The sequence below is a fragment of the Equus quagga genome, chromosome 4 (assembly GCF_021613505.1).
Source record: "Equus quagga isolate Etosha38 chromosome 4, UCLA_HA_Equagga_1.0, whole genome shotgun sequence".
NCBI classification, from domain to species: domain Eukaryota; kingdom Metazoa; phylum Chordata; class Mammalia; order Perissodactyla; family Equidae; genus Equus; species Equus quagga.
In genome coordinates this window covers 14370122-14513897 of record NC_060270.1, presented here as the reverse complement: position 1 = coordinate 14513897, position 143776 = coordinate 14370122, and the positions used below count along the sequence as shown (strand labels likewise).

Below are 143776 nucleotides of genomic sequence, written 5' to 3'. Positions count from 1 at the left end.
TATGTAAATCATCCATCACAGACCTTGAATAAATGATAGCAAAGAGCAAAAGGGAACAGAAATCTTTATGATGTATGGAGAAAAACATGTGCTGATGTGCCTGGTGATCCGGGGTTACCCAGCAGTCTTCCAGTGAGACAGAAACACGGAACGCTAGGCGCTAGGCTGGAATTGTCCACTCAGACACCGGACCATCGCGGAAACTGGTTGGTTTAAATACTCTCAGTACAACCTAATAAGTTATACCTGTTTGACTCTTATCACGTGAAAGTATTACCTGTCTCAAATAGTACATGCCTTTTAGCAGGAACATATTAAATATAAATGCTTAACCAAAGAAAGTTGTTCTGATAATGAAATTTAGAGGGATCATGGAAGGGAATTATTTGCGAGCGGGAGAGCCCTCTGAGAGTGCTTTGAACTACCTAATATGTCTGTAGATAGCGGTGATCCCGTTTTCCATAGATTTCAGGATTTCTGATGAAAGCTGTGCACCCTCTTCACAGAAAGTGTACATTCTCTCACACACACACACAACACATTTGTATGCAATTTCAAGGGGTTCGGGATGCAACCCCTCAGCTAAAGATTTCTGTTCTTAATAAAAAAAAAAAAAATGAAGCTGAGGATGTAAATTGTCCCCTCAAGCCACAAGTATAATCAGAAAACCCCCGTTCCCATGCTGGTCATAAACCTGTAAGTAGCCAAAGTTCACAGAGGTACATTTTATGCAGCAACTGCAGTCCCTGTGGTTTCCGTTTTATGTTCACACTAGTAAATACATCTATAAATAATCCCTTAGTCTATGAGTAAATTCTTATTTAGAATACAAGATAGGCACAAAAAAAGGGCAAAGATAGGTCAGGAAAAACTACCGTTGACAACAAATAAATTCAAATGCTGATGTTTTGAGGACAACTTTGGGTGACAGGTGCTTCAAATATTCTCAGGGATGGAAGGGCACAGGCAGAGCAGGAGAGAGGAGTCCCCAGAACTCCACACGAGCCGTCAGAGAAAGGGGATTCTGTTTACGTTTATCTGACTCTTCTTTTCCAAGCCAGCTTCTTCTGTTCAGAAAGCAACTTGAAAGCCACTTGATCTGAGGGCACCTCAGTTCCACCAACTGTGAAATGGATCAGCGTAAGTCCCTCCCACTTTCCTGCAGAGGGTTCTTTGCAAGGCACTTGGAAGCATTGAGTGGGCATTATCATCCCAGAGAGTCTTCTAGGTCTGATGATCACACTTCTCAACTCATCTTTTCCCCCTCACCACTTGTGCTCCTTGTGGATTCCCAGATATCAGCCAAACCTGAACTGAGCATGACCCTGGGATGCCCATCAGGGTTGGAGGCCATTGACGGTGTGTGGTTGTCCAGTGGGCTGAGCTTTACTCCCCAAAACTGTGGAACTCTGAGCTTGCCCTTCCACCTTTCCAGACCTTGGTTTCCTAAGTATAAGGTGAGGGGACTGCCTTCTAACCCTAAGAGTATATGAGCTCTAACGATAAAGGAAAGATTAAAGGATGTCTGTAGATACGGCTGCCAGCTACGCAGCAATAGTGTGAATTAACTTATTTTAAAGCAATGAAACAGTAATGGGAACACAGAAGAGAAGATTTAGATTTCTCCTGTTTTTCTCTGTGCTGATCAGACTCTGAATAGGGCAGGAGTCTATGTCCAGAGTCCACACCTAGAAGGGAAAGGCGAGAACATGCACCTCACCCAAATAAAACACAAATGTGTGTGAAGGAGGACAAATCTGCTTATCCAAATCCCACCATTGCTTCTGGGTTCAGCTTGAGTCCTGCTTCCTAGGCAAAGCCTTCATCAATTAAACTGTACTGACCACTCTTTTAAGTATCTCACAGACATTTGTTGAAACCTGATTACGCACCAGGTGTTACACTCGTCATTAAGATGTGTGATGACCCATAAATTCATCTCCTCCAGCAGAACAGTGTATATGGAAGTGCCATTTTTTCCAAACACCTCAAAATGCTTCAGGCACAAAGTTCAGGTCTTTACACACCCCTTGGGCCAAAGAATCAAACCCATGGAAAATCCTCTCTATGACTCACAAGTGGTCAAAACCCAAGACAAGATCGGTGCATCTTGGTGCTTTCCAAAAGAGAAGGGCAGATCAAGACCACACCCTGTCCTGTGTCCAGATGTGAGCCGGCCCTTCCTTCTAGCCCCAGGCCCTTTGGACACCTGGTCCTGCCAGAGGGCCTGGGAGGAAGTGGACAGGACCAAAGGCCCCTCCCTGCCCTCAGGACACACAGGAGGACACAGCCCACCCCAGCCCACCCCAGCCCACCCAGCTGAATCTTACTCACTCAGAACAGGAAGCTGCTTTCAGAGAAACGAAAAGATCACTTTCAGCACTATTTACTGCAAGAAAATACCAGCCCAGATCACGGCCCTGGAGAGTCAACACCTACGAAGCAACAATGAATGCGACAATGCAGAGGCAAAAATAATTTACCGTAAATATTTTTAAATGCTTCTCCCTGAAAGTTCTTCATTATTTTGTAAAAAGCACAGATACACTAAAGTTTACATTTGACACGTAAAAAATAAAGAGGAAGAGGGGAAATTCACCTATTACCCTAGTTTGAGGAACTATCCTTAAAATGAGACATCGAGTTACAATAAATGTATCTTCTAGTTAAATAAGAAAGTCACATTATCCAGAGTCCTGTATCGTAAAGCGCTCAAGGCAAACGTAGCCTGAGACACATGCTGGGGCACATCCCGATACACAGCTGCCCCCAGCACTGACTTCCACCCAAGGCCAAGTTAACTGAGATATTGGGGCTAAGGGTCTCTCATCACAGGGCCACAAAACTCTTTCTCCTGAAAAATTTCCAGGGAAACAATTTTCCCAACAAAGACTCTGTTCCCTCATGACAGGAAATCCTATATCCACAGACGACCAATACAGTCACTAACATTCCCCCCGCCCTGCAAATGAGTGGGCACTAAGCTTCCAACAGTTTATTTCAAACAGAGGTTCTTCCTGTTGCTCAGCCACCTTCAATCAGATACACAATCAATGCCTGAAGACTCAGAGTCCAACAGGAAGGCTAGCAAGTCTGGACAATAAAAACGCAAGGGGTAGAATCCACAACAGATGGGAAGCAGTCTCAGGGACTTGCCAACGGAAGTTTGTGAAAATATAAGTGGGGACACTATCCAAAATGATGACATTGTACTCAAAACTTGCAAGGACCCAAAAGGAGGTTTCCAAAAGAGGTGTGTGTCCAGGAGTCACAGGAACAATGAGGAGATGCAAAATAATTAAAGAAACACATCTCCTTTCATTTTTTTTTTTAAAGATTTTATTTTTCCTTTTTCTCTCCAAAGCCCCCCGGTACATAGTTGCATGTTTTTAGTTGTGGGTCCTTCTAGTTGTGGCACGTGGGACGCCACCTCAGCATGGCTTGATGAACAGTGCCATGTCCACGCCCAGGATTCGAACCAGTGAAACCCTGGGCCGTTGCAGCAGAGCACGCAAACTTAACCACCCAGCCACGGGGCCAGCCCCTACACATCTTATTTCTGTATCTATATACAACACAGTAACACTGGGTGATGCACCAAGGCTGGCTGCCTGAGAGATGCAGCTAGTGGTCATGGAAGTAGCGCCGCACTAGGCCGCTTAGGTCTTTAACGTGCCTTCCCTTTCCTCACAGCCTTGCTCAGAGGTACAACCAATACAATGGATGGAAGGGGGGGGGGGCGGGTTCAGGGAGAGATTGGCTCAGTTCTCCCTCACCAAGCTGCCTGCCTCTCCCTCTTCTCTCTCCACCAGCACAGGTTAGAATTCTGCCTAAAAGCCACCCTTGCACTAAAGAGAAAGCGCCCACGTGTGGGTGGAGGCAGCTAGTGCTTCAGGAACAGCAGTGACCTCACACTGCAAGGTCCACCCACCCCATCACATCACCCCCGCCCCATCTGGATTCCTGCCTTTGTCAGGACTGGACCCAGCCGGGGCAGCGCTTGGGCGCTGTTTCACTGGACATCACAGCTGCAGAAACAGGAGAAACAGGACCATCTCCACCCCTCTAGTCAATGCAAGTCCTACGTTAATTCACCGGATATTGTCCATAGAACGGGATGAATACTCTCCATCTCCAAACTGAGGGGAGTGCTGCTTTCAGACGAAGACCAGCCTCCACCACTCCATTCTGAAAAAAGTGCAGACAAATAAAAGTCACTAATTTTTTAAGATCATGATTATTTTAAACATTTGGGTTTTTATACTCTAGTTTCTCTTCAGATCGTATAAATCTTTCGCCTTTTAAACATTTGGGTTTTTATTTTATTTCACTGGGTTTGAATATAAACTCTTAAGTAAAATTGGAATGTTTGTAAATTCCTAACAGAGGAAGTTTATTCTTCAGTCAACACACACACAGACACACAGACACACCCACAACTCTGAATACTTTTCAAAAGGGAAATAACACGTTGTTTGCTCATCTGTTCTGGTATAATTCATGATAACATTTTCACGAGGCCTTCCGGATGCTGAGGACATTTTAACATTTAGTTCTTTTTCATGATCTAACCATAAAATATCTCTAAATTTTCAGTTTTTTAAAACGTGTGCAATATATCTTGAGAAATTCTGACGACAGAAATGGTGTGGACCTGGCCTGACTGAGGGGGAGGTGACCATGCAAGGACGTGGGGACACTACACAGAGAGCCCATAGGCTCCACAGCCGTGTTCTCAGGGTTGATGTTTGGTTCTGGATCATTCTTTGTTGTAGAGAGATGTCATGTGTGTTGTAGGATGTTTACAAGAAGCCCTGGCTCTACGCACTAGATGCCAGTATCCCACAGACATTCCCAGTTGTGACAACTAAAAACGTCTCCAGACATTGCCAAACATCCCGGGGCGGTTGGTGGGGGAAGGGGGTGGGGGGGGGGGGCGCAAAATTGCCCGTGGTTGAAAACTAGTGCTCTTCGGCTAAACTCTCCATGTTTCCTGGAGAATCTTTAAACAACCAAAATGGTTTTCCTCTACTCCCCAGGCAGTCCTTTCAAGGACAGAAGGCACACACTGGCCTCTGTCAGCAGCCAGCTCAACAGTTTACCTCAAAAATGTGCAAACAAGATTCACTATTCTCATTGCCTGGAGCTTTTTCTCTTCTCTCTCACATAAATCCAGTTTTTGCCTTTGTTCCTCACTTGGTCTACTAGCTGACTCCTTCGCATGTGATAAAACAGTACAAAATAACTAACTCATGTCCAAAATAACTCATGATGTCCAAAATAACCCATGATGTCCAAAATAACTCCTGCTCTTTCATATTTGTAAACCAGACTTCCCCTCCTTATCCCCAGGCCCCATCCATCCATAAAGTGAAGAAGCTCAAAGACACAGGGTGGGGGAGTGGCGGGGGGGGGGGGGGGGGAATGGTGATTCATTAAAAGAATTCCCTTAACCTTGAGGGTATTATGCTAAGTGATGTAAGTCAGACAGAGGAAGATAAATACTGCATGATCTCACTTACATGTAGAATCTAAAAAAACCCAAACTCACAGAAAAAGAGATCAAATTTGTGGTTGTCAGAGGTCGGGGCGGGGGGGGGGGGGGTGGATAAGGGACTTGGATGACGGTAGTCAAAAGGTACAAACCTCCAGTTATAAATCCTGGGGATGTCATGTACAACATGATGACTACAGTTAACAACGTGGGATGGCACATCTGCAAGTTGCTAAGAGTGGATCCTAAAAGTTCTTTCCCAGGAAAACAAAAATTTGTAACTATATAAGGTAATGGATATTAACTAAATTTACTGTGGTAATCATTTCACAATGTATGTGTGTCAAGCCATTATGCTGTACACTTTAAACTTACACAGTGTTATATGTCAATTATATCTCAGTAAAACTGGAAGAAAAAATAAAAATAAAAAAATTCCTTATGATTATAATATTGTGTGTTTTTCTTTTTACAGGGCGTCGAAATATGCCCGCAGCTGGGTCAAATAGTTGGTGTGCTTCCAAATTAAAGAATGAAATACAAGGCCAACCCTGATGGCCTAGCAGTTAAAGTTTGGCACGCTCCACTTCAGCGGCCAGGGTTCGGTTCCTGGGCGTGGAACCACACCACTCATCTGTCAGTGCCATGCTGCCATGGCAGCTCACACAGAAGAACTACAACTAGAATATATAACTATGTACTGGGGCTTTGGGGAGTGGGAAAAAGAAAAGAGGGAAAGATTGGCAAGAGATGTTGGCTCAGGGCAAATCTTTCCCAGCAAAAAAAAAAAAAAAAAAAAAAGGATGAGATATACATACACACAAAATACCTCAGGAATCCAAATTACAATCTAATTTCAGGTTCTGACTCACGTACACACATATGAACCCCAAAGGAACCAGACTGGCCTCAGGGAATCCCTGAAATTGTAAAATTTTGTGTAGGAAGAAGAGTATGTGCATTTTTTTCTGGAAAGAAACTGCATGATTATCTTCAAATTTTCTAAGGAGTATACGAAGCAAACAATGTTAAGAATCTTTGCTCTTTGAAGAACTGAACATTATCTCAGTGGGAAACTAGTTGCCCAGCTCATCACAGCGAGGGTGGGGGTAAACCACCAGGCCCGCAGCACATGCGAACATGGGAAACTGGCCTAAGCATTCACTGGGTCTCACTCAGTCCCTCTCAGGGCCCTGTGCCTATCCCCGCCACGTCCATCTCGTCCCTTTCTATGGAGTTTGCCTCTGGGTGTGTCCCCTCCCTCAGCCTGCCTGCCTCTCCAAGTCTCTCTTCTTCCTTCCTCACTTCCCACAAGCTCACTGTACCCCTCCATCTGAGAGGGCGCTGACACTCATATTCCTGAAAATATCAAATGGCTCAAATACTCCACATGCATGCTCTGGAAAGTGGATGTGGGGTCACAGAACCCCCACCCTGGCCCCCAGCAGAAATGTCTGAAAGAGTACAATCTCCTGAGGAGCAGAAGCCATATAGCTCACGGCTGCATCCAGGGCCTGCTGCAGTCTGGCCCAGAGGAAATGTCTCCAAGGCTGAGGCACGGAGTTCAAGGTCTTCTCCACTCTCCTCAGGCCTCACAAGCAACCTGCCCTTCATGGACTCTGTATGGCCCTCCCAACCTCCTAATGCTCTTAAAGCTTTTCCTCCTCCACCTCCCTCACCTCCATTTGGAAAGAGCTGGTAACACAGTATTACAGGGGGGTGCTGAAAACTAAGACCAGTCCCACCGTGGCAGCCCACCACAGGCATCTCAGCAAGGTGGACCTCCCTTCCCTCAGCTCTTTACACGGGAGGAGGTCGAAGGGCTTCTTCCTTCCTTCCTTCCTTCCTTTCTTCCTTTCCTTGCTTCCTCTCTTCCCTTCCCTTAACTTCTCTTTCCCCTTCCCCTTCCTTCCTTTCTTTCTCGCCTTTCTTTCTTTTTCAAATTCCTGTACAGGGGGCATAACCTCTTCACTCCATTTATTCAGATGCTCTGTGAGGAAATTATTCATTTATGAGACTTTCCCAATGAGCTAAAATGTGGCCTTCTGACTGTCATTTTTTTAAATTAATTTGAGGAAAAGGAAGCTTTAAGAAGTGCTTTATATAACTCTCTGCCTTCTTAGGCCAAGATTAGTCTACTTTCACCTCCAGTCATCAAGAAATTGAATATCCTCATAATTGCCCCTTCTCGTGCTACCTAGTGACACGCGGCCTTTATAATCTGTTCCACTCTTCCCATTCGAGGCTGCTGGCACTGTGCCTGTTGCCAACCACATCTCCTCCTTATTTGCCTTTTTCATTCATTCGACTAGTATTTACTACTATTAATGTGCAGAAAGTGCATCTGATGGAATGTGGATGAGAAAAGAAAACATCCGAGATGGTTGGCCTATGGGCTATCAGGAGCCAACGTATCTCCAAGCAAAGAATCGAGGGGGAAACGAGAGGAGAGGGAAGTCAAGGCCAGCCAAGGTTGAAGCTTCAGCGCAGATGCAGCAGAAGGATATGGCATAGGCCTGGGGTCACTTCACCTTCCCACCTTCCTTTTTGTCAGGTTTTGCACCAAGTGTTAAAAGTTCTCAGATCCTGATTTCTATGCTTCTTAAATAACATGTCAATTTCCTTGTTCTGTTCTTCGTTTTAAAAGTAGATGAATAAATTTATTATAATTTTCTAAAGATGCTAATTTGTCTTTTTATGCCACTCTATTAATTTCTTAATGGACTCAGGGGCCTTCAAGAGAAGAGATACGTTCCCCATATTGAGATAATTTTTCAACGATTTAGCTATCTCATTTATTTCAAACTCTGCAACACTTTCTTCTCGTGAAACCACAGCATTCCCACAAAGGTTACTAATGATGCTGTGAAGTGGGATACGGAGCTTCGCACCCGGGTGAACTACAACGAGGAAACTTTTAGCAATCCTCGTCTTTACAGCTTAATTATTTTTTTCATGATTTTTCTCCAAACTCCTCCGTGGGCTCATGGCGGGCAGGGACTGTGCAACCTCCACAGAGCATGGCGCATCACCTGGCCAGAAGTCACCCTGGGCCCCCGTCCCCAGCCTGGCTCTCTGGTCCACTGTCATAGCTCTGGCTTCTTGACTTGCTCAACTTACCGAAGAGCAAGAGGGACGCTGGATCAAGCCCCAGAGTCTCACAACCAGACACGTTCTGATCGTGGAAATTCTGCAGCAAAACGCCCAGCACCAGCTCCTGGCTCATCATGTACTTCATAAAACCATCATCTTCCGATGGAACCCCAAACTGCAGGTGGTAGGTTATCGTGGCATTTTCACCACTGAAAGTCAAACCAAACAGACACAGTAAACATAACAATAGGATTGCACCACAACTCACGAAATTGATTTTCGCAATAACATTTTTTTTTTTTTGTTCTGCACGTTCTTCCAGGTACAAAATAGCAAAGAGTGTACTGTCCTAGAAGAACCCCCTCCACGAGTCCATCACAAAAGTCCAGGTGAACCTAACCTCCTCCTTCCACCCAGAACCCATCCCCTGGAGTCTACTGGGAGAAGCCATCGAAGGGAGGGACATGACCCAGCTATTGTTAAGGATGATCCAAGGGCCGGCATGCAGTCTGCTCCAACACCAGCCTTATATCCCCAAGGCGGGCCAGGCAAGCCGGTTCTCCTCATGTATCCCCTTCTCCAAGTTCTCACACTACATGTATCTCCTTGCCCCTACAAGCGTGTGTCAGGGCTATTCAGTTTAGCCAGCTCAGGGTCCAAAGCTCCCTGTCATCAGCCGGGTGCAGAACTCCTGAACTCCCACAGGCTGCCTGCGCACCAGCAGCAAATCACGCCTTCCCAGTTTGTCCCCAAAGTAAGAAACTTTTTCTGCCCCATTTCCACTCCCGAGGATCCAGCTTTGCAACTCTCAGGAGGGGGACCTAAGGAAGGAGAGTTTTCATCTTCCTAGAACATATTTCTCCCATTTCCAAAATAAAAATAGTCATAGGGCTATCCTCAGCTAAAATTAGTAGCTTATCCCACTTGTTAAATGCTGCCTCAACATTTAGTCTTTTCACAGTTATCCTATTACCTTGGTTCAAGAAGGTCTAGATTAAGAGCCAGCAATAAAATAATGAAGAGGCGGTCACATCTGAGACTCTCACCCTGGGGCAAGTTTTATAGACACACCAGTCCCAGGAGCCTGAATCAGAACACTGTTCCTGCCAAGGACAGGGAGAGGGCTCCCTCTCGTGGCCACAGGTCACACAGGCCCAGACTCTCACACTACACTAAACTCTACCACAGCCAAGAAGTATGCCAAACTTTGTGGTTCAAATGAATAATACACGGTCAGCACTCTGAAGAAACCCACAGTTTCAAGGATGCCACTTGGGACAGGCTTAAAAATGCACTTTCAAACTCTATGCCAGGTACTCTGGTTTGCAAGTGACATTACCTGTGCTCCACCTTCGAATTATCGCTAATGATGGCAACATCTTGACACACAGCCACCCTGCACTCCTACGGACAGGGACTAGGATTGGCTCACAGAAAGGACCAGAAGCTGACCTTCAGAAGACCAGGCTGGAAGCTGAATGAGAGGATTGCGCTGCCTGACCTGGCCTGGCCAGCCCATCCTCGTCCCACCAAGTCAGGTCACTGAGTGAATTCGCATAAGGCTGAATCTTGAGGGGAAGACATGGATTTTCAGGGAAGTGGAGAACGCTGTGGGCTTTGCCCCAGCTGCCTCCACTAGAGTGGGTGCAGCAGCTGATGAACCAATGGGCATTTTCCCAGGTTCCTGTCGGGCTGGTCCAGGGCTGAGACCAGGATCCCCTTGGAGACACAAACGCATCTGCCAGGGATTTCGCTGTCTCTTGCCCACAAATACTTGAGTTTTTCTTCCAAATAACTTTTAAAAACAGATTCTCTAACATCAAGTCTTCAGGTTTCTAGCCACGTTTTACTCAGTTGTCTGATGGGTTTTTCCCAATGTCTACACCAACCCATTATGCAATCCTACCTCCTCTCGACCCATAACGTGAGGCTGGATTCTCAGAAAGACCCTTCAGGCTCTGAGCGGCTTTCCTCTCTCAATTCTGTCTCAGTCCTTGAGTTTCAAGTTGGGGCGAGTGCACAGAGGAAAAGGTGTTGGGTCTGATTATTCATTTCTCCCCCTAAATTTCACTGGCATTTTAATACTAGTGGTTTATGATTAAAATGAGCAATGTCAAAGGAGTCACCATAAAGTAACATGCACACTGGGGATCCATAAGGAACGAGGAATAGAGTTGTTGCCAAGGCAACCTGCCACCATACACATTTCCAGACTTCAGGTCCATTGTGCTCCTGCCTCATTGTGCTACCACCGGCTTTACATGCTTCCCCTCCCAGGCCTACTCATATTATGGTTTGGGAAATGTATGGCTTGAGAGGGAAACCTCAATATAATACTGCCTTTGATGGTCACATTCCAGGGATATCTTAGGAACAGTGGATAATAAAGCTTTGCCATGTAAATCTTGTCCTAACAATACAAAAAGATAATCAATGACTGACTGCTCTACACACATATATCCTTTTACCTAAGTGTCCATAGACATATACAAAAACATTAAAGATTAGGAGGAAATTTAAAAACAAAAAATACATATGTATGTACATATGCTATACATGTATAGTATGTAAAGTATATACGGTAAATATATGTATAGAAGAAATCACACCAAACTGTGGATGGTTGTTCATTTCACAGTAGGGAGCGGAATTCACTCTGCGTCTGGAATTGACTGGCACACATAGTGTCCAGGGGCAGTGGGGCAGAGGGTATACTTTTCCTGCAGTATCTAGCTTTATATTTGCAATATTATACAAAGAGCATGGCCTCCTGCATTACTTGTGTTCCTCAAAAGCACAAGCATGGATCATATTATGTATATCCCACCATTATCTGAGATCTATTTCTATTTCTACCCTTAGCTTATTTGGGATCTGCTGGTAAACAGGACTGGTGTACCTGGGACTGGCCTTTCCTCTCTTCCCTGGGACCTTGTTGAGTCATATAATTAACCTGGGCTTCATTTTTCTCCTTTGTAAAATAAGAGAGTTGAGCTAGTTGGTCTCCAAAGACCCTCCCAGCGCTGACACTATGATTCTATCTGTCACTGGTTCCCTTCATGCTTTGAGACTTGGAGAGTCCTTCTAGGTAAATGGTGATGGGTGTCATTTTCCAGAGAAAGAGACCAACACGGAATCCTCCACAGTCTTACCTGAAGTCCACTATTTCCACCGAAGTAAAATAACGACTCAGAGATGGGGATGAACTGTACACATCTGTGAGCTAAAACAGACAGGAAAAATAAAACCACCACACTCATCATTGCTGAATCATGTTGCACATCACCTGACAAAGCAGAACTGCTCCTAGACACAGGGGATTACACTCCAGCTGGGAATTGCCTCATCCAGAGGCTCTGGATCGAGAAATAGGAAGGGGTGGGCCTTCCGCCAACCAAAACTCAAGTTCACACTCACATAAAAGAGCCTCATTTATAAGGATCAGGCCAGGATTTTCAACATCTCTTCTATGTTTCGCTGACACCTTGTGGCCTTCATGGTGAGAGTGGTCAGCAGCCCGAGCCCACACAGACTCAAGAGAAGGAGAGAACACCCAGTGGCTGGGAAGACTGTAGAACAGGCCACTCGGGGCCTGGGACGTCACTGGACAAGGGCCCCTTCTCTTCTTTCTCCAGGGCTTCACTATAAGGAGAAACAGCCTTACTAAGACACAGGTACGGCACTTTCCCCTGGATGATGGGACCAAGTGGGCTGGTCTATTGTTACAAAGACATGGAGTTCTTCTTTTATACATGAAACATTGCAATCATAAAAAATAATGACATTTGTCTTCCCACTACCTAGGTTTCATGTCTTCACATAGTACCATATTGAGTTCAGCCCTTTACTTTAAGAAACAGAACGAAGCTAAAGCTCCTCCTACACACTATTCCGGTTTTCCTCCCCCTCCCCTGATACTAACCATTGTCCTGAAGTTGGCAGGGATCCTTCTCATGCACGTTTTTACAAATGTAATACTTCTTCGTGTAATCACATCAATATATAATTTGTGTTTTTATTCAAATAAAAAGTACCATATTCTACATAATCTTCTAAGACTTGTTTTTTTTCACTCAAAATCTCGTTTGAGATTTACCCATAATGGTCCATCTAGACTGAGGTCACTCAACCTAACTCCTGACTCCTGCACAGACCTCGTTCAGCGATTGCATCGACTTATCCATTCCCCTACTAATGGTCAATCACGTTGTTTCCAGTTTTTCCCTATTACAAACTATGCTGAAGTTACCATCCTTGACCATCTCTGCACCTCTCTTCTTACACATGTAAGAGCTTCCCTTGGGCATCCACCACGAAATGGACTTGCTGGGTCCAAGAGCAGGTGCATCTCCAACTTAACTAAGTCTTGCCAAATCGTTCTCCATTTTACTCTCCTCCCAGCAATGCAGAAGTGGTCCATTTCCCACAGCTTTGTCAGCACTTAGTGTTACCAGATTTTTAGATTTTTGCCAATCTGAGGGCTATAACATTGTGCTTTACATTGTTTTAATTTGCATTGTCTTGCTTTCTAGTGAGGTTGAGTATCTTTTCGTGTGCTTAACTCTTTAAGATTTCTCACCTTTGGATTGCCTATTGGTTTCCTGTCTCTCTTGGGATGTCTTTTTCTTATCTGTCTGAAGTGATTGGTGTTATATTCTGGATACTAGCTGTTGGATTTAGGTTATAAATATCTTCTCCCAGTCTTTGATTAGTCTTTTCATCGTGTTTCAGAGATGTGAATCCTAACCGAGCAGTACTCAAGACCATGGGGCTGAACATATTTATGTTGTACTTCTTTTAAATTTACATTTGTAGGCTAAATGGCTTGTTCTTTAGCAGACAGGTTGTAGCATAAAGCAGAAGGACTGCGCTGGGATCTTGTCATACTCTTCCAAACGGACACAGCTCTGGGGCTGGAGTGAGCCCATGGCCAGGCCTTCAAGAGCCCAGCCAGGGGGCCAGCCCCGTGTCCGAGTTGTTAAGTTCGCTCACTCCGCTTCAGCGGCCCAGGGTTTTGCTGATTCCGATCCTGGGCGCGGACGTGCCACCGCTCGTCAGGCCACATTGAGGCGGCGTCCCACAACTAGAAGGACCCACAACTAAAATATACAACTATATACTGGGGAGATTCGGGGAGAAAAAAGCAGAAAAAAAAAGATTGGCAACGGTTGTTAGCTCAGGTGCCAATCTTAAAAAAAAAAAATAGAGCCCAGCCAGACCCACTCCTTCCCAGCCTGAAGCCTCAGCCCTGACGTTGTTCTGGAAACCTCACAGCATCCAAGGGCACCCTTGTGCTGAGACCAGTGTGCTCAGCTGCAGCCATTACAGCTCAGTGCCCCATGATTTTATCCAGGAGCAAGCAGCAGCAGACTCCAAATGGAATCTCAAGGAGGTTGCATTTCCACAACACACCCCAACTTAATCCACCTGGTGACAATTCAGTCTCTCAAAGGTAGAGCCAAGAGGATGAGGGCACCTATAGCTTATACTCCCCAAATCTTGTCATTATTGCTGAGATCTTTAGAGGAAACTGATATCAGGGCACAGTGATGAGCTAAAAACACCTGTGGAATCTGCCCATGTCCAGCTCTGTGCAAGAGCTAAGGCCTGAAGATGAATGATTAACACCCACTTCTCTTGGACATGGAGAGTCCAGTCTGTAACAGCTCACCCATGTGGATGTTAACTCATTTCATTTGTGCTCAGCAAATGCAAATCCCCCGATTCAAAAAGCAGCCAAGAGAGAAGTAGCCAGAGGCTACTCACTCAGCCACTCACAGAAAACCTGGAATAATCATCCCAGAGTACAAACTTCTGTGATCAAAGGAGCCATGAAATGTCTTGCATTTGGGGACCCAGAAACTGACCCTGGAGTGACCTAGATGGAATTGCCTCCTTCAGAAGCTTTTGTAGGAATCAAATGAAAGCCAAATGAAGAGGACTCACCCCATTCAACCTACCAGCTGCAGAGAAGAGTGGAATGGACAGCAGGTTGGTCTTGCTCAGATATTATCAAAACTTTACTGCCTGTGAACCACCTTGACAGGATGACTAGACTGTCCAAACCAATTCTCATGGTCTGGCTACAGAGTGCTTACATTGCACAGAGAACATTCTCCTGCATTTCCCACTCCATGAATGATGTCATCATCCACCCACGCCGCGGCCACCCAACCAGGACACTGGCGCCACGCTCTCCCTCACCCCAACATCCACCCAGCCATTAAGTCCTTTTGAGTGAGAAGACCTCTGAAATCTCACTTGGCTCCTCCTTATTCCCCCTGGTGCTGCCCGAGTTCAAGGCCCCCTCACCTAAGCTACTACAATACCTTCTAACTCAGCTCTCTGCCTCCAGGGTTTCTCCATCATCGCACAGAAAGCCTAAAACGAAAAGCTGACCACGTCCACCTGCACATTAAAGTCTTTGAATCCCTTACCAAAGAGTGGGGAAACCTTCATGATCTGACTCCTCCCTTCCTGTTCAGCCTCACCTCCGCAAGTCCCCACCACACAGAGAGCTGAGGCCACAGGACACTGCAAGCAGATCCCCTTCTCTGCTGTCTTATCTAGAACACTCCCACCTCAGACTTCAAGACTCATCCTGAATACCACTTCCTCAAAGAGGCCCTCCAAGCCTCCACCCCGGCTTGTTTAGATGCCACTCCAACCCACCTCAGATTGTTTAGATGCCCCTCCTTTGTGATTGTAAAACACACTGTACGTATCTCAATGATGGAACATGTCGCTCCGGTTCATAACTATCTATTTAATTGCTTCCCCTACTTGGACAGTGAGCCCCAGTGAGGGCACAGACTTTGTGGCCCTGGCACTCGGTGTGTTATTTAGTGCACCCTAGATCCTCAGTGAAGCTACAGGGTGAATGAAATAGAAGACCAGAGTGAGGGAACAGAATGGTGTCCTCCAGGATGTGGGTAGCCAGAGGCCAGAATTCTTCCCTCTGGCTTTGTGCTACAGAAAACACATTTCGAAGCATCGGTTCCTGCCGAAATCCACACAGAATCTGAACTTGAAGCTACTTGCTCCATTGTTCTAAGCCAACTGTTCTAGCAGAATTCATATTCCAATGTGAAGAAATCAGTAAACGATGTGTAAGATACCATTACCCTTTTGGTGAGCAAGTGAGGCAGCTCCTCTTCAGGAACACACTCTTCTGGAATCTTTAGCCTGACCAAGAATGTTTTATTTGATGATAATTCAAGTATTTCGTTTTCATCTTCATCGATGTAAGTTACTAAAGAGAATGGGGGGTGGGAATAGAAAGCAAAAGTAAAGTAAATGCATGTATAAAATAATAAATTTATTCCTTTCATTGGCTGCTATACATTAAAAAAAATACAATGAGCATTTATCGAGGTTAAAGCCTGGACACAATAAGCAAGGACAAGCAGAAATGCTTTCTGCTCTCAGTAAGACCAAATAAAGACCCAGTGTTGCCCCCATCATGATAAAAATTTTGATTGTTTGCTTTATGCCATAAGAGGTCTCAGACTCCACTGAATACAGACTTGGGGAAGGGCTGTCAGCAGGGAGTGGGGAGAACATGAATTTCTTTGTTAAACTGAACGTGCAGCTTAGCTATGTACACGGGTGTCGAGAAAAGCGCTGGGAGACAGTCTAGGGGGTGAACAGTGGGTGATGGGGAACAGAGAGAGAGCAAGCGACCTCACTGAATCACCTTCAGTTCTGTGCATATGATGAGGAAGTGTCATCATCCATCAGAACAGAGAGGGGACAAGAAATGAACACGTGAGCCCATGTCTTGAAATCTCCCCAGGAGGATGGGGACAGGCTGGAAGCCATCACTCTGGAGTATTTCCCACAGGAGAGGAATGTTGACACACTGTTTGAGGAAGGGAGACCAAACTGCACCAGGATCCCCAGGGCACACAGGACTTACATTCCTGGGTCACTGAGTTCCGTGTGGCTGCGTGTGTTCTAACGACTGTGAGCTAATTGATGTGTAAGCAGTTAGAGCTCATGGAAAAGCACACAAAGTCAGGAGCCAGGCGCTGGGAGCTGGCACTCACGGTGCTAACTCTGCTCCCCCGGCTGGCTGCCAGCCTCACCACTGGGCCCACACAGGGACCAGCTCCCTGGCCCTGAGAAAGGCGTGGGTGGACAGAACCAGGTGCTCATGTTGCGGTAGACTTTTCTCTCAAAGCCCATGCTTCAAATGTAACATAATCAGCCTCTTTTATTGGACTCTGAAAAGGCCAGAATGGAATAATTTCAGTTTATGAAAGAAGGGCAGGTGAAAAGAAGTAAGAATCCTGAGAAGCATTCCCGGAAAAAGTCTGGAAATGTGAGGCATTAGGAGCAAGGGAAGGTGCAGGAAAGAGGTACAGAGCAGGGGCTGGCCCCGTAGCCGAGTGGTTAAGTTCACGCGCTCCGCTGCAGGCGGCCCAGTATTTCATTGGTTCGAGTCCTGGGCGCGGACATGACACTGCTCATCAAACCACGCTGAGGCGGCGTCCCACATACCACAACTGGAAGGACCCACAACGAAGAATATACAACTATGTACCGGGGGGGCTTTGGGGAGAAAAAGGAAAAAATAAAACCTTTAAAAATAAAAATAAATAAATAAATAAAGAGGTACAGAGCAGGCCTGAGACTGCTGGCTTAGAAAGGCCTGCTCGAGGCTGGCGCTGGGGCTGGCCTCCCGGAACTGGGATTTCCGGAGGGTTCCACCATTCCCTGATAAGAGTGGCTCACTGTGCCTCAAGTGTTTGTACAAACAACGTGGCTTATGTGAACATCTCTTTTCCTTCTCAGTCTGCAATTTTATTATGTGCCAGGCAGAGGCTGCCTATGTGACCAGCACCAGTAAAAACCCTGGGTACTGAGTCTCTAATGAGCTTCTTGTAGACAACATTTCACGTGTGATGTCGCAATTCATTGCTGGAGGAATCGTGTCCTGAAATTTGTGCCTGGTTTCCTCCAGATTTCGCTTTATATCTTTTGGCTGTAATAAGTCATCGTCATCTCAGTGACTATATGCTGCATCCTGTGAGTTCACCCAGCAAATCACTGAATCTAGGGGTGATCCTGGGGACCCCAAACGCAGGGAATTATCCCTGCCTCCTTATTTGTTGTAAATCACTACATTACGCTGTCTGACAATAAAAGTTAAGCCCTCATAGCAGAAAACTTGCAAAGTACAGGAAATTGTAGCAAAGCAAGAAAAAAATACCAATAATCCTTTAATCAAAAGGATTTTCCCCCACATGTTATATCATATAGTTGAGGTCTTAATGAGCAGATAATTTGTACCCTACTTTTTGTTGTTTGTTGTTGTCATTGCTTATTTGTCTTGGTTCTGTTGTTGTTGTTGTTGTTGTTAACATATCAGAAGCCATTCCCCACATGTTTGAAATTCCTTGCAAAGATTATTTTAACGGCTACATAAATGTTCATAATTGGCTCCATTTACTTAAATCTCACTTTCAGTGTTTTGAGCTTTCCACTGTAATGATGCTGCAATGGATACATCTTTGAGTGTTACACCCACTAGGTACATTTCCATAGCAGATATCAGGGCCTTGGAAAGGAAGAGGGGATGCCGGAGGATGGATACAGGGTTCACATGACTGCTGAGCTCAAGGGCCCTGAGAACAGACGCCAAGTTCTAAAAGAGGTCTCTACAATCAGCTCTAATGACATGTACTTAACTTGAATCATCTGAATAACGAATCTGAACCCAGACCTGGCTAAATAGCTGTATTTGTTAAAATAACAATAAAAATGAGTTTACCCAGTCCGAAGTTTTTATGTCACTAATGAGACTTCAACTGGGCAGCATTTTCCATGTAGAAAAAACGGGTTTAAAAAATCGCAATACATACAAAGAACATTGGAGGTACATGAAAACTGCTTTTTGGCTGGAATATAAGACATGTGACTGGAGAGGGAGGCCTTAAATGCCAGATGTCTTCAGAAGTTAATGGAGGGTTGTTAAGTGTCTCACGGGAAGGAGGTGGAGGTGAATCTGCTGGTGGTGGACGGGCAGAAGGGGCGGCAGAGAGTCCACTGGACATGAGATTGGGAGAGACCAATTTTGACAGACAGCAGTGGGAACTGGAAGGAAGGTGGGAGGGAGAAAGCCCAGGACAGTGCAAACAAAGCTGGCTTTAAAGGGAGGCAGACTTAGGTTGAACCCAAGTTTTGGCCAATATTAGCCATGCGACCTGAGCTTAAAATGAAGACATTGAGGTTTAGAGAACATGCGGAATTTGTTCACAACAATTGAGCTAGTAAGTAGTAGGGTCAGGATACATTTATCGACTCAGACTCAGAAATCATTTATATTTTACAAATGTGGAAACTGAGGCCAAGAGGGTTGAAGAATTTGCCTAAAGTTACACAACAGGATGGTGGCAGAGCTGGAATTAACCTGGTCTCATGACTCCCCATGAAACTATAACAGGTAAGCTAACTGGGGAAGGGGCACACACAAATCGTAGTTTCACATAGATAATGATTGAGAAGATGAGTTATTTCCAGGCAGAGCTCTCCAGCAGACTATGACTAAAACTCAGGAAAAATGTGTAGAAGCAGATCTAGGAGTCACCTCCTGGAGGGGATGGCTGCTGCTTTGGGACTAAATGACTTTCTCAAGGGAAACAATGAAGAACGTGAAAAGTAAGAAGGCTGAAGACAAGCCTCACGCACCACAATGAGAAGCTGAAGGCTAAAATAGCAAGAGACCTAAAGTCCAGGGGTTCTGTAGATGGAGAAGAGCACACAAGAGTAACAGAGCCGAAGCCTTCCTCCTATTTGCAGGGGACGGAGAAAGGCCATTGGGTTTCATGATCAAGCAATTGGTGGTGACCTTGGGAAGAACAATTTGGGACCAATGGTTTAGGAGTGAGCAGGAGGTAAGATCCAAATGCAGACTTCTCTTTCTAGAAATCTGCCAGTGAAAGAGAGAAAAATTATCTAAATGAAGGAGCAGATTCTGACAGAAGATTGTTTTGAAGGAGAGAGAACGCCGACACATTTCAAGAGGCCCAAGTTGAGAAGAGCCTGAGGATATTTAGAGAGAGATGGAGCTATCTGAAGGTCCTTGGGTCAGAGGAAGCTGGAGAGGATTCTGTGGAGAACACAGGTGAAGAAGTCAGTCTTCGGAAGGTGGAGAAACACAGGAGACTTGAGGGAAAGAGAAACAAGCGAAAATGCAAAGAAATTTGAAGGTCCTGGGCCTACAGATTTGCTATTAACTTCCTGCTCTCAAGGACCTTCGTAGCTTGTAGCTTGTTCATGCTGTCTGCCCAGGATTTTCCCATGAGTCATCCTACACCAGAGAGCATTGCCCTGTGCAACCTGTCTGTCTGCCAGGACCATGTGACATCCTAAGACGTAGCTCTTATTCTCAATTCAAAGGCAAAACAAATCCATACAATACAGCATTACTTAGGAAGTCCCCACTTACACCTTGCTACTTTCCCTACTCATGGAAAAGCCTGTGTATTAAGACAGCTAAGTGGTCAGGTAGATATCCATAAGGCTGGGGCAAATCATATAGGGGTCCCTAGAGTGTTAAAACTGACCACTTTTAAATCATATTTCTAATCACCCACCTACTTGTCACAGTTTGATCTTTGTAACATTTCAAATATTTTGCCCAAACCAAGGAAGGGTTTCATTAGTAAGGTGTTACTCAGGGTCTCTCCCCTCCCTGGTTGGGGCAAATTAGTAAAGAAAGTCGAACCCTTGAGGATGCTTAACTGATTCGCCAAATTATCCAGAAAGAAAACAACTTTGAGAGAGAGAGGAAGGCTTCTTTCCCACTACCCTTCACACCAAGGAATTTATAATTCCTTAAGGAGAAGGAGAGAATTCATTAATACCTTTTCCTAAAAAGCTGGGACAAAACCAGGCCTCCAGACTCAACAGGATTCCCCGGACTCTGCCCACAGAATTGTCCATTTTAAAAAGATTTCATTGTCTCCTGTGAGACTGGCTGAGTACTAGCCTCTTCCCCATAGAGTGTAGGCAGCCCCAGTTCAATGACTTCAGCTGAGCCATGATCCTGAATTTGTCATCACTTCTGTGGCACACTAAGGGCAGAGTAGGGGGAGAGCCCACCCCCAGTGCAGGCAACAAAGGTGCACAGTCTGTAGAAAATTGACAATAAGAAAACCAACCACAGGTTGGTCTGCTCAAATTATCAAGTGGCAGCAGTTCTTAACGATGTCAGTGACATGATACACCTCCCCACAGGGCACCTCGCCCTGGATGCCCCATTTTCCTGTCCCCAACTAGTTACCCTTTCTGTTCTGAGACGTGTTTACTGTTCCCTTCTACGTCCACTCCAACTCCACAGTTATTCAAGCCCCCGTCCCCAAGCCTCAGTCTGGGGACTACAGAGCCTGAGACAGGAGAGCGAGGAGTTGGGAGGAAGGGGAGGAGGAAAGCACCAAGTAGCTATGATAGGACAAGACTGTGTGACTCAACTTCACTTTCAACATCCAGATGTGGGAGTTGATGGGAAGAGGAAGTTATCAATGCTCACAACAAAACTACTGTCCTCAGCAAGATCGAGGAGGTGCAGCACCTCTTATTAACTTCTCCCTACCTCAAAACCAGCCCATGGCCTCAAAGAATCACCCAGGCCACCTCAACAATGCCCTAAGTCACTAAGTGAACATGGTGCCCGTCCGAGACACTCACGCTGGAGGTTGGCACCTGTCTTCAAAGTTTTACTGTTCCTTCAGAGACTATAAAATCTTGAGACAGGAGATGAAGGGGTGGGGAGATGGAGGAACACGAAGCGAATGGCAAATTTAGCTCCTGAGGAAAATTCCCAGGACCCCCTCTGGAGAGACTCAAGGACTCCCCATTCTTGCTCTCATCCAATGACTGGGTTTGTTATGGAAAGCCCGACTCAACCCAAATTCTTATGAAGACCAGACCACCCTCAAGACTATCCCAGGTCCAGAAGAGCCCTCCCTGCAATCACCCCAACATACAAATAAGAACAATTTTTTTCTTTCCTGTTTTGAAATTGAAATGATTGCCCACAGGAGGGTGCTATAGTTATGCATCATAAAAACCTTAATAATACTGAAAATGATAAAAAATTAGCAACGACCTAAAAAGCTTTAAAGTGGTGTGGAAGAATACATCATGTAGTATTAAAAAGATATCCACAAATAATTTTTAATAAATTGGCAAAATGGTCTCAATATACCATTAAAATCCAAAAGGTAAGCCACAAGACAATTAAAAAAATCTGATTTCAAATTATTTTATTTATTTATTTTTTATTTTTTTGAGGAAGATTAGCCCTGAGCTAACTATTGCCAATCCTCCTCTTTTTGCTGAGGAAGACCGGCGCTGAGCTAACATCCAAGCCCATCTTCCTCTACTTTATATGTGGGACGCCTACCACAGCATGGCTTGCCAAGCGGTGCCATGTCCGCACCCGGGATCTCAAATTATTTTTAAAATGCAAGTAAGTAAAAGACTAGAGGAAAACAAAGCAAAACATTAATAATATGTATGGGCTTTCTGAGTAACTGAACATGTATTATTTTCATATTCATAATAAAAAATAAATAAAATGAGATAATAATTAAAGTGTATACTTAGCACCATGTAAGTTTTTGTTTTGTACACACATACAACATAAATATAATAGTTATTTCTAAAATAAGTTAAAATAATGACAGCTTACAGATACATGTTCCATAAAGTTTTAAAAACTCTTTCAAATACATTATTCATATTATCATTATGATAATATACCATGTATATCAGATGATGCACAATAATTATCTTTAGTAAACAAATTCTACAAGACAATTTTTCAAACAAGCAGGTGTAGAGATACAATACAACATAAATTAGCATTTAAGTAAATTAAAAATTTTAAGAAACCTTCAAGATCCAATGGGTAGAATTTAAAGGAAACCAATAGTGTCCATACTTCTTCTAGAGTTTATAAAACAAACAAATAAAAAATGAAATAAAACCAAAAAACAAGAATTATGTATACCTCCCACCCATACAACATATTCCAAACCAGTTTTAAATTCATATTATAAATAGTGAAATAGTAATGAGTACATCTTCCATTTCAGTGTAAGCCATAAGCGTTAAACAAATTCTTAAAATGCATCAACTTAGCCATGTTTAAATCCTCTTACCTCCAATAAGACATAAGCTTACGATGATTACTAAAATGAGACCTAGGAAAATAGAGGTGATGACCATCCATAGTTTGCACCTTCCAATCAAATTCTTATTACAGGAGCTCCAAGGGCTTTCCTTGTTAGCCTAGAGAGCAGAGGGAGATGGTGAGGCAGTCATTTGCTTTCAACAAGCATTTCTGAATACTTACTACGGGCCAGTGATACAGAAATGAGGGCAGCAGGATCCTGACCTCAAGAGGCCACAGTCTACTGAGTCAGGTTTACAAAGGAGCAAAATGGAACCCCACAAAGGAGTTAGCCAGAAAATGCTCTGGGGGCTCTGAGGTGGGAAGAATAGGCAAGATTTAAGGATGGACAGAGAAAGGCATTCCAAACCTGGGAAAGAGCATCCTCAATGTTAACTCACAATGGAATTGGCCAAGAGACTGGTCTGATGGGAATCTGGGTTTCAGAAGCAAGTAATGAGAGTTAGGATTAGAGAGAGTGGAAGATTGGAGCATATTTGAGAGTTCTGAATGTTGCCAGAGCAGTTTGGGCTTAATTTGGTGTGTACTGGGAACCTGTTGAAGGTTCTGGAACACAGGAGCTAAACTGAAGATTAACAGAAAAACGATGTGCAGTTTAGAATGGACACACCAAGAAAAAGCTAAGAACCTACTGCTGTGGCCCACACTCTATGTAATAAGGGCCTGGGAAGGGAAATGAAGGGAAGGACGGTAGAGACACCAGGAAACAAGCTGCAAGGGGCATAGTGAGGCGGAGTGTGGAGTTAGAGGAAGTAATTACAACCACCATGGTTTATTGAACACCAACACCATTTCACCTCATTCTGACTGCCCTGCAAGGGAGCCATTTGTCTATTTCAAAGACGCAGTTCAGAGAGCTTAGCCAGAACTAATACCAACTGTGCATCGCAGCAAAGCTAGAGCACTCTCCCTCTTGTCCACAGCCTCTGGCGTCACTGTGCACAGCTCCAGGTTACAAACATGCCTGGCTGCCGTGGGCGGCCTCCACTCTCAGTGCCACCACCTGCCCCTAAAAGGTTCCATGACTCTTCTCCTGTTTCCCACTGAGCTGTTAGGCAATTCCGACGTGGAGACCATGGGAAACAACAGACTATGATGGGGAAAAGTGTGTTTCTGTATCAGGATTCCAATTCCAGTTATACCACTTAAAAGTAGGGTGACTATCAGCAAGCCACCGAAATTCACCAGCCCCAAAGTCCTCAACTGTACAACATCTAAATAACAAATCTAGCTCACAGGGCTGTGGTAAAAACCAGAGATCAGGTACACGAACCACTTGCTAAACAAATACTGGGAACTCAAGAAACGGGAGCAATCGTTACTCAGTGTTCACTTGTCCCACAAAGCAGGAACAGGCAGTTCCCAAGGCTCACCCCTGCATCGACACCTAGTTTACTTTCTCTCCTAACGTGACGCTGGTGGTGGCCATCAGAAAAGGAAACTGTCCACAGTGCAAAGGACTACGGTTCAGACTTTCTCAGTGAGACGTTCCCAAGGCTGGCCGCCTATCAGAATCACCCAGGGAGGAACGTGAACTCCACATACCTAGGCCCTACTTGGACCGCAGGGACCAGATTGCAGGGGAGGTGGGGACAGGCCCAGCCTGTCATTTTCAGCCTCCCAAAGTAAATCAATTGCTTGCCCAGAGCTGCGACCTCTGGTCGGAAGCCTTTCACTCTTCAGAAGCCATGTCCAATCTCTCCTTTTGTGGGGGCCCCCAACCACCCCCCTGCCTTATCTGGTTTCATGTTCAAATAGAAACTGATACTGGCCTTATCTTCCCAGGCAAAGTGACAGCATAGGCGGAAGGGCGGTTCTTAAACTTCCCCCTTCTTATATCCCACACTTGGGCCTCATACAGATAATAGGCAATTAATGAATGCGTGTTGCTTAGTTACAGAGGACTCCAAAAATTTTAAGAATGTACTGTGAGAAAATCTAGAGTAGAGGTCACACTGGAGCCCCTGCATGCACCTTACACTGGCTCTTCAGGTTGGGTGTGGGGGGCACGGTGAAGGCCCCAGAAATATCTGGACAGAGGAAACCCTCTCAAGTAAGTGTCTCTGGAGTCCAGGGTTGGAGCCACCTCTCACCCACAGCTGAAGACTGAGAACTGCTCCAAAGTCACCAAAGCCAGGGGCTTAAGAAGGCACATGGGGGAAAGTCTCAGTACAAGGACGCTTTAACTTCTCGGGACAGAAACAGAGCTTCCTATTTACAGAGCTCCCAAGACACGTGCCATTTTCAGTCCTTATACAAGAGACAGTGGGGACGATTAAAATGAGTACAAAATGAAAAGGTCTGGAGTCTCAAATGAGCCGCAGAATGAGGGTTCACCGGCCTCTTTGGCCTCTTGTGCCTTCATATATGTTGACCCTCACAGACCATAAACTGGGACCCTGGTGGTTTGAGGAGACCACCACTCTGTGACTTCCTGGGGGAACTGAGCTCAGAATCACACAGCCCTCATCTGTAGGAAATGCCTCTTCCTGTCCAGCGCCAAGCTCCCACCCTACACCCTGGCTCCCTTCACTGTCCTGTCATCAGCCCAATTGCAGAGACCACTGTCCTTTGCATGATTACTCTTCCCAGACTTTAGTCATTGTAAGCAGTCTGTCCTCTCAACCTAACGATAGACTACAGGGCTCCTCAGTTGTCTGTACATTAGAGTCAACCGAGGACTCAGCGTTTTTTAGAAGCGCCCCAGGAGTGCTTTGCCTCACTGTGCCTTCAGGGTGGGGAGCCTCTAATACAGCAGATGTCTGCTACCTGTGCACACTGGGTCATGAACACACACGGCCTCCTCCACTGGCTTCCTCGTTCTCTCTTGCCCAAATTCCAGGTCATGAGGAGAGGCCACAGGCAGGGTCTCCTTCAGGGTGCCTTCCAAAGGGTTTTGCAAACTGCGTCTTACATTCTATGACTGCATCATATGGCTCAAGAATTTTTGCGGCTTTTCTCTAAACAGTCCCCCGGGTATTCACATCCCTCCTCAGGTAAAGATCTAAATACACAACACAAAGTCCTACAACAATGACAGGACTACCCATCTCTTAGATACAAAAAGGTCTTCTTCGCTTTGGCTCAATCATGAGCAGATATTACACAGATCACGGAAAAATTTGTAAGCATGTAGTAAAAGCTTCCTACAATGAAGACTTTGTAATATTCATTGTGGGGTTTAATCCACTTGTTGGTCCAAGCACAAAAAAGGCAGTTGACTCTTGTCCTAAATTCTGAACAACAAGTGGCAATGGGGCTAATTTTTAGCCAGCCCGTTCATATAAGTCTTGGCCTGCCTCAAAACTATCAATGTACTGGATGATTATTATTATAATGATGCTACCATGTCTCTGTGACTTCTGTTTGGAAACTGAGGTCTGAGCCCGTGTAATGAGCCATAAAAAAGAAAACCAGTCTCACTCTATTATGCTCAATTCCTTTTTCACTTTTGACCCATCTATACTGCCATGTTTACAATAACGGAAAGCAAGTGAAGTTCACTGGCTTACATTCCTGTCCCTCAAGCACCAAACCCAGATAAAGAAAGAGAAAGAAGTTCTTTCCACTGCCATGATGGCCCTTCCAAGCAGGAAGAGACCCAGGAGATGGCATGTCTTCTTCCCAATGATCCAAAACTCTCAGCTGTCCACCCATCCACCTGCCACTCTCTCACCATTTCAGATACACCACTCAGCGCCTCATATTCACTTCAGTTCCTCAACTTACAGAAATTAGTAACACATAACTTAGACAATTATACATAAATGAGTATAAATTATATATTTATATATTTAAATGATATGTTAATACATATAAACTAAATCAAGAAAAACACCATAGGTTTGAGCCCTAAAAAGCCTAAGTTCAAATCTCAGAGCCACCCCTGAGGGAACCTGAGTATTCTGGTAACTCCTCTGAGCCTCAGCTTCTTCACTCAGTTTCTTCTTCTGTCAGCTCAGAATACCGACACCTTCCTCTTAAGTTTGTGGTGATAATGAAATGCATTTATGTATGAGAAATATTTGGCACATGATAGGTACAAAACACGTGGCTAATAAAAACCAGGGACTTAAGCTACATTTCAAAATTGGAAATCTTAACAGATAAAGGCGACCTACACACAAAATGCTTGAGTCTGAATCTGTAATTGTGCTAGCCAACGCTTTGAAGGATGCTACGTTAATGGGCTTTTCAATTTAAAATACACTTCTACTTATTCTGTGGAACCAAAGAGAATGATTAACACCTCAGATGAGGGGTTTTTTCCTCTTTCTTAAAGTTTTTCCTGTTCAAGCCTTTCTAGAATGTAACCTTTTACCTTCATGCCATTCTGTTAGTCACCACAGCTTTCCTACCAGGTGACCTACAAAGCGAATTCACAAGGAAGTCTAGGACATCTGTACACACCTGACCAAGGAGGAAGTCATTAGAACATGAAAGAGCAATCTCTCCTGGGCAGGTGCTAAACAATGACAAAATACTGATACCCTACGTGTGCTTGGCAGGCTCCACTCCTCACTGTTTTCGAGGAGGCATTCCCCGGCCACTTTGCATCAGCAACATTTGACGGCTCAGAAAATACAGACCTTAGTGCCTTGTGCCAGGACCCACGTTTTAGCAGTGAAAAGCATCACCAGAACTCAGATCTCTGGGTTCCGTCCTAAACCGTGGAGTCTTTGGGGTGTCCTGGGCTTGTCTAACATGAGGTAGGTATTCCCAATTCCCACTCCTAGACACTGCCTTGGAGGAGCCACACAGCAAGTCCACGGTTGTGGCCGCTTGCACAGGGATCAGACCATCTCCCTCCAACTTCTGTTCTTCTGTGGGGTTCATCTTTTATTCAAATATAAGGCCCTCAACTACTCTCCAAGTACCTGTAGGTACCCATAAAAGCACACAGGAATCAATGCAGAGGCAAAAGCAATGCTCCCAACTTTTGAATTTCCCGCTTAGCCCTGACATTAACAGTTGAGCAACCAAAGGGGTGGGAGATGACCTAGAAAGATCAGGATGGAACCCTACATATATGGGGAGTTCCATGTACCAGTAAACCTCTGGCCAGTCTCAGGGGTTAATCAGAAGGTAGACGGCTCAGAATTCAAAGTCTCTAGTGTTCTACAAGCATTTGACGAAAACGGATAATGCTCCTGTCACTGCTAGGGCTGAATCAGAAAAGAGCTTAGCCTAAACATCATCTTCTTTAGAGACTGAGACCATGCGTAGCTAGCTCTTTGGGACAAGAACTTTGAAATTATTTCCCTTCAGTTGAGTAGGGGAAGTTCACCCCGCAGCCCTTCTCGTTCTTGCTGCCTTCTCCCCTCTCCCGTCTCTCTTCCTGCAAAATCAAATGACCAGGTTGGAAAAAGAAAGTGTGTGTCTAGGGGATGGTGAGCCGGGATGGGGACGTGGGGGGGAGGGGCGAGAGAGAGGGGGGTCGGTGAGCGAGGGGTAGGATAGGGTGGAGGATGGGTGGAAGTAGCAAGGCGGTAAAGAGATTCCGAAGAAAAGGAGAAGCCTCCAGCGATCACTCTAGTCCTCCCTACTTAGAAAAACTGAAAGTTACAGAACTTTTTAAAATCACTTCTACCTCTGAGAGTTCTCTCTCTGAAGAGGGGAGCGGCACACCTCACAAGTAGGATTCCCCACGCTCCCTGGGGGCCAGAGGGGCCGAGAAGCTCGGGCAGGCTCAGGCTGGAGCGCTCCACTCCGAATCTTCCAGCGCGCACCTGCACCCGCGCCTGGCGTCGGCGCGCGCGGAGCGCTGGCTGGAACCCGCAACTCCGAGTGCCAGGCCCGGGTCCTGGCCGGCAGCCTGGCTCAGAGTGCGCTCGGATCACGCCGCCAGCGCCAAGGAGACCTTACCTGGGCTGGGTAGGGCTCCTCGGGTGAAGTGATCTTCCCTACGGCTCCATTGAGAGGGGTCTGCTCGTCCGGCTGCCCCTCGAGCACCGAAAGCTCCAATTCATCGCCCGGCGATGGGGGTCTGGCCCCTTCCATGAAGGGGCAGAGGAGGACTAGCCAGCCCGCGGGCAGCAGAACGAACGCACCCGAGGGTGCAGAGTCCAAACTGGCCTCCCAGGTGGCTCACCCTTCACCTGTGAGGAGGGCGGGGCGGGGGAGACCTCCCGAGGCGGGAGGGGCCGAGCGGGCCGATGGGGGGCGGGGCGGGGAGGCGGGGCGAGCGGGGCGGGGTGGGGCGGGGGAGGCAGCCCGGGCTCTTGCAGGGTACGGCCGCAGTGCCCGGCCGGTCGCCGGTCGTGGGCTCCAGAGCAAAGCAGATGAGGGCTGTTTTTCTGGTTTGTTCTGGGAACCGTCTGCTCTGCCTTTCCCTGTCGGCGCAGATACAAAGCAGAAGCTGAGCCGGGGGCCTAGATGGGTGACGGGCTGAGGCTTGGATGGGCCCAGCAGAGCCATGCCACGGTAGAAAGTTGGCATTCCACCCCAAGGAGCTGTCTGTTGCCAGGGCTTGCCCCAGCTTGCATATAATCAACAAATAATTATGCGTCTCCTGCATGCCAGGCATTGTGCGAGATTTTGAGCATCTGAAGATGAATAATACCCACGAACACACTCCTTCCTTTTACAAGTCAAGCGTCAGGCAAAAAGACAGTATTGAATGGTGGAGGACACAGCAGGCTCTGGAAGCACGCTGCCCAGTTTAATCCTCTCTCGGAGGGTTCCTAACTGTGGGACCTTGGGCTTCATCTCTCTGTGCCAGAGTTTCCTCATCTGAAAAGTTGGCATAATGTTAGTACCCACCTAATGGACTTGTTGCCAGGATTAAAAGAGTGGATGTCAGTAAAACACTCAGAATGGTGACTGACAGCTAGCCAACGTTCATATATGTTGGCTATTATTGTTTACCTTTAGGGGGAGGAGTCATAGACCCTCACTGCGCAACCTGAGGAAAAAGCACGTCGACCCCCACACAATCCAGAGTTCAGAATTTCTAGTTTCATGAGCCCAGCGTTGTTTGCTAAGCACAGTGTGTCTGACCATCTCAAGCTTCTGCTCAGAGCAGCCTTGCCCCTGCTTCTCACCCCTGCTCCCAACACACACATATATTGAGACCAGTCTGAAGTGTGGATAGGGTGCATATAAATAAGCTCCACTTCAGAACATGTTGACTTGTGTCCAAAAGTCCGGCCCATCAATGCCTACTGTTCAGATACTGCCTAGATGTAGGATCTCTAGTTGTCTCTTGCCTGCTGCCAGATCATCTGGCCTTTGGATTCCTCCTACATGCTGGATGGGGTTGTGCTCACTGCAGCCACTCAACCGCCTGCCTGCACTGACTTCTGCTTTCTCTGCTTCCACAGGCAGATCCTGTAGGAATCACGCTCCACTTTCGGCTGGAATTTTTTTTCTCTCTTTTTTGTTTGTTTGTTTCTTTTTTTTTTTTTTTTTGAGGAAGATTAGCCCTGAGCTAACATCTGCCACAAATCCTCCTCTTTTTGCTGAGGAAGACTGGCCCTGAGCTAACGTCCATGCCCATCTTCCTCTACTTTATATGTGGGATGCCTGCCACAGCATGTTTTGACAAATGGTTCACAGGTCCCGCCTGGGATCCAAACCGGCGAAGCCTGAGCCGCCAAAGCAGAACGTGTGAACTTACCACTCACTGCACCACCGGGCTGGCCCTTTGGCTGAAATTTTTAAGAGGCTTTTAAATGAAGGAGTAAGGGTTAAGAGAAGCAAGAAGGGGTGCTAAGGCACCCAAAGACTAGCAACAGCAGAAGGCCATCTGCTTTCTGCATCTAAATGGGACTGGAGCATGAGTAAAAACTGGAGCCTCTCAGGATGGGCCCCCTGACAGGCTCTGTAGTCACAAAAAGATGCAGCCACTGCCAAGACTGTGGCCCAGCAGGGAGGAAGCAGAGAGGAAGACGTACTCTGACCTCTCTCCTGACCTGCCAGTCTCCTGCCCATCACTCCCATTGGAAACTGGTGATGGGGACTGGGGGTCAGCCTCCCGGGGCTCAGAGCAGAGCAGAGAACGAATCTGGGTTGCAAAGAGAGAGGAACCTGCACACAGACCATTCCCTGCAATAACTGACATCTAGTCTTCTTTCTCAGGTGTTCCCTAGTCGGGAGACCCCTCTGGTCTGACCACATTCCTCTTCCTGACTGGACCTGACCAGTCCCATTGTATGGCCCCCCACTGCTTTGTATATGCTGTTCCCTCTGCTTGGAATGTTTTTCCTCCCACCCCACCTTCTGCATGGACAACTCCCATTCATCCTTTAAATTCTAATAGAAGCAGATTTTTCCTACTAAACCTTCCCAGACTCCCCTCCTCCACCGGAAGTTATCCACACTCTTCTCTGCTACTGGTGCATGTTGTACCTGTGCTACATACATCACTTATTCAGTCCAGTTTCATCCAAAAAGTAGTACTGAGTGCTTGCTACGTCTTAGGCATTCTTCTGGGCGCTTGAGATATGTCTAAAGAGGCACCGAATAAAAAAGAACCACTGCCATTGGGTGGCTTACATTTAATGAGGGGAAGAAACTTAATAAACAACATTTCCAAAATATTAGAAGGGGACGTGTGCTGTAGAAAAAAACGTAAAGCCGAGACAGGGAGGACGGAGTGCTGAGTGGTAAAGGGTGGGGGAGGGGGGAAGTTGCAATTATTAGTAGAAGGACCAACTTAGGCCTCATTAAGAAGGTGAAATTTGAGCAAGGATTTAAAGGTAGGAGGCAACTGGCTGTACAGATCTCTGAAAGAAGAGGGAACTCCCGGACAGAGGACCTGAGAGTGGAGCCTGCTTGACTTTTACTGTCTGAGAATCCATAAAGAGGCCAGAACGGCTGAAGCGGAGGATGAGCAGTAATCTTTGTCTTTGTCTGTCATTATTTCTTTAAACTCCTTGAGGTAGTTCTGTATTCCCGGTACTTAGCTCTGCGTTTAGCCCAGTGCCCTCTGTGAGTGCTGATGAACTCCAATGATGTTCTCAGCAATGACGGTTTGGCAGGCCCAGGGCCTGAGACCCCGACTAGATGCACCAAGACCTCTCAGAATCTGACTCCACCCTTACCCAGAGCCCAGACAACCTTTCCCATAGTGCCCTCGTTGGACTGCAGGAGCTCAGTCTCACTGGGAGAGTCCCTCGTCAAGTCAGATGGGTTGCAGCTATGTTCCAGCCTGGTTTCTCCATGAACAGATGTCCAAAATCTCCTTCACTCTCCAGAGGACCAAAAAGCTACTGTTTCCTGTCGCAAGCACACTCTACACCAGCTCTCCTGGTGCCCTCTGAGCACCATAAAGCAAGGTCGATGCATCCTTTAATCTGGATTCGGATGCATTTCCAGAATTCCATAAGCTCAGCCGTTGTACACTGTTGACATGCCTATGGCAGAATAGGTTTTGAAGACAAGCAGAGTTAGGATCAAATTTAGACTCTCACTATCTGTGTGTTCTTGGGCAAGTTGTTTACTGTCCATGAGCTTCTTTCCTTATTGTAAAATGATTCCTACTCAGTGGAGTTAGGAGGATTAGGTAAAGTAATTAAAGCAAATGTATTTTTATTTATTTCTGTGCCTGACAAAGCAGAATCTCAATAAGTATCCCCATGTTTTCAATGACTATCAGTGTCTTATAACTAATACCCAACTACCCCAACCCTTTGCACCCAGTGATAAGCTTTGATTCAATATATTTTCTTTTGATATTGATTTGTCTTCCTGTCCTGTCACATTTTCTTGATCACTGACGCTTGCTGACACCTCCCAATGTTACCTGAACTACTTAAATTCTTACCTGCAACCTGTTCCTAATTTCTGGTAACTGTAAATTTCTTAATCTCCAGACAGCTGACCTAGAATGGAGATGAATGTTCCAACCTCTACTTGAGAAGTTTCTTCATCCTGCCAGTCTGACTCCAAACTAAGGATTCAGAATGAGTTAGAGAAAAAGTGCTTCTCTCTGGAGGTAGAACCAGATTTAGATGAATCAACTCCTGAGGAAAGTTAAGGATTTGTGAATGAGGGGAACCAAATTCTACCTAGATTTGTTTTTGTAATTTTTTCAAAATCCATTTCTGTAGGGGTAGCTTTTTAAAGTGCATTATTCTTTCATAAATAGTTCTTTAAACATGCTTTTTTAAAAGTGTACTGTTCTTGCACAAATATTTATTTTTAATATAATTTAGAATTATTATCAACTCAATTATTTAGTTTGTTCAAAGAGCCAAATTTAAGTAACATTAAAAAATTGAAACATTCTTGTTACCAAATGTCCTTGGTGTAGCTGACCAGTACAGTCACGAACCACGTAATGACATTTCGGTCAACTACAGAATGCATATAAGATTAATATCGTATAGCCTAGGTGTGTAGAAGGCTGTGTCATCCAGGTTTGTGTAAGTACACTCTATGATGTTCACGCAATGACAAAGTCACCTAACAACGCATTTCTCAGAACATATCTCCATCTTTAAGTGACACATTACTGTGTGAGATTTTCAATTTTGCTTTTCTTGTCATAGTACTTGCTCTTCTTTCTTCATCTCCTTTAAGAGCAAATGATTTCCCAAATGGTTAGTGTATAAACCAAAGAATAAAGTAACATCATCAAAGTAACATCACCAAAGCACCAAGGCATCTCATTATCTTCAAATAGGTCTGTGCCTCTTGAAAACACAGTTTGTACCCATACATTGTCAGATGGCAAGCAGTGCTACTCTGAACATCAGTGATTGGGTCAGCCACTCAGGCTAATCAAGCAGAAAACAACTGAGAAATAGTTGGTTGGCTTGTGATGTTTCATTTTGGAGTTTTCAAGGCACTGTGAAGGACAGCAGGAGTCCCTACCAATTCTTCCCAATAGCTTGGCACATGGAAGGACTCCTGTCTGGGTTTATGGAAGCCATTCCACTCTGCCAACTGAACCAGTCTTAGCATTTGCCTCCATTCACCCCTTTGCAAGAACAAAATGATATTCCCATATCATTCAGGTTCTAAAGCCATCTTTGGATGAAATAACCAAGTAAGTTAGGTTGGTGTTTCTCAACTCTTTCCCCACTCCTGCATGCTGAGGAACATGCTCCACTCACATTAGCACCAGCAAGTGCTTAGAGCAGTAGCTTGTACGTGTGGTTTGAAAACCCCTCTCTGATGAATCTGATGGATCAAGCCAGCCCTCCTCCTTTGATATCACAAACTCATGCAAAGATTCTGGTGCATTTTGCTGAACAGCAATTCTTCACCTTAGAAATGACCATAAGTAAAAAGTACAATTCACCTTATACCCTAGGTCACAGCAATACCAGGCAAAATAAACCTAGGTTTTAAGGATTGCCAGCCTAATTTGCTCTTCTATGTAGTAGATCCAGTAGCTAAGTCCCCCTTGTAAGTTAAGTGGTACACTCTGAATTGCACTATCCCAGAGCCGGTTTACTGAATCCTTAAGGACCTATTCAGACAGGTAACTAAAATGTTTTATCCTTTATCTGAGGGAAACGGTCTTTTAAGAGGAAATCAAAATATGTTCTATGAACTGGAAAATATTCACTATCTCAGGAAAATTATATCCAGATTTCAGTCTTTCTGTCTGATCTGGGAGACGACACCTGTAGCTCTCTCTCCTTTTGCAGTTACATTAAGATTTTCTGAGGTCCCATGAAAGCCATTTTCACTATTCTGGACGCTACTTAAAAATAGCATTGTTATTACTTCTTTGACTTTGTCCCAGGGAAAAGGTATTGTTAAGTCTGGCCTCTGTTAACGAAGAGATCATTCTGAGATCAAGTGTGAAACTCTTTCAATCAAGACCCAAAACTCAATAAATATGATATATTGAGCATGTACTGTAGGTTTACAACTGTGCTAAATCTTAAAGGGCCCCGAAAATAAAAGAAAATCTTGGCCATTGGAGTATATAAAATAAACAGAAGCCAGATGATAATATTTCTGAAAAATTTCACTTCCAAAACATTCATCCAAAAATTCTCTTGTCTTTCAACTGCTGACCAACATTATTAAAATTTCCTTAAATTCCATGTAAATGCTTTCAATCTAACTATCATGATGCTTCAATCTATCATTTTAGTGAAATTACTAACCATCAGTTTTGTTGGTTGGTTGATTTGTTTCTCTGTACACAATATTTCCACGTGACATGACTGAAGAAAGTCCCCTATAATATAATTAGGCAAAATTGGATTGGAAAGCAATAATATAGATACTTCTGTCAGTAACTGAACTTAGCTTTATTAGCATTGTGAAGGAGCATATGTTGTACATGTAAATTCATGAGAACACTGAAGATCAGGCACGGTTTTTTTAATGGAATTTCTTATTTCAATAAATCAAGTTTGCCTAAATTCTTATAAATATCTATAACTGGAACAGGAACATAAAGTACGGATATCTGAGCATCTCACCCACTTATTTTCTTATTTTAGAAGCTTAGTTCATGACATTATTTAGGTTTCTTCTATTCCTGAATCACTGGCCTTTGATGCTTAAGAATGAATATAGTTGGGCCAGCCCTGTGGCACAGCGGTTAAGTGCTCACGTTCCGCTTCGGCGGCCCGGGGTTTGCCAATTGGGATCCCAGGTGCGGACATGGCACCACGTGGCAAGCCATGCCGTGGTAGGCGTCCCACATATAAAGGAGAGGAAGATGGGCATGGATGTTAGCTTAGGGCCAGTCTCAGAAAAAAGAGGAGGATTAGCAGATGTTAGCTCAGGGCTAATGTTCCTCGAAAAAAAAAAAAAAAAGAATGAATATAGCTATATCCTTCACATGGAATAAGATACATATGAATCTCTCTGTCTTCTAATAAATACCAAATGTACAGAATCTGAAATTTGCAGAAAAAATAGTGTCTCTTTTTATTTATAATTACTGCATGGTTTTTAAAGAATCTATCACATAAATCACAGTCAAAAATCCAACTTGTACGATTACAAAAGAGAAGGGACGTATTTATGAATCCAAGGAACAAAGTTTGACACCCTCGTGTAAACACCAGGAAAGTTTGGTCTTCCACATCCATGTCCCCAGCTAACAATGCCAGTCAAAATCCATTTTCCGTCACTTTTTCTTCGACAAGATAAAGGTCCACCCGAATCTCCCTACACAAGAAGACAATGTAAGTATGAAATACATTTGTCACATGATCATCAATTTTGTCATTACGTGTCTAATGGATTGTGTTCAAAACTCCCATTCTGACGGGTTTTGGCTTGGCTAATTATCATGCAGTTTGGGGAAGTGTCGAGAAATAATGTAAAACTTCTACTGTCACTTTAGAATTATTCTTCTTATCAAAAAGCTGCATTCATCACCAGAAACTTGATTCTTTAAACTAAGCGTAACATTAAAATATTCTTGCAGGGGAAACAACTCCCACATACCCCCAAACAAATAACAAACTTCATTAGTAATAATAATAAGGGCTAACATTTATTTAGTGCAAGCTGTGGGCTCAGCACTGTCCTGGGTCATTTAATCCTCACAATAACCTTACAAGGCATGGTCACCTCAGGAGGCTGACCTCTATCTCAGGGCCGTGCACCTTCAGCGGTTGGCTCACAGTCCCAAGGAAAGAAGAGACCTGGTTTAGTTGAGCAGGTCCAATGAAGCAACCCTAAGGCTCACTGGCCAACAGCTGTCACAGACAAGTCACCCCCACTTGAGCGCCCCTCCTTATATCTCAACTCCACAAAAGCAAAGGCTAAAATAATTCAAAGTAAAAGGGCACATGTATATAGTGACAGATGGCAATTAGACTTTGGGAGTGAACATGATGTTGTCTTACAGAAATCGAAATATAATGATGTACAAATAAAAAATAATTCAAAGTTTAAATATAATTCCTGCAGTATTCATCGTTTAAATTATAACATCTGGATTTTTGTTTTCTTATTCTGAAGGATCAGTAAAGCTGCAACTTACTCGGGGGAAAAGATGAAAAAGCATTCAAATTTGCCCCGTATCCCACCCGTACAATTTTGAACGTGATTAGGTAAATGCTGACTACTAGAGAAACTTGGTTCTTTTTATTTTAATTATTGCTACACCAACTCTACTAAGTCTAATTTAACTTGTAAACCCTGGTGGCTCTTTGGAACAGGACTACGTAACTGACCAGTTGCAGGAAGTACCCCAAACATAGTAGCTTTAAGGTTAGAGAGATAAGGGTTCAAATCCCAGCTCAGTTATTCACTTACTAACTGTGTGACCTTGGGTAATGTACTTACCCTCTCTGTGCCCCAGTTTCCTCTTCCATAAAATGGGATGAAAGAATGATTTGAATGAATTTATGTAAAGCATCTAGCACAGTGCTTGCCACAAAATAGGAGATCAGAAGAGAGAAATCATTATCATAATAAGATGAATTTTTGTGGCGGGGTGGCTAAGGTTGTAGAAAGGTGTGGGAACAGCATCCACTGTCTTCTTCATCCTCTACATCATCTGTCTACTTTTGACAATCATATAGACACCTGCATAGATTGGAATCTGAGGCTCAGAGGAATGGCCTCCAAAGGTGACCTCCAATGTTATCAGTCAGGAGGCCTACAAATGAGTGTCCTCTATCACTTCTCCCACTCCTTTCCCCCAGCCTGAGTCAAAAGAGTAAGTGAATAAAACCCTTATTATTTTAGAAGGTAAATGGTTGCTGCTAAGGAATTAGGTAGTAATCCTAAAACACTATGGGTGTGTATGTGTTTTGCTTTGTTTTTTAGTTTTTGATTATAAGGATATCATAGCAGAATGATAAATGCTGACCTCATTCTCTACATATTGGAGGAAAATACATGGGGACCAGAAAACTGAGTTTTATAGACCCAATTATTTAATCACCTTTCTCTGATCTTAGACAATTGGATTATAATCATAATCTGAATTAAAGGAAACACCTGCCCTAGTTATTTCCCAGTTGGTGTAGATTAAACATGAAAGCATTTATGGGAAGGACATGTTAGATGACTTACTCTGCAAGCATCTCTCTTGCCTGACATGACACCTGCACAGAGCATCCGCGAAGTGATGATGCCATAGGTGGAAACGCAGAGGGTTTGGTCAATGAGCTCTACCTCTGCCTGCTGCAAAACTGGGGAGCCTTTATTGTCTGGAAAACATGGTTGGAATGAGAAATCATGGTAACGATCACACTTATTCAGGGCTTTATTGGACAATTTACTCACATTATCTCCTTTTGTCTTCAAAATAATTTTTTGAGGTGAATTCTATGATGATCTCCATTTTACTGCTGAAGAAATGGAGGCTAAGGAGGTTGAAGGACTTGCCCAGTGGCACAGACAACGAGCAAGTAACAGAGAAGGATTCAGACCCAAGGTCTGACTCAATCATCTGAGCCACTGCACCAAACTCCTCTGCCAGGTACCTCCTGCAGTAGGACTGTGAGTCAGCACCAGTGACTACTAATACTCGCTGGTCCCAAGGGCCCACCCCTTAAGTGGAGAAGCACAGCTAACATATGGGAGTGTCCAGGGAACATAACAGTTTGGTTATCGCCCTTTCACTTCCTTTTTACCCTGTCTGGCTAAGATGATTCAGAAAAGTAAACACACACACACTCATACTTGTAAAGGAAATGTCTCAGGACAAGTTGGTTGAGTCAACTCTTTTGTCTTGTGAGATACGTAATTAAAGCCCTGAGCACAGTCCTGGTAGGTTATAGGTGTTCAAGCAATTAGCTGCCTTCCCTCACTGGGACCCTGAGACCTTGGCAGGCCCAAACTGGTAGTGAAAATCAGGAGTTCGATAGCTAAATGAAGGCAGCGAACACTTGAGAAGCTGCCTACAATGGGTCTTTAGAGAGTATCAAAGGGTAAGCTTAAAGATTTGTGGAAAATGTGTCTGTCACAAACCCTTGGAAATGACTTCAAGGGAATCTGGGCTGACTGGAAGGTCAAGGGAAAGCATAGCACTAACCCTTGGGGAGATGTTCACAAAGCTTTGGATTCCTCCCCTCGCTATATATTTAGAATCATCTATGAATCTTAGACTGTGAAAAATGTTGACAGGGCAGATATAGGGACTTCCCTACGGTATTGTCTGACCTTTGTGCATAACAAAAAAGATGCCCCCTCTGGGTGGAGGAGTAGTAACAAGGCATCCCCTCTGAGTGGACCAATTCTAGGCTGATGCAACCTCCAGGCCTGAATGTGCAGTCTGGGGAGCTAAGGGCAGGCTGGATCCCAGCCCTCACTCTTATCCCCTGTGCCAGTTGCCCTTGTGATGGACACACTCCCATAATCCTCCAGACAGTTGTCTATGAGTTGACACAGTAGGGTGTGTTTGTGTGTGTATCCTTCTCTTCTTTATGAAAATGAATTGCTTCTTTGGATGAAAGGACACCTGAAAATAAGGAGGAATTGCCCTTCTCCAGTGAAAAACTTAGCAGACCCCTCAGAGTTTGAAGAGGGCCCATACTATCTATCCAATCCTGCCTTGTTCATAGACCCCCCCCCCCATTATGAAGTGGGTCCCGTTTCTTTTGCAGATAAGGGGCGAACATTATAAAACAGGAATAATAATACCCTCCTCCATCCTACCTCTCAGAGTTGTTAGAGACCATATACAGCAACACTCTCCATGGACCTAAAGCACTCCATCAGCACAAGTTCACATCATCTGGAGGGGAAGGGCATGAGCGCTCACTCAGACACACACCTGCTTCGTGCCTTCGCCCCCAGCCAGTTACCCAGCACTTCTCCCCACCGCGAACTTTCTGGCCAGCGGGAGGGATGCATATTGGCTGAATGAGCTGTTTCAGGGTCTCGGGCCAGGCGATACTGAGCTGTAGCAAGGCAATGTCGTAGTCAAAGGTCTGGCTGTTGTAGTACTCGTGGACCACAATTCTTCTCACCGGGGAGACAAACTTGGCATTGCCCTGCACATACATCCCAAGGTGAGCAGTCCATGGTGTGGGGTCTGACAGCCTAGAAGAAAGGGAATGAAGCACCAAGTCAAATGCTCAAAGGACCGTACATGGATTGGAAACAAGCACTCCACAGAGAGCTGAGCGCTGCCAAAAGGGAGGCCTGACTTTCAGTCCTGTCATAGTCACTGGCTCTGTCTGCAGACACGGCAAGAAGCATAGCTTTTCCCAGCTTCCTTGTCTCCTCAGGGAAACCAGAGACGAAGTAAGGTGTAGTATGGGTGGAAAATGATAGCCATGTTCCAGAAAGTTCCCTCAACCTCATCCTAAGGAAATGCTGGAAATTTTGTTGCCACTGGTATTTCATGAACCACACACAGGTCAAGAGTGTCGGTAAGAAACTAATCTGGTAAATTCTTCCTATTCACGCTAACAATGGAATTTAATGAAGACAGACAGAGCCAGGAAGACAGCAATCTTGGGATCCTTTTGCCAAATTCAAATGATGTGAATACCCAGATAGAGTAGAAATCAAAATGTTATAAGCAGGAATTTAATGAAATTCCTTCTTGTCCACTACCACAAGCTTTAAAGCTCATGGCTCTAACTGCTCGAGCATGACCATTCACAGAAGTACCACTCCTGTTAGTCCTTCCAGAACTCTGGTCCCGACCCCGGCGGCCCTGCACAAAGTCACCCAAGGTCTCATAGTCTCCATGTGAGGTGTCCATCTCCACCAGCACAGCAGCTGCTCTGGTGGGGTGAAGAGAATGTGGAAGCTTTGGAAGAAAATAAGGACAGAGCCCAAAGAATGTAGCCCCTAATCAGCTTAGCTGACATCTCCCTGGAGAGCTGGGTGAGCTCACAGGTGGCACTGGGGATCTGGGGGGTATTCAAGTTAACACATTACTTGGAGCAGTTTCATAGCATAAAAGACTAGTGATCAAACAGAAGCATAACTACTTTGGTCATTAACATGAATCCTGACATTTCCAGAAGAAGTAAATCCTCTAATCACATAAATTCTTTGAAAGACTCCACTTGTAAAAGTTCAGAATGAGAAATCGATGATATTATTTTTGTATCTAAGATTTCAGTAGGTTCCAAATAAGGTTACATTTTAAGCAAAGTTATTTTCCAAGCTTTCCTTTTACCCTTAGCTGGAAGGTTGCCTGCCCTCTAATAATCTCGTTAGCAAGGAAGACAGAGCCCTTCCAGCTCCAACGCTAAGGACCCTTCCAGAATCCCTGTCTCACTCTAAATAGGGATCCCCATGTTCCAGCCATCCTCCAATACCCACTCTCCACACATTCCCATATTCCATATTCTCCACACATTCTCATAGATTGGCTCCCTCTCACTTGAATGCCCATCCTATTTTCTCAGCCTAGTAAAAGCCTACTGGTTCTTGATGCTTCCTTTGTGCTCTTCTTTTTTCTTTATATCAATAATACCTAAAAAGAATGCTTGGCACACAATTGGTGTCAAAGAAAACCACCAACTGAACTGATTGAAGGTCTCCGACAGGGAGCTTCTTCCCACAACTTGAGGGCGGATGTATCGTTTGTGGCCAGAGAGAGTGTCACATTAGAGTACCGATTGAGATAACCTACCTGTTTCCATGGAAACAGTGGGCCGCAGAGAGAAGCCACTCCCTGGAGATGACTGAGGCTCCACAGTAGGCAACTCCGACAAAGTGGAGGCTGACTTGCCATGGCCAACCCCCTTCCTGCGTGTCGGTGCCCCCGATGATGCGGTGGAGGATGGAGGAACTTCCACTGCAGCCTTTAGGAGAGGAAGGGTCTTATGATTTAAAAGCAGACTTAGAAGAAAAACTGGAAGTTAAGTTGAGTTTAGAGCTGGGCTGGGCACTGACTAACCAGGTAGGCGATTTGAAACCTCCTGCTTATCTACAGAAGAGGCAATATGTGGGTGTGTCTGAACCCAGAACAACAAACCACTCCCTCCATCCTGAATGCAGGCCATGACACAATAAATCACGTGAGGGGAGGAGGGGATATATTAGTAACAGCTGCACTGATATGAATGGCAGCCTTGGGGTTTAGGTCCTTAGATACAGAAGAAAAGTTCCAAATGTAACCGAATTAAGAGTGTCTTTGAAGTTGTGCTGATTTGAGAGAAAGCATTTGGGAGAGAATTTGTGAGTCCAAACCAAATGAAAACCTATTAAGAAAAACCAGTGATCAGAGGAATTATTTTCTGGCGTACATAGTATTGGTAGGGGTATGTAATTAACATGTTGCCACATGGTCAATTAGAGACCACATAACTAATAATAACATACGGCAGATTATAGTTCTCAGGTCATAGCTAAAGAAAGAACCAGCACTTGATATTGATCATAAGGTAAGGCACAATTAACAAAGTCATCCACTGTGATCCAGTTTCTATTAATTTCCTCATAGATTTTTTTTGTTTTTTTGGGTGTTTTTTTTGGTGAGGAAGAGTGTCACTGAGCTAATATCTGTGCCAATCCTCTATTTTGTATGTGGGATGCCACCACAGCATGGCTTGACGAGCGGTGTGTGGGTCTGCATCCAGGATCCAAACCTGTGAACCCTGAGCCACCAAAGCTGAGTGCACAAACTTAACTACTGTGCCACTGGGCCAGCCCATCATAGGGTTTTTATTTAAGATCTCCTCCCTTGATTAAAGTTATTAGAAAGCAAAAGTTCTTGTTATAAACTTCTAGTGTTTTAATGCTTGTTATCAAGAAAAAAGACAAAATTCACTCTAGAGGTTTTTTTGGTTTTGTTTTTTGGTGAGGAAGATTGTCACTGAGCTAACATCTGTTGCCAATCTTCCTCTTTTTGCTTGAGGAAAAGTTTCCCTGAGCTAACATCTGTGCCAATCTTCATGTATTTTTGTGTGTGGGGGAAGCTGCCACAACGTGGCTGGAAGAGAGGTATATAGGTCCATGCCCGGGATCTGAACACGTGAACCCCAAGCCGCTGCAGCAGAGTGCACAAACTTAACCACTACCCCACAGGCCAGCCCCCACTCTAGAGCTTGTATTTCTGAGAAATGACTTCAGATTCAGTTCACCAATATTTACTATTCTTCCCTGGGCCTATGGAAACCTTTACCAAGGGGATTACACCAAGAAGGGAATGAAAATGAAAAACAGGCAAAGGAAGAGGGAATGCAAGGGATTGGCATGATTGTATTTCCACTCACTGCAGCCTTCTTCATCACTTCCATCTGGACAATCCACAGTCCCATCACATTTTGCATTTTGTTTCCTAAGGCAAATATCATTGCTACACTTAAAAGTTCCGTTGTTGCATGGAATGCCTGAAAGTGAACAAAAGAAGAATTTTTTCCAGCCAGAAACAGATTTGAGTGAATGACACTGAACTCCATCTGCAAAGGATGATTTGGCCATGGGATCAGTGTCTGCTGCCCCAGGAAAGATGGCAGAGGGAAATGAAGCAGCCCCACAGTGACCCGTCCCTTCATCACAGCTGAGCCACTAGAAGGCAGGCAGGTGGGAGCACCTGCCGAGAACCAACCCAACAGCCTCTCCTTTCTTCCCCTGTGGGAGGGATGCAAAGCAGTTGGCCATTTCAGTGGCTCAGGCCATGGTCTCTTTGCTACACTTTGTCTTGTTCTCCAAGAAAATTTTTGAGCAAAAATCACCACCATACTCAGTCTTTTCACACCATTGAGGGGTAAAATGGACAGACATTAGGCATTGCAGTACATTTGTTCACAACCCTGGCGGTGTGTGCTTCTGCAGGGGCTGGCAAGTCCCTCTGTATCAGGCGCTCAGTGTCTCTTAGTTTTGAGCAGCATTAAAAGCAAACAGCAGTGGAAATCTTCCAGTATTCACACACACATACACACGTGTACACTCCACCCCACTTAGAGTGACCACTGTCCCATGTCGTCTGGGCCTGAGAGGACTCCAGGGACAGGGGATTTTCAGTGCTAACATTGGGAAAGTCCTGGGGAAACTGGGACAAGTTGATAGCCCTAACCCAACGGAGGGATTTCGATTCTGACTTAGAGGAGTTTCACAGGAAGCGGAGCAGAGGGCAGAGGCCTCTTCCTCACTCTGAGTGCAGTTCTGTTCATCCTGGCCGTCCTCACAGTCCCTGAAGCCATCGCAGACCAGAGGACCACGCGGCCCGGAGGAGCTGGTGTTGCAGGCAGGTTGAAGAGACACTAGAATGAGAACAGACAGAAGGCTCATGAGCCTGGGACATCAGCTGGACTCTCTGATGACCCACAGCGCCCTTCGAAAGGTGCAAATGGTTAAGATGACCAAAACAAAATAAAAAGTGTGTTTTCCTCAAAACTGACCCCTCCGTGAGGAAAAGCAGATGTTTAAGCTTTGGTGTAATTCCTAACACTTTGACTTTGTCAGATCTGATTTTTGCTTTTGTGTAAATGTGTTAAACTCTGGCAGTTTGTTTATTTAATAGCAATTAAATGAATCATAAGATTTCATTTCAGGGAAAATAAAAACCATAAGCTGTTATCAAAACTGAACTTGTCTACCTTCCTAAACAAAGAGAGAGTGTCCTGAGATTGGTGATTTTGTCCTATTCATCTCTGTACCTCCATCCCTTGACCAAACAGTAGGCGCTCACCAGAGCTTTGCTGAATAGATTAGTGAATGCGAGATCTTAAAGGACAACAGCCTTGTGGTCTACGTGTAAGGAAAACTCTCTTTAAAACGATTTCATCCTGAGAGCCCCATTTCCTGAATTAGGAAACACCAGTGTAAACCGATCACGATTTTGTTCTTTGCAGTATTTTCGTGAAGCGCCTGTATACCAGGGAAGGGCACAGCATGTCAGCAAGCACTCTTAGGAGCTATGATTCCTGAGATGTTTCTGAGTTTATAAAAGTTATCATTTTTTTTATCTTTTTCTGTTTTTTCAGAGGTCTCTCTTATGAGGGGCAGCAGGGAGCCTGAAATAGTTCATCAAGTCTCTGAGAATGCCTCACTGACTTCTAGAGAATAACTTTCAAAATGGCGTGAGAAAAAATGATTACCAAAAAACAGTCCTTGTTATAAAGTAATAATAATGACTTTTGTTTGGAGCATGACAGCAGGGAATAATAATAATGTAAAAAACAAAAGCAACCTCAATCACTATGCAATGGTGAGTATTTACTTTCCTAAGAAATAGAAGACCCTATAGATTGAAAAGTTTAATAAACCATAAGTTAAGAGGGCTTTATTTTGCTTTGTCAATTAAAATAAGAATGTAGAGTCACAGGTTATTTTTCATGAGTATAGTTTTTTTCACAGTTATGTTATATTCACTGTAATATTTCTCTAAGAATACGAAAGACATTAAATAGTTTCACCATCGCAATTGTATTTTAATTAATCTCTGGATCTTTAGGAGAAAGAGTTGCCAATGGTGTCATATGGTCCAGTGAACTATCCTCCCCATATTGTTCCCTGAAACTGGAGATAGATTCAGGAATTAAGTGCAGATAGTAATGAAAAACCAAGACAGATTCTCTGTCTAAAATAGGAACATCCAATACCCCAGCCGTTAGTTATTACCAATGTGATGTCGATGCACACTAGACAGGTTTAAAAAAAATTTCTTTTATTCACAACACCAGCGCTCCACAAATGAGCATGCTCAAAGAGCTTACTTCTCTACAGCTTCTGAGCTTTCTCTAGATGAAAGACCTGTGCTTTAGAATGGGGTTGTTACGTTTCAGATTGTGGTTGATTGATTGATTAGCCACAGATCCTCACTTCCTGTGGTAGTACTATGCACCCCACCCTTGCCATGGCCCCAAAGCGTGCAGAATGAAATTCCCTGCCCCTTGATTATGGCCTCAGCTATCCGACTCACCTGCACTGCTGGAAGACGACACAAGTGATGGTGTGCCAGTTCCACGCCGAGGACTTAGAAGGAACCATGTGCTTTTGCTCACCCCTCCTCTGCCTCTACCATTGCCACGGCTAGCCCACTAGCTCAATGAGGAAAAGAGCCATAAGGAGTAGACTTGACCCCAACCTGCCATGAACCAAGCTCAGGAGGACCCACTGCTTCAAGCAGAGCCATCCAGCTGAACCCAGCCTAGATCTATCAAATCTCAGACAACCCATGCACTATGACCCAGAATAAATGACTAGTATAAGCCACTGAATTTTGAGCTAGTTTGTTATGCAGCAAAAGACAACAGCTCCAAAGACCCCGGATACACACCAGCTTCAACGATGGCCCTGACAAGCTATTCATTCATAAGATAGTCATAGCAAAACTTGAATACCCACCACAGAAAAGTTCATCACTTTCGTCAAAGCAGTCATTTACTCCATCACACCGCTGGGCCTGAGGGACACACAAACCGGAGGAGCATCTGAAAGATGCGACAGGACAGGCTAGAAACAATAAAAAATAGGAAATCTTGTGTGGGTCCCCAAAAGTCACCAGACCACATTAACAAAGAAATGTGCAGTGATAAGTGGTTGAGAAGTTGGCAATACAATTTCTCCACCAAACCAAGTCGATAGGTGGGCACTGAAAGACAAAAAAGGAGAATTTAGGAGGGCGAAGAAAGCAAGCAAATCCACCAGAAGCTCTGAGTCACTGTTGTGTCCAGGTCGCAGGTGCCGTCACACTCCTACTACCTCCATCCTCGACTCGGCAATCGGGCTGCATCACAGACTTGAAGAAAGGGAAAGCTGCGAGGTCCCTCAGAGTCCAGCACACTCAGTGTGCCAACTCTAGACTCCCCAGGGAATTATAAATGGGCTTCTGATGTCTCTGAATCTTTATGATCAGACACATTACTCTGAGGAGTCTGTGCCTTTAATTACATTTTCAAGTGATCTCTGTTCCAAAATATATTAGGAACCACTGACCTTAGAAAGTTGAGCCTAGAGAATTAGTGACTGGCCTCAAAACTCATGACTCCTGCTTCCTATCTCCCAGTTCACTTCACCCAGGCTACTCATTGAAGATGCAATACTGCCTGGTCTTCAATAATTAATCCTGGGCTTATAACTAAATAAATAGAAATAATAAACCCTTCCTCCCTGCTATGGTCTGAATGTTTGCATCCCCCGCAAATTCATATGTTGAAATCCTAATGCTCAATGTGATGGTATCCTTTGGGAGGTGATTGAGTAATGAAGGCAGAGCCCTCATGAATAAGATGAATGCCTTCATAAAAGAGACGGAGAGAGCTCCCTCACCCCTTCGGCCGGGTGAGGATACAACGAGAAGTCTGCAATTCAGAGAAAGCCCTACCCCAACCATGAGGGCATTCTGACCTCATATTTCTAGCCTCCAGAACTGTGAGAAAGAAACTTGTGCACTTTATAAGCCACCTAGTTGCGGTATTACGTAATAGTAGCCTGAACGGACTAAGTCTCTCCCTTGGTACAAAAGAAGGGCGGAGAGAGCTGGTCAGGTCAACCGCTATCTTAGCGTCACACAACGGATGGAGAGCTCCTAGAAAATATTCATTGTTTGAAAAAATAAAGTGGCTTCTATTTACTTGTATCCTTGCTGGAAACTGGAACATTCTGACATTCAGAAGTGTAATATTCCGAATCCAGAAGCAGGTATTTTGGGGACTGCTAAGAAGAAAGGGTCTAAACGAGTTTTCCCTCAACTCTTGTCCTCATGGACTCCTGAGCAGTTAGTTAACACTTACCTTTCCCCTTTTAAAACGGATCGAGAATTTCCTGAGTCGCTATCTTTTCTCCCCAGCTCTAACGACTTCCCTCAGACAGTGCCTTTTCTACTGACCACTTCCTGGCCATGCTCCAGCGCTTTTCAGTGTGAAGCTCAGCACGCTGAGGGCTGCTATTTGAACCGTCCTTGACCGACCAGCTCTCCCCATGCGTCACAGGCCAAGGTGAGTCACAACTGTCACCCTTCCTTCCACCAAATGCCGGTTTAAGTCATATTTACAAAGACTTATGACTAGCAAGAAGAAAACCAAATCAAGAAATGGGCTTGCCCTATATTTCAGGAATAATGTAAGAAAACAGTTTTTAATTGTACCAATTATATTTCTTCTATAATTTAAATGATAGTGGTAATAAATACATAATTTTATAGATTATTTATTATGCATTTTGTCTATATTATATTTATTTATAATTTGTTGATGTATTATTATAAAAAATACAATAGCAAATAGCAGAAATAAAGCAGTTTTCATTCCTTAAATTTTCAAACTTTAGAGTGATACAATGTTAGCTTCCATGTAACCATTTATTAAGGTTTTCTAAGGAGCTGATCCCAGGCTTACGTTGACTGATGTTGTAACTGCCATACTCCACGAGAAGCGGCTTATCGGAAAGCCTTGAACTGCACTGAAGCTGAACATGGACGAGCGGGCGGGGCACTCGAAAAATCGTCTGATGATCCATGTAGGAGCCACAGTACCTGAGGAGACAAGGTGAGGGAGCACAGCATGAGGGTCTGTCAACTGCATTCCCATCCGCAGTGAATTCCTAATACTTTGGTCATTTGGGCTTCATCAGCGGAGACGCTCATGGCAGAGCTAAGGGGAGTCATCCATTCTATGCTGATGACCGGGACTAACTTCTGCCTCGATTTTCTCCTCTGCTAAATAAAACAATAGCAATACTACGGACTATCTGGTACCACTGCTGTCCTCACTAACACTTATAATCAGAAGAAATATGGGTTTAATTCTCCTAATCCTCTCTCTTTTTTTGGCGTAACTAGGTGTGTAACATGAATTGCCCACAAACCTTTCTATAGATCAGAGTGGAATCCATGAGCTGGGGTTGAAAATATGCAAACAATCCCAGCAACACTTAAAGCAAAAGACAAGAATATTATTTCAATCTAAATTGGAAGCTCATGTGCACTTTAGGGCTCGTCCTTGGCAAAATTTCAAAGTGGTAATGTCTGTCTATAATATTTACCCACCCTGATTTTTCTTACTTCTCATCACCTAAGAGAAAATGTCCCTCTTGTTAGTGATTATTGTTATATGAGCACTGTGGTTGGGGGAACATGAAGTATTATCACACTGGGGGCCCGTGGTAAACTAGGATCTGCCCTGTTTGGGCAAGGCTCTTCCCAGGTGAAACCTCCAAGGTCTCAATGGGAAACAGCAGACACAAGGCTTCAGGGGGTACGTCCTCCACTGGAATCTGTGAATACCAATCACTCCAGGCCCTCAAAGCACTTGGGAATCCTCATTTTCCATGGATGAGACACTGGCGCTCAGTGGAAGGAGCACCGAGGTAACCTGTGATTTTCAGGTTCAAAGGAGAAAGGCATTCATAGATATTTCAGGAAGAATTTTTTGCAATTGGCTGAAGTTCAGGACTGATGGGCTGATAGACCAGCTCCTGGGATACGAGGAAGAGATAGCAGCTGCAGGTGGCCACCTGGCCAAGTGGAGGCCAGCGTCTGAGACCCAGCTGAAAGCCAAGTCAAGCTTTGGGGGCCAGGATCTACTCTAGGTGGTCATCTTGGGATCAGAATCCTGTGTTCTGAAAACATGATGACTGTTATCTGTGTCTCATAGTGATTTTGTTCATGCTTTCCATTAACATTTACTGGAGTTTTCCTGAAAAGATGAGCATCATGTGGATGTTAAGGAGGAATCAAGACAAAAGAGATCTTTGAATCCATGCCTGGGCTAGAGTTTAGAGAGGAATGGTATGTGATGGGGCTGGGCAGTAGCTAATGGAATGAAAGTTTTAAAAAACGGAGAGGTTTGAGAAACACAGCAAGAGTTAGTTTATGCGTACAGACATGTGACAGGTAAGACAACTGAAACATAAAAGGGTGAAGTAATTTGTTAAATTTCCGATAGAAGGAAAATAGAAGCAGGATTAGGACACAAGTTCAGTAGCACTTTCTAGCACACCATCAACCTTCCCCTCAGGAACTTTGCTTTGCAAAATATTTGTAAAAAGGCCATCCACTTCTTCAGGGTTCATGTACTGCATTCGAGCTGCCCTGAGCATACACATCCCACCGCCATGTTTGCTGAACTCAAGATTCCCAGGCTTCCTGGTGTCAGCATCACTTTTTCTTCCCTCCCCATTAAGGACCCAATGCCTTTAGCCTAACTTATCAGCAAGGTGTCAGAAATTAGCTCAATTAGAGCCTTTCCTTTTTAGATGAAAAAGCCTGATAATGGTAAGGGCTGGCATTTTAAATCCTAAGGATGCAACTAACATCAAAAGAATCTGATAGGATTTCAGCCAGCTCACAAGACAAAGTGAAGAGCTGGCCCTTCAGGGGAAGTAGGGCACAGAGCGTTCCTGGTACTGCCTGGGAGGAGACCCTGTCTGTACTTTGGCAGCAACACATTGTGGGTAGTAGTGTCACCAACTGGTTGCCCCGACGAACTCAAGGGTGGGGAAGGAAGCATTTAATAGTTTTTCCAAATTGTTTTTTCCTTTCATCGTGTTAAGGAGATGCACCAACTACCCTGAACCAGACTAAGCCTCACCATGGGAGCTATGCCTATGACCTTTGGCTTATTTTTAATGCTCAGATCTCTCCAGGAGGAGCTTGGCCTTATTACCATCCCCTGCAGTGTATGTGGAAGCTTGTTTTCCAACTGAGCCTGCACAAGCAAATACCCACCTCCCCTTTTGAATATTTATTCCCCATCTGAAATAAATGTCTCTGCTTCCCTTTGTTTGGGGACGCCATGACTCTGGAAATGATTCCTCATAGTCTCCTATTTGCTGCAAATATACGTTACTTTGTGAGATGACTAATTCTCGTGGAGAGTCTGATTTCACTCGCCAGGAGGGAACCCACTTTGGTTTCAGTAACAGTAGGAGTTGTCACTTAGGGAAAAAAAATATATATATATATGTCATTTTCAAAGTACAGCTTTATTTTAGGCATACAACTTTACAAAAGATTTGTAAAGATTTGTTGTCTGGACCTCTAACTAAATATCTAAAGCTTGGGATTTCTAAATATCTAAATATCTAAATTTCTAAATATCTAAAGATTTGGGATTTCTATAGCATTTATCCATCCAACATCATTTCCAATGTTATTAATCTTATCAATCATATTAATAACAGCTAATATTTTTGGTGTGTGGTATGCATCATTTCACTGAATGATTACCAAAAACAGAAAGAAAAAGCCCACCAAATTAAGCAGGAATTATTACCTCATTTTACATACTGAAAGTCAAAATAGTTAAATAATTTGTCTGAGTTAATGAAGCTACTAAATAATAGGGCTCAAATTTGAACCCAAGTCTTCTGTCTCCTACATAATAGACCCTTGATTCAAAAATACTCCCCAAAGGAGTACAAGCCATATCTTAATAATGAATCCAGGAATGCCTTTAAATCAGATAAGATCTATTCCAATGAAGACAGGACCAATGACTATTTAGCAAGTGATCTAAGAGTCTAAAGGAAATGAAAGAAGGTTGTTCAGGAAAATCATTTAGAAAGGGAAGGTTTCATTCATGGAATAACAATGAACAAAGAATTTGCAGGCAAATCCCTTCAGCTAACTTCACAAGGATTCTTATCTCAAAGTAAACTGAGAAGTTCTTCTGCTGCACAGACAGAGCAGCCTATATTCTTTAGTGTAAGACCCTTTATAACTTTAGAAGCAAATAAACAATAACAACAACTAAAGAACAAATTAAGGCTGAGAGTGAGCGCCTATTAGGTCGGTCCAGGAAGCCCAGGCATCTGGATTTCCCTCAGCCTTTCTGGTCAGCCTCAACCCATGTGCCAGCCTCAGGATATAGTCAGGCCAACTGGGTCTTTCCCACTGCACAGAATTGGTTAATGGTTTCTAACTTTTGGACCACCAAGACTCCTATTTACTATTTTCCTCCATAGCTCTATGGTTTGAAAGACTTTATCTGCCAAACTGCCTTTGTAAAGTATACATGTGCACATCAATAAGGTGCCCAGCAGCATAGAGCAGGGGTGGAGCAAGGACTTGGGAACCAGAAGGCATGAGTTTGACTCCTGGCTTAATCACTTATGAACTGAGTGACCTTGAGCAAGTTATTTGACTCCTGTATATAATAAAGTGTAAAGTCTTTGGGGACAAGGAATCCAAGACTTTGAACCTCTGGGTAAGGCTTTTCCTCAGATTCCCCCACATGGAGATCACTTACATGTGCTCATTAATTTCCCACCATCCATGGTCACAGGCTTTCACACTCTTCTGTGTTATTGAGTAGTTATGGAACTTCAGTGCTATGCCAAGAGTTGGTAGGGGAGCCTGTGAAAAACAAATGTAAGTCAGAAAAATGCTTCAGTGGAAGGACATGTTTCAAGCAAAAATTTCCTTGCTCACTCAGAACTCATTTCCTTGGCTTGCTGTATTAAGAGCATTTTATTCTTTGTGTCGTTTGGCCTTTGGTGGGGTAGACCAGTTCCCTGAACAAACGGAGATGAGGAGGAGAGCATGATAGAGAGGAAAGTGGGCCATCTAGTGCTCAGGGAGCAGCTGTTAGGCCCCCATTTGAGCTGGATGACACAGGACACATTAGATCAGATTTCAATTTCCTTCTATTAAGTGAGCCTAACTTTGAAAACTCCCACTTGCTAATGAGTGTACACACTTTCCTCCTTCAATGACAACAATAGAGTTTATTTAAAGCACTATTCAAATTCTTTAGATAAAGGAGAAATGAATCAGCATCCTCTTCATACTAAACCTGGGTATTCCTGAAGGCAGTTACTGAGTCATCTCCAGGTCTTCTTAGAAGAGATCGAACAAGAGAAGGAGCTGCCTGTATGATACATGCACACGTGAGCATGCACACACACACACACAAAGAGTACACCACTGACCTTTCTATGGCATCTGATGACACGCACATACGCTGTGTCTGATATGCCACTGATGTTTTACTTAAGAGAGAGTTCTTACATTTCCAGGGAATAGAATTTTAGTTTGTCCATTTTCAAGTTTTCTAATTCTCTCTTAATTAGATGAGATTATTTAGTGCTTATACTCCTTTTAATTTTTTAATTTATTAAGGACTTTGTTGTAATCAAATTTATGAATGCTTCAAGGTCATTTGAAAAAAAGAGAAATTTATGTTTGTATATCTATTACCATACTCATTATTTGTATGATCTAATGTCCATCCTAGACTTATCTCTTGTCCCTTACTATGGCCTTCATAAACCAAGCAAAAAGAATTATAATCTCTTAGTTAAACATTGTCCATGTCTCTTTGTATTTCCTACAGGTTTTGATTTATGAGTATTAATGTCATGTCATTTGATGCATTGATAATCGTCATAATTAGATATTCATGAGGCTCACCCTTTTGAGCATCATAGCTCGCCTTTCTTTTCTCACTGAATGCTCTGAGCCCAGCATTGCTGGGCACTAAGCCTTAGCTCCCTGCTCTTTTTTTGTTTCTTTTTGCCTGATAGGACATTGCCCATCCTTTTGTTTTCAGTGTTATTGAGTCACTTTTTTATTCACTTTGTCTTTTGAAGACAACGTACAGTTAAGTTTTAGGTAGTATTTTGTGATTCTATCCTACTCTCTTTTCCTTTTTTTAAATTGAAATATGATTGACATATAACATTATATTAGTTTCAGGTGTACAAAATCATGATTCGATATTTAGATATATTGCAAAATGATCACCACAATAAGTCTAGTTAACATCCACCACCATACAGAGTTACAAATTTTTTTCTTGTGATGAGAACTAAAAGATCTATTTTCTAAACAACTTTCAAGTACACAATATAGTATTAGTAACTATAGTCACTTTGCTGTACATTACATGCCCAGGACTTATATATTTTATACCTAGAAGTTCGTACCTTTTGACCCCTTTCACCCATTTTGCCCACCCCCCTACCCCTTGCCTCTGGCAATCACCAATCTGTTCTCTGTATCTATGAGTTTGCTTTGGGGTTTGGAGGCGTTTCAACTCCACATATGAGTGAGATCATACAGTATTTGTTTTTCTCTGTCGTACATATTTCATTTAGCATAACGCCCTCAAGGTCCACCCATGTGGTTGCAAATGGTAAGATTTCCTCCTTTTTTATGGCTGAACAATATTCCATTATATATATATATGCCACATCTTCTTTATCCATTCATGCATTGCTAGACACTTAAGTTGCCTCCATGTCTTAGCTATTTTAAATAATGTTGCAATGAACATGGAGGTGTAGATATCTTTTCAAGTTATTATTTTCATTTCCTTTGGATAAATACTCAGAAGTGAAATTGCTGGATCACATGGTAGTTATATTTTTAGTGTCTTTTTCTTTTAATAGATGAATTTTACCTGATGATTTTTATTGTTTTGACAGACATTTGGTTTTTTAGTTATGTCACCATATTTTATAATTTCTTTATTGTGAGTGTGTGCTTCTTTCTTACATGTATTTAAATATAGTAGTCCTACCCCCTCAACCTACCTTTGAGAGGGAATGAATGGGGCACTTTATGTCTCTCATTTAAACATCACAACAACATGGATAGGCAGGTAATATGATTCCCATTTTGCGGAAGAAGAAACCAAGACTAACCAAAGATAAGTAGCTTCTTCAAGGTTAGGAAACGCAAACCAGAGATTCAAACCAGTCTTGCCTTTCTCTGGAAGATATCCTCTCCTCAGTGTATCGTGCTGCCTGGAAGCTACTGGGGGGGACTCAAGAGGAACAGGATTGTCTTATGTTCACCAAAAGCCAAGGGCTCATGGGAACACACATCAATTTTTTCCCCAGTCTTGCCATCTGATTATTTCTTCACATTAAAGAAAAAAATAGGGGCCGACCCGGTGGCGCAGCGGTTAAGTTCGCATGTTCTGCTTCTCAGCGGCCCTGGGTTCACCGGTTCGGATCCCGGGTGCGGACATGGCACTGCTTGGCATGCCATGTTGTGGTAGGCATCCCACATATAAAATAGGGGAAGATGGGCACAGACGTTAGCTCAGGGCCAGGCTTCCTCAGCAAAAAGAGGAGGACTGGCAGTAGTTAGCTCAGGGCTAATCTTCCTCAAAAAAAAAGAAAAAGAAAAAGAAAAAATAGGTGCAAACTGAGAGATGGTAAATATCTTAACCAATGTAAATTTTATATTCCAATGCAATCCTCCACCAAGAAGCTTCATCACACCAAAACAAAGTGGGTTTAAATGCACCACCACCCTCCAATCCACAAAGCCTCTCCACAGGGAAAGGAAATAAGTCCCCTTGCATACTGATGCCCCTGACACAGAATTGCCCACAATTCCACATTTGGACTCACATTGGACAAAAGGCACTGCTGACATTAACCTGCCCGACAAATGGAGTGATGAGGTGCAGTTTCACAAAGTATTGCAAGCTTTTTCGACAAATGAACAAAAACATAAAACTGCTAAGTACACTATTTCCTTCTATGCCCTGTATTTTCTGTTCCCATTGCCCAACCCTTGCCTCTCTTTAACCGAGTAAGAGGAAGAGTTCTCCTAATCTGGACTTGCTATGTTTAAACATTTCTCTAGCCAGTGGTGGCCACCAGATGCAGGACATGCTTTATCTCTCACTCATCCCTAACTCGCCAGCGGTTGTGTATACACAACTCAAGAACCCACCTTAGATGATCACTGGAAACTTCTGTGGCAATGATGCTTGCCACAGACGCAGGAAAGAGGGAATCCGCAGGCCCCACAGTAATGGGGCCATGTATGATGCTTATGTCTTACGTCTTGTGGACCTAACTTGGATGATGCTGTACTGACGACATCTGTGAAAAAACAATTCAAACTACTCTCCATTTTTTTTTCTAAGATTCTATAATAAAATTGATTAGTAGGAAAACAAAAACAAGGAAGGAAGAGGGAGGTAAATCTTAGCTAAGTGACTGTTATGAAACATACGGAAGCTGAACATCCTTAGGAACCCAGGAAAGGAGCGGGGTGGTGCTGAATTTATTTATGGAGGGGGCGTGATTGCATTTAATCCTACCTGGATCACTTGCTATTTGAATGGCCTCTGGCAAATGATTTGCCCCCATCTCTATTTCCTTATTTATAAAGTGTGACCAGAGTATCTCTCCTCTGTCAAAGGTATGTTTTAAAGATTAAATAAAAATACATATGTTGAAAACACTCAAGTAGTAAACAGGGGCCGGCCTGGTGGCATAGCAGTTTTAAGTTCACACACTCTGGTTCAGCGGCCCGGGGTTTGCAGATTTGGATCCCGGGCACGGACTTATACACAGCTCATCAAGCTATGCTGTGGTGGCATCCCACATACAAAATGGAGGAAGATTGGCACGGATATTAGCTCAGGGACAATCTTCTTCACAAAAAATAAAATAAAATAAGTAAAAATAAAGTACTAAACAAATGTGGACAACATATCATAAACCTCCTCCTTCCCTGCAGTCTGTAAGCCCTGTGAGAGCAGGGACTTTGTTTGCTGTAGCTGCTACGTGTGCCACATGGTGCCTGACAGTAGCAGACATCCAGTAACCCTTTGTTGAATGGATAAGAGAGCTTGGGAGAAGAATCAGATGGACTTTAACTTGGAACAAGAGTTAATCCTTCCCAGATAAATAAGACCTTAAAAACTGAGCTGAAAGTGAGTTTGCACAGGAGACTGAATGCTCTTCAATTTGGAAATCAGGCCAGGCACTAAGAAGGACTGAGGATGATAGAAATCAACTCTTGTGTCAAAAAGCTTTCATTGGGCCAGCCCTGGTGGCCTAGTTGTTAACTTCAGTGTGCTCTGCTTCAGTGGCCCAAGTATGCTTCCTGAGCACGGACCTACACCACTCATCTATCAATGACCATGCTGTGACGGTGGCTCACATACAAAATAGAGGAAGATTAGCAACAGATATTAGCTCAGGGTGACTCTTCCTTGGCAAAAAAAAAAAAAAAAAAAGCTTTTATCATGACTTGGGTCAACATTTTTGTTACTTAAATCATCCAGTTTTTAGTCATTTTTAATAAATTCAAAGCTATTTTACAGGTGAAAAATTAGTTTTTACATGATTTCTATTCACAGAAGCATGCTCTCACACAGCTATAGATGACTAATCAAAGCCTTCCTGTCTCCCTCGGCCCACCCCCCACTCCCCCAGTGGCATGCTTTTTTCCTTATAAAGATTTCTTTTTATTCAGCATTTCTAACCCTCAACCCCTAGTGAAACAGAGAGTGAGTTGAAAATCTTATTTACACCCTGACTAAAACATAATCACAGCAACATTCGGGGATGTTCATTTTAAGTCTTACAGGTTATTGTGGAATCAACATTTATTTTGTCTCAAAGGAATTTCAAACACTTGACAGAGCTTTTGGGAATGGGGCCTTTCTTGTTCTGGAAGCAAAAAGGAGACAGCTGTGCATTTCGGAGAGATTAAAGAGACCGAGATTTGATGTCTATCCCTCCTCTCTCTCCAGCCCCTCTCATCTTCTCTTCCCGTCTCCCTCTCTCCCACCTGAGATTCTGCTGCCCTGAGGCCTTAAGAACCTGGCAGTGAGCAAGAGTCTAGCACCTTTATGTTTTAATTATTTTGGAAATGTTTGTGATCGTGATAAAAAATAATTTAAGAATGCATGCCATCAGGACATTGACACCAAGTGCAGATTTGGGCATAATAAAATTATTAAAAATATTTGTGAATGTGCACAAGTCATATATGCAGCCAGCAAGCTCCTGCCTCAGGGCCTTTGCCTCAGCTGTTCTCTTTACCTGCCGGACTCTCATCCTAGGTATGCACAGGTTAGTTCCCTCATCTTCTGCAGGTTTCTGTGCAAATGTCCCCTTGCCCATGAGGCTTTCCCTGACCATCCTATTAAATAACAAATCCTCGACATCCTACCCTTCACACTCCCACCCACCCAGCTACAGAGCCACCTTCCCTGCTCTATCCTTCTCCAGAGCATTGTACCACCAAGTAACGTACTGCCTATATTTTACTTGTTTATTCGTTTGTCAGCTGTCTCCCTTTATTGTCTGGTAAGCCCCAGGAGAGCAGAACTTGCATGAACATGTGTCATGGATCCCAGGGTCTGGAATACTGCCTGACACATAGCAGGCATTCAGTTACATCATGTCGAATGAATACAAACTATATGCTGCTGCAGCTGACCTCTAACTGCTATGCCACACAGTACGCTCATATGTATGTGCTGAAAGAGCAAGGTGACAGCTCGCCCTATCCACGTGACACTGTAGTTGGAGAAAGAGAAACTGTTTACAGACTAGGATTTTAAAAAGAAAAGCAGAAACTCCCTGTCCAGCACCAGAGGGAGATGTACATATTTTATATAAATTTACACTCTGGTTTGCTTATATACCTGAAATATACATTGCCTAACCCGATTTATTATTTCTTTGTTATTCCTATTATAATGCTGATGATGAAGCAATTAAAAATTGATAAATGAACTCTGCCATAATAAAAGAAAAATTGTCTGATCATGTAACAAAGTCTTTGTGTTTTTTAATACAAACAAACAAAATAATAAATTGAAAAAATAAGCCTCAGTCTGCAAAGAGAAGTTAATTGGTGGGCAGAGGGTTGAGGTTTCAAGGAACTTTCATGTTCTAGATAGTATATTTCAACAAGGTTTAAATATTTAAAAATTAACTAATATTCTTTTTGTAACTGAAAAAAAGGTAATTAAATTCAGAAATAAATTACTACTAAAAATAGGATAACACTTTTCTACCATAGTGGTAAAACTTGGCTACCTGAAATTTCCAGGTACACGTGCATTTCGGAGGATAGTAGCTTGGGTAATATGGACTTGAAATTTTCCCTTCAAAGCCAGCGATTTCTTTGACCAAAACTGTGTTTTCACACTCTGAAAAAAATATCCAGTCACACACGATGATTTGCCATTGCGAGATCACGGGAGAGACGCTGCATACATTTCTTTAACACAAATGCACACTTCCTTGATCAACAAGCTTATATATTTTTTGAAATTTAAACTAATATTTTTAAAAAGAAATAGTACCCGACAGATGTATAGCTAAACTACTTGTTCAAATTCTATATTTGCTTTCAAATCATATATTTTGACTACAGATCTATAGGATGCTATTACTTTCTTTATAAACGTAGTTTAAATATATTTTTTAAAGCTTCTGAGCTTATTTGCTCAAATGGGTGAAAATTTGTTGTTGAAGAAATATACCCAGTTGACATAACAAGTTGTTCTGTTTAAATAAGACAATCTAAATGTCTCTTCTTACTGATATGCTCATCCTTCTGCTGGAATGTACATTCTTTAAGAGTATTGATTTTTGTTTCTTTTGTTTATTGCTATTTCCCTGACACCTAGAATTATTCCTGGCATATAGTAGATGTTCAATAAATATTTGTTGACAAATTCCACTACAATATTTCTGAAATAATCATATTTTTAACCTTTGGGGTTAGAGATAATTTTCAACCCAACAACACTTCAATTAGCTAGTTCAATTTTGTTCAACAAGTCAATTTTACATTTGGTTTTGTAATAATTTTAAGGAGAAAACCTACCAAAATAAGCCACTGCCCTAAAAGGTAGGTGACCCAAAGCTATCACCCCATCTGCTTCAGCCAAATCCCTTTCCTCTTCACCCCCATCTGCCATTCTGATCCCTTTGGCTTTGTTGATCTCATAAAGAAGTTACCAACACATGATCTGTAAGATTGGACCAGTTACAAGACAACAAATATTTTTAAAAGACTAGAGTTTCAGTGACGGCTCTTTTTATTTTGTTTTGTTTTGTTTTACCTCATCAATCCACGTCAAAAAGAAGAATGAAAGGGAGGTCAGTTTTTTCTCATTGTCTGACCTAGAAAAACCCGTGAAATCCCCTGGGTTTTGCTTCACAGGTACTTTCCACGACGGCGTTCACATGCATCACTATTAATTAGAATTCACGAAAGACAGTCTAGTGTGCTAGTTACTAAGCTGTTATCTCTCAGCTCCAGACCCACCCTTCTCAAACCACTGATCTCTTTGCCACTTGGCTTCCTGATAGGCTCTGCCAATAGGGGGCGCTAAAGGGAGACCGGAAGGCTGGAGGAGGAAGAACGGGACTTCCTGTCTGTTTCCTCTTCCTGGGAGGGTCACCCCAGCAACACTTCTTCAACCCCAAAGCTGCACTTCCTTCTGTAGCAGAGTTGAATTCTGTTAGCAGTTTCCCTAACTTCTACGTTAGTGCATCTCCCTCAAAGATACCAGCCTCAGCTGTTTGTCACCCCCTCCTCAAAAGTCTGGATCCCAAGTCCATGGATACCTGCCTGCCTCTGGACTCAGAGACACCAACACCAGCTGAGCAGCAGCTCCACTTCAGAGATATGAGTTTCATTCCACAAACCCCTCCTCCAAGCTCTAGATTGTGTTCTGACCTCTTTCCTTTGTTGGTCCAGACCTAGGGATGGTAGTTGCTTCCTACATGTGTTACATCCATGATAGCTTACAGTTTTCTTTTTGCCTTTTGAGTTACCTTGTTAACACCTTTATAGTGAGTTAACAGTTCTTTACACTAAACTCTGTCTGTTAAAATAATATGATCTCTCTCATCTGACTGGACTCTGAGTCAGAATCTCTGACTAATTCAACTAGCATTACAGCACAGCCTCAGGAGAGATCAGACTGGAGCATCATAACAAATATTTCTAAGGGTGGCTTTTAGGGAAAACTTACTTTGTTCTGGAATGACCTCCAAATATGCCCGGATTCCTGACAGGCTCCGTATCTGAGGAGACTTCAACGTCACCAACATGAGATTATTTGTAGAAACAAATGACATTAATGTTCTTGTGGGTTCACAAATTCTGAAACCAGATAACAAAGCAACAGTAGATGAATAATAGTTTATTAAGAGGCGGGCCTCCACCCATCACTAATTCCACACATTCCTGGGCCATCCACACAGTTCTTGTGACCAGACTGCCAGTCAGGTCTTCGTCAATTAGTGGCCACAGGGCATGACAGATGGAGGAGAGTTGACTTAGGTACAGAAATTTTTGTCCAGTAAATACTGAAGAATTCTCCTCGATGGCCATCACTGGACCCTCCTTGAGGGCAAACAAGGCATAAAGGCAGGGTATTTAATGGCTAAGGTCATGGGCTCTACACTGAGAACTCTGGGTTCAAAACTCAGCTCCATCACTTAACTGGCTGAAAGACTCTGGGCAATCAACTAAATCGTCATAATGCCATTGTTCCTGCTATGAAATGGCAGTAATAATAATGGTATACTCTTCATATAGCATTGTGATGAGGATTAAATGAGATGATAACTAGATATGCCTGGAAGATTGAAAAGAAACCAATAACAATGATTGAGGAATGGGAGCCAGCCACAAACTTACTTTTCACTGCATATCTTTATATACTGTTTGAATTTTTAACATGCATCTTCATCACCAAAATATAAATAATGCATACCTACATAAAGTACTGTTACATACATCCATAAACACTGGTAAAAATAAGAAGATAATTCATGCTTTTTAGCACAGGAAGAAATAGTAAATTCTTAATAAAGCCTGTCATTATTAGGTTATCCAAATATTAAGCTTTCATAAAAAGATGTCTACTTGCAAGTAAAAAATATTAGGGTATGTATATGTACATATGTGTGTAATTACATATATATGAATGAAAGGATTTATGCAAAAATATAACAGACATTTGTTCTGCATGGTAGGATTGTAAAATAATTGATGTTGTTTTCTATGACTGACCTCATTTTCCACAATGAACACTGTGCTATTTTCATAATAAGGAAAAAATTTTTAATTGTTTTACTAATGCTATGCAATCATCATCAAACATTTATTCTCACACTCTATTGAAATAGTAGACTCCATTGGGATTGCAATAAAAGTAAAATTAAACAAAAAATCGGTTAGATTTCAGAAATATTGTCTGAAGTTCCTGCTATACTGATTTTGACAAGTGAAAAGCAAACATCGTGTCTCACAGGCGTGGCTCGGCTAACATACAGGGTGCTCAATAGCGTATGGGTCAGTCTTTGACCTCATGAGTAGACGCAAAAATGGTTTAAAAAAATCCAAGGCGAACCCAGATACTGCAAAACAGAGATGTTGTAAAAAATCTTTTCACTAGCCAACCAGAGTGTCTGCATAATACCTATATAAGATGGTGCTCCGGATTGGCAAGAGGGCATCATAAATGGTCAGGGAGTCTGTGACACAGTTGTCGGCTTCTATCTCGATGGACTCGATGGAGAAACGAATCAGATAGCCCACTATGGCCACCAGTTTGAAGTGGCACATCAGCCGCCCTGAGGTTGCAGAAATCTCCAGAGGGTAGCGGAAAGACGGATGATCTGCATAGAAATACTGAGAGCAGCCTTTGTCTGTGGAGACAGCAGTGTTGTTTTTGTTTTAGGAATGCCTTTTCTAGAAATTCGTATAGAAAAGTAAAGAGCAAAAGAGGTCATGTGGAGGACATCTGTTGTCTTTGCCAGCCTCGAGTCCACTCCCCTCTCTTCTGGTAACAGCGTCTAGATTTTACCTTGAGAAACTACCCCTACCCTGTCTATATGGTTTGCTTGGGGCCAAATTCGCCCTTAGGTCCAGAGGTGGGCACATGACCCAGAGCGCCAATCAGAGTCAAAGAAGCTAGTTCAGGTGCGGGCGTGTCAGCCAATCTGAGACGTTGAGACTCAGACCCAGAACTTTGCAGGAACTGTCAGGAAATATGTGTGGGGTTTTTTCCACCATGGTTGCTAAACTGAAAAATTATACGCTTGGATCTGTTGGTGGCCTTTTATGCCATCCCATTGGAAGAGAACAATCGATGAAACCTCAACAGAGGAAAACAGAGATGCAGAGTCCTGATATTTTATTTTAGAACCCGGACCCGACGATGCTTGAAGCCAGAACCCTCCATGGATGTCCCAGTTACATGAGCCAATCAAGTTTCTTTTGTGCTTACGCCAGTTTGACTGTATTTCTGTCACTTGCAACTGAAGGAGCACTAACAAATACCATCATTTGAAAGGGAAAACTAGCCAAATGGACACTGATTTGGAGGTGAGAGGAGAGGGGAAAAAAACCACATGACATAATTTACCAGCTCCTATGGTTGAGGAGTAGTCTGACCGAAGCCCAGCTGCATTGAGAAAACACACAGAAAAGACACTGTCAGTCCCAGCATTTCATTTGAGAATTTTGTTTAGTAAAAATTATTTTCAGTCCTTTAAAAGCCATCCGACACTTCTGGAATTTGCTGTAAAATAATCCAGTGAGTGTGGGGGAGGTTGTTTCCGTATTTAGAGATCAAATAGGATGGCCATGAGTGGATCGTTGTTGAAGCTGAGTAAAGAGTATATGAGAGTTCATTATACTATTCTCTTTACTTTTGGAGGCTTGAAATCATCCATAGTGACGTTTTAAACATTTTTCAAAGGTTAAAATATAACCAAACAAACATAATAATAATTAGTTCTGAAGTAGTACATGTGGTGCAGAATTTTCCACTAGAGATTTTTCATTCACTCGTTTAACAAATACTTATCAGCCACCTACTACACGGCTGCCCTACATACAAGTTAAATCAAAAGAGAAAGCTGCAGGAACTTTGGGTTCCAGGGTACTTAAAGCATTTCACTGTCAAGACAAACGATGGAATTTGCGTTTTGACAGGACTATGGGGCAGGCCGTTTTGGAGCGTTGGGCAGCACTATCTAAGAGGAGTGCAGTTCTGTCTGGAGGAGGGAAGAGACAAAAGGAACCTCAGCAAAGCTCTTCCCTCTCCAGGACTTGGAGCCTTAGTTTGAAGATACATGAAGCTAAATTAAATATAGAGAGGAGTATACTTTAATAAATTCAATTTCATGTATATTTTGATCCCAGTTCTACTGCCCAATCACTGTATATGACATTTAGCCATTTCCTTTACCAATGTAGTTCTAACGTCTTCAGTTAATCTTGTTCCAGTTGGGATTAGGGAAGAGAATACTTCATTACGGCATTGACTATGATAATAGCAGTATCAGGAGTGTTGCAGAAGGAATGTTTAAAAGAGAATTACCCAACAATCACCATTTAGTACCACAGAGTCCATGTCCACAGCCAGACCCTGCAAGCTCCCCACAGAGGTCCGGTTTATGATGCTCGTCTGGATGGAGTCCTTCAAGATGGCGGCCACACAGTCCTCACAGAAGATATGGCCCTTGGCATGTGGCATGACAAACACAATCCAAAAGTGGATAAGGAGGCCACCTTTGTTGTTACTGCTGTAGTGAAAAAAGAAAGATGTTCAAGGATACCTCTCAAGAAGTAGACTCTCATAGGGAGCCAGTGACCTAAACGATAGATTCAAGGTAAGGTCAGTGAGTACATCCTTTGTAATGCACATCCCTCAACAGAACATAGCTTCCTTCTTTAGGAATTCATTGACTCCTATTATGGGGATTGGACAGGGAAAGCATCATAGTACGTGTATTCTTGTGTTGGGTTCTAATCTAGAGCCGTTAATGTACAGCTGCATCTCCATGGAGAATACGCTATTTCTATGGATGTTAATTAGCATTCACAGCTATTACAAATAACAGCTATAATTTTTAGTAACCTACCACATCCAAACACAGTGCTAAATCTGTTTTATCACATTTAATTTTATGAGAAAGGTCCTATTGTTATTCCATTTTATAGATGAGGAAATTAAGGCCAAATACAACTCAAACTCACACAGGTAGTAAGTAGCAAATCCAGGAATCAAACCCAATTTGGTTTTCAGTCTGACCCTGGAGCAGGAGCTCATCGCTGCACAAGTATTGTCATGTTTTATGAGAAACATAAGATAGCGTTCTCTAGTAAATAACTTGGGAAATGGAAGGTGAAGGAAAGTAAACAAATTACTTTACTCCAAGACTTCTCAGTGCCTTTAATATGCCAGAGTGGACTGTGAATCTCTGTAGATATATTGGGCATGGGAAAAGGTGGGATACAATACACAGCACACAGTTTTTCCTAAAAATCATTTGACCATGGGATGCCTTTTTCTCAGAAGAACTCTCATGACCAGCTTTTTATTGAACATATTTTGAGAAATACAGGTCTGCGTTTTATTTTTGCCCCCACCCAACATAGCAGGCAGTGTATGGCCATTTTGCCCATGGGCATTAATCCAGGGACCCAGGATCCCAGATGGGGAGACGGCAGGCTTTGGTAGACGAAGAGAAAAACTCAGCATGAGAGCAGGGGAAGGAGTCGGGGCACCACTGTGCCAAAGGTGTTAACCCAAAACTGCCTCCAAGAAGTCACGGGAGAATGGTGATATCTCAGTCTTCCCACTGCCTTGAGGGGAATTTACAGCAGTGAACGAGTGTGGAAATCCCAAAGCGAGGGACGTGCGTTACCTGACATCTGCGACGACAGACTGCTTGTAAAATTTGGAGAAGGCGGATGTTGTATACACCAGGTTTACCTGAAAAAGAAGACCCGAGGCCTCTGAAGGCTTTCGAGTATGCCTTCCTCTTACAGTACCCAGCACGCTGTGGTCCAGGCTCCGACAGCCAGCGAGGAGAGACACAAGTCTCAGACTAAAGGCCTCTGACTCCAAACCCAAACATTAGTCCTTGAAATCAAATTCCTGCTTCCTCTAGCCGTCTTCAGTTACTTTCATTCTGCTCTCTGTGAAGAATCATCAGTTACCTTCATTCATTTATTGCTGTCTTTATACATCCTAATCAAGCTTAACTTCCGTATTCCGCCTACACCAAAAGTTAATTTTCTCCACAATTAATAAATCAAACTCGTTTAAGAACATTTTCAAAATATTTGACCCGACGTCTTTTCTATCAATGCACGGCATGGAAAATTTATTCTTAAGGACACATTCCTGTATTCGCCACTAGGGGGCGGGTGGTGCCCACAGCCGGGTTGACCCTCCCTCTTCAGAACTCTCCAGTTCCCGGGGAAGCACCCAGCCTCTTTAAAACTCCATAATTGGATCTCAGCAGAAAGCTCTTTCAATCAATTTACCTTCTTTGCCCTTACTTAGCATTTCTAAAACCAAATTGACTCTCTTCTGCTAAATCTTCTCCTCCTGTATTTCTTCGTAAGAGCAAAACCACCTACCTAATTGCCCAGGAGGAAAAAAATCCCTTAGAAATAATATAGGATAGTGAAAAATATATGAGCTATGGTGTTTAAATTCCCTATGCAACACAGAACACGTTACCTAGACCTGCTGAGCCTCCACTGTATTTTTCTTTTTCTTTTTTTATCTGTAAGCGGTGATCAAAAAGGCTGCCTCTTTAAGTGGCATGTTAAATAGCGATAATAAAATGTGCTGAGCGCCATGCTAACTGTAGGAACAAGGGGTCTACACAAAGCCAGTGTCGGCTCTGCGGGGGGGGGGGGGGGGGGGGGGGGGGTGTCAGCGAGGGTTTCACAGAGAAGGAGACCTTTTGGATGGGTCATGAGTGATGAGTGGAATTTCACTCAGAAGAGGCTGGACAGAGGCTTTAGATCCAGAGAGAATAGCACTAGAAAGGGCCGCAAGACGTGTAGATGTAATGATTATTCATAATACAAAGAATAGTTGGCTTAGATCACAAGTTTTCTGTCGTGGAGAAAGTGGCATGAAATGAGACTGGGAAGACCGGGGGGCAGATTTGGAAAAGCACCTGCTTGCCATTCTTAAGAATTTGTGCTTTATCCTTAAACCAAAGCAGAAATATTATTTTTAAAGGATCCCTTCAGCAGTAGAGAGAAATGGCTTGTGGGGGGGAATGAGGAGTATTGCCTGGGATTAGGAAAAGGGGGAAGGAGGTGGAAAAAAAAAATGCCTACCTCTTTGGGCTGATTTTAGGACTAATTGATATATATTAGAATTAAAGCAATGTACCCAGTATACTGGGTACTAGAAGGTACTGAAGGCCTTCGATAAATAAAAGCCACTGTGCCCACTGTGGCCTTTGCTTCCTCTCTCTCACAACCTTTCCTCATTCAACACTACAGCATGCCTATCACTGCTATAGAGTCACCACTGGGTGGGCCATCCTGTCCATTACTGTGCGGATAACTGGCAGAAACTTTCAAGTTGGTAATATGTACCAAGAGCCACGCATAGATGTTTTGCTATTTGACCAGTGATACTTTTAGGAAATCTCCTAAGGCAGTAATCAGAGATGCACACGGTTCATGTGGCAGTTTTGTTGTAGCACTATCTATAGGAACAAAAATTGGAAGCAACTTAAATAGCCAATAAAAAGGGATTTGCTAACTTTGTAGCTATTAAAACATATGCTTTTTAAAGACTTTTGCTTAGAAATGTGCAACCTAAGGTTAAGAGGAAAAAATCAGATTATAAAACTGAGTATCTGCTAATACTCCAATATCACGTCATCCCTTGTGTTTATGTGGTCCAAATTAAGAAGGGCTCAATCTCTGGAGAGGATGTTAAAGATTTTAATGTTCTTTTTTACACTCTTCTGAATTTTATAAAATTTTTACGATAAATATGTATTAGTTCTATAATAACAAAGTCTTTTTTAATTTTTTTTTTTTTTTCGAGGAAGATTAGCCCTGAGCTAACTAACTACTGCCAGTCCTCCTCTTTTTTTGCTGAGGAAGCCTGGCCGTGAGCTAACATCTGTGCCCATCTTCCTCTACTTTCTATGTGGGACGCCTACCACAGCATGGTGTGCCAAGCGGTGCCATGTCGGCAACCGGGATCCGAACCAGCGGATCCCGGGCCGCTGAGAAGCGGAACATGCGCACTTAACCACCGCGCCACGGGGCAGGCCCCAGCAAAGTATTTTTTTTGAAGTGAAGAGATGCCAGTGCATCAAGGTTGAAATAAATGTGTACAGATCACAGAATTAATCAGAATGCATGTAACTTCAGTACTGGGAGGCAATTTAAAGCCCACCTGATCCAATTCCTTTATTTTGTAGATGAGAAAAACTGAATCTCAGAGCACTACTTCTTTTAGTTTCAGCAGAAAAAAAATAAATAAGCAATTCTATCAAAGGAGTAAGTCTATCTGACAGCCAAGATGAGCTAAATCCCATACCCTCTCTGCTTCCTTCATCCACCCTGCTCACCTGTGACACTTGTCACCCCTCCACCCCATCCCCTCACCCCTGACACCTCCCTTCCCCAGCCTCTCAAGCGCCCCCGTCACCTCACCACTTGCTGCACAGTCTGTGCCACTGACAGAAATTCCCTGGACTCCTTCTGTCGGTGTTCAGGGAGAAACTCAATGTTGGTGATGCGGAACATGCCCACAAAGTAAAAGGCGTCTTTGCTTTCCGTCTTACCTGTGAGACAGGAGAGAAGGCGGTCAGGAGATTGCCTCTGTCTGGCGCTGGGGCACAGTCTGATCTACGTCAGTATCAGATCCTAAAACGATTTTATTTTAAGCAGCTGCGTATTTTACCAGTTACGGCTGGTGGAGCTCTACATGTGGTTAGTAATATCTCTTCCATCAGCGGGAAATCACCATATCCCTTTGAATAGTCTATTCTTTCTATCAGCTTCTGGCAAATACTTAAGGGCAAGATTAGAAGGTAAAAGATAAACCTCTCTGACTTTATACATGTCCTAGAGATGCTAAGAGGTCAAAAACAGCACTCACAATGTTCATGGATGCTAAGTCTGTGGAAGGAGAGGAAGTAAGAAACGTGCACCACTGAGCTCAGAGGTGACCTGACATAGTGGGAGAAGAGAGAAGGGCCCCCAACTGAGCTTCACTGACCCCTTGGGCGCTCATGCCCTGTCTGACTTGTGAGGCTGATGCCCGGGGTGCTGGGCCAGTCCTCAGCTCTGTGCAGTGCCGGGAGACTTCATCCTTCCTATGCGCCACGAAGTGTGGTCTTTGGCCTGGTGTCAGGTCACTCTTGCTCAAATACTCTGCCCAGTGAGGACCATGGGATCAGTACTGGGCATTGGGCCTACCAGAAACTGCTGACAAAATAGGCAAAGATATTGCCTGTCTGAGTTGCCTTCGGGCACCTGAGAATAGTGTGGGGGCCATGAGGGGCTCTCCTTTCAGCCTTTCCTTTTTGTTACAAGGTATTACTGCTATGTGAGACCACCCCTCTGGCTCCCACGGCCCACCGCATCATAACTTCTGTCTGCATGTCTGCCCTTCTAGACGAACAGTAACTTCTTTTTGTCCCTCAGCCCCTAACATAGCATAGTGAATGCCTGCCTTAGCTTTGAAGCTCAATAAGACGTTTGCGGGAAGGAAAGCAGAGAAGAAGCAGGAGAGAGGGAGACAGGGAGAGAGGGAGAGAATACTCTCTCTGGGCACAATGCCCAGTACATGGAAATGCTGAATAAGTGGTGGCTGATTTAAAAAGAAGGTACACCCTATGTGAGTGATAGGAAGCCGCCTCCCTCTTATGACCCATCCAGGGTCACGTGAACCCCAAGCGGTGTGGTTCCGCTGTGGCAGGTTGGGGAGGGGCACAGGGTGAGGGCAGGAGACCTGAGCTCCTGTCCCAGATTTACTCTTTCAAGTTATGTGACCTTAGACAGATCGCCTTGCCTCATTAGGTCTCTCCTGTAAAACAAGAGTTGCTTTTGTTTCTGATTTTACCAGGGACGTGTTTCTTAGATTTTTTTTTTCCTTGCAGACTCTAAAATTTGAATGAAAACTATAGCTTCTATCTAGAAGCTTGCACATCCTCCTCACATCAGTAAGTACTCAAGAGTCAGGATCACAACAATGCAGGGGAGATCAATTTAGTCTTGAGCCAGATTACATTTACCTAACTCTTTAGCTCAGCCCAACACACAAGACCCTGCACTGTCTCCCTGATGAGCAGTCCACGCTCCACATTTCTCAAGGCCACCTTCCACACCCAAATTGCTTGGATCAAAACTAACCTCTGTTGTCTGTTGAACAGTTCTCATTTATTCATAAAAGTATCCCTTTGCTCATACTGGTCTGTCTTCCTGAAATGCCCTTCTCTGATTTTTATGCAGCCATCAAACTACTTCTACACAGTGATGTTCCAAAACTTTATGCAAAATGCCAGGGCAATGCAAATGCATCGGTCGAAGCCCAGCAGAGGCTGATGGGAAATAAGTTGGTTTTTCTGGGTTGGGGTTGTGTGTCTTTTGTGTTTGTCTTAATTGCCCATCAATTTCACTTCCCCACTAGTCCATAAACTCCCTGCAGACAGATTTTTTTCTTGTCTAGGCTCTGCTCCCATGCCTATCACAGGGCCCACTTCCAAGATGTGTCAATGAATTTTCAGAGCTAGTTCGTGAAGCCTTCTCTGGACTTTATTCCTGGGCAGGTTGGAGGCCTGTCTTCTGTGATTGCAAAGTAATTGCTTAAGCAAAAAAATAAATCAACTCACTCTCCCTCTCTAGCACTGAACTGCAAGTTTTTTGAAAGTGGCAATGCATCTGTGAGCTTTTTGAAGGTGGGAGATGCATCTTGGTGCGCCTAATGTCTTACATTGTGCCATGCAAATTATAGGTGATCAATTTGTGTAGATGTAAGTGACCTGCACTGTTCAAGACAATATTCATTAATTCTTTGCCTATAAATCTTGCTTTCCAACCAAATTGTAATATTCTTGAGAGTACACTTATCTTGTGTCAAATATATTAAGATGTGTGGGGTGGGAAGTCCAGCATAAGTCAACAAATGCTAGAGTTAGTGAGCTGCATGGGTAAGTACTACTCTCTAAGGAAGAACTTAGTTATAACTCCTGTCCAAAAGGGTCAATCAGATTGAAAAAAGCATAAAAAACAGAGGAGAAAAAGGTACATGAGTAAAATAAAGCTCAGGCAGCTGGAAATATAAGGTTGCCTAGAAACAGGAGGTGGGTGGAATGAGGAAAGGAAACAGCTTAGCATTCCATTCATTTTTTAAAGCTAAAATGCATTACATTTCTGAACTAGTCAAAAGCTCCTAAATATCCTCCTCAGCTCTTATCCTATCCCCCATCTCTGCTCCTCCTGCTCTCCTATGGGAAAAAAGCAGAGGTGGTAAAAGAAGAAGTAGGAGAGAAAATTTTGGTTTCTTCCTCCTTAAAACCTCAACAGTTTGGGAAATGGTTATCAGTCTGGGAAATAGGAAAATTCTATCAGAAACACCCCTGGGGTAGGTTGGGCCTGCATTTCTCATGCTGAACTCACAGGGCCAGCCCTAACCCCAAAGAAATGCAGGGTTTAACTCACTGATGTAGAGCCATAGAAGGGTCCAGGCTATGACTGCTAGGATGAATAGAAACACTGTGAAGAGAATGATTTTATTTTGGACATTCCAAAAGGGAGCTTTCTTCTTGGCTTGCTTCTTGGGCTTGGCTTTGCTGATGGGTTTTCGTGGTGGTCGTCTTCCTGGCAGCTTCCCATGGGCACTGACCACCTGAACTGAGATATTGGATATCTTCAAAAACAAGAAAGATGTATCATCAATGAGAGGTAGTCTGGAGCTTAAATGGAACCACCCCGTCAGGAGAATCTTGGTGCTGAAAGGCCTAAATATGTCAGTCAAATTATTTATATTAGCATAATAAATGGACTTGCATTGAATCACATAATTAAGGTGAGAAAAAACAGACATCATATGAACTCTGGTGAAATGTTTCCCAGGTCCTCTCCTTAACTCTCCAATTCTGCTAAATAGATGCTGTAGAAGATAGGCCTAAATTTCATGGAGTGTAGACTAGAGGACCTGAAGGTCAGAAGGTTAGGATTCCATGTGGGTTAATTCAAGCAGATACAGTTCAGATGTGGGAATGTGTATGTGCTTCCAATGTTTGTATTCTATAGCTTTTCTCCCACAACCAATGTCTTCTGGACTGAGGCAGGACTGAAAATAAGAAAATAAGTGACTTCCTCATAGAAATGAATTGATGTGCTAATTGTGACTTCATGACTGGTGTTAGGAAGAAAATGTTAAGGCTGACGCTCTGGTTTGTGCAAGGCTGTAGGATGGGGATCAAAGTGCATGTTTCAACATTGCCCCCCAGGTATGCACTTTTAAGGCAGTTGCTGAATTGCTCAGTGACTCAGTTTCTCAATAACAAATGAAAGAATAATTAAAAATAAAGAATGAAATAGAGGACTCCTGTTAGATTAGAAAGTTATTGATTTTAGTGTTTTGATGTGCAAAGTGTTATGTGCAAGAGGAAAAAATACATTATTTAACTGTTTCCCCTCCCCTTTTTTTTTCTCCTCTACCCTCTGTCATTTGATGCTGTGAATTCTTTAAAAATGTATATGAGAGTTTAGCTTCTTTGAAGGAGAGATTTATACATGTCAGCGTAACTAAACTCCAGTGATGAAATAACTTTTAACCACACATTCTTTTAAAGACAACAATCTAGAACACCAGTTCCAAAGAAAACATCTCTTTTTTTGAGCTCCCCTAAGAATTCTCTCATTCTCTCTTACTCTCCCTGACTTTTCCCTTTAAAGTACATGTCTTCCAGTCTCTAATGCTACCAATGAATGGGATAATATGTGGCCAAGAACATTCTGAATTATTCATGGCTCCCTCATTCTTTTGGCCAAAACACCCTTGTCAACCCCTGGAATGAAATGTAGCTTATATCCTTCCTGGTGAAACTGAACTAGACCAGACACCCTGCAGGAAAGGAGATGGTGTTTCTAAAAAGAAAAACATTCTACTGTAGTATGAGTTGACTGTGATGTCAAACTACTTTCAAATATTCCCGCAGAGAAGTCAAAAAGGAAAACACAGAGAAATGCCAGCACATGTAGAACTGACAAGGCCAAGGTTGGATCTTTAAATGCAGGAACACATTATAGGCAGTCTCAGTTAGCACTGATTAAATTTTAAAATGGAATTTGTGTAGAGATCAGTACAATTTCCCTGGAGTTTTAGAAAAACAGCTGCAAATCAATTGCGAAGTACACACTTTAAAACAAGCTCACATTCGTAAAATCCATTAAGTACCATGGGAAGATAAAGTATTTTATTATTGCTCCTTTTATTTTTGTTAAGTAACATGGCCTCATTTTACTAACAGGGTCAACAATAAATGGCATTCAAGTAAGAGGGAAGGCTTCCCACACTGTACTTACATTCACATCAGCGGGCTTGGTGGAAATATCACTGTTTTCTTTGTCCATGTTTATATGTTCTGCCTGTGAACATCCAGAGGTGTCTCAAAGCCGGGTTTCACCCCCCTCCATTCTTGCTTGAGAAGAATTGTTTGCTGCATTCAAGCTAGCTTTCAGAGGAAAGGAGTCAACTTACTCCACCGGGTCCAGTTCAGAAACTGAAGCTGCCTCATTGCTATATAGCAAACATTAAAGGGACCTATCAGTCAGCTTGGCACCCCAAGCTGAAGGTGCCTTAATGTACCTCTAATACTAGCCTGGCCCCTCAGAGCTGAGCCTCAAGGCAAGGCTGCCTCACAAGGACACAGTTCAACAATCCAAAAATATTTACGAGTCATTAAAACTTTTGCCTGTGTCTTCTAAAGAATATTAAGAGATCTAGCATTTAACTCTCAGCACCACTTCCTAGAAACCCCCACACCCCTGTTTCTCTTGCTCACGTCTTGTGCCCACCCAGAAGCCTCAGTCACCAATTCTGCTCTCAATGCTGCCGCTACACTCTGAAAATTCCTGTCCAAGAGGGTTTTTTCCTTTTTTCTCCCCTCCTCTTGGTGTCCTCAGTAAACCCAGGTCCTTTCTGATGTAAGTCTCCTCTTCCTATCTGTCCCTTTCTTCCCCAAGTTAACCCGAATTAGGTTCAAGTGTGGGGAGAGGAAGGTAATCATGAGGGGCATTGTCAGAATGTTCTTAGCAGAGGGGGGCGGCGGGAGGTGCCTAGGATTGCTTATACATTATACACCCATCCCAGTGATGCAGACATGCTGTCCTGTGGGCACTGGGCGTCAATGGAAAGCTGGTTAATTGCCTTTAAAGGGGAAACACTACTCCGCTGATCCAGATACACACTCCAGTCCTTCACGGTGTAGTCATAAGAAAGCAAGTGAGAAACTGCCTCACTAAAATGAAGTCCTCTTTAACTGCCCATCATTTCTGTATTATTTCCCTTATTTCTAGAACTATTCATTTCTACATAATGTAAGTAAACTATATGTCCTGAGCAGTGGCCACTGACAAAGACTCTCCTTGAGAGGAACTTTAGGCGGGCTCCTCTGAGCCCTCTTTTTACCAGTGCCTCATCCTTGGGTCCTGTCCTCAGCCTGCCTAGTCCAATTGGAGTAAGAATCCTGATGTCAATTTAGTGAGAATCCCTGCCCCTTGATATCTGATCAAGTTCCTCATTCTGAACCCTTGATGTATAAATCCTTGGCCTGCCTTTGGCGAGAATCCCCCTACCCTTGATGTTTCCTGTTAGTAATTTTCCTTCCACCGGCCTCCTCACTCTGTTCATTGGCCGTACCTCACCAGCTATCTTTGCTGTATTTGGGATTAACCTAACTCTATTCTAAAGTCTCTTTCCTCTATTGCAATAGTACTGAATAAAATCTGTCTTTACAGCCTTCTCACTAGTGTCCATCTCTGTTTCTCTTTGACACCACCAAGATTGGGAAGGGGCAGCAAATCGTAGGAGGCTGCACTGTATGTACAGAAATTTAAAACAATTTTACAACCAACTACAGGCTGCTTTTCATTGTCACCATTTGCCAGTAATGCTAAACAATGTCATTGATAAAATACTCCTCCCTGAAAAAAATCTTTGATTGGTATACATTCTAAACGATTGCTGCCATTACAATTGAGTTTTAATAATATATATGTAAGCTTCAAATGAGCACATTTTTATTACTCATCTTTTAATAAATGACTCATGTAGAAGTTAATCTGGAGGACTCTCATCTGTACAGTTGGTCTCAAAACCAAAAAGACTCTGTGACACATGCTCATTTCAAGAGTAAGTTTCTAACAGTCTGGGGTCATTTGAGCTGACTTGGGGGAGAATCTTTGTCTCCACAACGCATGTGGAATTACATATTCCTGCATTTAAGCAGAAGATTCAAAGTAACCAACAATAGCACAATGACTGTAAAGGTGAAAAAACAGAACTTCAATTATCTCATTTCTGTTATTCCATGTGACCATTGGGAGTTAGTTTATACTGAAAATTTAAAACAATTATACAGAGCATGAACTGCCAGGGGTAATATTTTTATATATAATATTTTATATCCAATAATTATTTGTTAATTTTATTTTTATGACCATAATTGTATATACAAAGTTGAGTATAATTTTTCACTGATTTTTTCTAGCCATTATTAGTCTTCACTTTACTTTCTGATTATTACTGAAAATACTTTCATTGCCTAGAGGAAAGGGTTGTTAAGAGTGATCCACTCTACAGGGACAGATACATGATAAAGCAAGTACAGAAAATGTTAATGGCAGGATCTCAGTGTGGTATATGCATCTACACTATAGAATTGTTTCAACTCTCTGTTTACAAGTTTTCTTGATAAAATCTTGGGGGAAAATTATCATCTCTGGGAGTCAAATACTCTAGATAAGCCACTAGTTTTGAGAGGCAACAGCAAAGAAAGCTGAAGCGCAAGATAAAATTTTGGTGACTGCGCGTGCATCCATCTCCTTGTTGCTTTTACTGGCATAGAAGTCTTGGTACGGAGCCCCCTCCATCCCAGAACATATGACCAAAGAGAATCACAATGACCAGATGGAGGTTGGTGCTTCCCATCATAAGCAGCTTGAAAGATAGTGAAGAGGTTTCTATTCCTTTCCCAGGAACAGAGGCCCCTGTGCTGAGGGAAGTGGGGCAGGTGACTACCTACTGGTCAGACAAGCAGATATTGTGCAATGGGAAAAGGGAATCATTTTCCATTGGATTCAGCAGTGGCAATTGGGAGCACATAACTTATCCAATACATTAATTCAATACATGAAAACATTTTGAATGTTTCAACCTTCTGTCTCAACCATGAGCCCAGTGGACCTGAAGGCCTAGAGGTAGGACCAAGTCATTCATCTAACGTAAGCAAGGTCTGGGCCCCTGGCATGGAAGGCACTTAGCAATGGGGTGACACTTCCATCCTTGCCTATCCAGAGGACGGACCAGCTCTGCAGCAACTGATAAATTCATTTCTGCTACTTAGGACCCACTTCTCTCTATTATGATCAGTGGCCACATGCAAAGCTGCCATTTGATCCCCACTCATCCCTGAGCTCTCTGCAGAGGGGGAATGAATCCTGAGGAATCACAAGGTTGCACAGGAGCCTAGGAAGCCAGCCAGCCATTTAACACTATCACCCTAAATGTCCTGTAATAAAATGACGCGACAGTGATCCTGGCTTCCCTGTGCCTGCTGACTCACAGGAACATGATTCTAATCCATTTGTCACATCACATGGATCTTTTTAAAAAGTGAAATGATAGTGGGGCATCTTAGTGAACCCCTAGACCTAGGCTATTGAGGCTATTGTAATATCCTCTCAACTGGTTTTCCTCCTCTGGGCTCATTCCTCCCATGTGCACATCACTACCAAATAAATCTTCCTAAAATAACTCTCTACTGTCACCTCCATCCTTGACCATGGCAGCCCATCTCCTTTTATTCAGTCTCCCTGGCCTGACATTCAAGGTCTTCCTCAGGGTGGCACCAGGCTACCTTTCTGTGTCCCCCATCACATCTACTGAATCTTCTCTGTCAAATGATGCATTTTCAATTTTTAGTCATTCATTCATTCACCCATCCATCAGCTTACTCAACATATATTGCATGCCTACTAGGTGACAGATGCCAAATATTTTTTAAGTGAATAAAATATATCACTGCCCTTAAAAAGCTCTCAGTAGAGGAGGTAGGCATGCAAACTACTGATTACAACATCATGTAATAAGTGCTATCAAAGAGGTGTCCAGAAAATGCCACAGAATCATACAGGAGGCTGATATTAACAGCCCTCCCTTTCAAATCTTCTGCCCTGGGTCCACATTACATTATTCAAGTTCTAACCACTTTCAACACCCTACTTGCAGCTGTCCTGCAAGCTTTGCCACCCTCAGGATTCTCTTCTTTCCCCTAACTCAGAAGCTTCATTGTACATACCAGTACTTGAGAATTAAATAATATTATAATAATTCATCAGACACTACTTTGTGGCATCTCTCATGTTGTCTTCTTGGTTATTTAGCTTGTCATATGTACATCCTATCTCCAAGCTCCTTGAAGACGAGATTCTTGTATTAACCTCTTTGATGTAATAGCCTTGGGGGCTGGGGGAAATAGCATCTTCAGGAATTAGTTGGGTCTAGGATTTTGTTTCACCTTATTTACAAGCTAATAAGTTAGCCTGTTACTATTTCACGGATGGTGGCAAATGACATGAGATCATGGCTCAGCAAGCAGCCTGAGTATCAGCATGTTTGCATCGGTTCCCTTTTCCCTTAAGTCTCAAAGGGATGACTCAATATTGGTTCAGATGAATGCCATGGGTTCACGTCACAGCTGAGGAACGCCGAGCTTGGGGAACATACCACTTTTATATCAAGCAATAAGCAAGCCTGCCCATTGTCCAAGATGGACATTACCTCGTCCTTCAAGGTTGCTCCCTGGAAACCCACCCCAAGAAATGGCCAAGATAGAGAGCAGTCAAGACATTGCATCCTTGGCATACACGGTATATTTGTTTCCTGGGGCTGCCATAACAAAATACCACAAACAGAGGGGCTTAAAATAACAGAAATTTATTATTTCACAGTTCTGGAGGCTAGAAGTCCAAAATCAAGGTGTCGGCAGGGCCATGCTCCCTCTGAAATTCGTAGGGTAGAATCTTTCCTTGCCTCTTCCTAGCTTCTGCTGGGGGCTGGCTCTCCTTGGCACTCCTTAGCTTTCAGCTGCAGTGCTTCAGTTTCTGCCGCCTTGTCATGTGGGACTCTCCCCTCATGTGTCTCTGTGTCTCTTCTCTTCTTATAAGGACAGCAGCCATATTGGATTAAAGGCCCATCCTATTCCAGTATGACCTCATGTTGATGCGGGGTCGGTGAGCCGAGGAGCTGAAAGAAAGATTTCTTGGACTCTCAAGATCTGGCAGTAGTGCTCTTTTATTTAGAGAATAGTGTAGAATGGGGACAGGACCCATGGGCAGTCAGAGCTTCTGCTGCTGCCCCCGCTGGCATGGGGACAGGACCCACGGGCAGTCAGAGCTCCTGCTGCTGCCCTGAGTTGAGGGTTAGGGCTAAATTTAAGGTATAGGTATGTGAGTCATCTCTTTATGAAGACAAAGGAAAGAACATGAAAAAAAGTTAAAATGGTATCAGTGCGGGTGGGGTCTGGTCGTTGGGTGATCCCATGACTTTTAGACAAGAATCAAATCGGATCAAGTAAAGGTCAGAAGCCACCACCCTAAATCAGTTACATGAGATTGCCAGACAGCAACCAACTTAAGTTCTTGCCTTCCCCATCAAGAGTTTCTAGGGACAAGGTCATCTCTCTTCTTCCTGGTACAGAGAGGGAGGCACCTTTTACAGATAGAGATTTACCTTACAAATGTAAATGTGTCCCAACAAGGGCAAGTTCCATTCCCCAAAGCCTCCTTCCCTGTCCCAGTTTATCGAAAGCAATCAGCCCCAAACAATCCCGATGCCAAAGAGACATATCTTGGGGTGGCCAATTTCAGGTCCCTACAAGGTCATCCCCCTTCCTTCACAAATGCAAATGTCTCTCAAAAGGGCAAGCAAAATTCCAGTCCTCGGAGCCTGCTTCTCATGTGCAGTTTTAAAAGTAACCAGCCTAAAATCCTCATCAATATTAAATAACTACATCTGAAATGACTCTATTTCCAGATAAGGTCACATTCTGAGGTAGTGGGAGTTAGGATTTCCACAAATTTTGGGGGGGACTCAATTAAGCCCATAACAACTCACAAGGTCTGTGGGAGTGGGAGAGGCTATTGGAGGATTGTCACTCTCAACAGAGTAAACTTGCTTCCAACAGACAGCACTGTAAAATGTCTAGAGCCTGGTCAGAGTCTGGGGCAGCTACAGGTGGCCCTCTAATCATATGCTCTAGATGTTATCCTGAGCCCCCTCCCCATGCTCATCCAGCTCTCCATCCCTCTGAGGTCGGGGCAGGGAGGACGGTGCAGTATGACCGAGTCACAGTCTAGGAGGAGCCATTAGTACGTCATCCATGCGCAGCCATATCAATATAAGGGGAGAATGTTCTGAGGATATTTTCCTGTATTAGGCCAGAAATGGGAGATTAAGGGGCTGGATAGCTAATGCCTCTTTTCCTTCTGGTTCAGTGGACCCATTCAAAAGGCCTTCTTTCCCTTTTTAAGTTCCTGATAGAAGGAGTGCTCAATTCAGTATAAGTGTGTGGTTGGGCTAAGGGGCCCTTGGGTGAACTTGTCTAGAAGCCATCCTACATCTATAACCAGATAGACACTAGAGGGCCAGCCTGGCCTAAAGTGGACATCGACCCTCTCACGGAAAGCTATCAACGTACTGAGCTGGCAAAGCATCTGACTCCCCGGAGGACCTGAATCAGCTTGATGCTTGATGAAGGAACGAATCTGCTATACGAAAACGGATTGACTTTGGAATTAGGCAGAGGTCATTAGATTACAAAGAAATATTCTTTTGAAACCAACTTTAAAAATCAAATTAATCAGCTTGAAAGAATAGGATTGGGAAATGACAGAACGATGAAAAATGAGAATAATTATGATCAAATGAAATAAAACAGATGAATCAAAATAACCTTGGCACAGAGAGGTTTGCTGAAAAAGGAGGAATAAAAACAAGAGGAGGAGAAAGCAAAGGAAGAGGAGCAATTAAATCATTTTAAATCAGTAGCCCATGGCTTAAAGGGGCCTGGAGAGCATCTCACGTCCTAGCGGAGTCAAGTCCTGCCCAGCTCCGCAGAGCTGGCTTCCCCACCAACTGCATCTCTGTTATGTGTTCGATGCTCTGATCTACTTTAAGTTTAGCGCCTTGTCACACCGACTTCCTCACAGGCTTTGTGCATATTCTGGAATCTGAAATAAATACCATTCAACTATTTGCTCATTATCCTAAGTCATTCCCAATGAGAGGTCCCAATAGCCTTCATGTAATTTATAAACGGCAAACAAGAAAGGTGTTAGTCTGCGTTCTGGTCATTTGTGTCAAAGATCAGATGCTTGGAAGCACAGCTAAAATCCCAATAAAAACATCAGTGACGCGGTAAGACAAAATCCTACCCTCCCCAAACCCTTCACCCTCCAGAAGAGAGAAATAGTTCAGAATTGAATTAGACCCTTTCTGCTAAAAATGGTGGAGCTCTCCATTTCCTGCCCTCATTGAGGGAACTTATAGAGTGCTGAAGCAGGAATTTTTTCCTTTTTTTTCCATTACTAACCAACTGTAGGTTCAGGTTTTGTTCCAGGCAACACATACAATGTCTCTGTGGTTTCTAGAGCATTAACTGCTAAATTATTTTTCATTCATTTCCACCAGCATATTTATTTGATTAAGGCCTACCCCAGGGTATCTGAGATAGGTGTTTATTTGCCAGGAGGTCTCCTGACTGTCACAATGTTATTGATCTCATTTGAGAATTTTGAAGTATGCCTGGGAGTGTTTACGGGCCTGGCATCAGGATTCAGGAGCCTCCAGCAGAATTCTATCGCCTTTCCCCAACAGGCTAAGTGCATCTGACTTATTGAGGGTGTCGCTGCCATCCTCTCCCTTTCTCATCAAGCATAAAGGGCATATGAGTGGATGCCTCTGCTAAGTAATCATTCAGTGCACCAATTTGCTCCAATGGACCAGAAAGAGTTTATCTTAATGGTATTTTTGCACTTCTTTCGCAAGTTAAATGTCACTAGAAGTCCTTGATAGTGCTGATTGACAGATACCCACAGCTACCAAATCCCTGTTTTCAAGAGTTAGACTCTTCAGCCTCACTAATAAAATGCCTTAGTGTCTGAGCAAACCAGCGAAGGATGGAATCAGCCCACTGGGCTGGCATCAGACAGTGAGAGTCGTTGTTCTCCACAGCCATGCAGAGCCAGGAGGAAGGATTGCACAGGCCAGGGGCTCCTTCCTTTGGAGTAGCCACATCAGCTGAGGGAGTCTGTTCCTTACGAAGCCCTGACTTATAGCAGGTACTCAGTAAATCTGGGATAACATATTCATTAAATATTAATGAATAACATCTACTAATTACTATGAATTAATGACTACAACATTGCCGAGGACTTGGTTCCTCCATCAGTCTTCCTTTTACCACAGAGGTAAATATTCAGACTGGTTTGCTTCTCACAATTAAATTCTGTGTCCAAGGAGAGGGCCTCTCTCTCCTTACCCTAATCCTGGCCCTAATCAAAAAATTCTAACCAAAAAGATTTACATAACATTTATCAGCTTTGCAGGAATAATTCTGCTCAAGAATCACAGGTTAAAGCTTCTGATGTAAAACAAGCTACCTTAAGTATCGGTTACTTACAAACATAAGGGTGCTCTGAACTCAGGAAGGAATCTAACACATCCTTTGAGGTGGGTCGAGAAAATCATACATATCTGCGTTCTCCTGAATGATAGGTAGGTGACCTCTTCCCTGTGCGCTCCTATGGGGGAAAGATGAAGTGAGAGCTGAGTGCAGGGACCACGTCTTCACCTGTGTATCTCCCGGAGCCTCGCACTATGTCTGGGACGCAGAAGGCAGTGTTGCGTAATGGAATTCATGAAACTTTGGAATCATAATGTTCAGAATTCAATTCCAGTTCGTCTTCTTACTAACTATGAGACATTGGGCAATGGTTTAACCTCCCTAATCCTCACTTTCCTTCTCTGGAAAATTATGTAAATCCTCACCTTGCAGGACTGTTACAAGCAGTAGAGGAGATGGCTTATGTAGGGTGCCTGACACTTAAGAGGTGCTCAGTGAATGTCTTTCGAGGGAAACTTCCTTAGGTCCTTAGTTTTCCCTTCAACTGTTCTGCAACAGGATTTCTTCTCAGGTAGAGTTGCTCATTTCGCAATCTCCATGAGCCAAGCTCCTCCCATCATAAGACTGATGCAGTGCTCTCCCAAGGAATTATTGATCCAAGAACATGGATCCAGAATGGATCTTTAACTTTATCCAACAGAAAGCCATTCAACATCCGTTTCATTAAAATAAAGGTCAGCCGGGCAATATTCGCCCTAAACCCACTTGAACCATAGTGAGATTTATCCTCGTCCTCAAAGTAGGTCTGCATTCTCAGCTTAGGGCCATTCAAAGTTGACATATTTATTTTGAGAATATGTAATAGGCTCATAGCCACATCAGATCTTCAGTTTCGCTGAGTGACAAATCAATTAACCACATTTTCCTTTAGTTCTCTTGCCAAGACGTTCAAGTTGAATTCTCAAAATGATAATTTCTGTTCCGGTCCCACACTTGGCAATAGTTTATTACCAGTTGACCCTTCTGTCTGTACCAACGCTGAGTACTTCAGAGTTGTTAACAAGCAACAGTTCATGGATTTAATGTGTTCTTTGGCAGAGATGAAAAATGCTGGGATTTGAGGCAAGGACCCAGCAATCATAACATCCTTTTGCAGCTGCCCAGGAAGAACACCAAGTTCCACCAACATCCTCGTATGCAGACTGTGTCTTCCAAAATATTCACAAATATATTTTTAAGTGATAATGCTGATGAGAGTGTAGAGAAATGACCACACTTACACTTTGCAAGTGAGATGGTAAACTGGTAGTATGGATGGTAATTTGACCATATGAATCAACAATGTGTATTTAGCTTCTAGGAAATTATCCTAAGGAAATTATTATAAAGATATATCTATAAGGATGTTTTATAGCGTTAATTTTAATGGTGAAATTTGGAAACATTCTAAAATTCAACAATGAAGGATTAGCTAAATGACATGTGATACATTCATTCAATGACTTCGCAATGAAAATTTATTCAGTTATTTCCATGTAGAATGGACCAGCTTCCTCTTCCTATCTTGTGGGACATCCCCATGAGTCACATCCTTGTATTTCCTGAGACAATATCTGCCCTCCTCCTTTCTATGAAGCTTTAATGGTAGACAGGTTGTAGCTAAGAGAAATTAGTTTACTGCCAAGAGACAATAGAGATGGACACATTCTAAAAATGTTATGCTGGTTATATATATATTTTAATATTATATGATCAGGTGCACTAAATTGTGGGCCGTGGTTATCCCGGATAATAGGATGAATAAGGGTCTTTCAAGTTCCCCAAATTGTTTGAATATTTTACAAAGTTTTATCAAGGGGCAAAAAAAAAATCTATTTTGAAATATACAAAGGAGAAATTATCTCGCTGGCCCAAGGCACAAATACCTCGAAGCTAGAGTGAAAGTCAATAAATTAAGCATGCTAAATATTAAGATCTGTGTTATTAATAAAGCAATAGCAAGATAATAAAATAGCTACAAACTAACATCTGGAATCACTGTGGGCTTCCAAGGAGAATTGTCTGAGAGACTCATCTATTATGGATTATGTCACAATCACTTCTTACAATACAAGGTAATTTTGACTTAATCATATATTGCAGAAAGGATTATATTAGAAAATATTCAATTATCTTTGTTTTGTTTGTCGGATACACCTGATGGCAAAGGACTGTTTTGATGGTAAATTCCCATTTCTACAATTTACATCATGCCAACATCACATGGAGAAAAACTAAGCCCCAGAGGCCTAGATAAAAACTATTCAGTTGGCCCCCTAGCTAGTGGCTGTAATAGCACAGCGGTGTCCTTGAGGATTCACAGAGTTTGCATAATGACTATTTAGAGATTACTCTGCCTCAGTCACCACTGCTAGTAATTAGATAGAATACATGGCATGCTAAGTAGGTCTGTAATTTGAGAGAGGAGAAAGGTTGTTCTCTAAAAAAAATGGACTTGACTGTACTCTGGATCCAATCAAACCATTAGATTGTCTTATGGAGCTGAAATGGGTAAATAGACTATCGAGAATTGGCACCTACCATTTGAAGAGGTGCTTAAACAGTGCTTGGGAGCAGAGAGTCTTATCTCACTCAGGGGATGGAGTGGCCTTCAACATTCATCGTCTGCACAACATGAGGGCATTACCAAAGCCCAGAGAAAGATGGCCTTGGATTTACCTCATTCAAGAAGCTGCCCATGGCCTGTTTACATGGGGAAATTTAGCCTTCAAAACATCCAAGGGAAGTAGGCATACAAAACAACTTGCAAGAACGATCTACTCATTTCTGCCAGTAATACTCCCATAATTTAAACATGTTGTCTTTGTGCTTTACAGTTACCATAGTGATGAAAGAGTCAAAGTCAACAGGATTATTTCCACTTCAGTGACTGATGAAATCAACAGTTTTGCTAATTTGAAATAAGAGATCTCTCTATGACTTTAGAAGAGGAAAAGGCAAGGAATGGAAATTACGTTCAAGTTTCACTCCTGGCTAGCTCTATGAGAAAGTGGGTTCCCAAGAGGCCATCCAGTTAAAAGAAAAAAAAGAATTCTCTCAAACAGAAAAAGTGGGTCATTCTAACAGATGTTTAAAATACATCGTTGGGATTGGTTAGATATTATTTTATTGGGAATTTTTCACATCTATGTTCTCAAGTGAAATCATCTATAATTTTCTCTTCTTACCCTCATTGGGTTTTGGATGTTAAATTAGCTTCATGAGTGAGTTGGGTTCAATGTTTGTTTTTTCCTAACAATTTCTTAAACTTATCAATATCTCTGTACTTCCTCCAAACAGGACATTTTCCTTAGCACATTCTCACCTATCCCTCTTTTCTGTGCTTCTCTACTCAGGCCACACATGCCATATTGATGCAGTCATTCCTCCGTTGCCGCGGAGGAGTGGTTCCAGGACCCCCGCGGATACCAAAATCAGTGGATGCTCCAGTCCCTTATATAAAATGGTGTAGTATTTGCATGCAATCTACACACATCCTCCCATATACTTTAAATCATCTCTAGATTACTTATAACACCTAACACAATGTAAATGTTGTGTAAATAGCTGTTGTACTGTATTGTTAACAGAAAAAATAGTCTGTTCATGTTCAGTACAGACTCAGCCATGATAGGTCTCCTGATCCATGCTTGGTTGAATCTTTGAATGCAGAACCCATGGATATGGAGGGCCGACTGTGTTGTCTAGAGTTTTAGTTTTGAACTGTTACAATTTTTCTCTATTTTTCAGTCCTTGTTTATTTAAACAAGAATGAAATTTTCTAACTTATCCTCATTGCCCATATCAAGTAGCATTTTTCTGCTCATAGATTTTTCTTACTGGGATACTTAATCTAATTGTACTTTCAAGAGGGTCTTGATGAGTATTTCTGCTTCACTTTTAACTAAAAAATTAGTTAGCTGTATGAAAAATTGTGTGTTCAATTTGTTTTTTCCTTCAGCATCTTGAAAATATTACTTTATGCATCCAAGGTTCCTGCTGACAAGTCCAATCTTAATCTGATTCTTTTTTCTTATGTGTAATGAGCTTGTACTCTTTAAAGCCTTTGAGAGTTTTCTGTTTATTTTCAGTGGGCATACATTTCCCTATAAAGCTTTCCATTAAGAGCTCTTATCATTTCTTTTTTAGCACCTTATAAGTCTTTAAAAATTCACTTCTTGGGTCTTTTATTTAATTCTGGGAAATTCTAAAAATTATTTCTTCAAATTTTTCCTCCCCTACATTGATGTTTTTCCTTTCCTTCTGAGATTTCAATTGTATGACTTTTGACCCATATCACTTAACATTTTTTTCATATTTACCATCTATTTGTGCCTATCCTTTTTGCAGAGTGCCTTGTGTTGCTATTCCAATTTATAAATTTGTTCTTTTTATCCACTTTACTACCAGTCTTTATTTCATTTATGTTTTTCATGTTCCATATCTCCAGCTGATTTTTTCTTCATAATGGATTATTGCTTTATGTTTCTAAAATTTTCCCTTATCATTTTTAATATATTTGTTAGACTAATTTTAAATGATTCTCCTGTCTGCCTCCATGAATCCTGCTTCGTCTAGTAAGGATGGCCCAGTGCGTCTTGTGGTGACAGCGGTACTGACACTCCTCAGGAGTCTTCCAGTTGCTGCCTGAGCTTACATGTCCCTGAGGTTATCTGCAACTGTGGATGCAAATGCAAAGCGGAGAAATGGGGAAGATCTCAGGCCCTAGCTTGGATCGCTTCTGGTAAGTTTTGAAAGCTGGAAATATATTGAGGCATAGAGTCTTTGGAATTACAAACTGGGCTCTCCCATTCTGTCGCCTCCTACCTCAATCCTGTCTACTCCAGGTAAATATCTGTCCCGGGGCCTCCAATTTTTCAACAACCTCATCTCCAGGTGGCCATCATCTGATGCGACTGAGGGCGTGGGAGCCTGAGGGGGTGGGTGGGAAAATGTTGGGAGGAGGAAGTGCCCAGGTGCTGGCACGTGCACCAGTGTTCTTATGCCCTGCTCCTCACTGCAGCTGGCCCCTAGCGCTGGTCTAGGTTTGGCAGGCAACTTCCTTCTGGCTCTGAGCTGTTTTTGTCTGTTTTTCTGCATCTTAGCATCTGGCACAGCAGTGGTAGAGCCAGGGCAACGTGGGAACAGAACGGGCGTAGCCTGAAAGTTCTCTCCCAAAACTCTCCACTCGCTGATGGAGGCCATTTCCCACGCTTTCCACTCCTAATCGCAAACAGGGACTAACCACCTCCGAGCTCTCTCCAGGAATTTCCTCCCAGTTTTATTTCACTTGTTGGGATCTGCCAACCTCCCTCTCTTGCTTTCATGGCAGCTCCAAGGTAAGGTTTGAGGAAGGAATTCAGCTGCCATGTTCATGTGCCGTCTTTCCAGGACTGGATCAGTCACCAGTGGTTGTCAGAGGTTTCACTAGGACTCCTGGAGGATACATTAGGTCCTTTAGATGATGCACAGGCTAATTTCCTTTAGTGTAATTCTTTTTTCCTGTGGGGTTTTTTTTTTTTTAAATATTAAAAGTCTTTTAAATCTTATGCTGAATCCTGTGTAGATAATACATAAGATGAGTGACACTCTGGTTGAAAGCAGGAGTGAGGAGCCAGGATTCTGCCCCCTCAGCGGCCCTGCCCCTCCCCGCCCTCCATGGGGATCCTAGAACTGCAAAGAACAGTCTGATAAACCACCACCCAAACATTCGCAGTGTGGCAAAGTCTATAGTAGTTTCATTCATTTTACCTTTTCTTGTTAATTAACAACTCATTACATGGATAACAGACCTTATTTCTTTTCTTACTAAAAGCATCATTTTTCTGTTGTTCTTTCTACTGGTAGAAAAGAATAAGACGAATTGTGGTCCCCAGGCTTATTTGCCTTCTTAATTTTTCTATGGATGAGAAAATCTTTTATCCCATCTTACCCAGATCTCAGTCTTAGCTGGTCTCCAAGAGTTTTAGGGGTTTAAGCCCTATAAATGACTAAGAGAGCAATCTACATTGCTTATAACTCCTGACCGATGAAGAAACTGTATAAATGTCCGCATGAGACCCAGGGCCTGGCCTGGAGGGGGAAGATTATGGCTAGAGAAGTGAAAACTGCTCTTTCCCTCAACAATTCATCCCCATCCATTTGATAAAACCCCCCATCCATCAGACACTGCCTGGCCATCCAGATGAGAGTGCCTTAAGAAGTGGCTTTGGCTTGCTCCTTCCTGTGTCCCCTAGAGAGTAGACCTTGTTCTTGACTTCATGGCGTTAGGCTGTCAGAATGGGCAAAACTATTCCTAAACTTTCTACTGCATTGTCAATATAAGGGTTTCCTTGCAAGGGTTTCCTGAAAGCTAACCTACATTTCTACAGTTATAGCTTACGCTTAATCCCATCTTGCTGGCCTCTCAAATGAAATGAAAACCAGCCCTGCCTGCAAAGACCCTGAGACAAAGAATGAACTGTATACTTTAAGACACAAGACTAATTTGTTTATTAGGTGCGTTCTATAAGTTGAGGAGGGACATTTGTGGCAAATAAATAAATAAATAATCCGACCAACAGAGACTCTAGGGCACAGAAGGAGCTCTGGGAGAGGAAGGAAGCGGAGTCTTTGCATAGTTCTACATGAACAGAAGGTGGCAGCAGGAGGCAACGTGGATTCTCGACAGAAATGCAGCACTTGCAACAACCAGGGATGGGAGGCTTTGAGAAAGAGGAGAAGGTCAGAAGGTGACTACTTATTTCTTTATCATCGAGACCGTGGTGTGAACAGCTGTCTTCTCGACTAGGGGGCAGGATGCGGCGTCCTACATGATCTGCCTGGGCATCCCGTATCCCGTCATGCCTGCCTGGGACGCTCCCTTGTTGCTGCCCATCTGCAGGCCTATGACGTTCTGTCCCTGGCGAAGCTGCTCCTCTGAAAATCCTCTCCGATTCTGCTGGGCTTTCCTGGGCAGAGGGAGTGAGATGGAATAATGTCATTCTGACAGTTATCAAACCCTTCCCAAGATACACAGTTAGAGAGGCTCTATTAGAGGACACCAAATAGAAGAGCAGCCCTATACTGAACTAGAGTCCTGCTATGAACCTGGCCTGAGCTATGGCCCTACTCTGAGCTATGGGCCTACCCTGGGCCGTGGCCCTACCCTGAGCTATGGCCCTACCCTGAGCTATGGTCCTACCCTGGCTATGGCCCTACCCTGAGCTATGGGCCTACTTTGGGCTGTGGTGCTACCCTGGGCTGTGGTCCCACCCTGAGCTATGGCCCTACCCTGGGGTATGGCCCTACCCTGAGCTATGGTCCTACCCTAAGCTATGGCCCTACCCTGGGTTACGGTCCTACCCTGGGCTATGGCCCTATCCTGAGCTCTAGTCCTACCCTGAGCTACAGCCCTACCACAAACAGGCCCTACTGAGATACATGAGCTCTCTACTCCTTAGAAGCCCAGATGGTTTTCTAGGATTTCCAGCAAAGAATCAGTGGCTGCCTCTCTGGGGACTTCACTCTCAGACAGCTTTCCTGTCACCCTCTCTCTCACAGCTACCTCAAGCCCTTGTGAAATTAAAATCAGAACTTCTTACAAAGCATGTCGTTAATCCCATTCCATTCTTCCCTGTAGAGGGCCAAGGATTAATGCTCCATTTTAGAGCTGAGGGACCTAGGAGTTAAGGAAGGGACAATTCTAATTTGGTTGTGGGCCAAATAGATCATGGTAGGTCACTAATAATTCTGGGACTAAACTGGCCAATATCTAGGAGGTTTTCAGACCAGGTTCATTTAAAATGACAGAAGCTGGTAGATTTTTATAACTGTCAAGTAGAGGGAAAGAGATTAGGGACATGAAGAGTCAAGTATCTGCTACATATGCTCTTCTTTCTTCTCGCCCTGAGCTACTGGGTGGAGCGTAAGCACCCTTGCTGCCCCCACCCCGGGGAAGAAACAACAGCACACATCTCTTTAGGAAAGGCCCTTCACTGACATGACCATATATACTTTATTATCCAGACCAGACCACTTCTGCGAGTGAAAGGCAGTGCTATTAATACGTACGCTGGGACAGCAGGCATTAACCAGGACTGTTGCAGGCAAATAGGACATACTTTCCTTTCATTAAGAGCAAAAATAAACGAATAAATAAGCAGATTCAAGGCTACTTGGGTCATAAAAAAACCAAGTTCAGACATCCAGCCACCTCTGAGAAAAGCCACTCAGTCCGGTTCAGTCTCAGGAGAAACAGAATCGGGCAACAGAGCTGGAGGACCCAGGAATCTAGCAGGAAAGGCCCAAGTGTTTCTGCCGTGGGTGGGATGTTGGCCTGAACAGCAGGCAACCTCGGTCTTTCCTTGCTCTGGGGGACTGAATGTGGGGCCAGGAGTGCTTGCTCTGAGCGGCTGTGTGTGGAAATAGCCTCTGGGGAGCTACAAGGCTTCAGGTGCTCCCTCCTGTTATATTCATCCTGCTCCAGGGGGCCAGAAGGGCTTTTTACCTGTGAAACCAGGAGGGCTCTCCCCGGTAGCAGCCATCATCCTTGGTGACAGCGACACTGCCTAGAGCCATCAGGGTCCTCTGCACAGCTGCCATGTCTTTCCCTGGAAGCCAAGGAAGAGACAAAAGCAAAGCTTGCATCAGGACCAAGGAATCTGCAAGAATGGGGCTGGACCTTTGGGAAGGAAGTTCTAATGGGGGCTGTAGGAGATCACATTCAAGGGAGAGGATATCAAATACTTCTGAAAGTGGCCTGAAGATAACCACGGCCAAAAGACCGAGAAAGGAACAAAGAATCACCCGGCTATTTCTTCTCTATGTGGTACACACCAGAGATACCCAGTCTCTCATCCATTCCCAGCAGCCGTCTGAATAAAACATTCCAACACTTAGCAGCTCCGACGTACGTAGGTCCCTGCTCTGAGCAGAGGCCTGGCCTCGGGGGTTCTAGAGGCTGTGGTCAGGGGAGGCCCTGAAGGGGCACTGGCTTAGCGGTCTGCAGAGGAGGAATTCCCACAGGACGGGAAAGAGAAAAGGAAACTGGAGAGAAGCTGGCTGGATGCATTAACTGTGCCAAACCCCAGCTGGCATCTTTCTCATACTTTCTCCGGGTTAGAAGGGTCTAAAATCACCCACGTGCATCAAATTGAGTATTCACTTGGCTATTTGGGCCGGAGGCCTGGCAAATGAAGAAAAGTAAATCAACGCAGAAAGTACTCGATGTGACACAAATGGTGGGTCCCTTATTTTGTGCTGCTTGAAAGGAGCTAAATGGAGACAATAAATAACTGGCTTGCGTGTGAGAAAGAGGAGGGGGACAGAGGTGTGTGGTGCCCCTCACACACTGGGAGGGGGAGTTACCTGAGGAGCCTGGGGACCCTTAACCATGGAGAAGGCAAGTGGCCCCCACAAGCCAGCCTGCTCCTTCCAGCCTTCCTCCTGTCCTCCCTCCAGCTGGCTGAACTGTCCTGCACGGGGAAAGACCTACCAAGTGGTTAGGCCTGCAATTCAGAACCGATCGCAGGTCCAGGCAAGGCCCGAGTGTGGAGTGCAAAAGCTAAGGGCTCAGGGTTAGAAAGGAGGGCCTCATTCAGCCTAGGGGAGCTGCAACAGTTAAGGGCAAATATTAAAAGGCCATCTTCAGACTGAGTGAAGCATCTGTGGTCTCTCCAGCCTGGCTGCCGCAGCTCAGTCACTGAGAAATACAGAATTCCAGGGGGAAGACGGACACTAAATGAGAATGGAGCATGACTCTAACAATGTCAACAATTAAGGCCCACAGAGGAAGCCCAGTTCAGGATGTCCATTTATTCAGAGAGAGAGAGAGACAGCAGAGCCTTCTTCCTTCACCTCTCTCCTCCACTCCATTAACCACAGGGTGATTTCCTGGATGCTGAGGCTCTGTGGGATTGGCTGATGGATACAGGGATGAAATGCTCTCAGTGGAGAGCCCCCGAGACTCAAGAGACAGCTGGCGCGTCAATGGAGTGCCCCCCAGACTCAAGAGACAGCTGGCGTGGTGCAGAATGGAGTATCGGGGCAGCATATGGAAGGGGGCGGGCACAAGGCATACTGAGAATTAAGAGAGAGGAAGCAGAGGTGGTTGTTAGAAGGACTCTTCCCTTCCACTGGTGAGAGGCATTTCTGCAAATGTCACTCTCTAATGGGATCCTTCTCTTTTTTAATAGAACAGTAGTGATGACATTCTGAATGCTCACTCTGGAAGAGACAGGGAGAGGGTTTGCTCTTAAGCAGTGAGTCATTAGAGAGAGCCTGGAGAAATGATCAAGCACACGAGGGCTTAAGAGGTTAGGGTATATCACTCATCTCTACTCTGTACAAAGAGCACACAGGAAATCTGTTTCTAGTGGTCAGAAAGAGCAGGTCTGGTCTGTCCAGGATCTGGGGAAATCTGGAGGCTGGCACACGTGGAGTTCAGCCCCAGAAGCTACACTAGAGCCGTGGGCGCGGAAGCAGTGCTGTTAAACCATATGCGCAGCCTCCTTCCCAAGTAGCTGGCTCATGTATACACCACATGAACCCAGAAAGGATGGAGGGAACTACGTCGGGGGCAAAGGAAGATATCCAGGAATGGAGAACTATAAATACTACTTGCCCTCATCCCAGACAGAGTAAAAGGAAGCAATTACATAATTGGAGCAAAAGAAGCTGGGAAAGGAGGCACTTTTTCCCAGGAACAAATTTTTTGTTTTGACAAAATGAAAGTTTTCCTTGAGAAAGGTCCCAAGACAAGAGATTTGATACAAATTAGAGGCTAGTCACTTTATTATACATGATATCAACTCCATAAAATTAATATTATTCCTCCCAATGTATGGATGGGAAGACTAATTCAAGAAGATTAATTAATGTGCCCTAGTCACACAACGAGTAAACCAGAGTCTGGCTCTAGCCCAAATGTCTGAACACAAAGCTGGCAGAGTCCACCAGGCCACCTGCCATCTCCCATGGGTCCCCATCGCAGGTTGGTTGGGGAGGTACATTCCTCAGTGATCAGGGATGACCCAAAGCGATGGTGATGGCTGCTTTGGTGCTAGGCCAGAGGGAATCCAGTAGGGAGATAAAACTGGGGCACAATTCTTGGGGCCCACAGGTCAAGGGCACCAACCCCAAATGGCTGTAAGTCTTTGCGTGTTTTTGTCTGGAATAATTTCTCCAGGTCTCAACCCAAATAAGATTAAAGCAAGAGGGTTGGCCCACTGGTGTAGCAGTTAAGTTTGCACACTCCACTTTGGTGGCCTGGGGTTTGCAGGTTCAGATCCCAGTTGCGGACCTAGCACTGCTCGTCAAGCCAAGCCATGGTGACATGCCACATATAGTCATGGAAGATTGGCACAGACGTTAGCTCAGCGGCACTCTTCCTCAAGTAAAAAGAGGAAGATTGGCAACAGATGTTAGCTCAGTGACACTCTTCCTCAAGTAAAAAGAGGAAGATTGGCAACAGATGTTAGCTCAGGGCCAATCTTCCTCACCAAAAAAGAGAAGAAAAAAGATTAAAGCAAGAAAAAGCAGTTGGGGCCTAGAGTCCCCCATTGATGTGCAGATCATGTTAATTATCATCAAGACTCTAAACATTTTGAACAGAAATCTGTCTCTGGAGCCAGTTCACTTTTGTGGAGGCTGATTCCTGTAACTGGGGGTCAAAAATTTAAACGTCTGGAGGAGCAGTGAGGGTAAGGAAGATCTGTGAAGTGTGTCAGCTTAACACAACTTAAGTTAAACTGCTGGTATCCCACCCAAGTGTACCATCTGCCTAGAACACAGGCTGCTTTGGAGCAGGGTTTCCCAGGCTTCTTGGACTATTTATGAGATGGGGTGGGGTGTCTCTTCAAAAATATAAATTTTGAGGTCATTCTCCTGAGAGACTGATTCGGCAGGCCTGAATCAGTTTATATTGGGGCCTAGGAATTTATATTTTTAATAGGCTCCCCAGGTGATTTATGCCACCAGGCAAGTTTGAGAAACATGGGTTTCACCTGGTGACTCCCAAACCAGACTGATCATCAGAATTACCTGAGAATCTTAAAAATTCAGATTCTGGAGCAATCTCCCGACATGAGTCTGATACAGCCGGATGCGTGGTCAAGCACTGCCCTAATACTTTGGATTTCAGTTTTTAAAAACTTCAATGTCTGGCCCCTGGAAGTACTAAATGATATGTGTTAAGCAATAACTCCTTTCTTCAGAGAGCTCTGCCACAAAGTCGATAGCAAAATCAATCATTAGAAGGGCTCCGATCCAAGTTGGGAGCCAGATCAGAGCCCTGGCAACTTGGAATCTCTTTGCTCCCTGAAAGCTACCCCTAGATGCTTTGGCAAGACAGCCTGAAAACCAGTGCTCAGGGCTGTTCTTCCAAGAAAAAAAAGAACGGTCCTACAAGAAGTACCAACTAAATGCTGAGAAGTTTCCAGATGCCGGGAGAGCAGAAACGAGACTCAGTCCTGGTGGCAATCTAGAAACGGGACCACCGGCTATAAGAAGGGAAATGACACATGAAAGAGGAGAAGCCAGATTCACACTAACAGCTGAGAATTTCAATCCAGCTACCTGGACTCTTCCAGGCCCCTATCATGAGAGGAGGCTAATATTAGACTGGAAGTTGTAAAAAGAGGCGATGGCTCAGGAGCTGTCCTTGTCTTGCCTGGCAAAGGTTTCAGAGAGCGTCTCAGAGAGCAACTGACACTTCTGCTTGACAATACAGCATGCCCTGTTTCCTGCATTATCACGAAGTGATGTTTTCCCCAGCGTGATCTTACACTCCAAACTACTCAATGATCATCTCTGGGGAGTGGGACCAAGGGGGGCCATTGTAAGGAGCCCCTGCCCCAACCCAGAGATTCTCAATGACATAAAGTTTGAGCATCGTTCCCATAAAGATACTTGAACTGGGATATTGTTCTCTTAAATTTTTTATACTTTCGTGAGATCTTATGCACATCTTTGGGAAGAAAAAATAAAGAGAAGGATAAAGAGAAAGAAAAAAGAGCAGAGAGATGTCATCTAGGGGGGTAAAGTCAGGTTGGACTCTACTTTCAATATTAAAGATTTAGTATTTAGTTTTGACAGCCTTACAGTCAAAACTCTGTTTCAGAGCTACTTCCATTTTCTATCAGTTTTGACTCATGCTTGTAACTCTTGGAATACTGGCTTTTTCAACTTTCTGGGACTTACGGAGAAAGCAATCAGTGGATGAAGAAACCATTTCTTATTTCCCTGAGTGATATCTTAGTCATAGCTCCCAATTCTCCACTTAACGTAGAGAAAATATTGCTATAATCAAGGGAGAAATGTCAGAGGGTGGGTTGGGCTTGCTCTGTGGGTTTATGAATTTTCGTTGCTTTCCTCTCGGGATAAACTCTCCAAGGAAGTGGTTCTCAAAGTGGGGTTCCCAGACCAGCAGAAGCAGGCGATGCAAATTCCTAGGCCCTGCCTCAGACTTAACACCTCAGAAACACTGGGACTGGAGTCCGGCAATCTGTGTTCTAACAAGCCTTCCCGGTGATTCTGAGGCACACTGGTGTTTGAGAACACGGCGGAAGGAAGAAACTTCCTTCCTACTGTGAGAAGCACTTGGCGTAAAGGCTGGGAAGGCTGTTCCGACAGAAAAGGAGGCTTCAAGCGGCCGGCATTTGTGACATCTCAAGTCACTACAGTACCTCACAATATCCCAAAACGTCTCTCCACTTGGGTGAAACGTCTCTTCCTCTTGCTGTTGAGGAATGACACATACAGTGACACCTCTCCAGAGAATATGTTTGGACCTTCCAGGCACTCCAGCCCCGATGGTTTATATCTCTAACGGGTTTACCTCTCTAACTCCCAGTCATCAACGAGGGGGAACAGGGAGGCAAGACAAAACCAGGTGTCCAGGATCCTTGTCGGTAGGACTACTGAGAAGAGTAGTCAGATGTGATTGATCTTTGAGTCCGGCCTGTTCTGAGATTCTAGAATTCTACATGTCTATGCTGGCCACGTGGTCATGCAAAGGAACCAAAAGGGTTAGTTGCGGATGAGCACATATGTAACATTGATATTATGTATATAACAATATGTATAGTATTTAGGAGGGGGAAATAAGCCAACATTTATTAGGTGTCTAATTGCCAGGAATTGAGCCAGGCATTTTACATGTTTAATCCTTACAAGAACCCTCCGAGGGAGGTGCTAGACTGGTTGACAGAGAAGGGAACTGAGGCTCTGAGAAGCTAAGCAGCTTAACCAAGGTCGCACAGCTAGGATGTCCTAGGGAAGAGTGTCAGCCCATCTACCTGACTCCAAAACTCATCCTCTTTCTGCTTTTCCCAGATCTTCTGAGTCTGGAATTGGCAAAGCAATATACGATGGAAAGACATCAAGAGTAATGATCACGAGGTGGAAAAAAGTCAGTAAGGTGACCCACAAAGCCAGCCCTCCGTATGGGAGAATGGCCGATGAGGTGAAGGGATCCCAGATGACAGAGAGGGCAGAGGTCATCCAGGCAACGCTATCGGCTTCTGTCCATTTGTTCTAAGACAGAATAAGTGCCTTTCCAGACTTGCTCCTGCTGTCCTCATTTTCTATTAGTTTTAAAAAAGACAGGCCAATGACTACAGTACTTGTTACACTGCCAGCATTTATTATGCTCCACCATTGCCAGGCAGTAGGCTCAGCACTTTTAATGCATTATCTCATTGACTTCCCATATCTACCCTGTGAAATAGGTACTATTATCCCCATTTGACAGCTGAGAAAATCACAGCTTAGAAAAGCTAACTGCTAAGTGGTGGCACAGAGGTGTGACCGGGCAGTCGAATTTCTGACTCCAGAGCCCGCGCTCTACTGCCTTCCAGGTTGAGCTTTCTCTGCAGTCTTTCTGACCAGCACACACAGAGGCTCTCGCGTGTTCTCTCTGTCTTACACACACTTGCACACACCCCTCCTTTTCTGGCCCTTCCTTTTCTATCCTTCCCTTTCCCTCCACAGAAATGATGCTGAAGTGTCCTCCAGCACCTCTCCTCTGAGTCACAGAGAGCTGAGATGGCCCCACCCCAGCCCTTTGCCCGCACCCATGGCAAATCCAAAAGCAACCTGCCAGGCATTCACCTTCTCTCATCCAAGAGCAAGACTTCCCCCATCGTCTTCCATCGCTGGAAGCAGCACTCACTTCTTCCCCATCACTGAAAGGACTGGTCCCTCCCAGCTTCTCTCAGGGGAACTTCAGTAGCTTTGTCTACACTGTCCCTGTGGTAGGGTTGTTTTCTGGACCGTTCAGCCCTGGGTTCCTTTTTAAACCCCTGAATCTTTTATTCTGGATGCTCCTGAGTCTACTCCAAATATTTACCTTGCATCTAAAAGGGGTTTCAGGATAGTGGGTACTTCTGAGCCTCTGCCTGTCTAACTGATTAAGGCCTAAAAGAGAAGGTGTTTTGAGAGCCAGGGATCCCTCAGCTTGATTTATCTGCGACGTAAGAGCAGCATGGAGTCACTGGGCAGCCGTGGGCAAGCAGAGCCCTACTTGGGAAGATGCCGAGCAGGAAGACAGGGGACTGAGAGCTGCCGAGCATAGAATGCCTGCAGAGGAGGAAGAGAAGCAAGGAGGGCTGGACCCACAGCAGCCACAGCCACCACAACCTCGGTGCACGGAATCGGAAATGAATGTGAGTGAATGGAAAACCGCAGTCAGGGGGTGGAACAGTAGGGAGAAGGCGGGGCTAAGCTAAGCAAATGGCTAGTCCAAAAGCTGTGTGCACAAACATGTACATCCTCCCCTGCGCACAGACACACGCCAACCCCACCCTGCAGCATCCCTCTAATTGCAGCTTACTCATGCCCAAACTCAGGGGCGACAACCAGCTCTGCAGAAAGGACCCAGCCTCGCTCACTCAGTCCATGCTGCTGTTCCCAGGGTCTCACTGCTGGACTTACTCAAGGCCACCCCCCTTCCCTTTTCTCTGCTCAAAGCAACCCACCTTCCCACCTCCTGCTCCACTATATTGTAACCTGCTCTGGCCTGAGCCTCAGACAGTGATCCTGGGAGATGACAAGCATTCTCTCCAACGCTTGGAATGAATCTCCCTGAACCTCAGTCCTCAGATGCTACTCCATGGATGAGACCACCAGGCCCTGGGGCCCCTAGAGGCCATTTGGACACTCCCAAGCATCTGCTTTCCTATTGCCGGCTATCCCCACCTACTGCATGCCCTACCTATAGCAGGTCAGTCCAGCACCCTTGGAGTGAGTCTCCTTCCTTATTTCCTTTAAAGCCCCATCCTTCTTGCCCTGGGGATGAGAGCCCTCAGTGTCTGCCTTGTTCCCTTCTTTCAGGAGCATTATCCCGCCCTGGAGCCCATCTGTCCACCACCCTCTCTCAGGCTAACACAGTCACACACATGTCCCTCAACCTCCCACTTCCCTAACAGGTGACTAACACCCAGGGCTGGGCAGGCGGTGTAGACCTCCTCCTGCTCTATCAGGGGCCATTGCTCCCTACACCCCTCCCCCCTCACTGCCAGCAGCTTCTGGGTGGAAAGTTCACCTGTGTGGTCTTTGGAAAAAGGGGAAAGGCAAGTAAAACATCCTCAATAACGTAAAGACAGGAAAGCACCCTCGGGATCCCCACCTCCCACCCACCTCCAGTTCCTTCCTCCTACACACTTCCTGTACTTGAGGGGTCTCATGGGGCCCCTTCCATTCACACAAACTCCTAGTGCAGGGGCTCTAGCCCTGAGTCCTCCTCTTCCTGCCCTCCATCCTCATCAGTCACCGTTATGACTCAACAGCACATGCACCATGCAGGGGAAGGATGCAGCCTCCTGGCCAAACCATGGATGGCAGACTAGGTGAGGCCCTTTCCTTTGGCATCAGAGAGCCTGGGTTTGAGGTTTAGCTCTGCTAATTACTGGACAGCCGTATCAGGTACACGAGTAATCACAGGCACGCTTCACTTTCATCATCTATGAAATGGGGAAATTAAAAACACTCACCTCATAGGATTGTTAGGAGCATTGATTGGCATTATGCAGTAAAGCGCTTGTACCATGCCTAGCGTACGGGAAAATATCAATAAGCAGTAGCTGTCTTTATTAGCTGGGGAAAATCATCACAGTTTTGATCTAAAAGCAGGGAGCAAGTCTCAGCTGTGACAAGACGTGGGGATTTGGAGGTAAGTGTCCATGAAGTCCAACGGCCCAGCCTGAGGCTTTGGCTATCTGAGTTTCTAAGTAATGGCAAACACAAGGTAAACTGACTGGCATCTCAGCATTGTAACCACTCATCGGTGAACAGGAAAGGCCAGCTCTCTGCCTGCCACAGGGGAGTGGGAGGATTAAGGAGGCAACTGTTTCTCTATAAATTGTTTAGTAGAATGGTCATCTGCTAGAAATCTATTTCAGCTACCATCTGAATACCTCTTAAAATACCATTGTCTCTTGATCACAGGAAAGCTACCCCATTCCCACGGTCAGCAGAGTCATTTGGGTCACTGCCCCTAAGGGCTGGGCCACTGATAACAGCCAGTGACAATGAGCACGAGAGAGCAGACTCAACCTGGCAGTCCTGCGAGGACTGGTCTGCATCTCCCGGTGCCCAGGCAGGCTGAGTGTGGAGCAGCTGCAAGGATGGGCACGCATTTGGGCTCAGGGGTATGCTAAGTCCCAAATTCTCTGGCAGTGTCTCCATTCACGTACTTTTCCCCAATAATAGTGGATTGTTAAATACATCCAGAAAGGTGACTTGATTATTTCGCTTTGTAAGATTTCTTAATCAAGTCAATTCATAAATGTGAACAAAAAAACAAACAAAAAAATCATTTGTCACATTCCCTGAGCAGAATACCTTTCTGGAAGGCATGGTCACCAAGCTCTCAGATAATACTTTAATAAAAGGTTGGGGTGCTATTTATTTCTCAGACTGAATGACAAAATCATACCAGGTGGTTTTGTCTATAAGCCCCACGGCTGGTGAGTCAGAAGCACACTTGCCCCCCTTCCCCCATCTTCCAGTAGCTGTCATTTGTTCCTGTGGGAGGGGTAACAGGAATGAAAGGCATCCGTGTAACCATTTTAGCTTCCTCTCCGTGGGGGCTTCTGTTTATGTGTTAGTTGGCTGAGGTCTCCACTGTGTCCCAGGGTGTGAGTACCCTTAGAGGAGGGTACTCACAGAGAGGGAGGCTAACAGTGCCCCTGGGGTGACAGCTGATGCTCCCCTGCCCCCACCACACAAACACATGTGTGTGCTCATACACACACACACACACAGAGGCACAGGGAAGAACACTGTGAGCAGGTTTCACAAAGAGATGGGTGAAGGGGAGGGAAGAGGGGAGAACAATCGCAAAGGCACGAGCACTGTTTACCTTCCCAGAGATCCACCGTCTGAAAAATATCAGTGGTCCTGACGCCGTAGATCTCCGCAGCTTTCAGAAACTGGGAGATTTGCTCCATCTGCTTAAAAGCCATCTTTGACTCTGAGATCTTGGGAATGGGCTCTTGTCCTGGTGGGTATAAACTGTTTATCAGCTTGCACAGGACCTGAAGGGAGACAGGGGAGACAAAATCAGTGTTTCCATTTGTCTTTACCCATCACTAATGCAAAGGGAATCCTGGCTCTCAGGGGACACAGCTCACCGGTTTGGGCGTAGGAAGGCATGGGCTCAGGGCTGGGGGGCCGAGTTCCCATACTGAGCCCAAAAGACCCAGGCGACCCCATTCCCGGGGCTGCTCCTGGCCCCAGTGAGTCCAGTAGCTTGAGAATGCCCTTCCCTCCTTGCTCCTCCCTTCCTTTCTCTGCGGGAAGGAAAGACGTGACAGCTAGGGAAGGATGTGTGTTTGGGAGGCCATGACTGCAGACTTCCAATGGAGGCAGGAGTTAGTGGCTCTCGGAAAGGTCAAATGATAGAGTCTAATGTTATGTCTTCTATCAAAAGGCAGATCAGAATCAGGCTTCAATAACTCATCCTATATGTGCTAATAACATGTAAAAGAACAGAACTGGGTACCCTCCTCCCAGATCCCTATAACCCAAGCCCTGGGCAACCCCACAAAAGTAGGGAATAGCAGTTACGTAACAGAAAAATCACAGCCTGCGGGAAAAGACCGGCTTGTTTGAATCGGAAGGGCCATCCCCAGCTCCCCAAACCACAGGACCATCTGGTCAGAAAAGCAGGTATCAAATAAGGATTCTCTTCAGTTTCATGAGAACCCATCCATCCAACAGACGCTGAGCACCCCCAGGGAGCGTGGCTCCGGGAAGGATGGAAGGTGGTTAGTTCCTTCCCCACCTCTTTCTTTGTTTTACTATGTAGTCAGACTATTCCCCTGGGCGGGGAATGGCCCCAGACAAGCTGGTGCACCAAGAGGGCTGGAGAGATCTCAAGGAAATACTTATCTTTATTCTCACTAGAAAGAGCAAAAGGGCTTCGGATTTGTCAACAACTCATTAGGAAGCGGCGATGTCTCGGATGGGTGGAGAATCCTCTAAGCTAGTTAGGCAATTGTGCGGGGAGCCCAGGTCTCCCGACTCCAAGGAAATAAGGCTTTCCCGTTCCTTCCCCGTGAGACACGGGGCTTGGCAGCAGCATCTCCTCCCGCAGCCTCACGTCCCCAGGAAAGCCCCGGAGGGCTTCCAGCCCGCCGACCCCAACCGAGACCGCTGCTGGCCTTACCGTCCCGTCCATTAACCATTTCTGAAAATGGGCCCTGCCGGGAGGAGGGTGCTCAATGTCCTCGGCGCACTGTAGGATGATCCAGTCCACCAGCTTGTTCTCCAGGTCCGCGTCGTACTTCTGCTCGATCTTCTCCTGCACCTCTCGGCTTAAGCCGTAGCTCGGGCCCCGGTTAGCCATCTCTGCAAGAGAAGAGAGGACACGCGCGGCATCCACACAATAGCGCAGCAGCGCCGGCTCCCTGCGAACGCGGCTGGGATGTGGCTGGGCCGCCTGGCCCAGCAGCGGCAAAGCGGGCAGAAAGCCGGGCGTGGTTTAAATCAAGGAGCCAATGAAGCCACTGGGGGTTCACCTACAAACGGGAAAGAAAAGCGCAGACACGCGCCGGTGACTCTAGAATAAAGCCCCTGCCGGTCCCGGGGGGCTGGAACCCCCGTCTCGGTCCCGCTTATCAATGAGACGAGATGATGTACAGGACTCACAATCAAGGCTGAACCCCCAGGCCGCAGGGGAGCTGGGTGATGGTCGTTTCTTCCCTCCTCTAGTAGCACTTTGCAAGGGCAGGACCCTTGAGATGGGAAAGAGCAGGTAATTAACAGGCAGGGAGGAAGGCCGCCTTGACGTTCAGTCGCTGATGCTGCATGGCGCCTGGGAGAAGGGTACACTGATTCGATTTTCTCCCGGCTGAGGAGGGTCAAATCAGGGCCGTTGCTAAGAGCCGTCCAAAAAGCCAGCCCTCTGGGGTGTCAGTCAAGCCCGCCCACCTCCCTCCCGCTGAGAGCCTCTTTTTCAGCTGCACAATTCTTTCCCCTCCTCTGGGGGAGACGGCCGATTGTATGCAGGGCCAGCACACAGCTGCAGGGGGGATGGGGCCTGAGGAGGGTCCATTCTGTCAGCTGTCCATCTGTCGGGAGTTGCCAAACCACTTTCCCCCTGCCCGGAGGTAACAGTTGTTTGGCGAGGCGGGAGGGGAGGAGCTGAGAGCTGCAACCATTAACTTGTTCAGCTGCCAGCCGGGTTTGTTCCGGAAACTTCCATCCTGGTGGGAAACTGTTGTGCCTCAGTTTGACCTATTCAAGGAATGTAGCTTTTTAATGCTATTTTTAATCAACAGACACTAAGATCAAGTTTCATAAATTGAACAGCTCAATGTGCTAAGAACTCTTGGAGTGAAAGGTTTTGAAAGAGTGTAAAGATTTCATCAGTTTATAATTAAGGACCACAGAGTCACGACTGACATGCTGTCAGTGGTTAACTGAAGATTTAGTATCAGCGAACTAGACCTCAGGAGAAGCCACTGGACCTAGGCCGCTCTGAAATTTTTATAAATCCCGAAGGGCTTGGCAGTGTGTCCTCCTAGCTGTTAAGCCACTTAGGGGTAAAGAGTGAGTCTCATTGGTGTTGTGTCCAACTCTTGATACTTTTCATGACACAAATACCCCAAAATTTGTCCTTTGCTTCAATCACAAGTATTTTTTGAGTGCTTAATTGTGCGAACCACTCACTGTGCTGGAGAGGAATAAAATATAATTCTTGTCCCTGGAGCGGATTGGTCAATTGATTCAGGCACGTTAGATAAAGCAATTCCAGTACGTGAGATGGTGATCTTTCTCCCAGTGGGAAACTGATTACAAGTTATGCAGGAAATGATTCCTGAAATAATACATGCATTGAGAAAAATCTCCTGCTGGCTGGGGCCTGGACTAGTGAAAATTTAATTACTTAGCAGATGTATGGGTGGTTTGCCTGAGGGAAGACTTAGTGGTCAGTAGTTGAAGGCCTAGGAAAGAGAACTCGGTGAAAAACAAAGGGTGTGAGAGAATCAGAGCCTTTGGGAGAGAGCAGTAGGTTTAGAAACCACAGGCGAAGGGCTGACTAATGCAGGTCTCCATGCTACGTGGAATCGTCCATTGAAGAAGCTCTAAAGACAGCAGAACTGTCTCCAGAGACGTGCAGCTTAGGGGAAGAGTTTGGAGCCGGGATATTGTCAGCAGAATTTTGGAAGTCACTGAGTTGCATCTTGGGTGGCAGCAATAAGGTCAGTTCCAACGTGGGACTAAGAAAATGGAGACCCACACAGGAAGCATGTTACTTTCTCCAGGCCTGGAACGGCTCTATGGAAGGTATTGATTTGTTAGATAAAGCCAGAAACAATTCTTAAAGATGTACATTTGCATTTGTTTTTTTTTTTTTTTTTCCGTAGACTGTGTTTTGCAGATCTTTTATACCCAAAGATTTCCTTCCATTGTAATCAAACCAGCTGGGGTGCTTTTAGTGAATGACTGAGTTCCTGGTTCTGGAGAGGATACTGTGGCAGAGCAGGGGCCACAGCAAGGCATAGCTCAAAGCTCTTTTCCGCCCCTCCTCCACACAGACCTTTCCATTGGCCACTCAGAGAACAGCATACTGTTTAGATTTGTGTCTGGAAATGCCTCTAAGCTCAGTAGATGCAGCAAAAGCAAACACAGAATGTGGCCTCACTGAGCCTTCCTTTCCGTTGGCATTCCCTCGTTCCTTTCCATTGCGCTGGCTGAGATTGTTTAGAGGGGGTCGTGCTGCTTTTTAAAAGAAAGCAGGAGTTCCAGAGGATAAGGCACTCAGGGGCTGCTGGCTGTCCAAGGGTTTTCCATGTCACTGAATACACGGCATGGAGTGGTTTTAGAAAAAAAGAGCTTTAGGGGAAAATAGAAAAGAACACTAAAATAACTAATGTACTAGAATATACTAAATCTCACTGATTCTAACATTTGGAATTTGTGATGTTACCCCCTGCAGAGCTAGATTAAATTTTAAAACAGCTTTTCCTGTCTTTAGATAGAGAAGTTGCCTCCTCTGCGGCTTTTTCTAACCATTGAACATTTGAAAGGATATCCCACAAGGGATCCTGAGGTTAGGAAGGTCCGACCCAGCTCAGCGTTAGAAGCCAGACCCACTTCCTTGCCTCCACTTTCCTTCCTGAACCTCCATGAATTGATTGACCATCAGTTTCTCACTGGACTGTGTGCTCTGTGCATAACAAAAATAAAAGCCAAAAGACAGTGACTCCCATGTGTCATTGTTCCAGACTCGTTGTGCTTACTTGACCCTTATGATCAACTAGGTTTATGTTATGACATTTTACAGATGAGGAAAACTCAAGGAGGTGAAGTAAATTGCTCAGTCACAAGGCTAGTAAATGGCAAGCCAGGATTTAAACACAAGCTCGAGTCTCTGTCCCCAAGCACTGTACTACAGTGCCTCTACAGGCATGCTATGAACCTCTAATGATATTTATGACATTTTATTGTAATTATGGCCAACCTTAGAAAACCCTCATGGGCAGGGGCCCTTTCCTCTTCATCTTTCTAAAGGTCATGCCTGGCAGCGTCTGGGCAGAGACTGGCCACCCTGCCATCCTCTAACAACCCTGTCTGGCACCAGGCGCCATGGTACACACAGATGATTCACATATTTTTGATCTGTGCCTTTTGTTTGGTATAAAAGGTAACTCAGAGATTGTACTTTTATTGCCCTGTATACTAACCTGTTTTATATGTCAGGGACCACTCCCAGGTTTGATGATTTGTCAGGAGGACTCACAGGACTCAGCACATAGTTCCACTCACAGCAATGATTTATTAGTGAAAGGATACAAAGCAAAATCGCAAAGGAAAATGGCCTGTGGGGTGAAGTCCGGGAAACCCAGGCACAAGCTTCCAAGATTCTCGCCCAGTGGAGTGGCATGGGTTGAGCTTGACTCCCGTGTGAGCTGTGACAGCACATGTGAAATGCTGTCCACCAAGGAGGCTTTGGGAGACTCAGCGCCCAGTTTGTACTGGGAGCTGGTCACTGAGGCAGGCCCTGCCTGGCACCTACCCAAATCCAGACTCCCAGGAGAACAGGTGTGTGGCACTGACGACACTGTTTGTACAGACAGTTGAGACAGAGTGAGCCACTTTTACTGGTTCTGGGAATGGTGGAATGCTCCTAAAATCCAAGTTCGCAGACACCAGCCAAGGGCTAACCTTGTCAGCAGGCCTCTCTGAGGATAAGCAGTCGGGCCTCTCATGCTAGCTCTTCTCAGCACAGGAATCTCATCCCAACACTCTTTCTTCGATACCTACGTTTCTTGAATTGTCCTCTGACTCAGGTTTACCATCTGTCGATTCCCTAAGAAGTTTAATAAATCTTTGACATATGCTCATTATAGATATAGATATATACATATATACGTATGTCATGTTGTCAACTTAAAGAAGTTTTACTTTGACAGACATAACTTAAGTGGGCTAAAGAAAGTTCAGCCAAAATGACAAGTTAGAAAACACCAACTCAATACTGATTATCAAGACTGATTACTGCACAGGTTCAGTTATTTAAAACCTTTATATTTGCATCTCATCTTTTCTTACTATCTCTGCACTGTAGAAAGTTCTCTGACTTGGGTGGGTAAACACTTGACTATTTGTACTGAAGGCACATATTAATAAAAAAGGAACACTTCTGCAGGTAGCTAATAATGGAGAAAGATGAATTTCCTCTATGAAATATGAAAATACCTCATTGTTTAAGAGGAAATTCCATTTAAATATATGACATATGAGCCAAAAGTTAGAAATGATACGGCTCCTTTATATCACTGTAAAGTTTGGAGCCTTTAAAAAAGGATAACCTTAATTTTAAGCTCAAATATAACATGTAGGATATAATATATAAAGTAATATCCTTATTTTCTGAACTTTATTATGCTTCAGACATTTCTCAAGTCATTTCAGATTTCAATAAACATTTTCCTATATTTTGTAAACTGCATTTTAAAATCAGAATTTTACAAATCTCCATATACAGTGATACCAAGCAAAAACCAAAAAATTCAAGCTTTATTAACAATTCTAAGTAGAAGAGAACACAAGAGCTGGCATGGTTAACATAAGCATTAGAAGGTAAACATCTTCTTAATAAAAAAATAGGAAATATTTTCATGAAAAAAAAAAAATCAAGGATTGCAGGAAGGAGAAAATTTTCCTAACAGCAGCTGATACTTCCTTCACAATTTGTATCACTTGTGCAAATACATTATTAAATAAATAGGTGATATTTACCAAACAGAGAGAAGAGGAAAAAACCTTTTAAGTATCAGGGTCTTTCATTTGCTATCCTCTTGCAATCTTCTGGATCCATTAGTCTACATACCAACTAAAAATGTGCTTCTAGTTAACTACAGTTGAGAGTTTATCAATTAAGTCATCAATAGTGTAAACAAGAAGTTGAATGTCTGCTTTTTCCTTCATTCGGTGATCACTATGTTTTCGGAGGATGACATCCACGTCTGTGCTGACTACTCGGTCAGCAACCTGCAGGGACGTATGCCAGGGGACGATGTCGTCCTTCATGCCATGGAGCAATCGGATAGGGCAGTTCACAGGAATGGGGCTGTGTAACAAGCAGTGGTGCTCAGCTTCTTTAATGAAACTGTACCGAATGTGATACACTCCTTCTTCACTGTATTTTGATGGCATGGCCCACACGCCTTTCATCTCTATTTCCTTTTTTACCTATTGGGAAAAGTGAGGAAAATAAGTTTTAATGCAACATAAACACATGGAATAGTCTTAAGTGAAGGAAAACAATCCTTGAGGAAAAGAGACAACAAAAATGTAATAACAATAATTATCCATAATTAAATACTGTGTGCAAGGTACTGTGACAAGTATTTTACACGTATTATCTCATAAGATCCTGATAATAATTCTGTTATTATATCATTTTTACAAAAGAGAATATCAAAGTTGAGAGAAGGTAAGTAACATGTTCAAAGGTGAAAGGTAGTAACTGTTGTGGCTAGGATTCAAACTTAGATTGACTGAACTTTACCAGGTAACATCTTAAATCAGATGTTGCTTCATCCCAACAGAAAGGAAAAATGAAGGGAGACAAATAAATAAGGCCTTAGAATCAAGCCAGGTATCATTTTTATTATATGAAATTAAATCTTAGAAGTAAAAACTGTTTAGGTTTTAAAGTCATAAAACTAAAAGCACCTACATAAGAAGTTACTGAAGAGGATGGGGCAGGAGGAAAAGGAGAAGAGTCAAGCACAGAACTAAACATGCAAAATAAGCCAGTGGTGACTCTGGGACAATCAAACACATGCAAGTTCAGGCTCAACGCAAAAAATGTGTAGTTTGTGCCTTCCAGAATCCTATGGAATGAGAAAAAAAATGTGCTTGTTGTTTTGGATGATAAATACTTCCTGTAAACTGAACAATGTTATGTCTACTTATTTCCTTAAAATTAAACATTGGGTATCTTTTGATTCTTGAAGAATTTTTTTTTTATGTAGATTAGAATTTATCTTAAACAATTTTTCTAATTAAAGTAACATACTCATTATAGAAAATAAGGGAGATATAAAAAGTATAAAAAGAAATAGATCACCCATAATCCTACCTCGTGGATATAACAACCATTAATATTCTGGCTTATTTTCTTCCAGTATTTTTCTATTATGTATTTGGTTTATATATATATGTGTGTATATATATATTTTATATATATATAAAATATTTAAAATACATATCTTTTACACATTTATCTGTCATTTCCTATGCCATGTTACTCATTTAATACACATACTTCTGGGTTTTAAAAAGTTCTATGAGAAGTTTTTAAAGGCTGCATAATAGTCCACTGTAATTGACCTAAGATAATTAACTTGACTATTCCTGCACTGCTAGATATGTCCATGAACCCCTCGGAGCATAAAGGTTTATCTGTATTTAATAAATTCTTTGGAAAGATTATCAGAACTTAAACTAATAAACCAAGATGTAAATAGTTTTAAGACTCCTGAAACCATATAACATGAAGGGCATTTGTGACTAGAAAAACAGGTGGACATCTTACCAAAAACAAAAGAAAAAAAGTCACACATAACAAGGGCTGGCCCAGTGGCACAGGGCTTAAGTTCATGGCTCTGCTTCGGCAGCCTGGGGTTCAAAGGCTGGGATCCCGAGCGCAGACCCAGCACCACTTGTCGAGTCATGCTACAGCAGTGTCCCACATAAAAAACAGGAAGACCGGCACAGATGTTAGCTCACACACATGCACCACAGATAACAGATTTGAAAATTGTGTATTTAAATTTTCAATAAAGATATTATGATTTTTTCCATGTTTAAAATTGTAATATATTGCAAATAGGAAAAGGCAAACAGAATTTAAACAGTAAAAAAGCACACTATAATCTATATATATTTAGACATTTTAATGCATTTTTTAAAATTCCAAAAAGATTTACTGATTCAGTGAAAAAGCTGTATGTCTCAAAGCTATACTCCTAAATATGTCTCCAAATGATTTGAAATTAATGAAATTCTAAAAAACTAGAAAATTTATGAAATCTTAACATAGGGTTCTCTGCATTAAAACAACATGTGAACCAAATATTTAAAGCAAAAATGATATTCAGATATCCTCAAACTACTCAGGACTGCTCTTGAATTTGTAATTTCAGTAATTAAAACTTAGTTTCACTGGTTATTAGATGAAGTGGGAACTATGCTAATTACTTGGACCCAGTTCATAATTGTTGCATTTTATGCCTCCTCGCCCCCCAGGTAGCTCTGTTATCTGCCACTGAATTGAATGAATATTGTCCATTTGGAGAAAAAATTTAACTTTAAAAAATGTTATATGCCCCAAACCCTCAAAAACAAAAAGTTCATAAACAGCAAAAAAAAAAGCATTAACCAAAGAAAATATACATAAGTTCTACACTAAGAAGAACTGTATCAAGGTAACATTGTTGAAAAGCTTGGATTCCAAACAGCTGCGCATCCTGTCTGACGCCCTCTAGTGACCAAAGGAGACAATGATCAGAGTCAGGTTAGTCGAGTTCCTGCACAATGATAAATGCTGGGTCTTAACATTCCCAGGGCTAAAAAAGACAGTAAAAAATCTCCATTTCTGCTCACTTGACACCGTCAGGGCTATCTGTTTGTGTGGAGAAGAAGAGATAGTGGTCTGAGTGTCCCTCTTTTCTTACACATGCTTTTAAGTTAACAAGGATTCAACATGTTTCTTTTAACAACCATTTGCTGGTCTGATTTAGGAATAGCAAAGATACGCCCTGATTTGCAGGCTACAGATCTTCTCAGTCACTCAGCGGGTATTTAGTGGGTATCTCCCACATCCTCCCTCTGAGTGATGTGGATACACGCACATAAAAGAAATGTTCATAGATCTTGTCATTTCCCATAACCGAAAAAAAAATTGTTTAATCAATTCCTTTCCAATCTGCCATATGTTCTTCAAATAATTTCCTACCATGAGAAGCACCTGAGTTAGAGGATGGAGCAAGGGGTCCAAGGTTTAGAGGCAGAAAGAGTCAGTGGCAGAAAAATTTAGCAGCATGAGGACACTGAGCAACTACGTATGAGAAACAAGTGAGAAAGTGAAACAAAATCAGAAATAGGAGATAAGTGCAAGGAAGACTAGCTTTGTAATTTTAGCCCTGAGAGGAAATCATATGAAGAACGTGACTATGCAGACAACGTCACTGCTGAAGGAGCCAGCAAGAAGGTGAACTAAGAATAAACATAGCACAGATACAATATATGGCACTGGTCAATGCAGAACTCGAGGCAAAAGGCAATGACATTCGGGGCTGGCCCCGTGGCCGAGTGGTTAAGTTCGCGCGCTCCGGTGCAGGTGGCCCAGTGTTTCGTCAGTTCGAATCCTGGGCGCGGACGTGACACTGCTCATCAAACCACGCTGAGGCAGCGTCCCACATGCCACAACTAGAAGGACCCACAACGAAGAATATACAACTGTGTACCTGGGGGCTTTGGGGAGAAAAAGGAAAAAATAAAATCTTTAAAAAAAAAAAAAGGCAATGACATTCTACTATTCAACACTACACACACACTCTTCCTTCTGTTTATTGCTTTTCCTCCTCCTCCTGCTCGCCTACTCTGGAGCAGTGGTTCTCACACTTCACCTGAGGGGCTTGTTAAAACAGACTGCTGGGCCGCAGTCCCAGTCTCTGAGTCAAGAATACGCATTTCAGGGGCTGGCTACGTGGCCAAGTGGTTTAAGTTCGCGTGCTCCGCTGCGGCGGCCCAGGGTTCGGATCCCGGGCACAGACATGGCACCGCTCGTCAGGCCACGTTGAGGCAGCGTCCCACATCCCACAACTAGAAGGACCTGCAACTAAGATATACAACTATGTACGGGGGGTTTGGGAAGATAAAGCAGAAAAAAAAAAAAAAAAAAAAGAAGACTGCCAACAGTTGTTAGCTCAGGTGCCAATCTTTAAAAAAAAAAAAAAAAGAATACGCATTTCGAACAAGTTCTCAGGTGATGCTGCTGCTGCCGCCTGTGAACTACACTTTTTGAACCACTGCTCTAGACTGTTTCTTTCTTTAATTTTCTGGGTCTCAGGCTTTTCAGGATCTACTTCCACAGGTGAAATTTAGATACCTAGAAAAAGTATGCCCAAGGAGAACTCAACAGATTGCAAAACACAAAAAATAACATATACAACAATAAACAGCTATTCCTTTATGCTTTCAGACAACTGAAGTGCTTAAACATATGTCCAATAGTAAAGTATAATAAACTAATTACCTTCACAGTTATTTCAGAAACCTCATTTCCACCATGATTTGCTGAAGAACATGCTAATAATGAAAAGCACTTTTTCTTTTTTTAAAGGTGAGAATAGAAGTAGGAAAAGTGTGCCAACTAAGTGTGTGAGCCAGGAATGGCAAATCTCACCTCCTGTGTGCTAATTCTGGCTGACTGAGTGTGGGCTTGGAGGGCTTGGCTCAGGGAGGCTCTGAGGCTTTCAGACTAAAAAAAAGTTTCATAATTGCTTAGCTCAGTCTAACATGGTCCTAAGAATAGGTACTATTTCCAACATGCCACCAAATAAGAATAAGAGGTACAAAAAGAGATCATGATGTATGATCCAAATAAGGAAATGTGATCAATAAAGAAAATTTTGCTAAAAAAAGGAGACAAAGTGTGATTTCATCAATGTGGCTCAAATATTTGGCAGAATGATTTGAAGGGACTGTGAAAAAAAGGAAACCTTAAACAAGAGACCAAATAGTTAAGGCAAAGAGGTACATAGATAGTTACAAGATAGAAATAGTTACAAAAAGACACAGTTACAAAAAGGCAGCGGACACAGAAGATGGGCCAGTATTAAGTCAAAGGGCAGATGACAAATGAACAAATGTTCAAAGAAAGGAGGAGCAGAAGACTGACAGGAGGTACACACTGAGGCTGCCTGTGACTTACCTCAACAGGAAGCTGATTAAACTGTGTCACCAGGCCATCTACAGCTGTAGCTACACCAATAAGGGCAACTACCTTCTGCGGCCGTGCAATCGCAGCATGAAGCATAAGCCATCCACCGAGGCTAGATCCAACTAGTATCTAAAAATAAAAATATGGATAGTTTTAAAGAGGAATTTCTTTTTTTTTTCTCTAAGGGGAGTGAGTAATTTAATAGACTGTATGTACTTTTCTTCTTTTATACCATTGGCTCCCAGATTTTTAACATTCTGCACAAAGTGGAGTTAAAATTATGATTACTTTTTGCTAATTAGGTTTACAATAAAGAATTATAAAAATAAAATTTGTAAAATGAAAAGTAAAATGGTACATTTTATGAGAAAGTGAAAATGATAGAATAAGTTTAAATCAAATATCAAAATTGTTAAATTTAAAATATTAAATAAACTTTTGTATCCAAAGAAACAGCTCAAATATCAAGAGATTAGTCAACAATTATCATATTTAACAAAAATAGTCACCTGTGGTCCTACAGCTAAGTCATCAATTATAGAAAGAACATCTTTTCTCCATCTTCCCACTGTGCATTCTTCTAAGTTACCATCTGAATTTCCAACTCCTGAGTAATCAAACCTGGAAAAACGGAAAACACAGACCTGTATTAGGTATCTACCCATATGTTTGTTTCTCCGATTTTGAAGGAAGGTAGCACATTAATTATTACAATGCCTAAAACATATTAAAATAAAACACTGAAGTCAACATATATTTCAGCAAATCCTACTGGCTTAAGCTTCAAACATTTCCTAGAACCACTCACTTTCTCACCTCCTCCACTGCTGCCAGCCTGGTCCAAGTCACTGTCCTCTCTTGACTGCACTAATGCAACAGTCTCCTAACGGGTCTCTCTGTTTCCCCCCATAGTAGTCAGGGATCCTTTGACAACAAAAATCATGTCTTGCCACAAACCCTCCAAAGGCTTTCTGAAATCTTTAAGTAAAATCCAAAGTCCTTACCATACGCTGGCCCCTGACTACCTCTCTGACCTCATTTCTTACTGCTCTCTCTCTCCCTCCCAACTGTATCCTCACTTTCCTTCTTGAATTTACTAGAATACACCCCCCATGTTCCTACCCCAGGAGTTTTACATCAGCTTTTCCCCCTACACAGAATACGCTACCTCCAGATATCCACTTAGATGGCTCCTCTCTTCATTCAGGCCTTCGGCTCAAATGTTACCTCCCCAGAGAAGCTTGCTCTGACCACTCAACCTAAAACTGTGCTTCTTTCATCATTCTCTATTTCCTACCCTGTTTTATTTTCTTCACAGCAAATGTTGAACTTGACGTTATATATATTAGATTATTCATTTGTGGTCTGTCTCCCACACTAGAATGGAAGCTCCATATTCACACAGACTTCGTTTTGCTTACCACTGTTTTCCCAGTGCCCAGGTCAGTACCTTGCAAATTTAACAGAAGGGAAAGAGACCAGAATCAAATCCATCATCACCAGCCCATCCACTTAAGTTTGCTTCTCCTTCCAACTTCCTAGTTCTCTATGCTCACAATCTGTCTCATCTATGAGTTTTACTTCTCCTTCAAGACTCAACTCAACAAACCATGAAGCATCATACCAGTCCTGCAGATTACCCTAAACCCCAGTCACAGGGAACTACTTCCAACTCCTGGACAAGCCCTGTCACAACTTTGAGCCTCTGCATGCCACTCCACTGCCTAGAAAACCTTCCTTCCCCACCCAAACTCCTAGTCATCCCTGAAGCCACGCCACCTCGTCTGAGTACTTGGACATAGATGCCTGTTTAGTAGCAGTCAGTCACTTTCTTTTGTATGTACTCAATTAACACTTTTCATATCGTGTATTGTAATCCAGTTTTAAATATCTGTCTCCCTCTGACTAGAAAGTCAGTTCTTCAAGGGCAGACTGTTTCATTCAAGTTTTTTCTCTAGGGTATAGCACACTGCCTGCCCTGTACCATCCTCACTCACTCTCATTTCTTCTCATGTTCACCCCTTTCTCTTCAATTTGGTTAAGACCAGTATCTCTGTCATCTGAAACCCAGCCTATCTCCTAACCGTGTCGCCAGGACTCTGTTTTTTCTCCAAATGGGTCCACTTTATACCTGTCAGGTTTTTTCTGAAACATTATATTGATATGGCATTATGTTCAATGGCTCCCTGTGACATACAACACAAAAGTTTAGTGCTTTAGCCTGTCTTTTTACACCATTGTATTCTGGTCGTCTCACTGACCTTTTATCACTTCATCAGAGGAAACTATTGCTTTTGCCAAATTGATCAACTTGTTCCTAAAACAGGCTCTATGTTTTCTATCTCTGTTTCACACCTCATCTAATTCCTTCACCTGGAATACCTTCTCTCCTCACCTACATTTCTAATATCCTCTTTCTAGAGCTTAGTCCAAATGAACCTTTTCTTGCTGGAAAGGCTTCCCAGACAGATTGAAAAAATAAATCTCTACTTAATGAAATATCTATAGAATTCATTTTTATCAGTCACAATTAATTTATTATATCCTGCTCTCTAAGAGTCATGTGTATACATGTGTCTCATCATTCCTATGAGACTGTAAGACTCTGGAGGGGAATCTTATTGTCTTATTCTTGTGTTATTTTGTCCTTGCCTTCTTCATAGTGGCTAGGCATGTAAACCGCACATACTATTATAATACATACTAAATGCACAGAAGTGGAAAGTAAAAGTAAAAAGAATTACTTTATTCAAGTTTAAAGCTTTCATGTTTTTCTGATTCTTAAACCTGGTAAAAGCTATAAATTCCATGTTTTTCGCATAGATATGCGAAGACATATGTGATATATAGTGTATACATATTTTCTTAGAGATACGAAGTGAAATGATTTTGGATCCTTGGGAAACAGTGTAACAAGGCAGCTGCTGAAGTCTAACCCAGTTATCGTTTCTCCTCAACACAGGGATGTAGGATAGAAGATGGACTGGGGAGAAGAAGGGAGAAAGGCCCGGCTAACTCTCTTTTCCTCCCCTTTAGTGGGCAAATGGGCATCTCTACTTGCTGCATCCTTTACATTTGCCTTCCAAATACACGGTGAAGACGTAAAACACAGGTAAAGCCCCTTTAAAAAGAAAATATAAACACTCAGTGATACTAATAGGCTACAAGTAAAAAATATAGTTCATTCTTGTTGAACCCTAACCAAGAGACAAAGACAATTCAAACACATTCAGCAGTTCAGGACCTTTAAATACAGTAACACAACTCTATCCTAGCAGCCTCAATACTCTGGGATATATTCCCAAATCTAGAATTTAAAATTCTATTAGAAATAATTATGAGAGAATAGCAGCCCTAAAGCCATGTGCCATATTCCCGAGCTCTGACTCAATCTTATTTCAGGCATGGTGACAGAACATTAGGAGACCATTTTCATATAGCCATATGTACTATTTCTTGTATACAAAATTAACCATTTCCTCATTCAAGATCTAAATTTTATAGCCAAAATCACAACAAAAGTAAACTGAGAAATTGGAGTATAAATAGAAGATAAAATCTCTTATAACAAGTGAAAATGCAATCAATAGTTAATAGTGATTAGATTGCAATGAAGTTTGATAAAAGCAAATAAAGAGGAACTTGACCAAATTAAAAATTTGCAGTGAAGGGCTTTATTTTATAAGGATTTACAAGATTGACTTAGGCTACATTTTAATACAGCACTACTTAATAGTCTGTGCCTATTATAATTTCATCACGATTATTAAATACACCTTTAAAAAGAAAATGAATTTTCATATGTATCCAAGATGCAAAAAACCCATAGGTGTCTTATAGGGGGACAGGAACTGGTTATAGTTCTCATAGTCTCAATTCAAATTCAAGACCTGGTAAAACGGCAATTTCTTGAAATTCAAATTCTTTTGGGGACAAAAAAGGAGAATGCTGGCAATTTTTCTGATATTATCATGTTTTGCTCAGGCTAGTTCCCCTTCCTGGATAGCTCCTCCTTCTTAGCCAAATCCTAACTATTCTTCAGTGTTCCTTTACAAGTCTTTTCTATCCACTTCGACCCCCGGTTTTCTCTCACCATCTACAAATAAGCACACTTCTCTTTTGACACAGTCCCATTCTGATGAGTATCTTGGCCTAATTTCCCATACATATTTTATCTTGTGTTTTCCCACCCTGATTAAAAGACCCTTAAGGGCAATGACCATGTTTTATAATTCTTTGTATATTTCACAGCACCCAGTATACTGCTAGAAAGTCTGCTTGCAAAAGATACCCCAGTCTTTACTGTAACGGCTCAAAACAGATTTTTAAGAGTTCTAGGCATGAAAATGAAATAATTCAGTTAATTTGAAAAAAGATGACTAGATCCATATACGTGACATAATTTCTTCTAATATATTGAACAAATAAAGTCTAAAAGTTATTTTATTTTCACTTATATTTATTTATTATTTTATTTCTAAAGTTGTATTTTCTAGACCTAATGAGTGAATATTAGTGAAACTCCTAACAACTTAGATGAACAGACTTTCAGGCTGTTAGTGCTAGAAAAGAATTCAGATTATCTTTAGTCCCACCTCCTCCTTTTTTACGATGAAGAAAATAGGTCCAGGGTTTATTAACAGATTCATCTTGTCACAGTTATTGCCAGAATTAATTCTAGAACACATCTTTCTTGAATTCTAAGCCAGTGCTCTTTCTACTAAACCATACTATCTCTTCTGGCAAATTAAGCACTAAATAAGTGATTGTTACATGTAAACAAACCTAATAACAACAATGTAAACACGTCATTTTACTAAAATAATTTTCAACACAAAATATCAGGAATTGTGAAGTCAAATTTTAGTTAAACAACACATATCCCTATTTATGCTTATACATATTCAGATTACAGGAGTGAGAAAGAGAAAACTCAGTAGAAATGTGAATTATACAATACTGATTTTATAATACTTTTAAATACATATATTATCTTAAACTATGTATCTTAAAACTAAGAAAATAGTCAAATAAAAATCCTAAGTCCCCAATGGAAAACCACAAAATAATTACAAGAAAGCCAACTACTATATTGGTTTATTGTCATTTTAAAGAACCTTACTTATTATTTACAAGAACCTTAAATCACAAGATGAAAATTTACAAAGCATTAAAATATATCAATCTATGAAAATGTTGGCATTTGCTTCAATTGGTTAGAGCAGAAGTCTTTGATATTGCCACGCTAAATGGCAGTAATATTTTCTGTGAAATGTGTTGTTCCTACCTTATATAGGCGTGACCAAGAGATTTGCAAAACTCCTCAATTGCCAATGCTTTTGTACCATTCATATTAGAAATATAGCCAGGGATGAAGATAACTCCCGGACTTTTGCCTTTTAGCCTCTTATAAGCCAGGTTTGGAAGGTCTGGTCGACTAAGGAAAGAGATTGATGTCTTTTGTCTGCAAGCTAAACAAAGTACACAAAAAATAAACTAGTTTGCAAATACGGGTTTTGGAAAACCATATATATTTTCAATCTTAACTTTCTTAACTCATCAAATTGATGTCAAATACTATTTCCATTTCATAGGAAAAACAAAAACAGATGAAGCATTAAACTTAAGTCTGTGCATGATTATCTTTTAAAATCTTGGTAAAATCTGTACCTTTTTTGAGCAAGGTCCAATCTTGATTCTTCCAAAATACACAATGAGGTGGAAGTTTCAAGGTAACAGAAGACAGAGACTTGTCACGAATGTTTTCCTGTTGCTGCTAAATCATCTGCCCTAAATAGTATCAATCAACATTCAGATTCACCTACATTAGTTTCAGCTTTCTCTTGTGAGATTTTTGTCTTGTTTTTAATTTTTTTAATGTTTGAGGAGTTTCACATCTTCTACTTTTTGGCGGGGAGGGGGAGAAACAAGTTTGATCTGCCCTTGGGAAATTGTTTCAAAGGGGGATGTGCTGTGACCCTTTTATTACTGACTCCCTCTCCACCCACAAAATCATGGCCCGTGGTAATAGCCAATCATGATTCTGTATCAGCTGAGGTGGGTTCAGTGCGCAGTTTCTTCAAAAGTAACCTTGTATAGATATATGATAGTATCATTTTTGGAAAAAGATTTCTCATAGGACTCTGCAATCACTGCGTTTTATTTGTTGGTTTGGCTTTTTGTGAATGGTACACACAAATCTCAGTACAATTTAAGTACAACAGCACAACCGGTAAACCTTAAAAGGTTACTCCATTTCATTGTTTCTAAAGTTCTTTCCCTACCATAAAATCAATACTTGCTCCTAAAAAAAGCAGAAAAATATTTTAAAAACAGTCATTTCTACTCCCACCTCCTCCTTCCAAAGAAATTAGTTTGTGTATTTCCTTACAGTCTTTTTCTGGACCACCAAAATCTCTTCTTTTATTTACAGGAAACCTCCTTCCACTTTACTGTGGCTAATGAAGGCTCCTCAGACTCCTCCATTTGAGCTGCTGAAGTTTTCCTCATTTTGGATTTGAGAAGTTGATTTTTGAAAAACTGAATTGAAGGCCTTACATCTATCCCTTTTACATGTAAGCTGGTTTCAAAGTTTCAATATATAGTGAAATATGCCATATTTAAAAACTTTCAGTGAAAAACAGGGTCAGCAGGAGCCAGTTATGTTGGTTGGCAGATTGTATCAGCAAAAATGTCCACTCCCTGTATCTTAGCTCAGCACTCAAAAAATCCTTCCTATCCTCTTCTCGATACTACTTGCAGCGCAGGAATTTCTCCCTGAGTCAATTACAATTTATTTAATTTTGGTGAGTTATAAGCGGTCAGGTTCTAAACATTATATCCATAAATGATTGTTTGTGTTATAAAGATTAGTTCAAAGCCTGGGCCATTACGTGCTTAATGAATGTTTGCTAAACAGATGAAGGAGTATTATACTCTAGTTAATGAATTGACACACTATACTTTGCCAGAGGAACATACATATAACACGCCTTTTGGTTGTGTACAATTAAACGTAAGTTAAACTGATTACATACGTTTACAATTTTTAACACAAAACAAAGGGTATCTGCAATGACAATTTCCATTCTATGCATCTGACAACCGTGTAGCAAGGGTGTGAACACAACAAAATCCCAAAATACAAGGAGGTAATTCAGAAATACTATATATATGGGAGGGTGAAGGTGGGTAGGGTGGGACGGGGAAGAATCAAACACAAGATAGAGAAAATATTCAGGTGCTCTGACATGGGGTTCAAATTCTCATTTCCTTTGTAGAGTAATGATTAACGTTTTCACTGGACCGGGAGCATCGAGAAGACAAAACTAGGCTTTAGGCTTAATGACGGCGTCTACACTTTTACAAAGAAAATGTTCATATTGTAAATTCCCTCAAGTTAAGGGAGGGTAGGTCTAAGCACCTTCACACAGAGTCACAATCTGTAAACCCCTGAGAACCCGCAGAGAAAGGAAAGCAAGAGCAACTGATAATCAACGTTGGCGCCCACTGCAGGGGCGGCGGGCAGAGCAGGCTGCTCCGGCTGCTGAGCCGAAAGCGCCGGCGGGGCGCGCCGTCCAGGACGCCCGGGCCCGCGGCACAGCCCCCCTCACCGTCCGCGCCAGAACCGCCGAGAGAGCACAGAACCGGGGTCCCGAGAAGGGGGCAGCGCATTTCTGAATGGGGCGCCAGAAACCCTAGACAGGGACGGACGGAACCCGGGGTGTTCCAAAGAACGCGTCCTACTCCCGCCTTTCGGACACTGACCTGGGAGCCCCCGTGGCGCCCACTCGGGGTTCTGGGCAAGTAACGCGCTGACACCACGGTGAAAGCCGAAGGAGATGGGCGCCCGGCCCCACCTGCAACGAGGCAGCCGAGCGGCCACAGTCGCCATGCCCACCCCCGCCATCTTCCCAGGGCTCCCCGCGCTCCACGCCGACCTACAGAGACGCGCAGAGGCTACGGGAACCGGGGCTGCGCATGCGCCGCCGCCAGGACGACGGAACTTGCTAAACAGCGCTCGGGGCGATTGGCAACACCCGCAGAGCGCGCATGCGCAAAGCGTCGTCGCGCTTGCTGGTTTTTTGCCGTGGGGCGGTTCTCGTCGCCGGAGTGTTTGCCTGTGACAGTTTGGAATGTTAAGTGGCCTGAGTACGCTACTTTCTCAGTGGGCTGGTAGATATTTCAGGGCTGGAGGCGCGGAGAGGCACTGTATCCAGCGTTCCTAGACAGGAAACCATCTGATCATCCCGAGGACATTAGGGAGCGGAAGCATAAAATACTAGACTTGCTGCCTGACTAGTCGCTCTCACCCGCTGACACTTTAAACCTGTACCGGAAATGCTTCCAAGATCTGACCTTAATCCTGCTTGTATAAATACCTGGAGTAGAGTCGAGCATTCACCGCTGCTTCGCCCCCTCTCAGTTTGCTTTTGTTCTAGCTCTTTGTATGCCTCACTATTGAATAATTGAATTATTCTGACTCCTGCCTCATGCTCTATGCAAAAATAAATCCCAGTCGATAAACGATCTCAACGGAAGAATAAAACAGAGGATTAAATACACTTGAGGAGAATATTTTATAGTCTGGGGGTAGAAGGGACTTTCTCAAGCAAGATTTGAAATCTCAAAACCGTAAAGAATAAAAATGTTTGTATCCGAATTTAAACGTTTTGAATGGCAAAAGTCACCTCGAATCAAATGAGAGTCTAGAAAAATTGATTTTACAGCATCGATAAAAGAACATTAATATTTCTATTCAGCCTGCTCCTAGAAATAAGAAAAAATATATAATTCCGATAAAATTGGCCAACAGCTGTGAAGAGGCGGTTCATATTTGTAAAGATGACGTTCAACCTCACTCATTGAAAAATGGGAATTAAAAAAATAGCATGCCTTTTTCCCCACCCATCAGATTGGCAAAAATTAAAAAGAGCGACCATTGGTGAGGATGCTCGGAGATCTGTCCTCAGGTAAGGTTGGCTGGAGGGTGGACTGCTAAACTCTTTTGTCTAGTAATCTCACCACAACTATTACAATTTAAAATAGGCATCATTTTCAATGCCCTTTGACCCAGTGCCCCAGTTTGTGGCTATCCTATAGAAAACAATACAAGTTCATAAGGATGCATATTATCTACTACCACTTTTACAGGCAAACAGAAGGAAAAAAAATGGAATGGCCAATAATAGAGAAATGGTTGAATAAATAATAGAAAAATGGTTGAATAAAGGTACAAGGGTTTCTGGATTCCAGCTCTGACACCCTTCGAATTAATTCCTGGGGGCCTCATGCATTGACAAGTAAGGCCTTATCTAGTTTGTTTTCTACATAAAAGTTATTGTGGCCGGTATACTACTTTGAGTCAAGCCACTTCACTATCTTGGTCCATAAATTTTGGAGCAGTGATTGGTGTTGGGGTTAAAGGCAAAGGTTGGATACAGTGAATCCAGCCCATCTTTGGAGTCTTGAGAACCTGTTCTATTGCAACACACTGGAAAAGCTAGATGAATAGAAACTGAAGCGATGTCTTTCTTGAGAGGTATAATGCCAGAAACAGATAGCAAGGATGGCTGCTGGCTTTCAGGACACACTCCAGAAGATGCTGAGCTATTTGCCAGTTCTCCATTCAGCCTGTGGTAGGCTCCACAGGGACTAAATGGCTGTGATGCCGTCACTTCACCATCCCTTCTGTCTTAGCAATAAACACTTCTCCCTATGGTTTTTGGACAGTTGCAAATATTTTCAGTCATTCCCATCCCAATTCTTTCCGTTTATTTTTGCAGATCTTCTTGCATTTTATATGCAGCAAAATGAAAAAATCTGACTTGTCCTCATAGCGGGAAAAGCACTACACAAAAAGCTGGAAAACCCATGGATCGTTCTCTCTATCCACCCTTCCCAGTCTAAGAAATCAGGAAAAACTATGGCTTGTGTCACATGAGGATGTTTTTACTGATAGTGAGGGGCTTGCAGTAGACAAATTTGTGTCCATTGACCTGACATTGCTTTCATTAATAGGGGTGAAAGGACGTATTGTTGAGGGCCATTTCTCTCTCTGAAATCTGCACTAAGGTTCAGGGAGACAAATGAGGTCCCCACCAACTAAAGCCCTAGAGTGATACTTCACACCTGAGTGATGTTTTTCCCTATCAGATAGAAGGATAAGCAAACCCGGTCCTTGTAGTCCCCGGTAATATTTGTCTCTGTGCAAAAAGAGAATAAGAAGTCAGGCTTCTCAGGGGTAATTTCATTTTGTAAGCAACAGAAATGTGACCAGAGAGACTTCTAATTACTTCAGTTTATGAACTACAAATCATAATGTTAGCACACAACAACCTTTATGTAGATTCTCCTATCAAATTTTTGCTGATTAATGCATCCCGTGTCATGTTACCAACAGGTAACTTCCTAATGAGAGATGAATTTATTTTCAAATGTGAAATCTGTCAACATTTTAATCCAAACTCAACATTTTAACATACATATTTAAAAGGTTTACTACATCATGCAAGATATAAAGTTGATTAGAATATCTATAATCCTATGAAGAAAGTAAAGTTCAGTACAGAAAAGTTATATCTTTACATTAACCAACAAAATTTTAGCAATTGCATCTCTCGCTCTTAAGTCATTACAGGGTTTAGGGGTCATCTCTGAAAAAACAGATTATAAAAATGTCTTCTGCCATCATGATTTTGTCCTTCACTGTTCAAGTAAAATCATGTGTCATCCAGTTGCAAAATCTTATTCTTGGCAACACGCATACATGTATACAAACCACACTGCAAATTAAAAAAACAACTGTACCCGGTCAGGCCTGACAAAGATTTTCTAGACTCTTCTAATCTAATCATTTCACCATGTACTAGTAAGTTACGTCATTATTTTCTACTTCTATTCATTTGCCAAGTTTTAGGAAAGAGTTCATTCATATTTACAAACACACACAATGTGACAAACCAGGATAAATGGTATTTGAAAAACCGTTATAAAAGAGACTTGCCTGAAGTCATTTCATTCAACAAAAAATTAATTTAACTCTTAAAAAAACAAAGGCTAGTTGTAAAGAAATACATAATACAATAGTACATTACAGAGAACATTAAGTTGTACTTCATTTGCCTTTTATGGAACTACACCACTTCTGTAAATAAGCATTTTAATTGGTCTGTTCTTTGGTGAAAACAGAGCTCCGACTTCAGTTATGTCATGTGAGGCTGCAACGGACAGGTGTGCTCCACCACCACGAGAAAGCAGAGAAACTAAAGGAAATCCACCACTAGATGCCTTTACTCTCAGCACTGGGAATGGAGAAATCTTCCGCAAAACAAGCTCCTAACACTAACTATTCTCTTTATTTAAAATTGCCCAAGGTGACAGAATGTCTTTCCAAGACTGCTTCTTTCTAAAACGCACAGCTTTTTGTTCTTTCTTCTTTTACAAAAAGTGGTTTGCTATATATGTACGTAGCTTATGCTGGTGGTGACTCTTCAAAGTCAACTTCCTGGGCACTTGATGGCATCAGAATATTATTTTAAAATGCAGAGTAACATTAACTGCAGTTCATCACTTGAAACTACTGTTAAACAGAAGTCATGTCAAGTCTTTGGTTTTGGTGCAGTATTTAAAAATTTAGGCAAAACTCCTCCTAAAATATATTCCCCTCCAAGCCCTTATTTGCTTATATTTATAAAATAACCTTCAGTAAAATGCCCCTTTTTAAAACAGGCAGTTGATTACCAATAATGTCAATGCCAATGATTCGGGTGCTAAAATAATTTCATATTTTCCAAGTACATATACAGACATTTTGTAAACTGTCTAGTTTATTTCACCAAAATCAACAATTGATAAAAAATAGATTATAAGAAATGTCCCTATAAGTGACGCTATTTACCAAAATAGTGGGATTTTTTCCTCATAGGTGCATCAATTCTTTTGCTATTTATGATCAAGTTTTGAATTACTTCTGGTCAAGCTTTGACTTAAAACGCCTTCTTCTTCTGTTACAAATGACTTCCGTTAACGTGAAAGGAGTTCTGAGTATATACACTTAAAAGAACGGCTCTGCTGGGCCTTTCCACCTGGGATTGCATATGGCTTCATTCTTGTAAGAGATTATTGCAGTCTGCCCTGAAGTGGACTGTTGTGCCAGTTCACTACAACAAGAAGTGAGTGTAACCTTCGGCCCCAGTAACTATCACATCCATCCAGATCCGCATGGCTTCCGGCGATGGGGCCACCATATAGTAGATTCTGTCGTGAGTCTTGACACTAAAGGTGAGTAATGGATTGGGACTCTAAAAATCAAAAAAGGAAAAGAATGTAAAACAAATATCTTGAAATTATAACATTAAATGACACAGAGGGCTTCTTCATCCTTAAAAGGAAATTTTTCTTCCAATTTATAGAAATCTATGCAGGCATTACTTTTGCTCTAGTGTAAACTGTACCCCTGCACCCAACACCTTTCTCAAGATTGACTGTCCTTCTGGCCTTGCTGCCCAAGAGACCTCACAGAGAGCTCGTCAGTCCTCTTGGCAGCTACTCTGTAAGGCTCTAGCAGGGTACCTGGCTGATCGCGGGTGCTCAATAAATAGTAGCTGTGATTCCCAGCCCTGCCAAGATCCTTCCTCATGATCCTCCTCAGAACTAGGCAGTAACTCCTTCTTAGAACCCTAGCAAAGAGTCCTGCAGGATCTCCCCAAACAATATGTCCAGAATATTTCCTCACTTCAATGTGGCTCTTTTTTCACAAAAAGATCAGTGGCACTAATTACTTCTACATTTACTTTTCCAACACCATTCGAATCATATCCATCTGTATGTCAGAACAACAAATCTACATCGCTTTGAATTCAAAAAACATCTTTTCTCCAACTTAATTATGCATTCAAATCGTAGGAATCTGAAAATCAGTGTTTACCTTGTTAGCATTCTTGAGGTGATCATAATATACTTCTTCAATGGCTTGAAAGTATATTACTCCTTTTAATTTAGCTTCATGCTTGTCTGCAATGACAGAATAGTGTTAAAATGAATACTTTATCACTACTGATGGACAGGAAAAATTACAATTTCATTGTAATTATCATCATTAAAATATTTAGTATTTAAATTATCTACAATTAGTTCAGGTAATCCAGATTAGTGCCTTAGCCTCATTCTCTATTGGAAAAAGAAAAAAAAGTTGGAATTATCAGCCCCAAACCAAAGGGACTAAATGACTTTGCCCAAGGCTCTTCAGCAAATTAGCAGTCAAAAGATAACCCAGAACTTCTGCCAGGTTAGCACACACAATATAAACACCACTGACACTGATACAAATTATTGCCCCACATCCTCCAAGGCAGTCATTGTCATGGAAATATTAATATGCAGACCTGTTGTAATGAAATTTGTAGCAAGTGTGTTTTTTGATTTATAATTTAAAATAGTATTCTATTTATATTTCTTTCCTATCAAATTTCGTCTAGTATGCTTGATTTTTTATCCTGTTCTCAGCAAGCTTCATGTCAATAATTTAATGTTCTTTCAATGCTGCATTTTCCAAACTGTTTCCAAAGATTTCATCAAAACAAAAGCAACCAACCAAACCATCAACCAAATAAACAGTATCACTCAGTGATCGAATAAGTTCTTGAACTATTTTGTAACAAACTCTGCAGGGATCATGAGGCATGTGAGTATATTAAAGAATTTCCAGAGCACGGATGAGGATGCAGAGAAAGAGACTCTCTCATCCCCTGTTGGTGGAAGTGCAAAGCTCTTTTGGAAGGCAATTTAGTAAAACAAACACAATTAAAAATGCAAAAATCCTCTTACTCAGCAAGTCCACTTCTAGAACCGTATTGTAGAAGAGCTATTCATGCATGTTGTGCACGTGGATTTGTGTTGGTTACAGCACAAGGCTGCAAAAGATGTGCTTGAGTTTTAACAGGGAACTGATTCAACCCTCCCCCAGCCATACAATGGACCCCACACAGCCACTGCAAAGACTGAGGGAGATCTGCATGTGCTCATTAGAGAAAAACGCTGAAATATTGTTAGGTGAAGAAAGGTACGAACAGAGTGAATATTTGGTCCTGACTGTACTAAAAAAGAAAGAATACTGAGACATACTGAAACATACATAAAAATGAATAGAGAAAATCTGAAAGGATATTTCAGGCTTCACAGTGTTGGAGAAGGCCAGAACTTTTGTGATGGGTAAGAGACTTACTTTCATTCTAGACACTTGTATTTTGAATTTTTTCCTAAGTGAATGAATGTCTCTTTTTTTCCATAACAAGAAAAAGCTAGTCTGAAAAATAATGGCCCTGAGAAGTTCAGCAGGAAATAAACCTGTTTAATTGCACTGAACCTAGCATTTCCCTAACTTATTTGACTGTGGACCATATTTGTGTTTGTTTTTGCTCTTCCTTGGGAAACACTGTTTTAACTAATATCATGTTCAGTGGGTTTTCACCACTTTCTGTGAACGAGAAGGTCAGTATCTCTCTCAAAAATTCGCTGGTAGGACCAGCCCGGTGGTGCAGTATTTAAGTTCACAGGTTCTGCCTCAGCAGCCCCGGGTTCACCCATTTGGATCTTGGGTGTGGACCTACACACTACTTATCAAGCCATGCTGTGGCAGGCGTCCCACATATAAAGTAGAGGAAGATGGACATGGATGTTACCTCAGGGCCAGTCTTCCTCAGCAAAAAAAGGAGGACTGGCAGCAAATGTTAGCTCAGGGCTGCTCTTCCTCAAAAAAAAAAAAAAAAAATTGCTGGAAAGGATTCTGTGATATTCATGGGACTACAATAATACTTTGTTTTCTGAAAAGAGATGTTAAATAAAATCTAGAGATAAAAGTAAATCTTGTCAGTGTTTCCAGCAGGCAGAAAATGGGAGAATGAATTTTGTTTGTAGGATACTTCATATATGAGCAAGAACTATGAAAACTATAGGCCTCACAAGGACATTGTGAACTAAGAGAATGAATAATGTGATTGTAAACTGACCAGATGATGCTATTCATTCTGTCTCAATAGCCTTATCCCATCAATTTACATATTTTCTGCCCCTCAGTTTTCTTTAGAGACTCTTCTAAGGTTCCCCAGTTAATATGTAGGAGGCCAAGTAAAGAGGGCAGGGTCGTGACCAACATAGAGACCTGAGAGCAGCTTTCAGCGCTGACGTTCACAGCTCCTTCATACATACCATGGCCTTTTACCTCACAGATAAGCTGAAGAGGGGTGGCGCTCATGGGATCAGGTCCAGCCTGGACTGCAGTCCTGCCTGACTGCCTGTGGGCTGATCCACTCCTGCACTTGGTGGTGTTTTGGGGAAGGGGGGGGGGGGGGTGGGAGCGACAAAGCTGATGATAGCTGTAAACAGAGCCGAATGGGCAGCGTTTGTCAACCTAGGTCTCACCGGTCAGTTATATAATATGTAAGTATTAAAAAGATGAATTAAATATAACCTTTGTCTGTTTTATGTATTAGGGTTCTGGGTAATTGTTCATATATCAGAAAGGTTTTGGTATTTAAACAAACATTGAAAACCGATCACCAAGAAGTTGAATTTGGAAGAAAGCATTTACATGGTCAGAAGGGGTGTTGGTTCTGACTGGGTCAGGAGGAAGGGGCAGTGGACCACTCGCCCGGCAGGCAGATGAAAGAAAGAAAGAAGGCTCCTGGAGAAGAGGAGCAGAGAAGAGGAGGGAAGCTCTTTTGTCTGAAGTTATGTTAAAATTTTATTTTTGGAAAATTCTGGGTGAGGTTGTCTGTGGAGACTAGCACACAGCAAACTTTGTTTATGGATTTTGCAGACACTAAATTGCCGTTTCTCATTAAACAGGCATCTTTTCTGTTGTACTAACTGAAGAGAATGTCTCTGGATTCTTATAAAACCCATGGTCAAAAGCCCTAGAGAGGCAAGCAGGGACCTGAGGCAGTTAGGCCATCCGCTTCAGGCCACTGGCCACTGCAGTAACTGGAGCCCCACTTTCCATGCACCCCACCCTCTCCTCACCTCAATTCTGCCACTTCATGGCCAGTGATCCTTTCTCCCACACGCTTCCTGGTTCCTCAGACCTCTCTTCATAAACATATCCTGACCTCCCACTATAGATTCAATGACTGGACTGTTACTTTTATTTATTACGTTGACACACTTTATGACAATTCCTGACAATGCTCACAAATGCTCCCACAGTCACCCCAAAGCAGTGTCTCTTCATAACCTCTGCTATAATACTACGCTTCTTCAGCAGTTGAAAAGAGGGCAGGGCTATCCTCATGCTGATAATGGACACAGTTCACATGTGATCTAAGAGTAAATAAGAGGCTTCTTAATAAGTACATCATTTATACGAATATTCTTGTATTTATATAAGATTTGGTAGGGTATGTTTCTCATAATCCATCATTTAAAGAATCCAAAAATATTTCAGTCACTTAATAAATACTTATTCACTAGTTCACCAATGAGCTTTACTCTCTGTGCTTAAATAACCATTCTAGTCTATAAACTATAGTTGAATGACTGTCAGCCAAGCCTGCCTAATTGTGTTTGACTTAACTAGGGCACATATCCCATTATAAATAAATAAATAGAAACCTTTTTTCTGGCCTTGTGGTTTAAAAGACAATATTTTGGTCTAAAAATAAATTCCATTTAGTATTTATTTGGACTTGAGCTTACTTCAGAAGTAGAATAGACTAATTAACATAGTTTTAAATAGACTAACATAATTTTTAAATAACATAATTTTTATGATTTCTAGAGAGGAAATTCATATCATGTGGTTTTATAATCTGAATATAAAGTAATATTCATCTACAAAGCTAATATTGCCATTAATTCTATTACTTCCCAATCTACCTATTTACACTGAATTTTACTGCCTTGCTCTATAACAGAGGGTTCCCAATTTGAATACACCACTTAGATTTTTTTATCACCCACCTGCATAATAAGAGAAGGTGCGCTTGTTCCGATCAAAAACAAACCAACGTTTTTTCCAAGTTTTAATTTTTCCACCCATTTTGATGAGGAATCCTCGGCAGGTCTTCTCTGTGATCGATACATGATAACAAGTATCAATATTGTGGCCAGCAGTCTCTACGTGGCTCCGCAAATCGAAGTCTTCCTTCCGGACAGGCAGATAGCGTGTCAGAGGTCGAGCCTGGAAAAGTGCAAACCCATCTCATCTATAGCTAGTTATGTGTTTCATTTTAGGTCACAGATGTTTAGGAGTAGAAATGAACTGAAGGCCTAGGTGTTAAAATGCCCATGTGATTATGAGCACCCAAGATAAACAGTATCATTTAGAGTCTAAAAAGTGGACAGTATTTTCAGACAAATGCTACTAATAGGGAGGAAGAAGGAGATAAACTCAGGCCAATAGATTCTATTCCTTGAAACAGGCAGATGAAAACATGGAAAAATGTCATTTATCTTGACTTGAAAGAGGCGCTTGCACTTAAAAACACAGGGAAATGAGGCATGAACTTATCTGGGCTGCTTCCTACAGATGAGGACTCCTCCACTGCAAAGTTTCCAGGAGTTCCCTCTGCCAGAGAACTTAACAATAGTTTTCCTTAAATAATCTCAGACCTGACGTGATTGATTGAACGTTACTTAGTAAGTCCAACCCTCACAAGATCCCCAAAGCTGTTCCCGCCGGCTTGCACACACTCTCTGATAAAAACTGAAGGCAGAGGTGTAAGTTTTCAAAAGCGAAGCTGAAATAAGGTAAGACGGGGAATCAAAGCTGTACCCAATGAACTGTCCAGGACAGACACTGAAGGGATGTTCAGACGTCTTCTATCTTACTATGGCTGGAGTAGAGGTTCATCTAATCTAGGGAGGGCAGACCACCATGGGTAACATCTCTAAAATGGTGTTTTATTTTATTCTGTTAAATTACCCTACCCCTTTGCCCTGGGGAAAATGACCTAATCATATACTTGGAGGCAAAACTTATACTTAGGATTAAAATAGAATTGTGCTTTTGGTTTTGGCTTCAGATACCAAACAGCCTGGATGACCTTCACCATGAATCAACATTTGGCAGGGGTTTGGCATAAGGAAATAAAATGAACATATTTTACTTTGTATTTTTCCTTCAGTGTTTTGCCTGATTCTGTGGTACTTTGTAGATGTCACAGACTTACTGAAACCTCAAAGCACAGAAAGTCTCAAAGACAGTCTCTCACTGCTATTCTATCAAACTGCCAGCAACTATCAAGAATAAGAGAAATAGTACCTTTTACCTTTAACTCTATTTGGTAAAACTGATTTGAAATTTAAATTACATGGTATTTAAACGAAATTTTATTTTAGTTCCTTAGAAAACATACATTATGCAAACAGCTCTAGTGATAAAAACAGCGATTCAAACTCTTAAGATGACCAAGATAGGTAATTAAACAATATGGGTGGTTGTCTCGAGTTTTGCTTGAGTTCAGTAATCTTGTGCACAGGTGTGTGAACTGGTGTAGCAAAGGGGACATGTGTGACAACACAGTGGTTAGAAAAAAAATTTTTAAACTCTAATATGACCACCAAGAAATTGGGCTGGAGTGTTTGCTTCCAAAAGATGGCTCAATAGGACCTCTTCTCTTCCTCAACCAAAGGTTTTAGTTTGGGTGTTGTATTTGTTTTCAGTAGCGAATCCCGCTGCATCTTTTGAAGCTGCTCAAAAAAGCACTCCCCTTTTCAATATACTCCAAACATGGCTAGAAGAAAAAGTGCTTCTCCTATCAAAATGTTCCAAGCATGACTAGAGAAAAGTGTCATTGGTTAGTAGGTCCCCAATGAATGTCTTTATTTTGAAATAAACATACATTTTTGGCCTACTAATGCACATCTTTCTCTTAGCCATGTCTGTCAAGGGCTAGCGCACAGAGCAGGGAAGACACCCACAGACACAGTGTGACCATCTTCTATAGAGTGACCACCAGGGGGCAGCCTACTCCAATCCATCCGGATCGACCACCAACCTGTGCTCTTTGTTTCTCCCTTATTTTTACTTCCTTTTCAATTAACTTCTGCCTCTGGCTAGTTTCTTCCTGCAATCGTTTCTCCAGGAGTTCTCGGCGTCGTTTTTCTTCTTCCAGGGCTCGTTTTTTGGCTTCCATTTCCCGTTCCTAAATTATCATTATGCAGAACAAGTTGTAAGACATATTGGTGATACTCAAATGATTCCAACTAATATCAAAAAGAAAATTCTCACTGGCTAATCCTTGGTTTTAGAGCCTAGGCTGTTACAATATATAGCCTGGACTAAAACACCTGTAATCACCACCCACGTAGCTTTCAAAATCATCCTAGGCAGAAACGCAGCCACTACATTTAATTAACAATTGCATATTAAGTGAAAATCCAGCTTGTGACTAGATCCAGTCATTTCATACTGATGACCACAACTCTCTCATTTTTAATAAAAAGCCTCACAAATTGTCACCCAGCACCAGTCATATGATATTTAGTCCTTCTTTCGATGGCCGTCCACTAACTGAAGGCCATCGGTCCTTCCAATTCCTGTTGTTGCTCTGTGGCTTCCTGGCCGAAGGTTACAGAGGAAGCACACGGGGAAGTTACAAGAGGAAAGGAGGTGCCCTTACAGCAGGATGCAAAGGCATTTTGGGGGATTCCTAAGGAAGTTCAGATTCCGGCTTGACATACAGTCACAATAATGTGGGACTTTTAATATTACAATAGTGCAGTTAACACAAGCTGGCAAGGAAGGGAGCATGCATAGAGACATGACATTCCTCCCTGTTCCTTGGCAGGCAAACAAAGCAGTCATCAAAGGGAAAATATAATGCAAAGCATTCATTTTAGTCTATGTCAACACTATCTATAGTTTAAATTACAAAAAACCGTAGTGCAGTAAAGAGCCTTAGAAACATCTCTCCTACATCCTTACTTTTCAGATAAGAAAATGAGGCCCAGAAAGGTTGAGCGATTACTCCAAGATCACATGCTTATTGAGGCCCGAGGACAGTTTCCTGACGTCAAGGACAGGGCATCTTCAACTGACACATCACTGACCTCTGGCATAAAGATATTAAGCCTACCCTGGATTCAAGCAGCCGTGTCTTCTCTGCATGAGCCTGCTTCAAAAGTCTCTCCATTTCTTCTATTCTGGCAATATTTGAAGTGCTGGCACTGAAGGAAACACAAAAGCCTTTCAAGAATATTGTTTCAGATTGATGTTTCTTCAAATACACACACACACACACACACACACACACACGTAAAGTGCTTTACTCATAAATAAATAAACCAAAACCAAATCTTACAAAATGCGTTCTCAAAATGCTTCCTCCAAAGTCTAAAAATTACAGCCTGTGGGAGAACTTCCTGTTAGTTTAATTATTCAGAGATGCCAGACCAACAAGACTATCACCAAAGTTCTATGTAGATGACACCTAAGGTTTGAAGTCATTTTATTGGGTTTGAGAATATGTGTCACCAGCTGCTTTTTTCTTGTGCCTTTATACATGTGGGCATTTTATTTTTTTAATGATGATGGCAATTAAAAAATGACTTCTCTCATAGGTGCAATAGAAAGGTGGTGGCCAGTTCTGTCAATAATACCATACCATACCAATATGCACCATACCAGTGAGGAAACTGCACGAAGGGATTCAAGAGTTTCAAAGGAAACACATTCTGAGAAAGACAAGTGAAGGGAAAAACCAAAGGGAGTGAAAGCTGTAAGAACAGTTAGAACAACTACAAGAGAAACGGAAGAACATGAATAAGTTGAACACTAAACAAAACATTTTATTTTTCTACATTTTATTTGACTATTATGGAAAAAAGGGACCATGGTTTATATCAAAACTTATTTACTCTGATGTTCCTGCCATGGAGAACCACTGTTATTTCCTATGCATGTATACTTGAATAGTGATTTAAATACATGTCATCTTTTCTATGCTCTCTTGGGGACAAAGAAGCTTTTGTGCCTGTATCCTCCATAGCATAGAGATGGGCACACAGTAGGGATTCATGTTTGTTAGACATATTCCTACAAAAGTGAATTCATATAAAAATGAATAAGATAATGGTTAGCACAGATTCCCAAAACTGTATTGTTGATCTCAAACCTAGGATGTTTCAAACATAAGGCTAAGCATTCTTTGGAAGAGATAAATGACTGCAGTAACACAGGACATATTTATCTTAAGATCAGTGCCATGCACACAGATGTTTGTAGGAGCTTTATTAACAATTGCCAAAACTTGGAAGCAACTAAGATATCTTTCGGCACGTAAATGAATAAACTGTGGTGCATCCAGACAACTGAATGCTATTCAGCACTGAAAAGAAATAGGCTATGAAGCCATGAAAAGACACAGAGGAATCTTAAATGCATATTACTAGGTGAAAGAAGCCAATCTGAAAAGCCTAAATATTGTATGACTCCAATTATATGACATTCTGGAAAAGGCAAAACAATGGAGACAGCAAAAAGATTAGTGGTTGTCGGTGGTTTGAAGTGGGAGGTGGGGAGGGAGGAAGGGATGGAGAGGCGGAGCACAGAGGATTTTTAGGACAATGAAAATACTCTGTGTACTATAGTGGTGGATACATGACACTATACACTTGTCCAAACCCATAGACCGTACCACATCAAGAGTGAACCCTAATGTAAACTATGGAGTTTAGGGGATAACGTTGTGTCAATGTAGGTTCAATAGCTCTAACAAATGTACCACTCTGGTGGGGAATGTTGATAATAGGAGAGGCTGTGCATGTGTGGGGGCAAGACGTATATGAGAACTCTATATCGTCCTCTGAATTTTGCTGTGAACCTAAAGCTGCTCCAAAAAAAATAACAATAGGCTGTACTTTGCATGGTTACCTTCGGCCAGTCGGCCGGTTTTCAGCCAGGTGTTTTCTCCCGAGAAAGACAAGAACATAGCAATTTCTTCTCATTATTTCCATGAACTGCTGGGGGAGGTACAAAAGGGTAAGGTCTGTTCTCTTCAACCAGCAAGAATGAAAGAAAAAACTCTTTAATTTTTGTGCAGGAATTTGTATTCCTCTTTATTGAGAATACCTGACTTCATGGATAGAAAAGGGGCAGATTTCATCAGCTCAGCTGAGAAATCCTAAGACAATCACACAGGCCATATAATAGCACAAAACTGTGTATATTCTACCGTGTCCTGTGACATCAGATATATATGCCTTATGTCTCCAATTAAATTGAAAATAAATAATTTGAGTTTTGTTAAGTCTCGAGTCTTAAAAACTCAACAATTTAAAAAAAAACCACTCCCCAATAGCATAACCCCCATCTGTCCCTTATCCTTGCTCCGGCATCTCCATTTTGCATCCAGCTTGCACTGGAACATTGTTAGTTACAGGAAACTCCCTGTGTCCATTCCTTCATTGTTTGGACAGCATTGTTAGAATGCTGATATTTACGCTGAATCCAAATCTTTCTTCCTAGAGCTTCCATTCACTGGCCTACGTCTGACCCTGAAGCCTCATGAAGCCTATCCAGATGAATTGGGTGGAACTAGCTTGGGGAGAAGCAAATATTTTCTGTCCATGGTTTTTCATATATTTGTAATTTGTGCACATCCTGGGGGCAAGTTTTCACACATTTATCCATCTTTAAATATTTCTGCTCATTTTTAAAGAACTTTTCAGGGTGTTTTCTATTTATTTTATCATATTTCTAATTAATTTTATGCCAGTTACACTCAATCTGCTCATTTGGCAGTGTTTCCATAAATGTCTTAATTTTTCCTCCAAATGAACTGAATTTTCTGAAAATGTTTGATAGAAAGTACATGTTAACATTTACCACTTCATATCTTCATCACTTTTAGGTATGAAAGTCACCTATTTCTTAAACTATACTTTATATACTTTAAAAGCTACTTTCGTTATTCTGTTTAAAAAATTAATTTTTATCCACAGACACCTACTTGTTCTCTATAGCCACACTTTTGCTATTGTTAATTTTAATATTTCTTTGATGTGTAAACCACTTTTATTCAGCAAAATTTTTGCTGCTCTATGATACTATGTTGCCACCATTTAATACTTTCTTGTCCTATCAGAACTGCACCTACAGTGAAAAACAAATGCAAACTGCAATGGGAATTCAGGCAGAAGTCTAGGCTTGTCAATATCACTGCATGTGAAAATGTCAACAAATAAAATGCCCTTTGGCCTAGCACCCCCCATGCAAAGGGAGAGTCTGAAGTCACTGCAGATAAGCTTTACAATGCATTACCTGTAGCACAAGACACTCATCATTGCTTTCTCAAGGCCACCCAGATTACTAGAGGAGTAATGCTTCCTTCCATTGCTCCAACCCCAACCTTCTTGGAAGGCAGGCACAAAATTCTGATCTTGTATGTGATTGCTCTAAGATTGCTGATGATACTGAGTCATTGGGCCATAAATGCTACAAGGATGACAAGTTTTGCTACTTTCCCTACTTAGTCATGTTCTGCTATTTTATCAACTGAAGATTGCTTTTGTATCTGACCAACTTTGGTAAAAACCACATCATGAAGAAAAACAAAACTTCCATCGAAGTTAAAGGAATCTAAATAGCAGATTTGAGGTTTTCTGTGCTGAATAACATTACCTTTCGGCAAAATTTGAACTTCTTTTTAGAATATTCACTTTAGAGGCAAAAGCAAAAAGAGAAAAAGGAAGAAAGAACAGCAAACAAGAACACTGTCATACAAGAAATATGCAAAAAACAAAACACGGAGCAAAGCAAAATTCTCTATAAAGACACATAAATTTTTCCAGACTGCGTTCAGTGCACCAAAATTGCCACTAAATGAAGAGCTAGTGTCTCAGAATATTTATTTTCAATTAATCTTCTCAAATACATTCTCAGCTTAAGCAAAATATTGCTCTTTATAAAATGTCTAATCTTTCTCTATTCAGTAGTTCCTTGAGTATTAGAAGAACCAGCGCTCTCTTCTCTAATATTCTGCAATCATTTATCACCTGGTCTGACATATCTGGTCCCTTTGACAGTTGACTGCCCCTCTGAAATCACTCCAGCTTTCGATATCTCTTCTGAGAGAACTCTCTAGAATAAAATGCATACACTGGGTGTTGACCATCTAGGGTAGAAAGCAAAATACAAACCTTTGCCTAAAATGAAAGGGTTAGAAGCATCTGAAATTCTGGTCAAAGAATCTTTTAAAACTATGTTCAACCATGGATTGTCCTCAACTCCACACCCAGTCTTGTTCCCCCTCCGCAAACACACGGCTGGTAGTTAAGCTATCATGAGAAATCAACTCCCTCGACATTTTCTCAAAGTACGAGCACAAAGTGAGGGCTTAGTAAATTAATAATAGCAATAGTCATAATAAAGTATCCTTGTAGGTGGTATTCAGAACACTACCTTCTACAAGACAGTTCAGTAACTTTAGCAGAATAGAGATTTTATGCAGAATTGACTTTCAGTTGCTCTTTTCTAAGACCCAAGGCCTATTTTCTAACAGTGTGAGTTTTGATGCTGAAAAAGCAGAAACATTGTCTGACTCAAGTAACTTTCTGGTAGACACAAAAATGATGTCTCAACAAAAAGTGAAGGGCAAATGTACCCACAACTCTGAGTAATTCTGTAATTCTACAAAATTCTACTTTTTGTGACATAATAAACCACAAGACTAAGTTTATGTTGCTAGAATTTCAGCATGGAATTACCTCTTTAATATACACATAATTTCAGGGTACTTTAATACATAATCTTTAAAAACTCTTAAAAAGAAAAAAAATTTTATAGTCTTTTTATTTCTCTATCTTCAAAAAGTTCCCATTAAGGATGTATTGTCCTAATAAACATTCCAAAAATTAGTTCCTTATTATCTGCTTTCCTGATGTTTTCCATATTATTTTCCATCAAAATAATGGGTACAAACTTATTATAGGGTAGCATGGATTTTTTTAAGGTAGATGGTGGCACAGAAGAGAAAGGCTTGTTTTTCTCTTTCTCCCTATAAAAGGAGAGACCCATGCTAGACCTTTTACAGGTATCTTCCACTTTGGCTTCAACTTTTTGACATTCAGAGGATCTGACAGTACAATGAAATAAATACTACCAGTAACTCTGACCATGGTGATTGGTTACCTACAATTGCTAGCACCGCTGGATCAGATCTGTATTAAGTAACTATGGAAAATGATCATGGCCATGTATAACTAACTGCAGGAATGATCATCTTGCAATAATGATGTCCTCTTAATATGGCACATTCAGTGGAACTAGTCTCATTTTCTACCTTTGGAAATCATTCTATGAAAAAGTGTAGGGGCCGGCTCCGTGGCCAAGTGGTTAAGTTCGCGCGCTCCGCTGTGGCGGCCCAGGGTTTGGATCCTGGGCGCGAACATGGCACCGCTCATCAGGCCACGTTGAGGCGGCGTCCCACATCCCACAACTAGAAGGACCTGCAACTAAGATATACAACTATGTACAGGGTGGGGGTTTGGGGAGATAAAGCAGGAAAAAAAAAAAAAAGATTGGCAACAGTTGTTAGCCCAGGTGCCAATCTTTAAAAAAAAAAGAAAAAGAAAAAGTGTAGGGCTGGCCTGGTGGCATAATGATTAAGTTCAGGTGCCCCGTTTTGGCAGCCCAGGGTTCGCCAGTTCAGATCCTGGGCGTGGACCTACACACCGCTCATCGAGCCATGCTGTGGCGGCATCCCACATACAAAATAGAGGAAGATTGGCAGAGATGTTAGCTCAGGGCCAATCTTCCTCACAAAAAAACAAAAGAAAAAAGGAAAAAGTGACTAGGTGAGCAAATGAAAATAAATGAAGTTTTTGGGGTCACTGTGCTTAAGTGTTCAGATCTGAAATGCTTGGTAAACATAAAGTGGTCCCTTTTTAGGTAATTTCTTCTGCTCACTGCTGGACTGCTGCTGTGTACCACCATTAGACATGAGAGATGGAGTTTGGGGAGTGATAATTTGGAGGAACGCATATTTACTTTTAATTTTTGGAGGGGAAGAAGAAGCAGGGAGCAGAAAATGGAGGAAGAAAAAGACCAAGATAGGAAACCCTTAGAGGGTATTTATTTATTAAAGATGGCTCAAAAATAGAAAAAAAAAAAAAAACAGTCAAGCGGTCAAAGGAATACTGGTATAAAATGTTCACAACTCTTGGGGAAGAGGGGAGAGTAGTTGGATGTTTTCAAAACAACTAAGTACAGAGCACCAAAGAAACATGGGCAGTCCCTGTGAGATCACTACACTGTGAAACCAAACGGCTGCCTTGTATGCCCATTTAACATCATCTTTTATTCTTCCGATCATCATTACATAATAGTCACTGAGTTGCTGACTTTTCTTTGTGTCCTGTTACTGAAAAGGACCACATTCACTTGGTCAGTTTACTGGCATTTATGAATAATTATTCAAAGTTCTCGGCTTTCTGTCCTGAGAACACCAGCTCCCAGCACCCGCCGGCACTGCTCTGACCACCCCTCAGAGCGGTGGGTAGCAGCAGAGAACCCTCAGTGTGCGAGGTGGTGTGACGCCCAAGCGTTCCAAACACTCAACCGTCTTCCCCCAAATAGTCATATTACGTTTTTAGAAAGCGAGATATTTCATCTTCTAATATTGAATAAAGTGAAATACTAACCCTTCTAACATCAAATAATAATGGCAGCAAAAAAAAAATCATCTTTATTATCACCATAATTCCCTCCTAAATTTAGGTTATTCTCATGTGACAAGCAGCAATACAATTCTCATGGTTCCTTTATTGCTTTCCCTCAGGAATTTCTTTCCTTCTCTGATAGGCTCTATCTAGTAATATTAATATTTCACCCATTGATGCCAGGACTAAAATACACTCTATTTACCACAGAATGTAGCATCTATCCTTTTCTTCTTTCTCCCCACCCCCAAAATTCCCTGGCTATAATGTCTGGTTATATTTGGGTCTCTCGTATTCTTTTCCTTTGTGAAACACTAACTAACCCAAGGCTAATTATACCTTACTGATACTACTTTCCCTCTGTCTCTGTCACTCTGTTCTTTTTAGTGGAGAAGGGCAAATTAGCCAAAACTTTGTAAGAAGGAAATTATGTTTACATGATGGTAATTTTCCATCAAAATGTTTTAAAATCCATCATCTACTTTTGTTCAAGAAATATTCCCTCCATTTGACAGAACAGCAAATCAGGACCAAGACACTTCTATGACCGGCTTCAAGCGGCACCAGCAGTTGTCAGGTCAAGCCCAAAAAGGACAAGTCTTCCTGCTCCCAGCCTGTGGCTTCATTCCCATATAGGGAAGTATGTTTGATGGCAATTATCCAATTAGAATTTTCATTTGAGACACACAAGTGCTCAATTAACATTTATTGAATATCGGATGTTTCTTGGGTTGAAAGCATAATGGTTCTCAGCTAGTTGAAACAGATGAAATACAGAAAAATATCAAAATTGAAAATATGTCTATTTCACTATACCCTGAGGTATTTATTCAGCCAGCACTTAATGAGTACCTACTATATGCCAAGATCTCTGCTGGGTGTAGAAACCAAAAGATAATTAGACATCCTCCTTAACATAGAAACATTCACCAACTAATTATTGAAGAAGAAATTCTGTGCTGCAATGTGATCAGTGATATAATAGAAAAAAGTATTAAGTGACATGGAAACAGAAGAAAAATGCCCTAAAGGGAGAAATTTTCATGAGTTTCCAACTGAAGTTTGAGTTTGAAGGATGAGGAGAATTTCTCCAGACTCAGATGTGGGGGAGACGGGAGATGGTAAAGATGTTTTGCAATGCCAGGCACTTCAGTGCTCAGTAAGCCTAGGTTGAGTAAATTAGAAAAAGGAAAGGATGAATCGACTGTAGACAGCGATGTGCTGCTAAACCAGCTCTCTGGAGGAGAACAAAAACTCTGATAGGTAGCAAATGTTGATCTATGTGGCATAAATACTCCCATCATGGCCAGTTTCAAGCTACCAACACGACATCACCGATCACAGGGTTAGGAGGAGATGTACAGCTTGGCACTTTGCAGTAAGTATGAGCCAACTCCAGCCCATGGTTGACTGTCGAGCACTCTATAAGTATTTGTGGAGTGAAGGAACCTCTACATGAATGAATGAACAAACTGCATGATTCCAGGACTAGGACCAGGATGGTCAAAGGCACAGAGATCAGAGAATTCATTACCCTCTCAATTAAATAAAAGCTCTGTGGGGTGTATTAAGAGGAGAGAATGACTAAGGAACTGGGCTGGATCTAGAATGCCAGAGTCTGGGGTCTGACTTTATTCACAAAGTGGTTGGGCATCATCCAAGCTTTGGAAGAGGAAGAGGACCATAACTAGATGGGTATTGTAGACGTGCCTTTAGCTATAATTCCATAAGACTACATATGCTTGCCTTAAAGGATGAACACAAATGTGAATGGTTAAATCCTTACAAAAATTTTAATATGTGGAACAGCTAAAGCCTTCCTTCTAACGAAACATAAGGCCAAGACATCATTCAAAGTTCTTACTCTATAGTTGGAAATTATTTCTTGATTTAATCAAAGGCAGTCCTAATGAACTTTGGAGTCAACCAACAGAGGCAAATCAATTTTGAAGCAGAGTATACATGTGAACTCAAATGAAAAGAAATAGAATAAAGGAGAAAAATGGGTTATAGGGTGTCTGACTGACTAAGTCACATAGGATACTAAGAAATTACTTGCGAAGTCCGCCATGACACCCAACTCTCTTCTGCATTATAGACTCTTTAAGTCTCAAAAATTGGGACTTGTACATATACATTGCCCTAAATTGCTGGCTTTACTTTTTGAAAGCAGTAACCAACCACCTTGTCCAAACCAGAAACCTTCCCCACAAATAAATCCTACCTAGAGATATTATCAGGTGAGCAAGCAGAGATGCTGGTCTCCATGCTATCAGAGCTGTCTAGGCTCAAAGTATCAAAGGCCTGGTCCTTGTAGCTGTGGTCTGGGTAGTGGAAACTGTTCAAGTAGACATTTGATTCAGACGCTGTGCGGTTGTAAAATTCTGACGATTTCTGCCTTTGTCCTTCACTCATCTGTTGGTGATTATACCCTAAGAAAAGAACCATAAATTTGTTAGTATGCCTCATTTTTCAGTCTTAGATCTTAACAGACTCAAACCAGCAACCCAAAACATCTGCGTATGAAACTTGGGCCTTGGTTTAATTTGTTTTGAAGCCAAGATCAAAGAAACAGCATCATGCTCAGCGCACGCGAGAGTTTCAAAGAAGTGGTCTTGGGAGTGACCTTTTTTGTCAGGGGATCACTTGACACTTTGCGATGCCATTCCTACATCTCAGCACACCTGATAATACATCAGCACACACACACACACACACACAAAACAGAAACACGTTTAAAAGCTCTGAACCCTCTCAAACTAGTTGTGTTCAAGTGAAGCAAGATGACTCCTAGAGATAAGCAACCCCAGGGTCTTAGAGCAGTCACTTCTTCAGTGGTATTCAAATGTAAGGAGTGCTTGCCGTGGTCATGAAACAGCAAGTGGCTCATCAAGGGGCAGGATTTGAGAAACCTGTATCTCACTCATACTGTCACCAACACTTCGAATCTGGTTAAGACCCAAAGTGCACATTTTTCTCATGCTTTTTTTCAATTCCATTGTCTGCCAATTACTTATTTAAAACATTCATGGTCAAAAATCCTCCCAATGGTTGTACTCTTAATTACTACATATATAGCTCTCCTTTTTTCCACCTTGGCTGTCAGCCTTCAGCTACTTGGTAATATCAACTGTATGAAAATGTAGGACTCGCATTAATAGGAGCAAAAGTGCCACTAATAAGAGGTGTTTCCTGACCCTGGTCCTTGGTCAGCTCGTGGTTAGGTACTGGCTTTCCTCCGTGTTATTGCTATGGCTGCTCTCTGGGGGCTGATTCAGGGGCATCACAAATTGAACTATTCTTCCTTTCAATTCTCTATTTACTATATACTCAGGAAGCAAGGATCACACTGATAAACACGTCTCTCAAGTCACTAAAAAGCCGTTTCTCTAGCCGGTACTGTAGTTTACAATCTCTTTCTTCCTGAGTAAATTTACTACCAGATCTATTAAGAGTTTACGATTGGAAACTCTTTTCTTTCCTTTGAACTTCCCCTCTTCTCTTGTGCTCTACCGACCTTTCAAATGAGGCTTTTAATTGATAATGAAATGGCCAAAAAGCAGGCCAGAGGGCAAAGAAGGCAATGATTGCAAACAGCTTCCTCATCTGTGGATTAAACATTCCCATTTAAAAACAGAAGCCACATCCATGATGCTTTAACAAAGCATCATACACCAACAGTTTATGTAAAATGATTTTAGGTCCATGAGAAGTTTGCATGCCATTAGTACTTGGAGCAGTTTTGGATATCTAAGTGAAAATATGTTGGTTTAGATTAAGGCATTTCTGGGAAGATAAGTTTTCTTTATATAAGCTGTAATTATAAATTATAAACACTCACACACACGTATGTCAAAACTATGTATCACTTGGCTAAGAGAAGATGCAAAACATAGCAGCACATCGTGAGCTTTTAGACAGAATATCATTCATTGTAATGGTCGATGCATAAAGCATGACATGAAGCCAGCACATTCATAAGCATAGAGCTTGTGCCTTTTTTTTCTTAAGGCAAAATAATTCATTACTCAAACATTTACCTTTGATACTCGAACTTTTGGAATTACTAATTGCTCCTTTTAAATTGTTTCCAATTATTCATTAGGAAAAGGAGGGGGACAAAAAAAAAAGAACACCAGAGATTATTTGAAAAGGTCACACATGTATCTTTCCTTATGCTTTCAAAAAAGGCTTATTGGCAAAGAAAACTTCCACATTGGCACCAACTCCATGGAAGACACTTTCTTGTTTTAGTATGAAAAACAAATCCCTAAAAAACAGCCATGAAATTTAAAACATATAAGAACTGCCTCCTTGGCAATGACATGTACCACAACCTCCCCCACCCTTCAGAAAAGTCAGTCCCCACAATGCAATTAACACTTTGTCGGTAAAGCAGAAAAGAGGGTGAAGCGTATTTCTTCTTAAAACAACTGTATGCCCTGCTCCTCAGATCTTCCAGGAGTTTTTTTTTTTTTTCAAAAGTATCATAGAATAAGAAAATGAACTTACCATCTTCAGGTGAGGTAGACAGTAAACTAAAATGACTCAAACTTTTCAGCTGCGGGCATGAGAAACAGCTGCATGACAACGTGTACTGGGCTAAGAATTGTGAATGTAAATCCCCAGATCACCTCACTATTTGTTGAGGTTTGGCTCTATGCCTGAGAGAACCTTCCATCATTCAGGTGGTAGGATAAGCATCTTAAATTTTCATGGCAACTGAAACGAAAAAGACTGCTCCTAATGAGCATATATTTCCAAATGCAGGATCTTCATTTCCTGGGGAGCTATTGTGAGTGGAAATGTTCTGCCTTATGGAGCTGCTCATTTCTCCCAACTGGCAATATTTTACCGATCACAATGAACTCAACTGTCACCTGGCTTAGCCTCCTCTCTCCCGAATAATTTCAAAAAAAAAAACCAAGTTACTCCTGCAATTACAAATAAGGGCATTCAGCTCTCCCCTGTGACCCTCCAAAGGGTTTGGTATTCAGGCTCTGGTCTGGCCATCCAAAGGTAAAGGTACTTTGATAGAGCAAACAGCAAAGGAGAGCAGGGTAGCGAAGGAGGGTGTCCTGGCAGGAGGCCCAGGAAGAAGTGCTGGTGCAGTGAAGGAGCACCCAAACAGGTGTAAGCTTGACCAGGGAGGGGGACCTGTATGTCCTGTTCACCACAGTATACCCACTTATTTAGCATATGGATGTCACAAAATAGTCACTGAATGGATTCATTTTCTCATCTATAAGTTCCAACTGAATTAGTGGCTAAATAAGGAGATGGAATGCATCTACTGTGTGGGGCGGGGCCAAGCACCCGGATTGGGAAAAATGAGACTTTCCCAACCTCAGAGACTACTTAGTTTTCGTTTTTAAATTAGCAGCAAGAAGAACATTGGGTGAGCAAGTAAAAAGGGCCTTGTAAAGCTCTAGATCCTTCCTATCCAGCCACAAACAGCTGTTTGAAGGGGTAGTTTATAAAGTGATAATATGTGAGGCTCATCACTAAGCACAGCACATACTAGGAACCCCAACCAACTCAACTCTCTTCACTGCCCGGGAGACCCAACAGATTGGATGTACAAGCCCATTTATTATGATTACTTTTTAATGCCAGTCTCTATAAATTCTGGCTAATTGGACCTGGAAAGTTCTTCATGAGTTACCCATTGAGGGATAAGTAGTCTTGCCAATATCTCCCAAATGTGTGTTATATACTTTAAAATGGTTATCTAGGCCTTAATATAGAAAATGAGATGACTTAAAATTATAACCTGGCTTTCAGAGGATAAAATTAATCAGTATTTCTGACAGTTCAGTCTTTCATAGCCCACCTGCTGAGAAATTCATTCTTCCTAACCATCACAGTCCACGGCCGGAAGATGAAGGTACGGGACAAGTCAGGAGTGAAGGAGGAGAATGATGGAGAAAGGGAAAAAGATACAAGATCAAAAAGGATAACAAGGGGACAGGAAAAACATACAGCACTTGCAACATGCAATCATTGATGGTGTGAGTAACAATACCAGGTTAACAAGGTCAGATGTTCATACTTTTAGATTCAATCTGAGTTTACAGAGAAGAACTCAAGAAGTTAAAAAATAATAAGCCTATGAAACATGCATACAGTTGAATAATTATATGCAGTTAGAATACAGGGAGAATAAAAGCAAGATTATAGC

The 143776-nt window shown here is 42.6% G+C and overlaps 6 protein-coding genes across 29 annotated transcripts in view; 1 reads left to right on the top strand and 5 right to left on the bottom strand.

Annotated features, from left to right (window-relative positions):
• GCSAM (germinal center associated signaling and motility) overlaps positions 1 to 2251 on the top strand; it is a 13872-nt gene extending 11621 nt beyond the window's left edge. For all 5 annotated transcript variants that reach the window (XR_006888113.1, XM_046657719.1, XM_046657718.1 and 2 more), the window contains one exon: positions 1 to 2251. This exon is cut by the window's left edge. The gene's annotated coding sequence lies outside the window, so the exon portion shown is untranslated.
• A 1196-nt stretch (positions 2252 to 3447) lies between these two features.
• Positions 3448 to 28900, bottom strand: C4H3orf52 (chromosome 4 C3orf52 homolog). The gene is made up of 6 exons (XM_046659054.1): positions 28656 to 28900; positions 22759 to 22888; positions 15712 to 15839; positions 11740 to 11810; positions 8615 to 8796; positions 3448 to 4188 (listed from the first exon to the last, which is right to left on the bottom strand). The coding sequence occupies exons 1-6, from the start codon at positions 28788 to 28790 to the stop codon at positions 4082 to 4084; spliced, it is 753 nt and encodes a 250-aa protein (XP_046515010.1). The 5' UTR covers positions 28791 to 28900; the 3' UTR covers positions 3448 to 4081.
• Positions 28901 to 35608: 6708 nt separating this feature from the next.
• On the bottom strand, positions 35609 to 72681 carry TMPRSS7 (transmembrane serine protease 7). The gene is made up of 18 exons (XM_046659161.1): positions 72634 to 72681; positions 70762 to 70969; positions 67750 to 67880; positions 64971 to 65038; positions 63652 to 63845; positions 62681 to 62719; positions 61733 to 61961; positions 60278 to 60408; positions 58326 to 58438; positions 51770 to 51876; positions 47918 to 48054; positions 45927 to 46034; positions 43730 to 43840; positions 42851 to 42967; positions 41266 to 41437; positions 39445 to 39713; positions 37740 to 37876; positions 35609 to 35876 (listed from the first exon to the last, which is right to left on the bottom strand). The coding sequence occupies exons 1-18, from the start codon at positions 72679 to 72681 to the stop codon at positions 35706 to 35708; spliced, it is 2490 nt and encodes an 829-aa protein (XP_046515117.1). The 3' UTR covers positions 35609 to 35705.
• A 14816-nt stretch (positions 72682 to 87497) lies between these two features.
• On the bottom strand, positions 87498 to 101518 carry TAGLN3 (transgelin 3). Its single transcript, XM_046659298.1, has 5 exons — positions 101124 to 101518; positions 100642 to 100823; positions 99334 to 99508; positions 89482 to 89584; positions 87498 to 87943 (listed from the first exon to the last, which is right to left on the bottom strand). Exons 2-5 carry the CDS (start codon positions 100819 to 100821, stop codon positions 87802 to 87804), a joined length of 600 nt encoding a protein of 199 aa, XP_046515254.1. The 5' UTR covers positions 100822 to 100823; positions 101124 to 101518; the 3' UTR covers positions 87498 to 87801.
• Positions 101519 to 104233: 2715 nt separating this feature from the next.
• Positions 104234 to 118969, bottom strand: ABHD10 (abhydrolase domain containing 10, depalmitoylase). Its single transcript, XM_046659611.1, has 5 exons — positions 118705 to 118969; positions 116225 to 116408; positions 111447 to 111558; positions 110929 to 111066; positions 104234 to 106175 (listed from the first exon to the last, which is right to left on the bottom strand). Exons 1-5 carry the CDS (start codon positions 118844 to 118846, stop codon positions 105831 to 105833), a joined length of 921 nt encoding a protein of 306 aa, XP_046515567.1. The 5' UTR covers positions 118847 to 118969; the 3' UTR covers positions 104234 to 105830.
• A 2253-nt stretch (positions 118970 to 121222) lies between these two features.
• The window catches only part of PHLDB2 (pleckstrin homology like domain family B member 2), a 223587-nt gene continuing 201033 nt past the window's right edge, over positions 121223 to 143776 (bottom strand). For 14 of the 20 annotated variants that reach the window (XM_046658183.1, XM_046658175.1, XM_046658176.1 and 11 more), the window contains 8 exons: positions 143429 to 143449; positions 141636 to 141671; positions 139820 to 140027; positions 131013 to 131103; positions 129933 to 130079; positions 127894 to 128113; positions 123866 to 123951; positions 121223 to 123239 (listed from right to left, as the gene is read on the bottom strand). In XM_046658183.1, the coding sequence (XP_046514139.1) occupies positions 123099 to 123239; positions 123866 to 123951; positions 127894 to 128113; positions 129933 to 130079; positions 131013 to 131103; positions 139820 to 140027; positions 141636 to 141671; positions 143429 to 143449 (950 nt within the window). In that variant the 3' untranslated portion in view covers positions 121223 to 123098. The remainder of the gene's footprint in view (positions 123240 to 123865; positions 123952 to 127893; positions 128114 to 129932; positions 130080 to 131012; positions 131104 to 139819; positions 140028 to 141635; positions 141672 to 143428; positions 143450 to 143776) is intronic. The other 6 variants (XM_046658182.1, XM_046658192.1, XM_046658196.1 and 3 more) reach the window with 2 other exon arrangements.

Excerpts from the sequence above, each read along its gene's own strand:
- C4H3orf52 (XM_046659054.1), bottom strand. The coding sequence starts at position 28,790 with ATGGAAGGGGCCAGACCCCCATCGCCGGGCGATGAATTGGAGCTTTCG. Across the intron at positions 22,889-28,655 it reads AGGAGCCCTACCCAGCCCAG|GCTAACAAGGAAAGCCCTTG; the intron begins GTAAGGTCTCCT and ends TCTGCTCTCTAG. Across the intron at positions 11,811-15,711 it reads CTCACTTGCTCACCAAAAGG|CTCACAGATGTGTACAGTTC; the intron begins GTAATGGTATCT and ends TGTCTGTTTTAG.
- TMPRSS7 (XM_046659161.1), bottom strand. The coding sequence starts at position 72,681 with ATGGACAAAGAAAACAGTGATATTTCCACCAAGCCCGCTGATGTGAAT. Across the intron at positions 65,039-67,749 it reads CACAGACTGTGCAGCAAGTG|GTAAACCTGGTGTATACAAC; the intron begins GTGAGGTGACGG and ends CTTCTTTTTCAG. Across the intron at positions 62,720-63,651 it reads GGACTCTGTGGTACTAAATG|CTGGGCTTCGGTCAGACTAC; the intron begins GTGATTGTTGGG and ends TTCTCAATGCAG.
- TAGLN3 (XM_046659298.1), bottom strand. The coding sequence starts at position 100,821 with ATGGCTAACCGGGGCCCGAGCTACGGCTTAAGCCGAGAGGTGCAGGAG. Across the intron at positions 99,509-100,641 it reads AATGGTTAATGGACGGGACG|GTCCTGTGCAAGCTGATAAA; the intron begins GTAAGGCCAGCA and ends GTCTCCCTTCAG. Across the intron at positions 87,944-89,481 it reads GAGCCCTCCTGGTTTCACAG|GAAAGCCCAGCAGAATCGGA; the intron begins GTAAAAAGCCCT and ends CCCTCTGCCCAG.
- ABHD10 (XM_046659611.1), bottom strand. The coding sequence starts at position 118,846 with ATGGCGGGGGTGGGCATGGCGACTGTGGCCGCTCGGCTGCCTCGTTGC. Across the intron at positions 111,067-111,446 it reads ACTTAGCTGTAGGACCACAG|ATACTAGTTGGATCTAGCCT; the intron begins GTGACTATTTTT and ends TTTTATTTTTAG. Across the intron at positions 106,176-110,928 it reads TTAATCAGCTTCCTGTTGAG|GTAAAAAAGGAAATAGAGAT; the intron begins GTAAGTCACAGG and ends TTTTCCCAATAG.